This window comes from Lynx rufus, unplaced genomic scaffold (assembly GCF_022079265.1).
Source record: "Lynx rufus isolate CCGP_SWC_20201006 ecotype Redwood Valley unplaced genomic scaffold, mLynRuf1.p SCAF_4, whole genome shotgun sequence".
In the NCBI taxonomy this organism is placed as follows: Eukaryota; Metazoa; Chordata; class Mammalia; order Carnivora; family Felidae; genus Lynx; species Lynx rufus.
The window spans coordinates 141609893-141749310 of record NW_025814856.1 but is presented as its reverse complement, the minus strand read 5'-3'; the positions used below and the strand labels follow the sequence as shown (position 1 = coordinate 141749310).

Sequence of the window (139418 nt, the reverse complement as noted above, 5' to 3'; positions counted from 1 at the left end):
AAAAAGCATGGAGCCAAATGAATAAATGAAATGATTAACAAAAATGTTAACAAAAGGGTTCATAATTGCCTTGCAAAGTATTATATTTTTTTAAAGATCTAGAAAAATGAGCCTGCTGATACAACGTTAGGGGTTGAAAATATTGGCTAACAAGGAGCTGTAAAAATAAATATTTTTGTTTGTTTTGTTTTTTAACAAGAAAATGAAAGGAAATGTGCGATTAAAGAATAACAATGTCAGGGCACCTGGGTGGCTCACTGGTTGTGTCCAACTCGGTTTTGGCTTAGGTCTTGATCTCATGGTTTGTGAGTTTGAGCCATGTCGGGCTCCAAGAGACAACGCATAGCCTGGTTGGGATTTTCCCTCTCCCTCTCTCTCTCAAAATAAATAAATAAACTTGAAAAACAAACAAACAAAAATACGGAAAAGGAATAACAATGTCTTTACGTAAGGCTATGAGGGAAAGGAAGAGAATAGGACCTTGAATGTGAACCAGTTAGAGGGATAATAGTACTGAAGGAGCCTGTGATCGGTTTATTGATGCATTTAGAGCTAACTGTCAAATGTAGATGCCCTCACCTGATCACCGTAGTAGCCTCTTCTTACAAGTCTCTCATCTTGTCCTCTTGCTTCTTCCCATCTAGTTGCAAGACAGCAGCCCCAATGTCCTTTTAAAAACTTGTCAGATCATGCCGCTCTTCTGCTCCAAGTTCTTAAATGATCTCCATGTCCCTCTGGGTACAGATTTAGGTTTTACAGTATCCTGGAAGAGCCTATGTGATTTGATCACAGTCACCTCTCTGACCTCCTCTCCTGTCTCTGTCCCTTAGGTTTCTCTCTGGTCACACTGGCATCCTCAAGGTCCCTGCAACAGAGCAGGCAACAGATCAGACTCTCTCAGAGACTTTGCTCCAGCTCAGTGGTTCTCAAAGGATGACCCAGGGATCTCTGTAAGTCCTCAGGACCCTTTCATGGGACTAAATGGCCAAAAATAAAACAAAAGGGTCCTTAACGTTATTTTAAGAGCATAAAAGAGTCCTGAGACCAAAATATTAGGGATCGTTGCTGTAGCTATTCCACTCCAGCTTGGAGTACCCTGGCCTCAGATATCTATCCGTTCAGCTCAGTCCTGTACCTTCTTCAAGACATTGCCTGTGTACTTTACTCTCCCAGTTGAGGTCTACCCTGACCACCTAGTCCAAATCTTAGACTTCCCATTTTCCTGTACATTTTCTCTTTTCATGGCATTTATTACCTACAATATACTATCTAATTTACTTAAATATCGTATTTATTGTCTCTCTATGACTCCATAATGCAAGCTTCAAAAGGGTGAACATCATAGTCAGTTTTGTCCATTGACCTATCCCAAGAGCCTGGGAGAGTATCTGATACATAGTAGATGTTTCCTGAATAGGTGAGTGATGAAGAATTGAATTGAATTTCCAATATACTTTTTTGTGGCGAACATTGCTTGATGTACAGAATTACCAAATCACTATACTGTATACCTGAAACTAATATATGTCAACTATACTTCAATAATAGAAATTTAAAATATATGTATTTCCAAGGCATTTTAAAGTAATGGCTTTACAAAGTAAAGCAAAAATGCCTATATTCATCAAAATTTAATAAATTATTGAGAGAAAAACATCTAAAGAACAAATAATAATGAAAGTAGCATAAAGACTACAACGTTATCTAGTGAACCCACGGCAGAAGAAAGCGAATCTTTGAAACATCTTGTATCAGTAATTATACGCTTCAGTCTGGGAATGATACACACCACATCCATCACCACTCATTACTCATTAGCTGGAACCAGTCACATGGACCCACCCAACCAAAAAAGGGACCACAAGTACATTCCTACTACCATGTACCTGAAGGCAGGAAGCTGAAAATATTTGACAAACAGCACTATTACATGATGGATTGTGTTTCAATTTGGTAAAGCAACTCAATAACCAAGATTAATAAAATTTCTTATGAAATTACTTCAGAATATACAATGATTATAAAAAGCAAATAACTTCGAGTTTCATTATAAATAATAAATGGCTTATTCTTGATTTATATAGCAGAAAATAAGATATATTACATTATCAAAATGAACTTTTTTAATACCTTGGACTTAGGAGCATTTCATTCTTTTTTGCACATCTTTTTTTCTGTCTTTCTTTCCTTCCTTCCTTCCTTCCTTTTTTCCATCCCTCCTTTTTCTTTCAGCAAATATTTATTGAGCCTTCTGTGTACAGATAATGGTTCTAGGTGATGGGAATACAAGAGTGAATAGACAAGATTCTTGCCCCCACAGAGCTTATAGTCTATTGGGGGAACACAGGCAATAAACAGGTCAGCAGAATTTAAAAATCAAAAGAATTATAGATTTTGAAAAACATTATAATGAAGATAAACATTTGATAAAGAATAACTGGGATAGTCAGAAAATTCTAAAGTGATATTTGAGATGAGATGTATATAGACTGCAAAGGAGCTAGTCTTGCAAAGATCCAGAGGAAGAGGATTCTAGACACACAGGACATGTGCAAAAGTTCTGGCATGACTGAGGAATATCAAGGAGTCCTGTACAGTTTTAACCTCCGAGGAAGGAAAGAGGTGAGAGATGAAGTTAGAGAGCCAAGTAGAGACCAAACTATGGAGAGCTTTGTTGACAAAGGCAATAGGCTTAGGTTTTATTTTAAAAGTAATAAAAAGTCACGAAAGGATTTTAAGCAGGGGATTGACAAGATTTCTTTTATGTTTCTAAAAGATTACATTTTAAAAGACTATATTCTGGGGGAAAAATAGAATGGATAGGGGAACTGTTAAGAAATTAAACATGGAAATCTGGTTGGTCTTGATTAAATTTATGTAACAGAGATGGAGAGAAAGGAATAGAGTCAACACATATTTAATAAGAAAGCCAATAAGATTTCCTGCTGGGTTGGATGTGGAGATAAAAGAAAAAGAAAAACCCAAAGACTGAGGAAATTAGCTGAATGGTGAGCCCATTTACTGACATGGAAAAGGCAGAGAAAGAGTAAATCGGAATTGTGGGAGTCAAGAATTCTTTATTTTACATAATAAATTTTATATACTTCTTAAATATCCAAGAAGTGATGCTGTGTATTCTGGAAGCTTTAACATTAATTCAACATGTATTAAGCACTTATTATGAGCACTGTGTAGCAGGGTCATAGGCTTAAGTCATACTATGCTGTGTAATTTTTTTCCTACCCAGATGTAGGAGATTCAAACTGAAGACCAAAGCAGTTGTAGGCAAAACAAAACAATTACATTTTATGTATATGTGTATATATATACACACACATATATGCATACATATTTATTAAAATATGTATACATATTACATGTATGTAATTACATTGTGTATACATAATCGCATGTATACATTAATTACATATAATGTAAATATATATAATATATATGTATACACACATAAAATGTGTGTTTTATGTGTATATATGTATGTATTATATATATTAATGTATGTATATGTATATATTATATATGAATATATGTGTATGTATATACATGTGTGTGTGTGTGTGATGTAATTACTTTATTTTGTTACAACTATTTTGGTCTTCAGTTTGAACCCCCTACTTCTGAATTAATAAACAAGTTGATGGTTTAATTGCATTTAAATTTAATCCAACCCAACATCTTTAAAGGTGTAATATTCCTTTCTATAGAATAAAAGTGCTCAGTCTCTCATACGGCCTCCTTCATTCTTCTTCGTCTCTCACTAAGAATGGAGTCCATTCATGTGGGATTACATGAGGGAAGCTTAAACAACCTCATGGCAGCCAGGAAGGATCAAGGATCTTGAGGGTAATGTCCTTTGCTTCTTCTGGTTTGTAGTGCAATATTCTTTTTTTTTTTTTAAATAGTTTTTTTTTTTAACGTTTATTTATTTTTGAGACAGAGAGAGACAGAGCACGAATGGGGGAGGGTCAGAGAGAGGGAGACACAGAATCTAAAACAGGCTCCAGGCTCTGAGCTGTCAGCACAGAGCCCGACGCGGGGCTCGAACTCACGGACCGCGAGATCGTGACCTGAGCCGAAGTCGGCCGCTTAACAGACTGAGCCACCCAGGCACCCCGCAATATTCTTTATCTACCAGGATACTGCTTACCTTTGGAGGTATTTAAGGCTGAAGTTTAAGTTGGGTGCAACTGTGATTTGGCTTCTCTGGTCTCACAGTAGTGATCCCTGTATGGCTAAGTCTCATTATCTCCCACTAGTCCAGGTCACTGCTCTGGGTCTGGCTGTGTCTCTCATTTGGTCCAAGTATTCTCTAAAATCCTGGCCACTAGGCCTCTTGTTCTGCTAAGGTGACTCCTGGCAAGCTCTCCAGTCAGATGCTCAATAACTTGGGGTCAGTGTATACTACATAGGATCAAAGGCAGCCCAGGAAAGCTACCTGACCGTAGTTCATTTTTAGGTGACTGTGCTTCAACTTGGTGTAAGGCAGCCAGCATGGTTGCTTCCTCCCAGAGTCTCAAATGATGAAGAGTAAGGAAGAGTACCTCTCTACTCTCTGTGTGCTCAGCTCTAAGCCAGAGCCAAAGCCCAGAGAGGGAAAAGTACAGAGACATCTGCTCCCTTCACTGCCACTTTCTTACTCTTTTCTTCTTGCCTCAGTTCCCCTTAGTTCAAAAAGGAGTGTGTTTTACCCCAGGGAAGGCCTGGCGGCCTTAGGTAGGAGTGACCTCTCTCCATCACTAGAGAACTACTTAGCTAACATGGCTGTTATCTTGCTGTACAATTCATTTTAGATATCAGAAGCAGAATTTTAATTTATTCTATTTGTATTCCACATACAATAAATTTTAGATTCGTAGAGGGAAGCCTCCTTAAAACCAAGATGAAAGTCATGGGCTCAGAAAAGCAAAAAGAAAACTATATTATTAATTTTTAAAAAGTACTCAAAATATAATAATGTTCTGATTCAATCAATCATCACATCAAACTTACAAGTTCTGTGATCTTGTTCCTCCCATTTTAGAGAAGAAGAAATGGGTACTTATGAAGACCTTTTTACTTTTTAACTTATAACACAAATTATCGAATTACATTATTGGGACTCTAACCATTCTATCTACAAAGCTCATGCTAAAATGCCTTCTCTTGAAATTTTTGTAGCTAATCCTTATAGAGAGAGGAAAATAACAGTCAAGGATTTCAGCACAGTAGGTAATACAAATGAACACAGATCAACTTAAAATCTACATTCTAACAAAAGCCCAAAAAGCAAATACTCTGAAACAGAATCAAGTAATGTATTGCTTAGACATGATAGAAGAAAGCAGTGGAACAGAAAAAAAACAAACAAACAAAACCATGCTAGCATTGCTCTGGGCATATGCTCAAGGATTACGGTCAACCCAAGATCTCAGTAGCTTGATACGACAAAAATATATTTTTTGTTCACATTGAATCTCCCATACGAGTTGGCAGACTTTCCGCTCCACACACGGATCCAGGCCAATGGAGCTGTCACCATCTTGTTAGCTACACCATCCGGAACATGCAGCTTCCTCAGGTACTTTGTTAAGGGAAGAGAGAAACTTGAGAAACTTGCATGGGCTTTTGACTCCCTCACCCTGCAAATAATACACTTACATCCACTACTATTTCACTGGTCAGAACTAGTTCTTTGTGCTCATTCTAATTGCAGGAAGGCCAGGAAATGGAGGAGAGCAAATGGAATGTTTGATCTGTCTCTTTCACAGCCCTATGAACTGATCCACACATCCAGCCGCTTACCCCCTCCTAATCTCAGCTCTTTCATTCCCAAGGTTGTTTGTAGGTTCAGGATAAATATTATCCTTATTTTAGAGACTGCTTTACGTTTTGTGACTGGGGAAGAATATTGTAAGATCTTTGTAAACCTTTGTTAAAGACTAAGTTACAGTTCTAAGATCACTGCGGGTAATATATTTTGTTTTTAATGAAGCAGTGTTTGTGGGATAAGAACACATCTACTCTTACCCCCGTTATTCCCATTGGGAATAAGATACCATGCAAGTAGAAGGTGGGGGGGTGTCTCTGGTGATCGCATGGTTTCTGTCACCACAACTTTCTTGTAACCACTTGACCTTACTTCTGGTTTAAATACACAAGAGTGATTTAAAAGTCAAACACCTAGATGTTTTGTTTTTTTTTCCAATTACAACCAACAGGTTTCCATTTACAAAATTCTTTATTACATTACGAGATGTTGAATAAGAGAAATTTGCAAATTTTGGAATATGAACCCAGGGTACCTAAAACCTACAGCAGTAACTTCCTTCAGAAGGAAGTTGTTATCTTTAGGAAATGTAAGGAAGTAGCACCATCTGGTGGGTGAGAAGGAAAGAATATGGAGAATTACTGAATGTGTAATTGTGGGCACTTTGGAAAAGTATTATTATTACCGTAGACATAATCAGGTTTTCAAATGAAAGCTTTTTGGGAGCTTTAGAATTGAGACTTGAGGAATGAAATCCTCTTCTGAGAAAAGAGGGACAAATACAAGGTGTGTGACTTTTCCTATTACCATTTCTGATTGGTGGTTGTTCACATGAAACCCAGGTTAATTAAAGCAGCCTTTGGTAATGATGAGAGCATTATTTATAACCTGAGACTATCATCATCAACGAGCCTCCTGTTTTGGTAATTTTAGACAGTTACACGTGCCAGACTAAGGCACTGAGTATAGGCCTCCAATTCACTTAGAATTTATTAGTCAAGGGCCAGCAGGGGGCCCTTCTTCACACCTGTTTGTTGGCCAGTACCAGAAATCAATGGTGAGATCTTTTGACAAAGGCAGGAGAAAAATTTTCGGCTTTTCAGTTTTGAGGTATCTGTGTTGCATTTACTTAGCTGACATTGTCTCACAACTTGCAAATTGTTTCCTTGAGAGATCAACTTTGGAGTTCTATTTGGCCATTTTCAAAAGGTTAACTTAGTGAAATAGACCAGCAATGTAACAAATCTGTTCTGGCATCCTACCTTGACACTTTTACCCGACATTTTCTGTGATGGTAAGCAGCAACAGAAAATAGGAAGGGAAGGGTACAGGAGTAGTCATAGCAGATAGATGTTAAAACTCTACCCACCCATTTATCATTGAGCTTCCTCAAGCCAATCTTCTTTTGGGTCTGTTTTTAGTTGACTTTCTCCCCATGTGTATCCAAACCATAAGTTATTTTAAAATGTCTGAGCATACACAGCAAAAAGTTCTGGTCAGCCGGCTTCTGGATCAAGAAAGATGGCATAGCCCAGGGGTTGAAATCCCAGACTCTGGAACCAGATTACCTGGGTGGTTTTTCTCCCCCCCTCAGACTCTATTATCCCTCAACTATCACTCCCAGGTCCCATGTCTCTCACCCTAAGCAGTTACTAATTTACTATCTGTCTCTACAGAGTTGCCTATTTTGGGTATTTCATACAGATGGAATAATATAATAAGTGGTCTCTGTAACTGGTTTCTTTCATTTAGCAGTATTTTTTCAAAGTTCATCCATGTTATAGTATGGATCAGCACTTTGTTCCTTTGTATGCCGAATAATATTCCCTTGTACGGATATACCACATTTTGTTTATTCATTCACTCATCAATGGACTTTTGAATTATTTTCACCTTTTGGCTATTATGAATAATGCTGCTATAAATGTTAGTGCACCCATTTTTATGCAGACATATGTCTTCATTTCTCTCCGAACAGAATTACTAGGCCCTAGGAGTGAAATTGCTACATCATATGATAACACTATCTTTAAATTTTTTTTTTAATGTTTATTTATTTTTGAGACAGAGAGAGACAGAGCATGAACGGGGGAGGGTCAGAGAGAGGGAGACACAGAATCTGAAACAGGCTCCAGGCTCTGAGCTGTCAGCACAGAGCCCGACGCGGGGCTTGAACTCACGGACCGCGAGATCATGACCTGAGCCGAAGTCGGCCGCCCAACTGACTGAGCCACCCAGGCGCCCCGATAACACTATCTTTAATCAAGACTACCTGATTTTTAATTCTGGCTCTGTTTCTTGCCCTATGTTTGGAGGCAAGTTATGCCTCAATTTGTTTATCTATAAAAATGGGACCAATAGCACTTCATGTGGTTGTTTTAAAGATTAACTAAATTATAATGTGAAAGGCTCATAATATATCCATAAACATCATCTAAGTGTATTTTTTAAATTAATTTCCAGATTTTCTTCCTTAAAGACTTTGTGAGAATCCTTAAACCAGAATGACGTAAGGAATAGTCTCAGGTTTGGTCAGATCTGAACACCTCTTCCTCAACTGTCCCAGCTCTGCAAACCATTTTCTGTTTTCCCATGATGTCTCCCCCACACCATTCTGTGTGTTACTTCTTTTCTTCAGTGCCTTCTAAGGATTTTTAAATAGTACTTATTCTTTGCATTGTCAAAAGTTCAAAGTTCACCTGAATAAAGGCTTTATAGAGGCTTCATTTCCCTGCAATATAGTTTGCAAACAGTTGACTTCCTGCTTTACTTATAAACTGTGGGGGAGGTTTTTATTTATTTGTTTGGTATTTTATTCTTAACCTGAGCATCCTACCCTATGTGTCTCTGTCACAGGCAGTTGAAGAACTAGTTTTATTCCATTTGCTTGTAGGAGTCCAAACTGAAATGTCTTCCACCAGGGTACAAGGCCGTGACTCTTCCCTGGTAGCCATTATACATTCTACTAATAGTTTTTCTGATTAAGCCAGTCATGCTTACAATGTGTAGGCTGCATTGATAATAAGCTCCCAAGTCCTGAGATGCTCTGTTTAACAACATGACCCAGAGGACTTTGGGTCACAGATTTTTTCACTATAAAAACAATTAGCTTGTGGCTCAGGTCATGATCTCATGGTTTGTGAATTCAAGCCCTGCATCAGGCTCTGTGCTATCAACATGGAGCCTGCTCAGGATTCTTTCTCCCTCTATCTCTCTCTCCCCCCCTCCCCCAACCCACTCACTTGCTTTCTCTCACACTCTCTCTCTTTCTCTCAAAATAAATAAACTTAAAAAAACAATTAGCTTGACATAAAGATAAAATGTGTTTTATAGTCAACTCTCTGGCAAATACATCAAATCATTTTTAGGCAAAGAAGGCAAAAGGGGGATTATGTTTACTAAGAGCTTACTGTGTACCATACACTAGTTGCTTAAAGGAATATTCTGCAGTAGGTCAAGGTTGGAGCATGACATAAGGTTCTTTGCCCCTGATAGCACAACTTGGTGTGACAAAATGTTCCAGGGGCTTTGTGACCATCACAGAATGCTCCTAAGGACTGAAACAGATGTCTAGACACACATCTTGTTTTGCACAGGCCCAGGATATCTGTAGAAGAGAACGCAAACCTGGTCCACATGTTGTGTTCAGTCATCCAGAAACCAATCTAGGGGACTGAGCTTCCCCAAAGGAGGGTGATCTAGAGAAAGGGACCTTAGAAACTATGAGAAGATATGGAAGAACAGGCCTGGTAGTTTGCCTGAATGTCAAGGCGAGCAGTGGCAGCAGAAGACTGTACTCGATCTTCTCTGACATTTCCCCTCTCCTCCTAAACTTGAGAGTGCTATGGAAGGAAAATGCAGGGACACAGGGGACCTAACTATTGAAATATTTCTGATCATGGGACTCTAAAGAATTTTCCCTACTGTTCAGAAGGAAAGAGAAGCATGAGAACAGCAGCCTAGCGGTCTGACATGAGAATGAAGGACATGAGAATCCTTCACCCACGGGGCTTCCCAGACAGAATAAATTAATGGGAAGGGCTGACACCAAAAGACCAAATTTTCTACTGGTCACTCAGGTGTGGACTCAAAGCCTTGAGAATCGGGATATTATTATGAATATCAAGTGTGTGTCCTGGCAGGTGAAGCCTAAGGCTATATGGGTTATGTGCAATTAGCGTACACAATTAACTTTACAAAAGAAAAACTGAAGCTGGGTAAAATAATTTACCTAAGCTCACAGAGACAAGAGACGACGGAGCCATGAATCAACACCAGAGCTGTTTGACTCCAAAAGCCAGGAATTTCCCCTATACCTTAAAGCTTCTCAAGATATAAAAGATTCAATGGAGCAGTCACTATGCATTTGTAATACTCCAAACAATAATGATAAAAAAGCAACATACATTGAGCAATTAACATATGCTAATATATGCTAAGTGATTAGCCTGTGCAACTGTGTGATTTACTGAGAAACTGATCAGTATTTTAATTTTTTCTATTGTTTTCACCAAAGAATGATGACAAGATGGCTGTTTGCCCTTGAAATCTAGATTCCCCTTATCTTCGGAGAGAGAGTTTTAATAGGATTCATTGCAAAGTTCTCAGCCATAAAGGGATTAAACTGGACTGTCCCAAGGGAGGTGAAAATGGAGACTTCGGGCAGGTAGCCCTACACTGGATTTTATTCCTTAATTGAAACATGGGGAAGGTTGTGGATTTCTCAAGTGCCTAGACTCTGCATTCTGGAGATAACAGCCTGTATGTAGATACAACCCTGTATGTAGCAGCCAAATGGAGCCAAGGAGGGAAATAACCATCCTATGACCAAGAACCAGGAAGATGTAAGCCATTTCGTAAGCTCCAATGAGGAAAACCCCAGTTAATAACTGGTATTGGACTCATCGATGTTGCTAAGTTGTAATTTGGAGATGGTTTTATTTGGAAAATAAAGAACCATGACATCTCTTGCACCTTGAGTGTCACAGAACTATTCATACCTGTTATATATGCAGTAACTCTCTATTCCCACAACACATTCCTGAAGTTCTATTATTATCCTCTTTTTACAGATAAAGAAATTAGATCTAGAAGTTGAGCAACTTGCCCGTGTTGATACAACTCAAAGTCTTTCTTAACATGAAGAATTTAGGCCTTTCAGACTTGCCAACCTTATAAAAAGCACTGTGACAGTTTCATCTGCATGACTTGAAAACTAATTCAAAGAGTCTTTTATCCATTATATAAACAGATTGTCTCCCAGCATAAATAGGATGTGTAGCACCATTCATTCTTATTTTTAAAAAATACTTACTGATATTTAATTATATGTAGGATATAACAGGGTTATTTACAAAGAGGCATGTCTTAAAATTTAGTTGGAGAAATAGAATATATCAATAATGATATCTTTAAGTTTGGAGAGGGTATTACAGAATAGTAAATGCTATAGGAATTTGGATTGGAACACTAGCAGATGGTGCAATGGAAAGACCATTGGGTGATGAGTCAGAAGACATCAGTTCTATTTCTGACACCAACCACTTCCAGCTCTTTAACCTCCAAGATTCTTAATTTCTCTGTGCCTCAGATTTGTCATTTAGAAATTGTTGATAATAATGCTCCCTTCTTTCCTTACAGGGTTTTTAAAATTACATGTGCAAAAATCTTTGTAAAACTATAATGAAGCCTGTAAACAAATGAAAGGTACTGTTTTCCCTCTTTTCATTAGTGGGAATATCTTCATGATCATGTTAACTATGATGATTTATGCATCACCTTGACTAGGCTATTGTGATCTGTTGTTTCATCAAACATCAGTCTAGATGTTGCTGTGAAGGTAGTTTTTAGATGTGATTATCATTTAAATCAGTAGACTTTGAGTAAAGCACATTACCCTTCATAACATGCGTAGGCCATCCAATCAGTTGAAGACCTTAAGAAAAAACTGAAGTCCTACCCCACCAAAAAAGGTAATGTTGGCTCCACACTGACTTCAGAGTCAAGACTATATGGGTTATAGTCAACCCATGCAAGAATTGCTAGCCTGCCCATCAACACTTCAAATAGCATACTTACCTGCCCCTACATTATTATGAGCCAATTCTTTGAAATAAATCTCTCTCTGCAACCAATATGGGGTATACATAATGTGTGTATACATACATATGTGTATATCTGACATAAACACATATATACACACATTCACACACACACACACACACACACACACACACACACACACACCGTACTGGTTTTGTTTCTCTGGAGAATGCTGACTAATGAAATAGCTGCTCTGAATGAAGAACTTACTTTGACAAGAAAAATGTGGAAAGCAATCAAAGGAACTTCAGAAGTACTATTTTACTCTCTACATATTGTTGGTTGGTCAATTTTTTACTATAGAGCAAATATAGAGTATATTTCATAATAATATCTTCCATTACTCATATGAAATATAAACATTTAATACACCCAAGTAGGAAATATGATGAAACAAGAATATTTGCTATTGTTTGAGTAGCTGATATGCCTCTCGGGGACTGAGTGTGTGTCTTTCTTCAAGGCATTCCCTGCGTTAGACCTGCCTTCCCAATCACTGTTTGTCCAAATGGGATGTAACCCATTCTTTTTGGCACAGTTTAATGACCCTTCTATGCAGAAATGCCCAATTCCTCTAGCTGAAAGTGGTTACTACCTCCTTTGAACTCCGTTCCTCTTTTAGTATTCATCACACTATGTCCTGAATTATAGTCATTTGTGTTTTTGTTGTTCCCACCTCTAGAAATAATGATCTTCTTGAGGGTCACTAGTAAATCATGGTTTTCATCAGAGCCTGCTCTAGATCCTTGCCTAAAGTGTCTTGATAAATACATGCTGCGTAAATAAAACTTTGTGGGTCATTTTGGTCTCTGGACTTGAAGTTATTCTCTCCAATTTGTGCAATAACAAGTCCTAAAAGAAACTTCTATCAGAATGACTATAATCTTTTATGTATGGTTAGTGGTCTGGTGCTGAGAATTTACTAGGTAGTAAAGGAATGAGCAGTAGCTGCATGGGGATTTAGGTACAAGCTTGAAAGTTGGCTTAAAATGACATTTTAAATGAGGGAATTTTATGAGCAGAGGTAGTAAAGTCACTCAGGCTTTAAAGGGTACTCCAGTGACTGTACAGTAACCAAGGTACTTCCTTGTTCTCCCATGGCATGTTCCTGTCACTGATATGAACTCCCTGCTAAATATGTAACGAAAGCAAAGTACAAGTGTCTGTGTGCCCATCAAATATCTCACTTTCAAAGATACTTCTGTGCCCTCAATGAACAGTGTGTACTTTCCATCCAAATTTGGAACACTTTCCTAACTTCACACTGTGTCAATACACACAGTGGCACAGAGATACAGTGACTTCTTAGGGGGAAAAAGCAGAGCTGAAATCTGTTTTGACTTATTTATTTATCTTAAATATTTTTTATTTTTAATTAATCTCTACACCCAACATGAGGCTTGAACTCACAACCCCAACCCCAAGTCGCACGCTCCACTGAATGAGCCAGCCAGGTGCCCTGAGCTGAAATCAATTTTAGAGCCACGAATTTTAAAATTGCAATTTAGTGTGTTTGACATTCAAAATTCCTTGTACTTCTGGAGGGAAATTCATCAAAATGGTATGACTGGAGGACAGAGCCTTGTTCTTGAGTTCTATTCAACTAGTTTCACATTTTAATGCAGCTAAAATTTCCTAAAACCAGAATTACTCTAGAAGACAAGAATTCACACACTATTCTCATTTCATTGATTCTCACACTATACACAGTTCATCGATCCAATATTGACCGATAACATATGGTAGCACTACGTGGAATGCTAAAGACCCATCCATGAAGAAAACATAGCTCCTACCCTCCAAACAACCACTGTTTATTGGGAAGTGATGGAGATACAAACCAAACCTACTGGTAAATCCTGATTGTTGTTTAATATCACTTTTAGTGTACTCTCCTGTCAGTTCACCATGGTAAAATAAATGGTCTCCTTTCCTAACTTGCAAAAGGTAAGGTCTATTCTCTCTATATATGGCAGTTGCCCCTCCCCCACCCAATAAACACAAAGAGAACTGTTCAGGAAATTCAATTGTTTGGGATTCAAGCCAATTGAAGACGATTATAATGGGTTATCTCAGAAGGGGAGTGGATAGAGGAATTGAATTATTGTTTGGAACTGAATTCCTGAGGTGGGTAGAGACAAGGGTCCTATTCCCATTCAGAATCCCAGTAGGTGTCAGGATCACTGGTAAGGAATGCATAGTGACTGGTGGTTCAGTCTCTACAGCTGTAGACCTTGCAGGCCTTGGGTCTGAGTTGAGCATGGAGAAAGGTTACTACCCAAGCCACAGAATAGCCTACCTTCAGGTAGGTCACATGGGCTTGAGCAGTGGCCAAGACAACCTGGTAACTAGAATGAACTCAAGTCAAGAATCCTTTCCACCATGGGGCACCTGCGTGGCTCATTTGGTTAAGTGCCCGACTCTTGATGTCAGCTCAGGTCTTGATCTGAGGGTCATGAGTTCAAGGCCTCTATTGGGCTACACACTGGGTATGAAGCCTACTTAAAAAAAAAAAAAAAGAAAGAAAGGAAAAGAATACTTTCTTCTATGATGATGTAGAATGATCTATATAATATCCCCCAGGAATCATGAACAATTTTGAAGAAGGGCTCTGTAGTCATTAATATAAAAGGAGTTGAGAAGAGACTTCAGAGCAAGATTTATTTTGATTTTTTAAGATAAGGCAATACAGCTTTTGGTTTACCCAAGTCTCATGTGGCAAATTTACATCCCTTATAATATATATGGTGTGAGAAGTACTAAAATACTTCTATGTGCTAGAGATACTCGTAGGAATAAGCAACTACTGTATTTTCTAGATGTTAAAATTTGTTTGACTACCTTAGCATTTTTCTGATGGAACACGTCTTTAACTGACGCATATCTTTAATATTCTATTGGTTTTGTTTTGATTTACCCAAAAAAAGTTGATGTCTTAGAATTACAAAAATATCATAATTCCCTCTAGGGAACTAAGGGGGAAAGGAAGGTATCATATAGGAATTGATTTTTTAATTGACTCAAAAGGTGAGTAGTGAACAAAGTGGTGTAAAGACAGCATGCATGTAGATGGAAATATGTGGAAAAGTATAGCGAGTGCGAGAAAACCCAAGCAATGTTGGCAGGCGAATTGGCACCCCTTTTAACTAATATACAAAAACTTCTTGTTGAGCATCTATTTAGAGAGTATGGAGAGTTATAAAGATTTTACATAGAAACAAATTTCTTCACCGATTGACTTCTGGTCAAAGCATAGCCAATATTCTGAAAATATGTGACAACTTAGTGGGATACATATCCATACATTAATTTTTTTTTAAGATGAGTTATGTCCCCATTAAGCAGCATTGTGACCTGCATTTTGGTCCTTGGAATTGTAGCTGGTTTGTAACTGCTTGTTTGAAAGAAAGCTCAGCATAGACAGCTAATTCTAGCAAGGGGAGTTTTGTATTTTTATTTCTGCTCGAAGGCATGCCTCTTTTGGCAGAAATGAAACCAGAAATTTACGCTTTGCCAAGGATGACAGGTCAAAGCCTGCATTATCTGGCAATATACTTCCAATGTAATCCAGGGCTGTGCAGCAATTTTATAGGTTGGCACTCAGCTTAATCTGTCCATGCCATGCCTTAATCCAACTCTGAGTTCAAGGAACTATGAGAAGTTAAGATGTGTTTATGGGAAGGTGGAGAATTGAGGCAATATAGCAAATTATTGCTTTAATGAGCTACTTTGGGATACATAATCTCTCTTGATCCCCACATCATTATGATATGTCATCATCACCTCCATATTAAAGATGATGAAGCTGGGGCACCAGGGTAGCTCTGTCAGTTAAGCATCCGACTTGGGCTCAAGTCATGATCTCACGATTCGTGAGTTCAAACCTCACATTGGGCTGTCTGCTGTCAGCAGATTGCCAGCCTTGGATCCTCTGTCCCCGTCACCCCACCCCACCCCCGCCCCTTTCCTGCTCTGTCTCCCAAAAATAAGCATTAAAAATAATAATAATAAACAAATATGATGAAGCTGGTACTGAGGAAGTTAGCCTTAGACAAGGGTAATCAAATAGTAAATGAGTAGAAAATGGAGCATAGGCCCCCTAAATTTCATCTAATGTACCGCCCACTACCCCACATTACAGGCATCTGGTTATCCAACCCAAGTGAGAGATTCTTTTGTTTGTTCAAAGAAATCATTATATAAAATTTTTCAATAATTATTTATTCCACAAGTATTAAAGCAAAAGATAGAATGAAAATAAACTGTCTAACTGATGTAGGCTAGAAAAACACCATATTTCCTTTTGTCACACTCATCATAAGGGCCCTCTACACGATTAACAGGGTCCTACTTGCTAATGGTGGGCGCTGGGGCTCATTATCTGACTTCTTCTAAGATGTGAACCATAACAAAAGGGACAGCCACCTAATTGGACCCTGTGACTGCCAGGGTCCCTCCCACATCCTGAAAGCCTCTTGGTTTTCAATGGAGTTGGTAGCAGTTGTGAAAGCTAGCAAATTCAAATCCAACCAGTTGTGGTTTATAAAGCTCTTTATGGAGTTAAGGTAAGCAAATTTATTTGTAGCAAAATACATGCAATGAAAGTCCTCTGGGATAAACATTCCTAAATAAAGTTGCTGAAACACTGTGGATTTTTAACCACAAAGTAATTCCCTTGTAATCAGTTTTGAATGCTGACAGGCTTGTTTTCTTCCTGGTTTCTTATTTCTGACCTCTTTAGTTTCCTTCTTTAGCAACAGTAAGAATATTCCAAAATAATTCTTTCCATGGACTCTGTCAGCAGCTGTGAAACCTCTAAACTTCTGTTTTTATTTGGCTAGTCAGTAAGTGAGGTCAGTGTTGGGTTTATGTCACACTTTCTAGTTGAATTAAGCAGTTTCTCTGTTGGCAAAAAATGTAAGATTCTCAATTACCGAAACGCCAAGAGTTTCGAAAACCTCCTATGATATTGCCGTTATGTAGTGCACAACTCTGCTAAGTTTCTGACTAATATGTTGGACTCATGCATCTGGCAACACTTTAATTTTATTTTTTTCATTGTGTGTGTGCTTTCTTTTAGTTTTTCTTTGCTGTCTTGTTTTAAGAAATAGACTGAAATTAAACAATTTGAAAAAAATCAAAACTGGACATACTTTAAAAAAACCAGGATAATTACATAGTTTATGACAAGTATTTTATTGAAAGATAGTGGCCGAATGCTATTGTGCGCAGTAGTGATTTAGCATATTTTATCTCTTTGGTAGAACTTTAACACACACATGAAAGTTCCTCTTCAGGATCTTAAAGAATTGGCCTTCTGACACTGAAGTGTCCTCACCCATGTCATAAAGTCATACTTACGAGAATCACAGGTAATTTCCTCAAAATCCTTAAATAATATTTAAAGAGCCTTCGTATTTTGTTCCCAATTATGTTTTTATATTTCTATTTGTTTGCCTGACACCCTTACCTACTCCTATTGGCGTGAAACGTGGACTTTTCTGGCATTACTTCTTTGTACAATTCTCTTTGCCTAGAAATACTTCTGTCTCTTGTGTCTGTCAGCATTTTAATTTTCTCCACTCACATAACACATCCTCAATAAAATCCTTTTCAGTGACACTGGGTAAAGTTGAGCAGTTACTCTGATTTTTAATGACACTTTATTTATACCTGTTTTGTGAACCAGACTAACACCATCTTGGACAAATCCACCGTGATAATGACTGCTCTGTGACCTGAAGCCTTCCGAGCACAGCACCGCCCCCACCCCATTCTTTTCTTCTGTTTAACCACACCCTTAAGTACACACTTAAAGCATAATGTCCTTGATCTACTCTGCAGATATGACTATGACACACACCTATTCTCAAACATTCCCCTCTAAGGTGGTCCCCCCAGTACGTACTCACTAGGGCTATAAAAGCATGTCTTATGGGAGGTGGGGTTGTGGAGATCTCCTCTTGTGGCCATGAAAGACACGCTTCTGTTTGTAAGTCTTCTCAATAAACTATTTCTTATCAAGAGGGACTTCTCAGCCTTTGTCTTTGGTCTTACAGCTCCTTCCACCTTTGGAAATCACTTTACATATACCTCCCTTTCGAGGGAGCACCGATGCATTATGTGTTATAGCACCTAATGCAATCATCTGTGCTCTACCACTAGATTAACTCCACTAACATTTATACACTTTTGGAAATGTGGCAAGAACTAACCAAAAATACAATATATATATATACTATATTTATATATATACAATATTTATACTATATATACTATATTTATATATATACAATATTTATACTATATATATATATGTGTATATATATATATATACATATATATATTTAGAGAAAGAGAGAGAGAGAGCAGGAGAGGGGCAGAGGGAGAGAATCTTAAGCAGGCTCCACACCTGGCACAGAGCCCGATGCAGGGCTCGATCTCATGACCTCTTACCACTGTGAGATGATGACCTGAGCTGAAATCAAGAGTTGGTCGCTCAACCGACTAACCCACCCAGGCACCCCAAGAAATACTATTTAAAGAAACAACCAGGGGCGCCTGGGTGGCGCAGTCGGTTAAGCGTCCGACTTCAGCCAGGTCACGATCTCGCGGTCCGTGAGTTCGAGCCCCGCGTCGGGCTCTGGGCTGATGGCTCAGAGCCTGGAGCCTGTTTCCGATTCTGTGTCTCCCTCTCTCTCTGCCCCTCCCCCGTTCATGATCTGTCTCTCTCTGTCCCAAAAATAAATAAATGTTGAAAAAAAAAATTAAAAAAAAAAAAAAAAGAAACAACCAATCAAACAACAATAGAGGAACGTGCCTGTATAGAGGAGGCAAATGAATCCATATATTTATGTGCAATGTAAAGATAACTATCACGTCCAATTCATCTTTGGATTATCAGCATTGGGCCAGCACTTGATGTATAAAAGACATACAAAAGGGATACCTGGGTGGTTCAGTTGGTTAATCATCTGACTCTTGGTTTCAGCTCAGATCATGATCTCAAGGTTCATGGGATCGAGCCCCTTGTCTGGCTCAGAGCCTGCCTGGGATTCTCTTTCTCTCTCTCTCTGGCCCTCCCCTGCTCGCGCATGTGCACAATCTCTCTCTCTCTATCTCTCTCTCAAAGCAAATAAATAAACCTTTTTTAAAAAGTTTTTAAAAAAGGACATATGATAAATATTTATTGAATTGAATCAGAATTTCAGAACTGAAACTCAGATTTTCTGATCATGAATAAAAGAAAAATATTTCTTTAAACAGGTATCTGCTCATGTCACTTACACTCTAGAAAAAGGCAAATAAGTTTATTACATAAAACTTTGGTGTTTATTTATTTAAATATGATAAAAATAACTGCAACAATTAGTCAAAAATCTAGCTTTGAAAAATTCTGCATATAGTTTAATTTTAAGTGTGTTCTGTGGGATGTTAGTATGTGTTACAGGAGCAAAGAAACTCCATAATGAAGTAAACTTAGCAAACATTGAGTTAAACAAAATTAACCAACTTTCTTTCTTACATGACTTCTCAAGTGCTAGTATACATTACAAATTTCTAAGAGGGGGATAGAGTACAATTGTATGTTATCTGTTTATCTGATGTAATCCTTGTGCCTATGAGGTAGTTACTATTTGTATCCCTATTTTATAAAAGAGGAAAATAAGGCTGAGGTCAAATAACTTACCCAAGACAGTTAGCTCATAAGATAGGACGACTTAATGCAGTGGATTGAAGAAATGCTGATTGGTGCCCTAGCTTCCAATTTTTGCTCTTCTCCTTAGCAAATATGTACTGGCAGGTTATTTACTAAACAAAAGTAACCTAAAGTGGGGTTCCTGGCTGGCTCAGTCAGAAGAACACGCGACTCTTGGTTCAGGGATGGTGAGTTCGAGCCCCATGTTGTGTGTAGAGATCGCTAAAAAAAAAAAAAAAAAAAAAAAAATTTAAAGTAACTTACAGTATTGTTGCAAGGATCCAATGAATAAACTAATGTAAGGATTTAGCACAAAACCAGTCACATATTAAGATCAGTAAATTTTGGCTTTGTTTGTATATTATGTCTATTATTGTTAATGTCATGATAAGTAGTATAAAGTGGCAGAACCAAGAACCAAACTGAAATCTATCTCATTTTAGGAGGAGAACAATACAATCTTCATGCAAGCAGCATTTATTTTATTGCAGCTAATTCCAGACATACAAAACTACTTATGGAACGATAGTGTTCGATGTGTACTCAACGTGTTTGCTCTTACTTTGCAAACTTCCCTAAGATGTTCAAAATGTCAAAGAAATAGATAATGAGTATTCATGTTTCAAAAACCAGCCAAAGTTAATCAGCTTGAATCCTTCAGAAGAAAGGTATTACATAAATCTATGAAACTATAATGAACATGTTTTAAATAATTATGACATTTCAGGCAATTAAGCTTGATTCTCTCCAAATCCATAGCATTAAAAAGCTTATCCAGAGATGAAACCTTTAAAAACAACTTTTGTTTTGAAAATCTTCAAGCCTGGTCAAAATAAGACTTTATCATGAACCTCCGTGTAGCAATCACACAGCTTCAACAGTTAATAGCACAGTTTCATTTCATCTATACCCTCCTCACCACCGCTGCTGGAACTGTCCACATCACTACCACACCTACCATTGTCGTCATGGTATTATTTTCAAGCAAATTTCAGACATCGTATTATTTTACCTCTCAATATTACATTACATACCTCTAAAAGATAAGGAGTTTCTGCGGAAAACCTTCAGCCGATACTGAAGACACCTTTCCCCAAAAGATAGACTAGATTTGTTCTCAAGGCCCCTTTACACTCTCAAACTTGTAGATGATCTCCTAGACCTTTGGTTTATGAGTTATATTTATGTTTACTACGTCACAAATTAATAGTGAGACATTTAGAGATATGTTATTTCTTTTTTTAAAATCTTTTAAAAAATATTTATTTACTTTTGAGAGAGAGGCAGAGACAGAGTATGAGCAGGGGAGGGGCAGAGAGAGAGGGAGACACAGAATTTGAAGCAGGCTCCAGGCTCCGAGCTCTCAGCACAGAACCCAACACAGGGCTCAAACTCACTAACATGAGATCATGACCTGAGCTGAAGTGGGATGCTTAACTGACTGAGCTACCCAGGCACCCCTTCCAATTCATTTTTATTTTTTATTTTATTTTTAAAATATAATGTATTGTCAAATTAGCTAACATACAGTGTGTACGGTGTGCTCTTGGTTTTGGGGGTAGATTCCCGTGATTCATTGCTTACATGCAACACCCAGTGCTCATCCCAACAAGTGAGGGCCCTCCTCAGTGCCCATCACCCATTTTCCCCTCTCCCCATCCCCACCCCTATGTCTGTCCTGAGTTTGTTCTCTGTACTTACGAGTCTCTTCTGGTTTGCCTCCCTCCCTCTCTGTTTGTAACTATTTTTTTCCCATTCCCTTCCCCCATGGTCTTCTTCTGTTAAGTTTCTCCAATTCCACATATGAGTGAAAACATATGATATCTGTCTTTCTCTGACTGACTTATTTCACTTAGCATAATACCTTCCAGTTCCATCCACACTGCTGCAAATGGCATGAATCCATTCTTTCTCATTGCCAAGTAGTATTCCATTGTATATATAAACCACGTCTTCTTTACCCATTCACCAGTAGGTGGACATTTAGGCTCTTTCCATAATTTGGCTATTGTTGAAAGTGCTTCTGTAAACATTGGGGTACATGTGCCCCTATGTATCAGCACTCCTGTATCCTTTGTTTCAATCCATTTTTATTTTTAAAAAAAAATTTTTTTTTCAACGTTTATTCATTTTTGGGACAGAGAGAGACAGAGCATGAACGGGGGAGGGGCAGAGAGAGAGGGAGACACAGAATCGGAAACAGGCTCCAGGCTCCGAGCCATCAGCCCAGAGCCCGACGCGGGGCTCGAACTCCCGGACCGCGAGATCGTGACCTGGCTGAAGTCGGACGCTTAACCGACTGCGCCACCCAGGCGCCCCTCAATCCATTTTTAAATAACAATAAAGTTTAGTTGAAATGTGGAATCATAAACCTATAACTTGTTAACGTGAATAACATATTTGGATGGAAATAGCTTTATTTTTCTAACCACAAATAAACTAGTGAGAAGAGTGGCATGATTGTACACTTTTACAAATCTCTTAGTGTCTGCTAGATAGAATTCATCTGGATCCTCATTATCTTCTTCTGCATTAAATCTGTCGCGAGATGCTGTTTTGGTTGAATTTGAAGTATAGTTAGTTCAGGTAAGAATCATCAATGTAGACTAAAAATTGGGTGACTTTGAAGAAGAACAAGATATATAGATGAAGTATCTCTGTCTTCATTATTTATGAATTGCAAATTAATTTTAAAAGCTGTAACTTTTTTTTACAATTGCATTTGCAATTTTACAGTGGAGAAACCTAGAGGACACCACATTTACCAGGCTAATATCACCAAAGTGGGACATGGCCACGTTCTCCTGATGCGGTGCCTGAGAAAATCACAGCATCATTTATGCTGTACTACTGTCCGAAGACTCATAACTTGCTTCGAATCACTTGGAAACTCACATCAAAGGACACAGTATAAAACAATTGGCTTAGACCCTTAAAAATATCATTGCCTTGAAAGAAGAAAAAAAGACATGGGAACTGTTCCCAATTAAAGGCAACTAAAAAACACATGGCAGTTGAATGCAATGCATGTTCTTGAATCAGACCCTAAACTGGGGTGGGGCAGGGAGGAATAACAGAAAGATGACTGGTGAAATTTAAATATGCATTGTATGATAGATAATTGCATTGAATTATGTTAAATTTCATGGCTTTGGTCATTGTGCTATGATTTTATAGGAGAATATTCTTTTTCTTAGGAAATACTAACTGAAGTATTTGGGGGGGGGGATAAAGAAATACAATAATATGGGGCGCCTGGGAGGCTCAGTCGATTGAGCGTCCCGGCTTCCGCTCAGGTCATGATCTCGCAGTTCGTGAGTTTGAGCCCCATCGGGCTCTGTGCTGACAGCTCAGAGCCTGGAGCCTGCTTCAGATTCTGTGTCTCACTCTCTCTCTCTGCCCCTCCCCTGCTCATGCTCTGTTTCTCTCTCTCTCTGTGTGTCAAAAATAAATAAACATTAAAAAAAAATTAAAAAAAAAGAAATACAATAATATAATGTGGCAAATATAAATGATGAGTCTGATGGAAGGGTGTGTTCTTACAAGTCTTCTGCAGGAAAATTATTTTCAAATAAGTAGTTAAAAATAAAAATCATAATTTGGAATTTTAGAAATTCAACTAACATCCCTCCCACTTAATCTAAATTATCAAAGGCTTATGGAAATAAATACATTAATGAAGAAAATTGTCCTAATTTCTTTTTTGAAATTCCCATTTAAAAAATATAAAACAAGAAATGGAAAAATGAGCTCATGATGGAATTAAAATAATTCTGTTATTCATTAGCACATTTTCTGAACTGAATACTTTTTATAATACAGTTCTGTTTATAATCAAAATGCACTTATCTAGGACACAATCTGAAAGTAGTTCACAGATTTATGGAAATAAACAGTCTTCTTAAATCAATTTAAATCAACAAGTATAAAGTAAAAGCTATCACATGCTACCAGTGTTTTAAGTATCTGGAAAAATACAAATTAGAAACTTAGAACCTATCCTCCCAGGACCTTATAATGTTATCAAGCTAAACATTTTTGCATGAATGAATTAAAAAGTGAAATAAATGGCATATGATTTAGTGTCCAAATGTGAATTATTGGGCAGCCTTATCCAATGGAAACATAATGCAAACCATATATGTGATTTTTAATTTTCTAGTAGCTACATTTTAAAAAATAAAAAGAAACATACTAAGTCTCAGAAATCAGTGTGTATTTTGCATTTATAGCACGTTTCAATTTAGATCAGCCACATTTCAAATACTCAACAGACCATTATGGCCTGTGGCTACACTTTTGCACAGAGCATGCATAGGAGATGGGAGAATGATGGGTAAGTTTCTTCCATAAAAATAGCACAATAGCAGCGTATGGCTTAGAAACTGCATCCACGTGACCCTTTTGTAAATTTAATCCAAGTTTTCCTTGGTCCCATCATCCTGGGGATACAAAGGAGTTTTTATTAATAACAATTAATCAAATTTAATGAGCCTGTTGTTTTCCTTTGTACGTCATGCGACAATGGTCTGTTGCAAAATTCTTCACCACAGTATTTTTTCAGTCTCTAAGGGTGTCTTGCCCGTGTTCACACCAGTCCCCTTTCCAATCTCCCTTGAGAAGCCCTTTGAAGGGCCATATGATCACTGTTAAGAGCTGTGTCTCTCAATGTGTCCTAAATCTTCAGTTTAGGGATCAGAAATGGTACCACATTCCGGTAACAACTCATTGTGCCTGTGTGGCAATGTGTCCCGCCACGAATTGTAGAAAATGTTCTTCTCCCAAACCTTGTCTTCTCTTATGAAAATGCTTCTTCAGCTTCCACCCAAAGCACCTCTCCCCCAAGAGGCTCTGATTTAATAAGAGGTCAGGAAAGAGACATGTTGCCCACCATAACATTTATTTCTAGCTCCCAGGCACCCAGGCACAAAACTTCCTCGACTTCTGATAGTGCAAAACAAAAATCCTCATGACAATCTATCCATAAAAATCAGGATCTTCTTACCCTTATCCCACTAGCTTTCAAAATGTCCAATTATGCCTAAATTCCTGCAGTGGATCCAGTCCAGTTTAAAGCAGAGATTCCTGTCATAGAAGGATTTACATGCAAGCTAAGGTAATTCAAATGCAGAGGCATATAGAAATATACCTTACTTTATGAAGTTGGTATTTTACTGCAACTTTTATAGAAGTTGAAAATTTGGAAATTAACTCCTATTTAAAATGTATTATAGAACGCCAAGTGCTAGGTGACACCTCTAATTTTCTAGATCAATAAAGTGGCTTGACTAGTATGTAAATGTGGTAATGAGTATGTATGTAAATGTATTACTAGTATGTAAATGAGGTAAATGTGGTCCCCTCTATTTTCAGATTTTACACCCCTGGTTTAGTGGCTTTCCACTATTTCAGTTCCCTAGGGAAGTATGCTATTTTAAAGACTGGTATGGAGAATGATTTTTTTTTTTAATTTTTTTTTTCAACGTTTATTTATTTTTGGGACAGAGAGAGACAGAGCATGAACGGGGGAGGGGCAGAGAGAGAGGGAGACACAGAATCGGAAACAGGCTCCAGGCTCTGAGCCATAGCCCAGAGCCCGACGCGGGGCTCAAACTCACGGACCGTGAGATCGTGACCTGGCTGAAGTCGGACACTTAACCGACTGCGCCACCCAGGCGCCCCGAGAATGATTTTTAAAAGGTGGGAGAGAGATTGCTTTTGTGGGTCATTTAATGGGGAGAAAAAAGAAAATGAAATCCAGAGATTCGAATTAAGAAGCCTAAATCTAAGTCCGTGTCACAAATCGGCTGCACTCGGCATTTTATACATGACACAAAGCATAGTGACTCCGTTCCCACATTTACTTTTTCTCTTATTCCAGATGTGAGAACTAACAACCAAGTCATTGGTTATTTTCTATTTATTGTCCTAGTATGGAGTATAAAAAATGGACTCTAATGGCATTTTAAAAAATATTTATAAGTATTTCCTTTTTGTAAAAGATTTTTAAAAAAATTTTAAGTAATCTATACCCAACCTGGAGCTCAGACTCACAAACCTGAGTTTGAGTTGCACGCTCCACTGACTGAGCCAGCCAAGTGCCCCTATAAGTATTTTCTTAAAACACTTGAAATATTTGATGGGGTGTCCTCTTGTTCAATCATCCACTCATTCAACGAGCACTTAGCGCATATGATGTAGCAAGCACTTAAGCTAGTTTCCAGGTATGTGGAGTGGTATAGACATTTCCCTGTCTCTTATAAAGACAAGAAGAGACATAAAAACAAGAAGACGGGGGAGCACCTGGGTGGCTCAGTCTGTTAAAAATCAGACTTTGGCTTAGGTCATGATCTCAGGGTTTGTGAGTTTGAGCCCCGCATTGGGCTCTGTGCTGACAGAGCAGAGCCTTCGTCAGATCCCCCGTCTCCCTCTTTCTCTGCCACTCCCCTGCTCTCTCTCTCTCTTTCAAAAATAAATAAACATTAAAAAAAAAACCAACAAGATGACAAGGATATAAATGGCAACAGAAAAAGATGAGAAGCAGTTTCAGTGCCATGGCAAAGGTACACATAGATGAGATACCTAACCCAGAAGTAGTGATACCAAAGCTGAGACATTAAGTATGTGTTGGAATTAGCTAGGAAAAGGGTGGTGAAGGAAATGGGGAGATGACGAATGTCGAGGTGAAGAGTTAGAAGGGAAAGCTCATCAGAAGACCCAAAGGTAGAAGAGCACATGTTCAAGTTACTGCAGAGTTTCAGGGAGGAAGTGCCAAGGGATGAGGCAGATGCTTGAGCCAGATCCGGAAAAGAACATTAATGATCTGGACGTCACTGTAAGGGGACTGGAAGATACTGAAGGGATTTTGAGTAACTTGTGACAAGATCTGACTTGCATTTCAGGAAGATCTTCTGACTGCAGAGTTGAATATGAATCGGAAGAGAGTTCAAGTAATTAGCAACTGCAGTTATCCCAAAGACAGAATAGACATCTGATCTAAGATGATGTTAATGGAGACTGGTAGGAGCAGCAAGGAACAGATTTGGCAGGAACAGTGTCAGAATTGATAGGGTTCGCTCACTAGTTGAAGGGCAAGCCACAGAGTGAGCAAAGCACAGAGGCAAGAATTGGCTTATGAGGCCAAGTCTCATCACCTTTGATTCTCCTCTGCTTAGCCAACTGCCATACGTGGCATGGTCTGAAACAAGTGTCTGATGAATGAACAGATGGATATAGATTTATTGATTGACTGACTAAATGAATTGATTAATAAAGAGCAGAGAACTTGAGGAGAGAGGTTAAAACAAAGAATGAACATTGCTAAAGAAGAAGAAAGCTCAGTCTGAACAATTAAAAACTCTCATCTAGACTGAGATTTTGGTGAGCTCTGAATCACAAGCTTGGGAGACCTAAGTAAAGCAAACAGTAAAGATCCAACTCAAACAACGAGTTGGTTGATGTAAAAGAACACACACACAGGTAAAACTGAGTTGCTGAAAGCTAATTGCATGTGAGAAGTACATGCTAAGTAAAAACATTCTATGTGATGAGATTTACCCCCAGGGCATACAAATCCCACTGTAGTTGTCTTTTTTTTTTTTTTTTGCACTAGTATAATATTGAACTAGTACAACTTAATATGAAATTTACAAACCAATAATGGAATTTCACATAGTAATCATGTTATATTTATCTTAATTTTCCATTAAAAGAGGGAAAGAATTAAAAAGAATAACAAAGCAAACTTATTATTCTTTAAAAAAAATTTTTTTTACATTTATTTATTTTTGAGAAACAGAGTGAGACAAAGCGTGAGTGGGGGAGAGGAAGAGAGAGAAGGAGACACAGAATCCGAAGCAGGCTCCAGGTCCGAGCAAACGGTCAGCACAGAGCCTGATGCGGGGCTCGAACCCACAAACTGAGATCATGACCTGAGCCAAAGTCGGACGCTCAACCGACTGAACCACCCAGGTGCCCCGCAAACTTATTATTCTTAAATACAATTACTAAGAAACTGAAATAGTAGATACCTAATTTTTAAAATGTAAAACTAGGGGCACCTGGGTGGCTGGGTCGGTTAAGCGTTTGACCTCAGCTCAGGTCATGATCTCACGGCCCATGAGTTCAAGCTCCGTGTTGGGTTCTGTGCTGACAGCTCAGAGCCTGGATCCTGCTTCAGATTCTGTATCTCCCTCTCTCTCTGCCCCGCCCCCACTCATGCTCTGTCTCTCAAAAATAAATGTTAAAAAATTTTAAAATAAAAAATGAAATGTAAAACCAGACTCAAATCTGATAAAGCACAGTTTGTGTACTTTCCTGTGCAAGTTAACAAACTGAAATTCATCCAAGGAGAGCACATGGACCATTTGTTCTATTAACAGCAAAAACTTCTTAATTGATTATACAACCCAAGAAAGCAAAGAACAAGTCTGAGCAAGAATCACGAGAAAGACTAAAGACTTCCAGTAGCGTCTGTAATCAAGAATAGACTTAGACCATCATAAAAATATTTTACTGAGAGAATATAGGCTCTAATGACATAGAAAAGAAGAAAGCCAAATCAAGACAACCAATGAATCTGAGGGATGTCACGGCATGTCATCAGTAGTTGGTGTTAATTCTTTTTCACGGGTGTTGTATAGCCTGCCATCAAATCTAGTTCTTAAACTATGACATCGGCTATCAGCTTCCATCAGGCCATCACATGGCAGGTCATCCTCTAGGCCCTTCGATCTGCCCACCCCATGGCACTTCCTTTTGACTGCAGGCAGTAAGTACCCAAGCAGCTTTCATTAGGCAAAGCCTGGTTTTAGGCCAATTTTCTATGATTTTGTTCCAAAGATACCACACCACTGGTTTCATTTACTATTCCGTAAGTCACAATTTTTACACCACATAATTCAAATAATTGGACCTCTGTGTTGTCCTGAACCCTTAGCTTCAGTCCCAATGTTTTGCCTAGTTGCCCATTCCTAACACTTAAGCCTCTGGGTTTGAAATTTTGTCCCAGAAACATCACTGTCATTGTTGGAAGGCCTATGATTTGTGCGCCAGCCTCTCAGATGGCAACTGCGTCTAGATGTCAGATATCACATGTCTCATTATGCTCTTGCCTCCCACCGAGATGCCCCACTTTTACACATTGGTGCCCACTGTTGCCTTCACTCTGACTGGATGTTGCTGTTACCGTGGCTCCTACACACTAACCCACTCTGCTTCTGGTCTCAGTGACTTCTCTCTAAATCCAGGTAGTTGGTATTATGTACAAAGTACCCATAACAAAAACACCAAAATACTATAACAACCAAAAGTTTCCAAACTACAGCTACTATACTAATGGAAAGGTGAAACATGATAGCATAACTTTACCTCTGGAATTCATATAGAGGAAAAATACAGCATTACAAACATCTGTGAATGATGAGGCAAACTTAGGTAGACTGAAATCAAATACAGTTTCAAATATAAGTAATGGCTATAGAATTATGTGTGAGGGCAGCAGCTGACAGAGTCCCCTGCTATTCGGCCACTTTGGTTTCTCTCCTTTTTAGAGCAAAGTAACTAGGAATCAATCTATGAGGTAATGACACAGATGCACAAGCAATAAATTCAATACATTTCATCAGTGGTCATGAAACATCAACTGGGCAATTTGCCAATAATCACAGCATGGATTAAAAATAAGGAGGCCCAGGGCACCTGGGTGGTTCAGTCGGTTGAGAGTCTCGTTTCAGCTCCGGTCATGATCTTGCGGTTCGTGAGTTTCAGCTCCACATCGGGCTCACTGCTGTCAGCCTGTCAGTACAGCACCCGCTTTGGATCCTCTGTCCACTTCTCTCTTTGCCCCTCCCCTGCTTGCACGCTCTCAAAAAATAAATAAAACGTTAGAAAAAATAGGGAGGCTCACCTATGTGCAGGGAGCTCTCACTTTGCATGGTACCGTGTTGACGGAGATTCAATCTCAGTGAGCAGTGAGGAAGCAGTTCTGATTTACAAGATGCAGTTAACATGCAAAGCAAAGGCTGCTTTCATTTATCGTTGGTTGACACTGAACAATTCACAATATGATAGCGTGAAAGAAGAAGCATTTTTTTAGAAATAGACTTTCTCTCCAGCCGTCTCTTAGCCATCTCTAAACACAGAATATTGAGATTTATGATGCCTGCAACTGATCTTTTTATCTTTTTTCAAAGTCTCTCTCTTGCTCACTCTCTTTCTCTATTAATGAAACTGCCACTATCATTCTTCTCCTTCTCCTTAAGCTCTCATATTCCATACATTGCCAAATCTTGTTGATTCTATTCCTACTGTATTTGCCACATCCATTTCCTCCTTAATATTCTCAAGGCCAAATTCCTAATCGGCTTCTTCCTCTTACTTTTCACAGACTACAACAACAGTCTTGTAACAAGACACAAACTCTCTACCATATGGTCCATTTTAAGTATATTTCATAAGTAAACCTATTTACTAATAAGTTATTTTTCCTAAAGCATAAACCTAATCACGTAAATTCCTAGCTCAAAAACCTCTAATATATCTGACTGCTTACTGAATAATCAAGTCCCAACATACTTCAGTTTCATTGCTCAACCCTCTTCTATATGACTAATGTCCCTCCTGAGCAGGATGACTACATTTCATTATGTGATTGCGCCCTACTCTTTGTCTTTGCCCACATTCTTCACTTAACCTGAAACCTCTCCCCTGACTCACCCTGCTACCTGGCTTTCCAGAAGTGTCCAGACTTAATGTGACCTTTCCTACAAAGTTTCCCCGGATGTGCTACCAAGGAACCTCCATAGTAGGTTGTTTGGGTTTGTTTGTTTTTTGTTGGTTTTAATCTCACATATGATAATGATTCCTAAATACCAGTCCACAATCATACAGCTGGTGACATACTTCTCTCCTGTCCATGATGAATAAGATACATAACAATGTAGTACATTTTTGTGAAGGTGTATTAATTTAAACATAAGTTGTCCTTTATTCTGGTGTTGGTTCCATCCTAACTTTTAGTTTCAAATAACTTATCTCTTTAATGACTGTGTGGAAAAAAAAATTCCTACTTGGTAAATATAGAAGGTGGTAAGCTTATGTTTGTCATCTCGATTTTTAAGGACAATTTCATTGGTCTATGAAATCCAAAAATCTGCCTATCACATTTTACCTTCTTTTAGTAAATGGTCACTTTTTTTCCCTTCAGATCTCTTCCCCTTAAGGTTTTGAGGTAACTATAATACTCCATGAGATTCTTTGCAAAAGGACTGTATAAGCTATGAAGTAGATAGATATTTGTATATTTGTATCTTATGACCTTCTGCGTGAAACAGTTAAGTGCGGTGGGGACAGTGGGGACATTGTGACAAGTCACTCGGATCCTCCTCCCAGGAGGACTTGTGACCCCAGCCCCTAGGAGGGCTATTGGCAGACAGCTTTCAGCTGCCAGCCTCTCCAGGGATTGCTCCCACTACAGAGAGCAATCCTACCCAATGGCATGTCCCTTCTGTGGTAGTTTATATCCAGTGACTAATTGATGTCATTGTGGGAATACTCTAAATGGCCGTTTTATTTTATTTTATTTTAAGGTTTATTTATTTATTTTGAGAGAGAGCACGTGCAAGCAAGCAGGGGAGGAGCAGAGAGAGAGGGAGAGAAAGAGAATTCCAAGCAGACTCCACACTGTCAGTGCAGAGCCCGACACGGGACTCAAGACTCATGAACCGTGAGATCATGACCTGAGCCAAAATCGAGTGTTGGATGCTTAACCAACTGAGCCACCCAGGTGCCCCTAAAGAGCCATTTTAACTCCAGAAGTCTTCCTGGGATGAGCCAATACAAACACTGAGTTCGTATCAGCTCTTTTACCACACCTCTCTTTTACCTCAGAAACTATCTACCTTTCTATAAGAATATATGGTGTGGGTAGAACTGACCCACCTCCCCTGGGTGCCTGGCCCAAACTTTACCAGTTAGAACACTGCACCCTCCATGCCACAGTGATTGGTTAAGTAATGAGCACATGAACCTGTGGGCAATGAGAGTCAGACTGAAGACTTCTGCTCAGATTGTAGGAACAAAGCAGAGTTTTTCTTGAAATTGCTAAGCTGGTAGGTGCTAAGTGTTGGAGCTGCAGGGAGCCAGCGCATGGATAGAACCCGCCTGTGAACTGTAGCTACATAGAATAAAGTTGAAATGTGGATAACAAAGGGCTGGGACCCACTGACGTCAATGAGCCCTAGATCCAGCTAAGCTTTAAGAAGTCTATCTTGGTGCACCTGGGTGGCTCAGTAGGTGAAGTGTCTGACTTCAGCTCAGATCATGATCTCACAGTTCATGAGTTCAAGCCCTGCATCATGCTGTCTGCTGTCAGTGCAAAGCCTGCTTCGGATCCTCTCTCTCTCTATCTCTCTCTCTCTCTCTCTGCCCCTTCTCCATGCTCTCTCTCTCTCTCTCTCTCTTTCTCTCAAAAATAAACATTTAGGAAAAAAAAAAAAAAAGAAGTCCATCTTAGACTTTTCAACTATGAGAACCAAAAACCCAATCCTCCTCCTCCTTCTTCTTCGCCTTCTACTTCACCTTCTTCTTCTACTTTTCTTCTTTTGTTTTGTTTTGTTTTGTTTTGCATAAATTTATTGCACTTAGAATTCTACCATCTGTGGTCAAGTCCCTTTTAGCAAGTTACTTTGAGGCAACAAAAGACATATACAGTAAAGTTATTAAATAGAAAATCAGAACCAAAAGAAGTCAATCCTAGAACTTAACACAGTTTGATGTTTTCCGATATATGATAATTATACCACTGATAGCATGTGAGATGATTTGTAAGCGTGAGGCATATAATAACTTTTTATCCTAATAGTTTAGTATTTATTTGAGTATGAATTCAAAATGTACCAACCACATCAAACTCGATCGTTCTTTTAAAATACATTTCTTAAAGCAAAAAAAGATGATCTGATTAAGGTGAGAATATAAATTTTTCTGGGAGGGCGAGGAAACAAACGGCAAACATCATGAAGGTATCATACACATGTCAGAAATTTTAAAGACATTGATAGTGCGTATGATTACCAAATTGTCCCCTGAGGATCCTACTAGCCTGCAGTGGGGCAGATGGGGACTTTGAGGGTGGGGTAGAAATACATTACAGCTATTATCAGAAAAGAGAAATTGTGTCCACATTTCCCAAGAGCCTATTCCCTGCAACTAAATTCCAAAAGAAATTTCTCAGTAAGCACTTTTATAGAGAGGCTACGAACTCCTATTACTTGAGAAAAATACCCCAAACAATTCTATAATCAATATAAAAGTGAATTCATAATATTTTTTCTTGTAACAATCTTCTGTTGAAGTCAAGAGTTTTTAAACTGTAACTTAATGCATTTGAAACTGTAACTTAGTGTATTCTGATCTCATAAGAGGTTTAAGTTAATATGGTACAACTATGTAGTCTCCCGGGAATTGAATTTACTGCAAAAAATAAAAGTTAGGTTACCTAGGGACTTCAATGGGGAGCAGTTCCAGTGAAAACTTTTCTAAATCTCACGTGTCTTAATGGGTTTTGAGAGTAGCTGAATATAGCAAAAAATTATGGTCTGTGCTGCCTGAGGTGGTTTTGGAGTACTGATGTTCTATATTTTTAATTGAGGACAGTCTCCTATGCTTTGAAAATCAAAAGAACGGAAGGCAAGTATTGTTGATAAGAAAGAGAAAAGTCTTTTTGTAATTCAAAGAGTTCTGCAGCAACTACAATGAGGAACCCTTTCATAATAGGTAAGATATCAACATCACGTCCCTCAGAACAGAATAAAAGTTATTAGTAATCCAAACTATACTTGCAATCGGGAACTATAGGAACAGAAGCTGGAGAGTGGGAAACTTAATCTGTCGAAGGAAGAATAAGTAATGTCATGGAACCACAGCAACAGGCAAATGAGAGAAACATCAGAAGTTGGCCTTGGAAAGCGTATCTCCGGAAGGAAATGAAAATAGCTAAAGGAAGAGTAGAATGATAAAAAAGAAAAAGAAAGAAAAGAAGAAAAAAAGAAGCCTGACCTTACAGGAGAGAGTGAGAGAGCATGTCCAGAGAATAAACCTCCTTGGGACAATGTTTTGTTACACTAAGGAAACAGGAAGAGAATATTGTTTGTTTCAGTCATAGCGTTGGTTTAAATAAATATGAAGACTAAGATAAAGACCTGCTCGATTTTGGTAGTGAATTAGCTGAAGGAAAGCTGACCACAGAAAGAGGGACTGCAAAAAGCAATTGTTCCCTTAAGTCTTAGTTTTTGATCGTTTAAATATTGAAAAGTTATGTTTTCTTCTACTTACATAAATATTTGCTATCTCATGGGCTAATTTTGAAAAGACAAACTATTTCATTAGCAGATACTACTTTTGAGAAGTGTGTGAAAACTGACAAGGGAATTAAGTGCAAAATATTAGAGGAAGAGACTGTAATCTCCTTTCTGACCGTATTTCCCATCGAGTTAACGGATTCCCAGTACTGTCATATGTTAAGAGCAGTGATTTCTCCACCTAGTGATTACGTTTTAACCCCTTGACTTGCAAAACTGCCTAACGCATTGCGTCCTTGACAACTGTATACTGTCAATTTCTCTCTTTACCTATACAGACGTGGTCTGTCTTCCCTACCCCTACCCCAACGTGCCAAAGATCGTTTTACATGGGCAACATCACCACTTGGTTATCGTCTCCATTCACCCTCAGAGTGACGACTCACTTTATTTATCACATATAGCTTTGTTAATTCAAAGTAAGCAAAATGTGGGGTGTCTGGGTGGCTCAGTCGGTTGAGCGACCGACTTCGGCTCAGGTCATGATCTCGTGGTTTATGGGTTCAGGCCCCGTGTCGGGCTCTGTGCTGACAGCTCAGAGCCTGGAGTCTGCTTCGGATTCTGTGTCTCCCTCTCTCTGCCCCTCCACCGCTCACGCTCTGTGTCTCTGTGTCTCTGTGTCTCTCAATAATAAATAAACGTTAAAAAAAATTGAAAGGAAACAAAATGCCAAAATTTCCTTGAGAAACTGACAAGTTTTTGGATTAACGTATATTTTGAATGATGAATAAAATGTTCAGAACGGTTAGCTTCTAAGTGTTTGATGTTGCGTTTTTACGCAGTAGAAATATATTCAGACAAATTATTTAAATATTATACATGATTCCTGGTCAGTCTGGTGCTATTATTGAGTCATTGCCACTTTCAAAAGAAAATGTTGCTTTCTTTGTTTATGAAATTGTTATGTAATCAGGAGTGTTGAGAAAAAGAAGTAAGATTGGAGAAGAAGCTGGTAGCTGGCAAAAGATCTTCCAATAAAGAGGGAAATTTAGAAGGAGCCTACCTGGCTGTAGAGGGTGGCTTCAGTATTTATATCCAAATGGGTGAGAACAGAAGTCTTAGTCATGATTCAGACACTTAACACTGGGAGGGCCAAGATTATTTAAACTTTTTTTTAAGTTTATTTATTTTTAACAGAGAGAGAGACAGAGAGAGAGAGAGAGACAGAGTGCTTGTGGAGGAAGGGCAGAGAGAGAGAAGGAGAGAGAGAGACACAGCATCTGAAGCAGGCTCCAGGCTCTGTCAGCAAAGAGCCTGACTCAGGGCTCCAACTCAGAAGCCCGGAGATCATGACCTGAGCCAAAGTCAGCAGCTTAACCGACTGAGCCACCCAAACACTCCAGGGCCAAGATTACTTAAAAGAAAAGGCGATAGAGAATTACAAGGAATCTGGAGTCTTTTCTTACAACTCTGAAGGGTCCTCCTTTTGTTTCTCTCTTCCTTCCTTTCTTTCCTCCCTTCCCTTTTATGTTTCTTTAATCATTAATCAACAAATATTTGTTGAGGATCTGTGCCAGGCAATAGGCGATCGTGCATATAAAAAAATCTACATATGCATGTAAAAATACAGGATCCACGTTGTTCGAATCAACTGAGGAAACAAGTACAAACACATTTAATTCATTGTAAGCTGTACTGGCATTGCATGCAAGTTGCAATGTGGGCACAGAGGAGAAAGGGGCACCTCCCCCTGGGAAATTCAGGAAAGGCTTCACAAAAGTGGTAAACACTCGACCTGGTTGTTGAAGGAAAGCTTGCCACGCAGACCAACAAGGAAACAGGAGAGAGGACATTCCAAGCGGAGGGAATAGGGTGTAAGAAACGCGGCCTGTTTAGGCAGCTGTGAGCACTGAGCCTGCGGTGTGAGGGGTGGGGGAGGGGGAGCCACCGGAGCATGACGCTGGATAGGTGGGAAGGGAGAGACGCCAAAGGGCCTTTTGCATCTGAGTGAGGGAATTTCAATCTTACCCTGCGAGCGATGAGGAACCCCTGAGGAATTTTAGTAGGGACGGGAACATGGTCAGCTTCTCGCTCGCTTGCTAGCAATACCGTGCAGGACGAATTGGGGGCAGGGCAGAAGACTGAAAACAGGGATATTCGTAAGGCTGTCAAGAATGGCCTGATGGGGGACACAGGCAGAAGAGGTCGAAAAGGGGTAATGGATAGAGAGCTAAAAGAAGGTAAAATTGACGCGCTACAGTGACTGGAGTGTAGAGGACAGGGACAGGGACGGGGTGAGGGACAGAACAGGGTGGTTTTGAAGTTTCTGACTGGAAGAGTAGATGGCAGTTGCTGTTCACTAAGATAGGGAACACCCGAAGAGGAAAGATTTGGAACAAAGATCATGAGTTCAGATTTGCGCATGATGACTTGGAGGAGCTTATCAGTTGAAGCTACCGATCTAGGCCTCAGGAGAGAAGTCTGGAGAGATATATGGGAATCACAAAGACGATGTAGTGAAAAGCCGTGGACATGCATAGTGTCACTGTTAAGGGCATAGGCCATCTGTCAAAATAGCCAGCTTTGAGTCAGCTTTTACTCTCACTGACTCATGCAAGTCGTCTAAATGTGAAAAGAGATGTTAAAAATACTTCCCATAAGCCAGGAATGAATTAAATTAAATCAAATGGGAATGTATCTAAAGCACTCAATAAGGTGCCTGGCATGTAATAAATGCTCAATACGTGCCTGCTTATACGATTCAGGTGAATAGGGTTAACAAAATCTATTCACCAGGTCTTGTTTGGATTCCTACAATATTCAAGGCCAAAGAAAAGAAGCAAAATGATAGAATTCTGGGTGGATCAATATATATTTTTAAGTTTATTTATTTATTTTTGAGAGAGAGAGAGAGAGCAAGCAGGGTAGTGGCAGAGAGAGAGAGGGGAGAGAGAGAATCCCAAGCAGGCTCTGCACCATCAGCACAGAACCCGACGCAGGGCTTGAACTCACAAACTGGGAGATCATGACCTGAGCAGAAATCAAGAGTCAGATGCCTAACCGACTGAGCCACCCAGGCATCCCCTTGGGTAGATCAATATTTTTAAGACACAGAGCCCATAGAGAATATATAGTGATTGCACAAATAGGAGAGAGAGATAACATACTGGCTGATGGTATGAGAGAGAGCCTGCAAAGAAGAGAAAATGTCAAATTCTACCAACGTGTCACGTAACTAAAGAATGTTTGGGGGGATTTAGTAGTTACTAAGATATTGGTGAATTTAGTCACTGGCATGTTAGGGGTGGAAACAAGCTTGCATTGCTTGATGAGTGAAGGAGAAAGGAAGAGATGGAGATAATGAATGTGTATCACTCTCTTTAGAAGGTTGACTGTGAAGATGAGAGATACAGGTTAGTAACTAAACAATCAAAGTCATCTTAATTTTAATTTGAGAGATGTTTGAGCCTATTTATACATTCATTGGAGAAAGCCAATGGAGAAGAAAATATTTAAAATACAGGAAAGAGGGTAAATCACTGATGGAGTAAGCTTACAGAGAAATATAGAGTGCGACAAAGCAGAAGGTTTTAGGAAGAAAATGCTGTGCTTCACTGAGCATACAGATGCCAGACATAATGCGTATTAAGTTACCTCTGTTGTCATTTGAAGGATAGAATTTGAGCTATGTTGTAAAAAAGAAAAAAAAAGGGGGTAACATCCTAAGTTCAATGATTCTTATAAGAAATGTAGAATAGAATAACCAGTGAGTTTCTTTGTCATAAGTAATTTTAATGGTCATCCCTATCTTAATGCAAAGTATTTAAGATAGTCTAATCCATAAGTCAGTTCAGCAACCCTGGATGAAATTATGAACTTCACTTCTGCTTAACTCAGTCCTATAATGATCCAAGATAGATTCCCCCCCCCCCCAGAATTATCACAGAATGTTCCCAAGTATCAGGCTGTGCTCTGAGGCAGGAATTTATAGACTAGAGTTTGTCATTCTCTTTGGTTAATTTATTCAATGCTATCTCACAGTTATTGAATTCTTCATACCTCTATTATTTGATGGCAAAAATATACGTATTTAATTACCCAGAGCAAGGGTTAACAAACTTTTTTTTGGTCCATGGCCAGATAGTAAATATTTGAGGATTTGTGGGTTATACAGGTTTCTTTTTTTTTTTTTTTTTTAATTTTTTTTTCAACATTTATTTATTTTTGGGACAGAGAGAGACAGAGCATGAACGGGGCAGGGGCAGAGAGAGAGGGAGACACAGAATCGGAAACAGGCTCCAGGCTCTGAGCCATCAGCCCAGAGCCCGACGCGGGGCTCGAACTCACGGACCGCGAGATCGTGACCTGGCTGAAGTCGGACGCTTAACCGACTGCGCCACCCAGGTGCCCCGTATACAGGTTTCTTTTGCAACTACTCAGCTCTGCTTTTATAGCATGAAAGCAGTCATAGATAATACTTAAAAGAATGAGCATGGTTATGTTCCAATAAAGCCTTATTTGCAAAACCAGGTAGCAGGCCAGATTGAGCCCTGGCCATAGTTTTCTGACCCCTGCTGTAAAGCTTTCTAAAATCACAATAGATTCTAGATTGTAATAACCATAGGCAATAAGGTAGGGCTGTTTCACTGCTAGTTTCCCAATTTAGAATATGAATGACAGTCTCTCTGCCTCTTGCCTCATCCTGCGAGTGCTAGTTCACTGCATAAAATAACATGACACTGAAACTGACCTGTAGATTGGGAGTTTTCAAGTATTCCAGGTGCCTCGGTCAGATTAATGAATGTGATGGGGAAATGAATACCACCAAATACAGAAGCCTGATGCCTCCGGGACATCTCAGGAGGACACGTAAAAATATCTCCTTCAGAATAAAGAACATGTTGCCATTCCTAACGCGTCTTTCCAGTAGAAAACGAGGCTTGGTGGACCTCTTTGGATGGTTATGACAGTAGATATAATTGAGCGTCTCGTTTCGATTTATTTATCCAGTGGTTGCAAACTGCTATCTTGGAGTGGAGCCAAGAGTAACAGAAGGCTCACCAGTAAGTTTAGCCTGAGGTGGTCTGCCAATCATCTCTTCTAACGCAGTACATCCAATGGTGCTTGGAAAGCCTGGGGAAGATGTGGGATGCTGTGTGGACCTTCATTAAAACAGGAAATTATGACAGGGAGGCACACTCTCGTGTGTGTCAGAACATTATAATGTGCATGCATATAGATACCGTCATTATGTAGGAATTGAATCAACACACCGAGTCAGTTTTGATGCTTATTAGAGCTTTCCTCTTTCACTGGTTCAAAGCCCCAGTTTAACTGAATATAAATACAATAGCTTCAGTGTGAAGCGTACCAGGTGAAAAAGGAGTACCAGTATTCCATGTGCATATCTTCCTAAGTACCTTAAAGGAGAAGCAAAGGAAACATGAAAAAGAAAAGATGTAACAATTTTTAAACTCCTTGTTTAAACTAGTTAAAATGTTAATTTAGGCCATCTTTTAGTCGCAGGAAATAGAACCCCCCACTCCCCCCCTACCCCACACCCCCGAATAAGGCAAAAAAGAGTTATTTATATAGGATAATGGCCTATCTCTCAGTATCCAAGAGCACGAAGCCATCCTGGGCCTCAACTAGGAACTGGATGACTAACAGAGAAGCAGGCTACTCTTCCTTGGATCTCCCTCTCTGGGGGTCTTACGAGCTCCCATCTGTGTTTCTTTCTGTAAGTCGGCTTCATTCTGATTTCTCTCTGCAAATTGCTTTCTCTTCTTTCATGTACACAGTAGAAAACGACCTCCCTGCATTCCTTGCATTTATATGCCCCAAGTTCATGCAATCCGCACATACTAACATCTAGAACATATGATTCCCAGATCTCAGGAAACAAATTCAATCGGCCCAGCTGAGATTAGGTGTTCTGCTGTGATCCAATTGTCTATGTTCAGAAGGGTCTTAGACCTTAGACGTGACCTTTTAAGGGCAAGGTCACAAAATATAAAAAAATAGCTACCACTACTTAGGAGTATGGACATTAGCTTTTGAAGAAAAACAGTTACCTATTACGGGAAAATATAGAAGAATAAAGATAGTATGTGGAATCTGATTATCAGTAAATTATGTAAAAGCTAGTAACGAGCAGAAACTCTGAGTGAGAAAAGTCCAGTCGGGAGAAAATGAATTTAGAAATATGTATATCCTGCTATCTCTGAAGGAGACCCAGAGACTGGGAACTTAAAAGTCTACATGCAACCTTCTAAGGTTATTTTAGCAAATAACATCATACCTGTTCTTGAGAATTTGCTGTCAAACAATTTCTCAGCCTTCCTCTGTTCTGTTCTGTTCTGTTCTGTACTGTGAGGGGGTGACTCCTACAAAGGTACAATTCCTGGCTTCCAACCCAGCCGATTTTCAGCTTGGTTCGGCTACTGAAAGGCACTTGCAGGACTGGAGGACTGGAGAAAGAGAGAAGTCAGGAAATTTCTCCCTTCTCTTTCCTGAGAGGGCCTGTCTGACAGCAGAGAGCTTCCACTGAATAGGCCAGCTGAAGAGCCAGCTCCCTCTAGATATCTCTGCTGCTTCCCTCTCCCTTAGTCCCTCCACTCTCAAAATTCTAGTGACTTTTTGTTACTGCTAATCTCTGTGTCTACTGTCCCCTATTTGGTTTTTCAGTGTTCCTAGCACCTGTGAAAACAATATCCTGGGTAAAATTCATTCTGTCTTAATTACTTAATTTATGATTCTTTTGTTGAACCATGACGGATGTGAGCCCCTCTGTGGGTTTTCGATTGCCGAAGTTTCCCTGAGGTTTCAGTACTATAGAGTCAGAGCCTAGGGCAAGAGTCGAAACCCAAACAAAATATAAGCCTCCAGATGCTTTAGAGACTAAGAAATGATTGTTTTTTACTTATCCCTGGTAACAAGTGAAATCAAGATTAGGGGATGGATTACCAAACAGAGAAAAACAATGATTGGGCTTTGATGAAAGGAAAATTGGTACCCAAGTGTTATTTTTTCTTAAACATTTGTCAGTATTGCCTTCCTTGTCCTGCTGAGCAGTAGTTACCGAGGCCTTTCACTTGCACCTTCTAGGCTGTCACTAGTGCATTCGGTGCTTTTGTGGGAATTAGCAAAAAGCATCTCCTCTGGGTGTCAGGGCCCATGACATGGCTACAGAGTGTGAACTGGATCTCAGCTCATACAAATCTAGAAATTATTATCTGGCATGCTGTGAGTGCAAAGGCAAAGTCATGGATTTAGAAACCTTCCAGGAAGAAACTATACTGTTGGTGTGCCTGCCCGCCCCTCCCCCCCAACCCCCGGCCCGTCCATGCACATAGCTCCCAGTGGTGAAAGCGTTGCCTGCTAAAGGCTCACTTTTGCTCCCTTCTCCAGAAATTTGGTACTGCCTTTGGCTGGTATATTCACATATTCTCTTATACTTTTTTGCTTTTTACATTTTTGGGCATAGATGAATGAGAAGTTTGAACTACATAATTGCTAAGGTCCCCTCCATCTCTAATACAATGATTTGAGCTGTGTGATTTCCAAACAGGGAATCAGGAATGTATTCTAATATAACCATTGACTCTGGCTAAATTAGTGAGTATTCAATGTTTTTCCTGATCTATTAAAAAAAAACAAAAACAAAAACTAGTAATATTAACTCCCAGCCATGGGAAATTGAGAAGCATGACTGATTTAGTAATTATCAAGTTTTATGCAATCTATTTTTGAATATAAACGATACATATTAGAGTGCTATTTCCATGAAACCATAGTCACTAATTAGCTACTCTTTTCTTGCTGAAATAATTAAAAGTAGAAGTTTTATGCTCAGGGCATTGAAATTCTTACCAGCCCCTCTTGCAGTAGAGGAGGACTTATAATAGGGCTTCTATATTCATTTTTATACCACCAAAGGGCATTTATAATAATGCAAAAAATTCCTTATATTCTCTTACACACTGCCTTTTTACCCATTGCTTTTTTTTTAAAGGGTGGGAGAGTTTTAAAATTTTTTTTTTTTTACTGTTTATTTATTATGTTTGAAGGAGATAGAGAGAGAGAGAGAGAGAGAGAGAGAGCAGGGAGGGAAGAGGCAGAGAGAGAGGGAGAATCCAAAGCAGGCTCCAGGCTCAGAGCCTGATGTGGGGCTCAAACTCACAAACAGTGAGATCATGACCTGAGCTGAAGTCAGACACCCAACTGACTGAGTCACCCAGGTGCCCCATCCATTACTTTTAAAAAAGCCGATGTCTGGGAATGCAAACTGGTGCAGCCACCCTGGAAAACAGTATGGAAGTTCTCAAAAAATTAAAAATAGGACTATCCTATGACCCAGCAATTACACTACTAGGTATTTATCCAAGGGATACAGGTATGCTGTTTCAAAGGGGCACAGGCATCCCATTTTTATCGCAGCAGTATCAACAATAGCCAAAGTATGGAAAGAGCCCAAATGTCCATCAATGGATGAATGGATAAAGAAGATGTGGTATATATACACAATGGAGTATTACTCGGCAATCACAAAGAATGAAATTTTGCCGTTTGCAACTATGTGGATGGAACTGGAGGGTATTATGCTAAGCAAAATTAGTCAGAGAAAGACAAATATCATATGACTTCACTCATATGAAGACTTTAAGATACAAAACAGATGAACATAAGGGAAGGGAAGCAAAATTAATTTAAAAACGGGGAGGGAACAAAACATAAGGGCCTCTTAAATATGAAGAGGTTGTGGGAGGGGGGATGGGTGAAATGGGTAAGGGGCATTAAGGAATCTACTTCTGAAATCATTGTTGCACTATATGCTAACTAACTTGGATGTAAATTTAAAAAATAAAATAAAATAAAATGTTTAAAAATTAAATAAGTAAAAAAGCTGGATGCCTTTTCAAACCAAAAATATGAATTTTTTATATAGTTTTAAGCTATTAAGGACCTTAGCAATCATTAATTCATTCCCTTCATTTCATAAATCAGAAATGGAAGCATACAGAAGTCGAGTGACTTTACTAAGATTACATGGCTAGTTAATATCAGAACTCAGATTAGAATAGCTAATTCATTTGGCCTAGCAGCTGTTTTGCCAGATGTGAACAATAAAGACATTGTGCCTACAGATACTACACTATCTATGCCTTAAACTGACGAGAATAAACTCCAGTGGTTTTTATAGTTCCCTCCCCCAAAAGGAATGGGATTCAGACACGGTGTGCAGAATGCTGTATTTCTTATGTGCTGGGGGAGGGGGAGGGAAGTAGTTGTTGGTAGAAGTAAATTTAACCCTCTGAATGTCCTCTTGAAGGTCAGTCCATCATAAACACCAGGTAGGCTTTTTAAAATGTAGACTGATGCGCTCAACCCCCATTGTTTCTGGCTCAGTTTCTAACTCAAGAACCGAGCCTGAGAATTTATATTTCTAACAAGTTCCCAGGTAATTTTTTTGCCACTGGTTGAGGGGCCCACATTTTGGGAACTATGGTCTATCTCACCCAGTCCCTAGGGATGGCCAGTCTACTGACCTTTTGTCCTGGTCCTTGTTCGTATTCTAGTTTTTAGGACACCTGGGTACTGGCCTTGCTTCCAGAGTTGCTTTCCTAGACCAGGTCAGGCCTTGATTTACTTTTCCAGCAATTGATCCATGCTAAAACCTATTATTCTCAGAAATCCCTAACAACAGGCTCCACATTTCTCCTGAACTAGGTAGGTTCCTGGATACTGCTCAGGGGGAAAAAAAAATCACTTCATGCTCTGGACTTGAATTAGTTTTCTGGGCCACCTACAGTGGGGTTCGCCTCTGTCTATTGCTGTGAGCTATAAGCCCTCTCCCTGCTCCCACTAGGTTGTGTGCCGATTTCTGGGTATTGTTTTTCTCTCCAGACACTCTTAGAATACTACATAATTATTACTGTGTGGAAGAGTTTGGAGAAGGCAATGAGTTTTCTTGTCTTGACTTCAGAGCATGTATAACTATCTCTGTACTTATGAGAAGTATTCATATATTGTTCCTTGAATCAGAGGTGATCATTTGATCTAGAAATATACATTTATTACTGTATAGGTTCAGTGCTGAGAATAAGAAGATATCAAAATGAATAAGACATGATCTCAGCTTTCAGAGAGCCTTCAGGCTAATAATGGAGGAGACAGACATTTACAAAGTAATTATATTTTCCAAACAGAAAATTCGTATATCACTGGCATTGACAACATATTATGATATATTAAAATGACATACTACAATTTTAATGGATTGGCAAAGAAGCTATTCATAAATTACATCAATGTCAATTATATCTCCATAAAAAAATAAACAAACCTAGATTTCAACTCTGAAATGGGAAAAGAACTACAAATTACTAAGCCTGAAGTAGAAGAGAGCAATAAAACACAAAAATTATTGAAATAGAAAATCAAATAAACCTGACCAATATAACAACAAGAACAACAACGCGTTACATGATAGAGAAGACCATATCCTGATACTTTTAGTGAGGTAATAGGGATACATGACATTGTCAAATCATCACAAGTATCCAAGCTGCCTACTAATTCAATCAAAGTAGATTGACACTGAGCACATTATAATAAAGGAGCCAATGTTTTTCCCTTCTCATCTGAAATAATTAAACCGAGGGCCATTGAATATTCATTAACGTCAGAGAACCATGGCGAAAAAGCCAGGAAGTGGCAACCTGGGAACTATAACATACTTAGCTGTTCAAATAATTTCTGCCATAAAGGTATGTATTAGGTATGTGGAGACTATGCCATGTAGTGGTAGTGACTATCACTGGTAATTTACTAGCATGAATAAGAATGCAATTTTCCACTAACATCAATAAGAAATCAGAATAAATTGTAAATAAGCTATCTATTTCTTAAAAAGTAAGCCCCAGAGAGGCTTGTACTCAAAATGAATATAAAAGGAAGAGGGAAGGGAAAATCATTTGCTAGCTTACTGTTTTAAGATTTTTTAGTAGATAATTTTAGTTCATGAGAAACAAAACATTCAACATCTAACAAGAGGATGTACTAGGACAAATTCTCTTAAACATTGCTATATGCAACATTTACATGAAAATGTACAGAGACATTTTACAACGTGAAAATTTTAAACCGAATGCACTTGGAGGTTGCATGGTAGAAGTGACATTCATCAGCTCTGCGGTATTCCGATTTGCTGTTGTTCTGTCTCTATAACCCAGGTCTGCCAACTCAAGCAGGACGTCAGTACTGGTAATTATGGCTACGCTGGCTGCTGAATGCGACTGATCCCAGTATGCAGCTACCTCCACATACCCCTACAATGATGGGTGTCACTACATTTTTAAATTATTAACATTAGCAAGGAGAACAGGGTGTTTCAGAGGACTTGTAACAGTACATAAACAATGATAATTGTAAAGAAGAAAAGTGGATTAACAAAGGACCAGGACAGGAGAAATTTGCAAAGTATAAAGATAATGGCAGGGAATCTATCTGAAAATACGCCTCCATTTCCATACATAAGCTACCCTAATGTTTTCTGCTAAAGTGAGGACTTTACCTTAAAGAATCCTAGCAAAGAAAGATGAAAATAAAAGTAGTAGAATAGATTCTGAGTCAAGGAAAGTCAAATGGAAGAAATTAAAGAATTGTCTTCTTTTTACTTACATTCATAGACATTTTAATATAGCATATGCATTTTGTATACATATGAAAATAAAATCCTTATGGTCTTCTTAACCTAGCTGATAAACTTCAAGACACTTAGTGGAAGGGAAATAGAATCCTCCTTATTTCCTGGACCATTTCCAATCTCTCAAACTGGGTAAAAAGAATTTGAGATAAGAAAATAACTTGCCAAAGAAAATAGAAAGAAAGATATCTTGTGTTCTGCCAAATAGAGGATATGCTATCAAGAATGAAAGAAGAAACTTGCTAAGACTTTGAAACAAATCAAGCTGGTGCTGTTTGGTCTCAGGCTGAACATGGAAAAGGAAAATCCTTGTATGCATGGTCAGAAGGGAAAACCCCAAATATTGCTTGTTCACATGCTCCTAAGAGTAAGGAAGTCATATTTCCAAGGTAATGTTCACACTAGCATTTTCCACATTTTAAGAACAGGGAGTTGGAAAAGGGTCAAAGAAAAGTAAAAAATAACAATGAAGGAGTAGAAAATAAGAACTTAGGTTGCAATTTTGTGCACAAAATAACCACATTTTAAGTTCTGAGACAAAGCTAAAGAAATGATTTGGACTTGGGAAAAAAAAGGTCTACGGTGGTGATAATTTTCTATCATCATTTCTAAACAAAAAAGAACAAGGGCAAAAAGAAAAATTGCATCTAGAATTAGATAAGACATTTAATATTTTCTGAAAGAAAAAAAAAACAATTAAAACAATAGTCTAGGCTACCAAGAGGTTGTGAAATGATTAGAACCTAGTAGGTCTGAGCGTGGGATAGATACTTCAAGTCATAGCTGCTGTCCTTTCAACTAGCCTCTCATAGTCGTCTGCTTTTTCCCATAGCTCCTTTCCACATCTCTCTCCCCCATCTTCAAAACAGTTTGGTGGTCTATAAGCTTTTAAAATTTGGCATTCTCACATAAAAATTGCTTTCAGCTTTTATTAACTAAGATTAATATTAGAAAATGTAATAGCATAAAATATTATCTATTGTAAAGAGAATTATAGAAACTAATATGATTCTGTCTCTAGATACATAGTTTTAAAAAGTTTTGTAAATTTGGCATACTGGCACATATATCGTCCATGTGGCATAACCTATCGCCTAATTAGAAATTCTGCGAACAAAGAAATTATGCCCCCAACTCACCACTATGTTTGGAGAATTGCATAGAGTTCTAAATGCAAAGGACAGTTTTTGACCTATTAGGCTTAGACGGAACAAAGATAAAAATACACATTTCACCTCAACTCTTGATTGTTAGTTAAGTGAAAGCAAGCAGACCCTAGGCAAAGGGAAAGCAAGGAGACCACAGGCAAGGATGGTCAATGATGAACAAGTAATATTTGAATAACCACTATGTATCAAGTCTTTCACATATGCTTTGTTGGTAAATTTTACAACTTTGAAGTAGGTTTAATTATCTCTATGCTACACCTTTATTAAATAGAAATTATTTTCATTTTACAAATGAGGAAACCGACTCAGAGCAGCAACTTGTCTAAGGCCCATGAAATTATATATCTGCATGGCCAAACAAGAATTCACAATTAGGCCGATCTGAAGCCTATATTTGTTATTACCCTGGTTCACAGTTTTGACACTATTAAGATTCTAATTTCTCTTATTTGTCAAGAATATGTAGTGCTTTCTGCTGTCACTGTGGTTTTAATTTATAGGAACCTCACTTTTGATGCCAGAGACAACTGATTTAGTGTCTAGGTTTATTTTCTTGGCTTCGTAATTCTGAGGCAACTCCAGGTTTACATTTCTGCTGCTTCCTAAACCTGATTATTTTATAAAAAGTCAGCTTTTTTTTTTTTTAAGTTGAGAGAGAGAGAGAGAGAGAGAGAGAGGGAGAGAGAGCATCATGGGGGAAGAGGGGCAGAGGCAGAGAGAGAGAGAGAGAGAATCTTAAATAGCCTCCATATTCATTGTGGAGCCCAATGCAGGCCTTGATCCCAGGACCCTGGGATTATGAACTGAGCCCAAATCAAAAATCGGACATTCAACCCACTGAGCCACCCAGGCATCCCTACAGTTTGATTTTCTTAAATCACTTTTCCCCATAACATTATTAATCGAGTTTAATTTTGAAATATCCATATTTTATATGAGGGCTCCCAGGACTGCAAGATCTCATTTTCCTTTCTAGATTTATTCCTATTAGCTAGCTTCATAGGGGCAGCTATAATTTAAAAATTTTATATTTTCAAAGTGCGTTGATAATTGCTTATAAGTCTCTTTAGTACATAGATGATTCGTATTGGAAGCTATCAGAGATGTTAAAATTAAATGGTTTTACCAAATTTCATTTGGCATAGCATGGATGTTAAGTTTAACATATGGTAACTTTTTTGTTTATTGAAATTGAATGTAAATTCATTAGTAAACCTGGTGATGGAGATTATACAATAAATGAATAAAGTTTAAAGCTGCAAAGTCAGATGCTTAATACTGCAGGGGGTATTCTTTATCATTTCCTTAGTCCAAAACTTCATTTTACATTTGTTTAGTACTTAATTTACTTGAACAAAGGGGGTTATCTTAGTTAACTTTCTGAGGCATACACATTTAACAAAAATTCTTGAGATTTACTTCTAAGGATTAAATCAGACAACGTACTTCCATTTATGAAATATCCCTGAATGGGCATATTCATTTTGGATAAAAAGAAAACAAGGTCTTTGGGGTCTGAAGAAAAAAACATGAGAAGGGGAAAAAGAATATTTTCCAATTCACAAAACGGGGAAAAATATGTTCAGGGTACTTCAGAGAAAAGAGCTTGAATTTAAATGTTACAAATACGTGTATCCCACGCAACACTCCAGGCGAAGGGTAGAAATCTTTTTTCCAAGTGCGTTTGGTTTTTGTAGCATCCATCAGCAAGATCTCTCTTTCACAATACTGGGAGAGGCCTGTTTGTTCCTCCACTTCCACTGCTGAAGTTTGGACAAAGTTTGAGAAACCCCAGGCACCTGCGGCTCTGACCTAAACCACCGAGGAGCACAGGGGAGAGCGTCACTTCTGTCTCCAGATTCCAGACCTTTTTAACCCTCAGTGTAGACGCCTGGCCTCCGCACCCCAGAAATAAGAGCTATTCGGGGAAGGGGGACCTGGGTCTGCACTGACGCTTCGCAAAGGTGTGCGTCCACAGAACAGGGGCGGACAGGGGCGGACAGCTCTTCTTTTGTGCAGGCAGCTGCCACCGGGCGCAAGCACCGCAGGAAGGAGGCTAGAGCCGTGGGCCGGTACGCGGAACCGCCGCCCGGCGTCTCACCGTGCAGTCCGCGTCTCACGGTGCGGTCCGCGACTCGGCCGGAAGGGGGCGGGGCCTTGGCCCGGCGCGGCGAGGCCGGCCGCGGCGTGGTTGGCGGGGGGAGCTCCTCCGGGGCCCGGCCCGCAGCCGCGCGTTTCCGGCGCGCTCCCCCGCGTCCTGCGTCCTGTGGTCTCGTCCGCCCCCGCTGCCATGTTGGATTGTGCGGCCGCCACCGCCGCCGCCGCTGCCGCCGCCGCCGCCGAAGAAGGATTGGAGGAGGAGTTGGGAGTTTAGCGCAGTCGCCGGAGTACGAGGACAACGACCATCCGGCCAGAGCCTCGCCGGGCGGGAGCTGGGAGCTTCCCTTTCTCTGTGCGGCCTGCCGTTGGCTCCTCCTTCCCGTGGCCTCCTCCTCCCCGTGGCCTCCTCCTCCTCCCCGCGCCCGAGGAGCTGCGAGATGCTGCGCCTCTGATTCCCCTCCTCCCGCCCCTGTCACCGAGAGGGGAAAGAGCACTCGCCTACTCTCCGGAGACGGCCCTGGACTCGCAACCCAGCCGGCGAAACCATGAGCTCCGGCCAGCAGCAGCCGCCTCCACCGCGGAGGGTCACCAATGTGGGGTCCTTGCTGCTCACCCCGCAGGAGAACGAGTCTCTCTTCACTTTCCTCGGCAAGAAATGTGTGGTCAGTGGCCGAGACCCGCGTCGCCACCCCTGACGTTACCTCTCGGGCCCGGGCTTGTGGGCCGGGAAGTGGGAGTGGGGAAGAAGGCGGGAGCGGCGCGGGGAGGGTCCGGCTCCCGGCCAGGCCTCCAGCCAGCCCGGCTCCCCGGGTGTTGGGCAGTGCCGGCCGGGGCGGCCGGACACCGCCTCCCGAAGTTGCCCGTGAGCTGGGAAGTGTCACCTCTGCAGGCCTGCCCTGGAACCCTGCCTGGCCGGGCCCAGGTCTGCGCCCTAGCTACTGGTTCAAACTTTGCTCTCAGGCCACAAGGGGATTTTATTCTTGCACAAGCTCCTCGATCTTAAAAACCGGGCCTCTGTACCGGCCCTCGCTTCACCTCCTGCCGCTTGATCTGGGGAGGGGGGGGGGCTCCTTTCACAATGGCAGAGGTTTCAGGAGTGAGTAGGTCGAGGAATGAAGCCCAAATATGAATGAAGCGGACCGGAATGTGGTTTTTAATACCCGTTTAGGATCTCAGGAGGGAGTGAAGTCTAGTGCATCGGTTCAGAATGAGAGCAGGAAATGCTACTGCTCCCCATTGCAGAGAAACAGCGTTTATTTCTCCAGCAATCTCGACCAGGCCTGGTTTCTGCTCTCCTCCCCACTGATTTTTTTTTTTTTTTTTTTTTTTTTTTGCATTGGTGGGAGGAGGTGCTGTTCTCCCCACAACCATGCGCAGGGGAACCGCAATCTCTAGTAGTTCTTGGCCTTTTGGGGCCTGAGAGTGATTCTTAGGTTGGTGCTGTGCGGCCTGTTCCAACCCCAGATGGCTGGTTGGGAGCAAGCAGTTCTGCTGTGGGAAGGGGAATGTGTGTTGTTGACGGAAGCATTCATTACATTGGCTGCTGGCACTTCTGGGGGTGGGGAGGTTCTGCTCTGTGGTGTAGGCCTTGTCAGGCTGCATCTGACTGCGGTGGCTGGGTTGGACCCTGGCTGATTTTGTTGAAACGCTGTTGGGGTTCCTTTCTCCCCTCTTTGCGTGTTAGCACCTGCACAGCATGTGCCACAGGAACCCGGGGAGCGCCGACTGAAATGTCAGCAGAGCAGTGCAAAGTCACAACTGTTGTTAGCAGTGTTAAATCTGCCCAACTGGGCTACACCTGCTTGTTTAAGAGGTTAGGATTGGACAATTTCTGGAAAGTTACCCTATGAGTTAATTGTTAACTTCATAGGAATCAACCTTTTGTATCCTGTTGGAGATTGAATTATTACATTTAATTCAAATGTGTTTTACATTTTACTGATAAGAATGAAATGAGACAACTGGCTTAATATCAGTGTTTTGAGAAACAACTTTAAAGATAACCAAGCCCCCTCCCCCCCTTTTAAACAAATGAGAAAACGGAGCCAGTGAACCCTAAGTCACACAGCAATTTAGGAATGTAACCAAAACTAGAAACCAGGACTCCTGATGCCTAGCTTCTTGTGCTTTCCACTACATCATGTTGTTTTAGAATGGTTTCTTCCCTTGTTACTGATTTGTTTCAAAAAGTGGTGCTAAAGGAATTATCACTTTTTTTACCCACCAAAACCTGATAAAATTAGAGTGTAAGATTCTTAAAGCAGCACCGATTTTTGTATATTTTTAATTTATGAGAATCTCCAGGTTTTCAAATGTTACATTATTTGCAAATGAAAAATTTAAAATTTTGCCAGTTTATTTACATTTGCTATGAAATCTGTGTCAGAAAGGAAGTAGTTGTATTGTTTGACATACCAGACACATTAACTTTAGGCAGGAAGGACATTACATTTAAACGTGAGTACACCGACTGATTGCTTTACGCTTACCTGTAATGTTTCCTCGTTTCAAAATGAAAGATCTGAAAGAATACTGTGATTGAGAAAGAGAGCTTTCTTTCTGGTTAGCTTAAGTGGATTGCTGAATACGCTGTCCGTATTCAGTGCCCAATATCTTTATGTTGTCTCTTACTAGTCACCTTTACCTTTTGAATTTCTGTCATTTAAAGTCACACTCTTTAGTGGCCTGCTCTTGTGGTATGAAATTTTATGTGAAGATTAATATTTGAAGTATCCAGTTCTTTGAGAGTAAAGTAAGAAAGATTGTTTTTAAAAAAAATTTTTTTTTAACATTTATTTATTTTTTGAGAGACAGAGAGCACAAGCATGGGAGGGAGGGGCAGAGAGAGTGGGAGACACAGAATCCGAAACAGGCTCCAGGCTCTGAGCGGTCAGCACAGAGCCCGATGTGGGGCTTGAACTCATGAAACAGGAGATCATGACCTGAGCCGAAGTCGGGCGCTTAACCGACTGAGCCACCCAGGTGCCCCAGAACGATTGTTTTTTGAACAATCCTTTTTTTCCTCTTTGCCCACTGTGTGGCTTTTTGTAGTTTAAAATAATAGTGAAATACATTGTCTTATAAAAAGAAAAAGTCAAAAGTCAGACCAAATTTGTTAGGGAAGAAGTGTATTTAGAGCTCTAACTAAGAATTCAAGAAATGAAACAGTAGTTATAGTCCCAGTTCTGGAGGAGCTGCATTCCTTCTGTGACTCAACCCATATATATTGAGTAACTAAATGTTGAGGTCAAAATCAGGGGTTGATGCCTGCCCTCAAGGAGCTTACTATGTCTAAAAAGGGAAACAAATGTGTAAGCTGATGAGTAAGTCAATACTTCAGAGTGATGTATAGGAGGCTGCATGTCTCAATGCAAAATGTCTTGGCTTTGTAGTCAGCACACAAGAGTTCAAACTCAGATGGTCACTTACAACAAGTTTTGTTTTTTTTTTTTTTTAATTCTTGTTTTTAACTCCCTGTGGTAGAATTGGTTTTCTTATTTCTAAAATAGGGATTCTGTCTTATGGAGTAGTTTTGTGGATTAGAAGGACCATATGCAAATATATGGATGTTATTATTTTTTGTAAAAGTTTAGGAGATTAAAAGAGAATGGTGGGAGAGCAGATGAGTGAAAGTTTTTTAGAATGGGTGATACCTGAATATTTAAGATTGGTAGGTAACTCCCAGGTGGATGAGAGGAATGAAACAGCTTGGAAAGTTGGGACCTACCAATAGTTTGTTATGGAGCAAGGAGAGTTTCTGCCTAGGTCCTCAAACTTAGGTATGCATTAGAAATATTGTGGAGATTACAAATACTGCTAGGTCGAATCTCTAGATAATATTCAGTAGGCCTGAGGTGGAACTCAGGCATTTCTATTTTTAGTAAGGTCAACAGGAGACTTTAACATATATCACAGTTTGAGACTCACTGCTGAAGTTTACTGTTTTCTGATAGGGTATTCCTGAAACACATTTGACATGTTAATATGTTTCCCTTCAATCTTGGATGTATATTTTGTGAGTTAAGATTAAATTAAAACGAAGTTGGGTTTTCTTGTTGTTGTTTTACTACAGATTTTCTCTAACCTGTTAAGATACCAATGTGTATTTCATAGATGTAAGAGAGATACAGTTGAGGAAGTATTGCCCTAGTTAGTGGGGGACCACAAGATCAGATACGACTTTTAGAAAGTTTGGGAGAAAGGTGAAAGCACCAAAGAAGGCAGATTGAAGGTAGTAACAGTGGAGACAAAGGAGATCAGGTAGGTATTTACAGCAGTCCACATAAGATATGATGAGGGCCTGAATTAAAGCATTGCTGGTGGGAATTCCAGGACATTTAAAAAGTCTCTAGTAGGATTTCATTCCCCTTAGATATAGCAGGTGAGGGAAGAGAATTGGGTCAAAGACAGGTGTAACCACCAGCAGAAAAAGGATGCAGAAACATACATACTTCACTAAATGGAAATATGTCTGTATATTAAACTCTAGATTGGTGATTGGTTTCATGGAAGAAGTGAATCTTAAGTAAATCTATTTTGCCACAGTTTAAAAAATAGATTTTGTGAAAGTTGAGGTTTCATTTGAGTTATATGTGATATGTCAATACATGTTATATACTTTTACCTAAATAGTTCTGATGCAATTCATTAGTTGGTAGTATTTTCTTAGAACAGTTAAGAAGAGTTAAAAACAAGATCAGGTCTTGTTTTGTAGTTAGTTTTGTTGTTTTTCATGTACTGTGATTTAGCTTACTTTCTCTAGAGTATATGCCATCTTGCCAAGTGGAGTTTAATATATATAGTGCTGAATAAGTAAGAAATTAAGGATTGGGAAAAATAAAACCTCATACTACCTCTCTACAACCATCTGTGGTCCAAATGGATTAAGTTGGTAATGTCGACTGATGCTTTTCTCTGACACATTCAACGAGTTTATTTCAAGATTTGGTGGTGCATAAAAAACCATTTTTATTAACCATCTTTAATCTTTATTTCTTTTGATTCCTGAGCACTTGTTTTAACCTACTTATATTCTTTCATTAGATTTTTTATTTTCTCACCCTATATATAATTATGGAAGATTAGACCTTATACCTACGTAGTCTTCTATGATTTTTATAATATCTAGCATACAGATCACTGAATACTTATTAATTATAGTTGCTAACTCATTTATTCCCTACGAGCTCATTCAGCATTTCTCATTGCTTGATCACGTTGTTAAAATCTTCAATTTCTGATGCAAGTTTTATCTGGATTTAAATCTTCCTTTATAAGAACAATGTGGTTTGGGGACGCCTGGGTGGCGCAGTCGGTTAAGCGTCCGACTTCAGCCAGGTCACGATCTCGCGCTCCGCGAGTTCGAGCCCCGCGTCAGGCTCTGGGCTGATGGCTCAGAGCCTGGAGCCTGCTTCCGATTCTGTGTTTCCCTCTCTCTCTGCCCCTCCCCCGTTCATGCTCTGTCTCTCTCTGTCCCAAAAATAAATAAACGTTGAAAAAAAAAAATTAAAAAAAAAAAGAACAATGTGGTTTAAGTCAGCTGCTGAACTAATATAGGTGGTAAGAGTAGCTGTCCAACTGTTACTTTGTTTCTGTTCTAAATTCTTAAATAGGTTTACAGGGAGAGGTGCCTAGATGGATCATTGTTTTGATGAAGGCCTGAGTTAAGACAGCATTGCTGGGAAGTTAGGGCCGAGAATGTATTTCACCTTGAGTATGGAAAGAGAAAAAAGGTTAACATTTGGGATTTGGAATATGCAAAACTGAAAGGGCAACCTTGTATAGAGGAAAAAGGTGAGTATAAAAGTGTCTTCTCTGGTAGACTGTAAGTATAGGAGGAGATTTAGAAGAATACAGCAGATCTGGGCTATAAATCCCTTATTTCTTGTTATTCTTAGCTTATAATATAGGGAAATTTCTCAACCAGTAAGAGCCTTAGTGTTTAGATTTGTAAGATGGGCTTGCTTAAGGGTTTCAGAGAATAATGCTATAATGTATGTAGAGTGTTCTGGCTGTTTGGAGAAGCATGTGAAAAAATGGTATAAAGATTTTTAAAACGTTTTTAGTTTAAGTGTTAGATTTAACAGTCATAGTGAACTAACTTGGTTATTTTACAGACTGATTCAAAGTTGAGGTTTAAAAGAGTAGATAGAGTTGGGCTTCATTATAAATTAGTCTCTTTAGGACTTTATAGAACCCAGCATTAGTATAGAGGTCACTTTCACTGTACAGATGGGAAGCAAAACAAGTTCATACATTCTTGTCCACAGTAATATATATCGTTAACTGTAAATATAACTCTTAATCGGTGTGTGACTGAACAATCTAATATTTTTAAGTGGTTAAGTATTGTTTAGTAATTAGGAAACGTTTAGTATAGTTAACTCTGTTCGTATATATAGTATAACAGAAATATATCCTGTTTCTATCTATTGTATCTGTCAGTATTATAAAATTAGTGGAGGATTAGTGACTATAATATCAGTATAGGAGAGTGAGATTATTTAGACAATATTAATTTCACTTTGGAGTTTATGTGTTATGTCGGAATTGTGACCCTTTTTTAAAGAGACCAAATAATTGGGTGTAGAGTAATGTTGAAGAGGCATATTTAGAAAAAAACCCTTTAGAAAATAGAATCAATTGAAAGATGTGTAGTAACTTCATAGTTCAATTACTATGGCTTTCTGATAGTTTACTTAGTTTCTCAGTATCCTTGACTCCGGGGTTCCTCTGCTATAGTGATTTTTTAAACTTATTTTTAACTTGACCTGAAGATTTACTATAGAAATATGTCTTTGTAAAAGGAGAACTCATTAAATACCAGATAAATTGAAACAAAATGGAAATATGAAAGACATCTAGGAATATAAACTGCTGTTAAAAATGATATGAGATCAGAAATTATCATAAGCCAAGCACACAGTAATCTTTGGACAATGAAATGTTTTTCAAGTTTCATTTTACAGTTAAACCCTTATATTAGATTTGGAGAAGCTAAAACTATGTAGTATTTTTAAGTATTAAAATAGAGGTGAAATTGTGTATTTGTCATGTCTTTGGTTCCAAAATAAAAAAATTTAAGTGAAATTCTCCCTCCACTATGGTGAATTTATGTTGCCATAAAATATCAGAGGATACCTAAATACTTGAGAAATTTTCATTATAGTAAAGGAGCTAATTGATTTGTATGCAACACATAAAGCTAATCAGAAATCCAAATTTCCACTGTTTTTATTAATGAAATATCATCGTCAAGTATTGAGGATTTATTGAGATGCTAACACTCCCCCAGTATCTTCAAATACATGGAGGGAGTAGGAAGATTCAGTTCTTACAACTATGTTGTTTACTAAGTAGCTGGGGAGGACAAAAATCTTGCATAAAAAGATATGTTTCACTAGCCAGCATATAATAAAAAATTAAATAATAGGAAAGATAGATATATCACTGTGGCATTTGCTGCATCATTGTGGGCCTTGAACATGAGGACCTTAAATGGTATACAATTTGTCAGGAGCAAGGAACCACCTGAGTTCAAGTAGAGGGAAACGTGTAAGTTTAGAGTAGAAAATTGGCATGGAGTGTTAGGAAATATTGAATAGACTGGCTTGGCTAGAAATGAGAATAGTATTTGTTTCAGAACATAATGATAAGTTTGAAGGGTAAATTGAGGCCAGATTTTGGAAGAACTTGAACTTCAGACTTAGAGGTTAAACTTTAGTCCTTAAGTTACTAGTAAAGAGGCAAAAAAAGATTTTTCATTAAAAAAGTATCAAGATAGGAAGGATCTAGAGATGGGGAAAATTAGAAATTACGTTCATAATGGGAATAATTAAGTAACAGTTTAAAGTTTACTAAACATCTTATTCATTCTCTCAGCTGACCTGGCCTGGCTAAGGAACCGGAATTGTAGCAGCATCTAGAACAAAAAAAGGGTTATGAGGGATAGTAACATGGTCTTTGTGCACATGGTGGACACTACCTGTTGCCGATAGCACTTTTTCTGCTGTGTCCAGATGCGGTCTCTGAATACTCAGTGCATCATGCGGGTAGCCACTACCAGTCAGTCCAGGTTCACATAGATGAATGACATCTAGTTGCCATCCCAAGGTTATATAATGGCAATGTTGTGAAGGAAAAAATGGCAATATTCAGTTGGCTTTGTGAATTCCAGATGACAACAGAACCTCCTGATGGTAATAGCAAGATAGTAGAGATTGTAGGAGTAGAGCTTTTGGAATCCTTTGCAGAGTGTTGATTATTGAGGCCTTGGGAGTGAATTCAGTCTGTGAAGGTGTCAGTGCAGGTCAAGATTGCAGAGGGAAGTAGTCTAACCCATATTTGCCTTGGCCGGCATGTGAGAAGGATGGGTTTCATTGAGGCGTTGGAGGCAGAGAGGTATGTTTTCTTTATCATAAAATTCGTATTGTACATGCTGTTCTGAAACTTAACTTTTTCACGTATATTAATATATATTTCATATGTTTCCATGTCCATTTGTATCTGTTGCATACTTTTTATTACTGCATCCTCTATTTTGTGAGTTTCTTGTAACTTACTAATCTCTGTTGGTGGGTGTATTAGTTTTCTGGGGCTGCCATAACAAAGTGTCACAAACTGCATGCCTTAAAAAAAGCAAAATTTATTCTTGCTCACTTAGGAGGTTAGCATTCTGAAATCAAGGTGTCAGCAGAGTTGGTTCCTCCTGGAGGCACTGAGAGACTTCATCCCATGCCTCTGTCCTAGCTTCTGGCATTGCTGGCAATCCTTGATGTTTCTTGGCTTTCCTCACGACTCTAATCTCTACATATGTAATCACATGGTGTTCTTTACCTGTGTCTTCTCTTATAAGAATACCAGTCATTGGATTAATGTCAACCCTAATGACCTCATCTTAACTTGGTTACATTTGTAAAGATCCTCTTTTCAAGTAAGGTCATATTCATAGATACAGGTGTTAAAACATAAATATATATATATATATATTTTTTTTAATGTTTGTTTATTTTTGAGAGAGAGAAAGTGGAGGGAGAGGCAGACAAAGAGGGAGACACAGAATCTGAAGCAGGCTGCAGGCTCCGAGCTGTCAGCACAGAGCCCAACGTGGGGCTTGAACCGCTAACTGTGAGATCATGACCTGAGCCGAAGTCAGACGCTTAACCAACTGTGCCACCCAGGAACTCCTCAACATATCTTTTAGGTAGACATAATTCAGCCCAGAGCAATAGGTATTTTTTTCTCTCCAAGTTTTTGCCTTTAGAAACATAAATGTTTCTAAACATACAATGAACATTCAAATACATATTTTTATGTACCCTTTTGAAGTAATTCTATTGAATAAATTCTTAAGAAATGATGTCAGAGGGCATGAGCATTAATAATGTTAATATATACTGCTGAATTGTTTTCCAAAGCAGTTGTTTCTAAACTCCATATATTCTCATCAACACTAGGATTTAAAACTCATTTTCATTTTGACAGATTCATGGGTCCAAAAATATATATATATATCTGTTTGGTTTGTAGTTTTTGGTGAAGTTAAACATCTTTTTATGACTGTTTATAGATATTTCTTCTGTGAATTGTTTGTTCTTTGTTTTTAGACAATATTTTTCTATTGGGTTTTTTTCTTAGTGATTTGAAGAATTCTTTAGAGATGGTAATTGTATATTACAGTATTTTTTTTGGCAGTTTGTCATTTATCTTTTGACAAAGCATATTTGGTATTCCTGGTCATTGCAGGGGTTTTAAAGTTTTGTAAAGTTAAATATAATAGTCTTTCTGTTATATCAAGTTTTTATTTAATAATGTGCTAGCTTAGAATTACAAAAATATTTACTCAGTTTTCTTAGTACTTTTATGTTTAAAAGTTGAAACCTCCAGCTTACATAGTGGATTAATCTATGTCTCCTTGCAGTTTTATCAGCTTTGGCCTCACATATTTTCATGCTCTGTTATTAAATGCAACATGTTAAGTATTGTTATATCTCCCTATAGACATGGTCTCCTTATCATTATATAATGTCCCTTTTATACCTGATAATTTTCCTTGCTCTGAAACACACTTTGCCCAATATTAATATAGCTTTCTTTTATTTAGGGTTAGTATATTTTTCTCTATGCCTTTACTTTTAATTGCCTGTGTCTTTCTAATTAAAAAAAAAATTTTTTTTTTTTGTAAATAGCATGTACTTGGCTCTTTTTTTAAAATCCATTCTGATAGTCTCTGTCTTTTAATTGGGATATTTAGACCATTTACATTTAAAGTAATTATTGATATAATTCGATTAATATCTACTATATTGTTAATTTTCTATTTGTTGCCCTTGTTCTTTGTTCCTTTTTTCCCCCTTTCTTTATCTGTCTTTTTTCTTTTTTTAATGTGTATCTTTGAGAGGGGAGAGCAGTGAAAGAGGGAGATACAAAATCCAAAGCAGGCTTCAGGCTCTGAGCTGTCAGCACAGAGCCCGATGTGGGGCTCGACCCATGAACCATGAGATCATGACCAGAGCCGAAATTGGACACTTGACCGACTGAGCCATCCAGGCACACCTGGTTTTAATTGAGCATTTTATATGATTCTATTTTCTCTCCTCTCAACATAATCGTTTTTACTTCTTAAAAAAATTTTTAGTGGTTTTCCTCCATTGTGCAATGTATATTTATAATCAGTCAAAGTTCAGTTTCCAGTAACACTATATTGCCTTGTAGGTGGTAGAAGTACTTTATAACATAAAACTCCCAGTTCTTCTATGTCATTCCTTATAATATTGCTGTCATTCATTTCACTGATCTATAAGCCATAATCACTGAATACATTGTTGCTGTTACCTATTAAAGCATTTATAAAGAAGAAAAATAGGGGCACCGTGGTGGCTCAGTTGGTCGAGCGTCTGCCTTTGGCTCAGGTCATGATCTCGCTATTTGTGGGCTTGAGCCCTGCATTGGACTCCATGCTGACAGCTCAGAACCTGGAGCCTGCTTTGGATTCTGCATCCCCTGCTCTCTCTGCCCCTCTCCCACTCATGCTCTGTCTCTTTCTCTCTCACACACACACACACACACACACACACACACACACACACAAATAAACATTAAAAAAAGAAGAAAAATAAAAGATTTTATTTAACCTTCATTTATTCCTTCTCTAAAACTTTTTTCTTTCAAGTATATTCAAATGACCTATATCATTTGCTTCACCGTAAGGAACTTTTAGCACTTCTTGCAAGTAGACTACTTGTCTAGTAGGAACAAATTCTCTCAATTTCTGTTTGTCTTAAAAAATACTTTTCCACTTTCGAGGATAATTATGCTGGATACAGAATTGTAGATTGGTGCATTTCTCTTTTAGCACTTTAAATATTTTACACCATTCTCTTCTTGTTTGTGTGGTTTTTTGAAGAGAAATTTGATGCAATTCTTACCTCCAGTAGAGGGAGGAAATTCCTCCAATAAGAATTCTTAGGTTTATTTGAAATCATCCTGAATGAATCCTTAATTTTTCAGGCCTAAGTTTGATGCATCTAATGATTATGGTCTTTTTATTATTTTTGAGGAGAACTTAGAGAAGTTTGAGAAGCATAAGTTATTTTAATTCTTTATTTGATTAAACATACTCAGAATGATCTTAATTTCACATTGAAAGACCTGAAAATAATGCTGATAGTATATAGCTAATCAGTTAATATTTATTCAATTTCACCATCAGGAATTCACTATTAGAAAATATGGAAATCAGGGAATTGGCTTTATGCATACATACACCCACCTATATCCTGGAAGGCTCTGTTAGTGCTACATTTTTATTTGATTCTTATATTGTTGTATCTCTTCCTTGAGCTCAGACAAACCTGTTCATTTCTAAAAGCAATTTTTCCACAGAATGAGAGGAAACAGTTTGAATAACTCAAAATATTATGTAATATTCAGGTGTTAGATTTTGGAAAAAGATCTCTGATAGCAGTCAAGTGACTTATTATTTAAAAAATGACTTTTTTTTCCCATTAAAGATACAGTGCATTGTCCCATAATGGAGCCTGGTAACCATTAGCCACATGTGTCTGTTGAGCACTTGAAGTGTCATTAGTTCAAATTGAGATGTGCAGTAAATGTGAGATGCACACTCTATTTCTAAGACTTGGTACAAAAAAAAAATTAAAATATTTCATTAGGATTTTAATATTGAGGGGCTCCTGGGTGGCTCATTCAGTTAAGGGTCTGACTTTAGCTCAGGTCGTGGTCATGATCTCGCGGTTCATGGGTTTGGCCTTGCATAGGGCTCTGTGCTATTAGCAAGCAGGCTGCCTTCAATCCTCTGTCTCCTCTCTCTCCCTTTCTCCCGCTCTCTTTCTCTCTCTCTCTCTTTCTCAAAAATAAATATTTAAAAAAAGAAAGATTTTGATGTGGGGGCACGTGGCTGGCTCAGTCAGAAGAACATGTGACTCTTGGTCTCAGGATTGTGAGTTCGAGCCCATGTTGGGTGTAGAGTTTGCTTAAATAAATAAACTTAAAAAAAAAGATTTTAGTATTGATTATATGCTGAAATTACAAATTAAGAAATATATTCAGTTAAATATGTTAAAATTAATTTCATTACATTTAAAATTTTTTTTTAATGTTTTATTTACTTTTGAGAGAGAGAGAGAGAGAGAGAGAGAGAGAGAACTAGTGGGGAAAGGGCAGAGAGAGAGGGAGACAGAATCCGAAGCAGGCTCCAGGCTCTGAGCTGACAGCACAGATCCTGATGTGGGGCTCGAACTCATGAACCATGAGATCATCACCTGAGCTGAAGTCAGACGCTTAACTGACTGAGCTACCCAGGCACCCCTCTACACATTTTTAATTTATATATTGGCTAGTAGAAAATTTGAAATTGCTTGTGTGATTCACATTATATTTCTAAGTGCAGACTTAGGCAGTTTTCAAAATAATATTGATAAAAATGGAAATCATCTATGAACCCCATCATCCAGAACTAATTCTTATTAATGTTTTTGTGTATATCCTCCTAGCTTTTGGTTTTCATGAATTATTGAATGGTAAATGAACATGTGTACTTATTCTCAACAAACACCCCCTGACAAACACAGATGTTTATTTTTTTATTGACATTGTTTCATGTCAGTAAGTATACTGTTTTCAGTGGGCACATCCTAGAAGCTTGACCAATTCCCTAGAAATAGACAGTTATTTTTCTTTTCTTTTTATTCTAACATTCCCCCTAACATTTGTATGTGTATACATATATTCCGTCTATCTTCACACACTTGATCTGTTATTTTACTTTGATAATTTCTAAGAAATAGAATTGCTTAAAGGGATAAGTGCATTTAAAAAAAATTTTTTTTAATGTTTATTTTTGAGAGAGACAGAGCACGAATGGGGGTATGGGGGGCAGAGAGAGAGGGAGACACAGAATTCGAAGCAGGCTGCAGGTTCTGAGCTTCAGTGCGGAGCCTGATGCAGGGCTTGAACTCAGTGAGCTGTGAGATCATGACCTGAACTGAAGTCAGAAGGTTAACCGACCGAGCCACCCAGGTGCCCTGGCATAAGTGCATTTAAAATTGGATTTTATCTTGTCAGATTGCACTGACCAATAATTTGTGCCTTTTATTATGACAATCTAGTATATTCTTTGTAGTCCTAAGTAACATTAAACAAATACAAATAGCAATAATTTTTTAATTTAATTCCATAAAAAATGTTCTGATTTCTTAAGTGTGATTTTCCTGAATCTCGGGTATTATTTTTCCAAGTTTAGAGATTTCTCAATTTTAAAATGAAAGTTAATGAATGAGAAGATAAATGCAACAAGGTACTTTACAATCAGAGTTTATGTATCTCCCTTATAAAGTGGGATATTACGGGTTTGTTTTTTCAAATAAAGCAAGTAAGAAGGTTGCATTAGTATTTGTTAGTAGCAACTTTCCCTTTATTTAGCCACCTTGCAAACAAGATTGTGTCAGACATAGAAGTAATTAGCTTGGTGGTTTGTTTTAAAAACTCATCACAATAAGGTATTTTTGTCACTTTTAAAACAGTTGAGGTAGAGGTGCCTGACTCAGTTGGTTAAGCATCTGACTCTTGATTTCAGCTCAGGTCATGATCTCATGGTTTGTGGGACTGAGCTCTGCGTTGGGCTCTGCGCTCATAGCCACAGCATGGAGCCTGCTTGGGATTCTCTCTCTCCCTCTCTGCCCCTCCCCCATTCTTGCTCTCTCATGCGTGCTCTCTCTCTAAATAAATAAATAAACATTAAAAAATTGAAGTATAGGGGCACCTGGGTGGCTCAGTTGGTAAGCCTCTGACCTTGGCTCAGGTCATGATCTCACAGTGTGGGAGTTCAAGCCCTGCGTCAGGCTCTGTGCTGACAGTGCAGAGCCTGCTTGGAATTCGTCTCCCTCCCTCTCTGTCTGTCTGTCTCTCTCTCTCTGTCTCCCTCTCCCTCTCTCCCTCCCCCCCCCAAAAAAGTATAAATAAACATTTAAAAATTTAATAAATAAATAGATAACATTTAGATGGAAATTCAGAGGAGCTAGAATAGCCACAAAAGAAAAATGTTGGTCCACCGTACCTGATTTTTAAGGTTTATAATAAAGCTATAATAATCAGACCAGTGTTATTGGTATTATGAAAAAGGTTCCAGGTCAATTCAGTGATGGAGGATAAGGAAGGCTTGCCTCCCTCTTCTGTGGATGGAGGTTGAGGTGGAAGCAAATTCCTGTGATTGGTGGCTTTAAAATATTAGTAATGGGGATGCATTAACTTGGGGTTTTCATCATGTCATATAGATGTTTATGATTAATTGAAGTGCCAAGAAGAGAACTGTTGTCATTCTTCTAAAAATACTGTAACAATAATTAATATGATTCTAAGAAAGACACTCCTTTCAGTTTAGTTGAGCTAATGAATGAATGCAAAATGCATATAAATACTGTGCTGGGACTAAGTGTACATAATTGGAGAATACATGGCCCTTGTTTTCAGAGGATGAATGGTGCATTGGCGAAACACCCTATGTAGGGACCTGTCACAAGTCAGTCAGTGATATGTCCTTCATTGGATGTGTAAATGAAACGTTAGGGGATTATGCAGAGGGAGAAGTGTTTGAGGACATGGTGGAAAAACTTGATCAAGAGTGTGCTATTTGAACTAGGTATATGGAGTTTGACAAGTTTCAAACATAATATTCCAGCAGAGTAAACATAATGAGTTAAGATGAGAAATACAGTATGTTTGGGCATTTGTAGATTATTTGGCTGCCATCTGTTATATCTTGGGTTAATAGCAGGAGGCAAAGGTCAAGTTGTTAATTGCCGCAGGTTAAGAAAGAGTTTGAATCCTTGCCAAAAAGTTGCCCTTTATTCTTACCAAAGAGAAACCTGTTCCGTTTTGAGCATGAATCTACATATTAAAAGATAATTGTCAAGAATTTATGGAGAATAGTGTCCTCTCAGGCTATTAAAATACATCAGGCCAAAGGAAGTTACTGTATAAATTCAGCTCCACATTTATATGATTGCATATAATAGCATATATGTATAGTGAATAAAGTGTCTTTTCTCATTGATTTCCATTAAGAACTTGGAGGTATGAGAATTACTTAATATGTACTTTAAGAAACCAATTGTTAGTTACAGCTCTTTGGCACAAATAACAGAAACTGGTTCTGGCTGGTTTAAGCAAAAAGGAATTTATTGGCTATCAGAGGATCCCATGGAATCCGGGACAGAATTGAACAATAAAACTTCAGGAGCAGCAGGAGGCTGGGAAGTTCTGAGAACAACAGCAGGAGTTGGTGGAACTTCTCTCAACTCCAGTCATCTCTTCCCTCAACCCGTTAGTCCTGTGACTCAGTTTGGAATTCTAAATTTTAGGGAGAGAATCTTAATTGAGCATAAGCACAGGTGCTTGTCCCTGGAGAAAGGAACTGAGTCTTTAATACCAGAAGTATTAGGGTTGGGGGGACAGGCAGTACCTGCTTATGTTCTGTTTATCGTGTGTATAAAAGTTAGTGAAAATTCTATTAAGACATAGTACATGATTATTTATTTGGTCTGTCACTCACCTAAACCTGCTTTAGATGCCATTGTAAAAAAATATTTACTGTACTAAGGTGTTGTTTTTAGTTACAATTCTGATCCCAGATTTGCAGACTGTAGAGGTGTGAGGGTTTCTTTCATGTTTTCGCAGGCTTGGGTTTTTTTTCTTGTTCTCCTTATTTTTTAATTGACCAACTTGATGAAAACAGGAAATGTTCTCTAATTACTAGTTTCTGTAAGCTAGTAGTAGAGCTTTAAAATGATCTGATTGGAAATATAGCAACTGATGATAATGTGAGTATCATAATAGTTAACATTCAAGAAGTACATACAATGACAAGCAGTTTTCTGAGTACTTTCTGTATTTCATTTAAATTTAATCACCCTATGATGAAGAAATTGTTCAGAACACTTTACATGTATTAACTAATTTACTCTATAACACAAAATGAAGTTAGTAATAGTATCCCCATTTTGCAGATCAGGAAATGGATTGGAAAGATGAGTATATAATTACCTAAAATCGCTTAGCAAGTGAGTGGTGGAATCCACCCCAGACTCTGTGCTTTAGTCCTCACGTTATTCTTCCCTGGGATATCTGTGATTCTCTACCCTTACTTTGTCCCCTGTCAGAATTCAGCATTTGCTTCTCAGCCTTTCTAGAGCACTTTATTTTTGTTTTCATTTTGGTACATTTTATTTGGTACATTTTCATTTTTTAGCATAGTTTGTTATTCATTTAAAACATATCTCCCTAATTAAGTCACTGGAGACAGAGACCAGCCCTTAATTATTTTTCTGTTTTCAGCATATAATAAATATCTGTTAAATTGAATTTAATACTGTATTAAAATTGAGTCTCTAGTTAGCCAGACATTTTGGAATAAATATGATTTTATTCTTTTTATTATGAATATTCCTTTGTCTAATGATTCCAACTCTGTTCCACTCCTGACCTTATAAATTCTATGTCTTATTCTAATAAAGTGTTTATATAAAATCTCTCCCTTGGATTTTCCAGAGCAGTACTATCCAATGGAACTTTTCACGATGGTGGACGTATTCTGCATTTGTACCGTTTAATAAGTAGTCATCCATGGCTATTGAGACTTGGAAATGTGGCTAGTAAGACAAAGGGACTGAATTTTCAGTTTTAAATACCTGTGTGTGGCTAGTGAGCTCCTTATTAGACATTGCAGCTCCAAAGAGCAGAAGGAAAAGGAGTCCAGTAGCATCTTTTCACCTCCTGCCTTAGGCACCTCCTGCCTAAGTCACTCACCTTGGCTCAAAATTAATTCTTCCCAAATAATTTATGCATTAAAAACATAGAACATTTAAGTATCCAAATATGTACATGGGATCCAGTCACCCATTCCATTTAGAGAGAAAATTATTAGCTTGCTGTTTTTGCCTTTATAGTGCTTAGTGTAACATTATAGAGTAGAATTAAATTATATAAAATCCTAACATTTAACCCTGCCCCCCAAGTTTATGGTTTATTAATGATAAAAATCTTTTAAAAGAAAAAAACATGATCTACCATTTATTTTAATACAGTCTGCTTCCTACTCCTCTGTGGTGGTTGCAATCGAACATCTAGTTAGGCATGTTCATTCAGGTTCAGTAATGATAACTGGAGTTAGAAATATTGGTTCATGCATTTTGAATAAAAAATGCCTTTTGAAACTAGCAACATTAAGCTTTCTGAGGAAGTATATAAAATTTGGTTTATTAAATGATTTCAAATTATTGAGTAGATCATTACTGATGTTTAACACTATAATTTTAAGTCTGAAGTTGTTAACAAGGGATAAAATTTTTAATTGAAACATAATTGAAATACAGCATCATATTTCAGGTATACAGCATCGTGATTCAACATTTATATGCATGGCAAAAGGACCACCATACTAGATCTGGTTACTGTAAAGTGTAAACCTTAAAAACAACCTTAGAAAGGTCCTTGGGGCACCTGGCCAGCTTAGTCGGTAGAACATGTGTCTCTTGATCTCGGGGTTGTAAATTCAAGCCCCAGGCTGGGTGTAGAGATTACTTAAAAATAAAATCTTTGAAAAAATAAGAAAGATTCTTGCCTCTCTTTTTTTTTCTTTTCTAATAATTCTTATACATCATGTATGAGTCTCAAATTTTGAATCTAAAGTCTTTAGGTTGTATGTTGAATTTAAATTCCATTTACTCTCAGATTAATTTCTTTGCATGTTCTTCCCCCACCTTGATTGTACATATGAAAGTCAAGCAAATTAAATGTGTGTATATATATATGTGTATATATAATATATGATATATAATGTGTACAAAAGAAATGTATACATATTACACATAATTTATGTACTTCTATTTATGTTATATAATACATGTAATATGTATACACATCCTTATTACTGTCTTTAAAAGCTTGGATAATTATGAATTGCTGCATATAGAATAACAAATATGGAAGACAAAACCGACTGAATTTTATTTAAACTTGCTGTCTTGATTAATCATGTTAAGAGTTCAAAAGACTCAAAGGGAAAGTTTATGAAAGAAGCCATAGACTTTGGCCTTCATTACAGACATAGGCTATCTTTTTATAATAGCCAAAGTTTGCCTTTTTATTACTTTATGCCTTTAGATATTATAGTATGTTATTTTCAGCAACGTTCACTTAATTTTTAAGGGAAGGCTTTTTGGGGCACCTGGGTGGCTCAGTCAGTTAAGCATCTGACTTCGGCTTAGGTCATGATCTCACAGTGTGTGAGTTCAAGCCCCATGTGGGACTTTCCGCTTTCAGCACAGAGCCTGCTTTGGATCCTCTGTCTGCCTCTGTCTTTGCCCCTCCCCACCTCACACACATGCGCTCTCTCGCTCTCTCAAAAATGACTTTTTTTTTTTTTTTTTTAAAGGAAGGCTTCTTAAAAGCTGCGAGAAATTCTTCCTGGGTTACAGTTTCTAGATCACAAAGATCTTTTTTGCACCCAGACTTCTACCATGATATGACTTGAGTAGGTCTTTTTCTTTTCTGTGTGTATTTTCACACCAATATTTAGTTTTTTGAAAAACTCAAATACTCACATGGTATAAAATCAAAATATATGAAAGTGAAAAGTTTCTCTTCCATGCTATCTTCCATTTGCCTCTTCCTTCCTCCCCTCACAAAACACCTTTGCATATACAAAATAGGTAGCAACTGTGTCCATTTTCAGTTTTATGCATACTAGGCAAATATTGATTCTTGCTATTGTGCACAAATGTTAACATACTACACCTTTCATTTTACATCTTGCTTTTTTCTCACATAACAATGTATCTTGAGGATTTTTCCTTATTACTTAGAACCTCTTCATTCTTTTATTTTTTTAGCAGCTGTATTGTATCTCATTGTATAACTAAATTGTAGTTTATTTAATGAGTTGTGTGGGTATTTTTCTTGATGACCTAGAAAGTTCGAGTTGCCTGAGTAATTTTGGATAATATTAAGGTTCTGAAGATCTGAATTAATAAATGTAAGATTTGAAATATTTTGTTGATTTTGATGGAAGTCCTCCTAAAATGTGTTAGTGCTTTACCATGGTTTAGTACAACAGAACAAACACATTACTGAACTTACTTTAACTCCTTTGTGATAAAGTAGGTCCCTATGTGAATATTTGAGGTACCATATATTTTACTCTGGTATATTTTCTTGCTCCAAAAGAAATACATCATTATTACAGGATGCAAATTGCCTATTATGCTTCATCTGATGAACATCCATTTTGATTATGGTTAAGACTTAACTTTTTTGGGGTTATTGTGAATCAGTTATAGCTCTTCTTTCATACTGTATGTCATGCTATCTTTGCTTATGTAATATTTCTCATTCCTGCTAATTATTAGATCCTTTCATCTCAGTATTTTTTAGATATTTTGCCTGTACTTTTTTGAGTATGTGGGCTCTACTGCAGCGGATTTATGGCAGATCTGTCCAGGAAACGCTCACGTGGGCTTCCTTTCAGGGAATTTTTGTTAGTACCAATGCGATGTGTACTAGTGGGGAAACTCTGGTACTAGTTACGTCAGAGATCGTAACTTTTCCTGTTCCAAGTATTCATTTATGTTGAGTAGAGTTGACACAGCATTACGTTAGTTTCAAGTGTACAACATATCTCACCACCAAAAGTGTAGTCACCATCTGTCATCCTACAATGTTGTTATAATACTATTGACTATGTTCCCTGTGTTTTGTTTTGTTTTTAGTGTTCATTTGTTTTCAAGAGAGAGAGAGCGCACACGAGCAGGGGAGGGCAGAGAGAGAGGGAGACAGAGAATTTGAAGCAGGCTCCAGGCTCCGAGCTGTCAGCACAGAGCCCAACTCAGGGTTTGAACTCACGGGCTGTGAGATCATGACCTGAGCCAAAGTCGGACACTGAAGGGACTGAGCCACCCAGGTGCCCCTGTGTTCTCTGTGCTTTTTTTTTTTTTTTTAATGAACTTTGAACTTCTCAGCATATTTGATTCCTATAGACTTTAAAAAATGTTTTTTTTAATGTTTGTTTATTTTTGAGAGAGATAGAGACAGAGTGCAAGCCGGGGTGGGCCACAGAGAGAGAGAGAGAGAGAAACAGACAGACAGACAGACAGACAAAGAAATCTTAAGAGGATCCAGGCTCTGAGCTGTCAGCACAGAGCCTGACGTGGGGCTCAAGCTCATGAACTGCGAGATCATGACCTGAGCCAAAGTCAGATGCTTAACCGACTGAGCCACCCAGGCCCCCCTCCTGTAGACTTTTTAATTCTAGATTTCATTTTATTCTTTAGCATTTCCTGTCCACTAAAAATATTTAACCTAACCATTGGTGTAGTTTGAGAGGGTCTAATTACCTAACCAGTCCACTGACTTTTGAAGAGAATCTTCTTGGTAAGGCCTAGTGAAAAGAGGAACTGCTTCCTCCTGAAATGGACTAAAGTGTCTTGTTAGGCAAGCTCATGTTGCTTATTCTCATAAATAATAGGATATTAACTGTAGGTTAAGTTATAACACTTTTTGAGGGAGTCAGGGAAGGGATATGATAGATGACATCTGAACTGAGGTTTGAAAGGTGAACAGAATTAGCCAGGTAAAGGGAGGGTGAGAGAGGGTGTTTTGCCTTTGGGAGCAAAGAACTGAAATGGAAAATCAGGACATGAGAGAGGATAATGATTAGTGAAAGATGGTGCCCTGTGTCTTCAGTATACAGTGTGATAGGTGAGAATGAGGTGGCACATGCATTTCTTTCTGTGATTGGGAACAAATGATCTCCTCCATCATTTCGCTAATATTCTGCACTGGTCAGACCACATGTAACTATAGACTGATAAGGGCAACCAGACTGATAAGGTATCCATAAATCAGGTCAGATGAGAAATGACCAAAATAAATTCTTGCTGAAAAAGAGATGACCTGAGAAGTAGGGTTGTTGGGGCACATCTTTATGAAAATGAAAATGTTATTGCCACTACACATATATGATATGCTGTGATTAGTGGGGGAATAGTTTACATCTCCAGTTTTGTAGCATTGTAGCCACAGTAACTAGCACTGCGCCTGTCACATAGCAAGTGTTCAACAGATATTTAAATGAACGATTAAAGATTAAATACCTGTGGGTGGGAATTGCCAGGAAAACAGGTTTAGGTTCAGTATCTATTTTCTGAGTTGCTCAAGAATAAGAGTTTTTCCCTTCAAGTTGTGAATTCTCCATTGGAGCAAGCATTCAAGCAAATGTTATTTAATTGTCTGTTAACAATATCACGTGAGGAATTCTTACTTTGGGTAGAAAGTTAACTATAAAGACTCTTGCAACCCATCCACATAGACCCACACATTCCCAGTGACCTTTCAAACCTTTTTTTTATTGAGTGGTTTTTTGAAGTTGCTCAGCCGCAGTTTTTTTCTGTTGATAAAGTCACTGCATGTTAAAAAGTTACTACATTAAGTTTGGTTTGGCAAAAGGAATATATTGAGTTAGCTCTTTTTTTTTTTTTTTTTTTTTTAGATACAAAATCCTGTTGCTGCAATTGGTGCATTATATTGTTACTCCAAATAAGACTGATCCACATTTTGTGGCCTGAAACTTACATAATTTGGAAGGGTTCTCTTTAAAAAAAGAATCCAAAATTAAATACAAAAATGGTGATTTAGTATGAGAAAAGATAATAACAAAAACCATAAACATCACAAAATCCAGAAAAATAGCTTATTACTTATTATAACTTATTTCTATTACTATTAATTGATACACTTTCTTGATATTTTTTTTCCTACTTATTTTGGCTATCTATTCATTGAGCACCTCTTTACATGACAACAATTTTGTATTTTCTATAGAGAGATCCTTTCTTCTTGCACACGGCTTAGCAAACTATAGCCTGCTTGTGTTGGTAAATGAAGTTTTATTGGAACATAGTCATCTCCAAATTATCTATGGCTGCTTTTGCACACGCGATAGCAGCAGAGATAAAAGAGGCCAAAGAGCCCACAAGCCTAAATTTTAACTATCTGGTATTTTATAGAAAAGACTCCTGCTCTAGTATGTTTGATCAAAATATTGATAGTTGTGAAGCTCAAAGAAGTTTCCTTAAACTAGTTACTGGTACATCTTTAATTTCCTTCACTTTGTTTAGAGGATGCTTCTTGCCTGGGGAAAAAAAACTCCAGCTCTTGATCTTAGGTGGCTGGACCATTCTCCTTTCCCCAGAAGTGTTCAAAGTTTGGTCTTAGTGTGCCACCCCCAGCAGGGTGCTAAATAGCAGTCATTCATACCTTTTCCTTGGGGTTAAAGATTGGGTCTGGGAGCATTTTGTGTTCCAAGAGGGACAGGTTATTTGCTGGGGCTGGACGGATGTCGAGGTAGTGCATCCTTGATGGAAGTACCAGGATGACCTCCAAGAATAGCTACAGAGGAGCCCTTAAGCATGCGGCTGGGGTTGCTGCTCCTTCATGTGCTCCCCAAAGGAGAACAAACCAAATTTTGTAAGGGACACTTCCAGGTAAAAGATTCTGAAACTTAAATGAACTGGCTTCTTGGTAAATCTGCTTATGTCCCCAGGTCGTATAACTTACATCTGTTTGAAGTTTTTCTTTCCATAAAGATCCTTTTTTCTCATGCACTAGTAGTCCTCTATTTGCTACCGCCACTAACTTTCCCCTGCCCTCCTCCAAAATAAGGTAAACCAAATGAGATCAATAGAGGTATAAAATTATATTAAGGATATATAGTTCTTTGAAAATCATTTAGATGTGAAAGGTCAAAAATCTAACAAATTAGTAACTGGGATAAATCAATGAGTAGTGTATGGTGAATATAAAATGAGCATCTGATTGTGAAATTCATCCAGAGCTGACCAATATGAACTTTGAGAAATAAATTGACCTCTTCTGTAAAATGAAGGGATTGGATTATACTCTGGATAAATTTATGGTGAAATGGTACTGGCTTCAGGAACACTGAAATCCTATCAGTGACCAGAGTAACAACCTTCCACCTTCTCTTCCCAAACTGTTACTTGCACAGGAAAGTGGTAGCAGAATAAAAATATATATTTAATAATATATAAATAAATATATTTTATAATAAAAATGTATAATATACTTAGGTCTTAAAATATAACGTACTTTATATTATAGCATAATATACTTTGTATATTTTATAATGTATTTTGTACACATACACACACGCGCGCGCATTTTCTTGTTGCCAGAGCTTGGGGCGCAGCCGGTAAATGTTAAACTTTGGTCAGCTGAGGTGGTAATCCTTGGGACTGTCCTTCCCATCTGTACCTTCATTCCCTAAAAATTGAAACCCACAGAAGAGGAAAGAAGAAAAACTCCCTAAAGCATGTCTACTTAAGCTACAGAGAAGGGAAAGGCAGAAGAGAGCAAGCTGCACCTGTTTGCTGCCCGTCTACTACAGTGTCCTGTCTATTTGCAAACATAACCCAGTCTATATTGAGATCACTATTCCTCTCACCTTTATCTATATATGATTATCCTTCAAGTAGAAAATTAAGAGGATGGTAAACTTTGCCATTTGTGGTTTTAGCATCTATAATTTTGATTGCAGGTAATGCTAAAGATCTTTGCCACATAATTAACAGCTTTTTGATGTATGAATTTAAATCACAGACACCATATGAGATTGATGTGTGGCCATGACTGGTTTAGTGAGTGAGCTTAGTCTCTTGTCCAGTACATATCTTTTAGTAAGGCTTTTGGATGTAAAATGCATTTAAACAATGATTCCAAAAAAGAAAGTGCATTGATAGAGTGAGCTCTAAAACTTTTACGATTTATAGATCAAAATTTCTGGGGCGCCTGGGTGGCTCAGTTGGTTGAGCATCCGACTTCGGCTCAGGTCATGATCTTGCAGCTTGTGGGTTCAAGCCCCACGTTGGGCTCTGTGGTGACAGCTCAGAGCCTGGAGCCTGCTTCAGATTCTCTGTGTGTCTCTCTCTGCCCCTTCCCCACTCACACTCTGTCTCTCCTTCAAAAATAAATAAACATTAAAATTTTTCTGAAAACTTTACTGGTAATTTTAAACACATGTCCAGTATAAATGAAATGGAGGAAGGAGCTAGAACCATCTATGCTATGTTATTATTATATTAAAATAATCTCCTACATGTTGCTGCAAACAAACCACCTGAAAACTTTGTGACTTAAAAGCAGTATTGATTTATATTTTATGATTCTGTGGATTGGTGGGGCGTCTAGTTTGTCACCTATGTTCACTCATGCAGTGGCGTTCAGTGGGCAGTCCAGTGGGAACTAGGCTTGGCAAGGACAGGTAATATGATGGGGCCGGCTCTCCATATGGTCTTTCACCCCAAGATTTTAGGGCAGCAGTTCCAGGAGGGCAAGCCACTATGTACAAGTAGTTTTCAAGCTTCTGCTTGTATTTGTTGAGGCTCTATTGTTCAAAGCAAATCATATGGACAAACCCAGGGTCCTTGGGCGGGGTGTGGGGGTGGGGAAGAAGAGTATACCAGAACTGAGATACTAAGAGACATCAAAAGCCATTATAGGAATGATAAACCACTCTACTACATCTCTAGACAAAGTCTCCAAACTGCACATGGCTGTTTATCTCTCTAAACCACAGAGGTGAGCCATGTTTGATGTTATTTTAATATGAAGTCTGTGACTTCATTCCATGCCACTCTTCTCTTTCTTACCTACTCAGATTAGCACTTTCCCATGATAGGGTCTTTGTTGATCTGTCTGCAGTGGAATGCTATTTCCTCTCCTCTTCCCTCCACCCCTTTGCTCACCTGACTCATTCAGTTTCATCCTTCAGGTAAATTGTTACTCTTGGGCAGCCTTCCCATGCTGGATAGGTTTTACATTTTTCCTGCATGATGCATTTTTCCTTTATAGTATTTGTAATCATTAACAATGTCTTTGTGCCCATTAGAACACATTTCATGAGGACCATGTCTGTAATAAATTTTTGTGCTTGACCTCACTTTCATTCACCCCCACCCCCATTTATCACAGTTCCATGTACATAGTAGGTGCTCAGTAAACATTTGGTAAATGAATATGCCTAGCATGGTCATTTTCTTAAGTAGCTACTAAGGCCTAAAACACCATTTCTGCTTGATCCATAAGACAGCAGCTGTTTTCTTGTGGCTTTTATATACATAGACACACACACACACACACACACACACACACACACACTTGAGATTCTGTTACTGCTTTTGTCCACTTTCTCTTTTAATCCTCCAACTTTGCCTTTTAAAAAATTACGGTTTCTTGTGGAGTCTTCTGTCTTTGATGTATTCTTTTTTAATCTCTACCTTTTTCTATTTTCCTTTCTCTTTCTGGTTATTTCTCATTGTGGAAATTACCAGGTGATAAAATCTGCCCTTTCCAGAGTAAATTATTGGTATTTTCTTTTCCTGGGTAATTTTTACTGATACTTTCCAATCAGGAGTCTTGTTTCTATTTTTTTTTAAATTGCTGGTTTCTGTGTTGGGTTTTTTAGGTGGCTGTGTAACTAAAGCATTGTTATACTTTAATTATTTAGAAAATTGCTCCTTGAAATCACTGCACAATTAAATAATTATAAGAGTTCAATCAAATTCCTTGTTTACATGATTTTTAATTTCTTAATTGAAGTATAACCAAATTTTTTCTTTTTCTTTACTTTTATAATTCCTTTTATGTTTCATATTAAAATTTCATATTTATGATACTAATGGGTCATTTCATGTGAATATATCATCAGAGTATTTAGGAACATTTAAAGCAGTTTTATATAATAAGAAAATTTAGGATGGATTTTCCTGGATTAGATTTTAGGAATTTGGATACACACACACACACACACACACACACACACACACACACACACAAAAGCTGGAGTGTTTTGGCTATTAATCTAGATTATCATGTCCATAGGAAAGACTTATGTTTTCAATCCTGTGATTTTTTTTTTCCCACACTCTGTTTATTTTGGATATTAATTGAAAACATATCTTTAAAAATGATTTCCTTCAACAACATTGTATATTTATTGGATTATTAAAATAATATTTGTAGACAGTTGTTCATTATTAAGTCATCTTAGTACTAAGTAGGCAGTTGGTCAGGCAAGGATCTACAAGACCTAGTATCTTCCAGTCTTTTCCCGGTCATTAGCTGATCCTGTAATAAAAGAAACGTCTGTTTTCCTAATCTAAAATTCTTATTTTGACCTGTTATATAACATGATCGTTCTGATAATGTGAAAAGAATGTAAACTATAGAAGTGGTGAATCTTTGTGATTTAAGTCTTTCTTACTCAGGATGAAGCTCCCTGGTATGAGTATAGAAGGAATTGGAAGAAGTAGTGATTTTCTTAGTTTTGAGTCAGGTTGGTAGTAGCTAGTATATGTACAGGTAGAACCACCGTCCCAAGACTCATGGCTGTGGAAGGAGGCTGAGAGTCTTACACTTCTATGAATCATTTGGGCTTTAGAATTTTTTAATTTCATACTTACAGAAAAGTTGCAAATATAGTACAAAGAATTCCTGCATATCCTTCATCCAGATTTGTCAAGCATTTATGACATTTCGTTAGGGTTTCTTCTGTCTTATGTTTGTACACGTATATATATACAGTTATTTTCAGAACCAGTTGAAAGTAATTGCCGGTATCATACCCCTTTATAATGCTTCATATGTGTATCCTAAAATCAAGGACATTATCATAGTATTAGTATCAAAATCAGAATATGTAATTTTTAATTTAACAAATGTTTGCTTACTTGGAGCAAAGTGTAGGTGAAGTGAAAATATATATATATTCTTGCAAAACTGTTCAGGTGCTTAAGGGAATTACAGTCCACTTAAATGAATAATCAATACAGCAAATTATTCTATTTTAGAATAAGTTGTGGTACAATAAGATTTACACAAGATATTCAGAAAGAAGGTGCTCTAGAAAAGTGAAGGAAAAAACCAGTCATTTAACCTAGGGAATTGGGGAAATAGTTCTTGACTGGTGCAGAGTCTGCCTGAGAGGTAGAAGTGCACCATTGAAGGACAGTGGGAGAGATCCACATCCCAGAGTTCATCCTTGATCTTCTGTCTGCTCTTGACAATGAAAGTTCTGAGGCTGAATGTGTTATTTCAGTAACTTAGTACTGAAATATCAGGACTGTGTATGATAGGACAGGTTCTGTTTCTACAAAAGCTGATATATTACTTGTTTCCTTTTAATTAACAAATTTTAACCCTAATATTATTGGGCTAATAAGAAATAGATTTCTTTTCCTAAGCACTTGTCCTTAGGTTGTTTTTCAATAATACCTCTCAGTTATGAGAGACCAGATGTAACGGAGTTGAGTAGCTGTAATTTCTTTAAAGGAATGGAAGGAATGTTTTCAAAAGCTTAATTAAGTCACTGTCAATCTAGGGCTTAAGGGATAGTCACTGTTTTAATGTTTCTAGCATTTATATATTAAATTTTATATGTGTAAGCTATTCTTGCATTTACTATAATTTTCCTGAATTAGAAAGGGCTTTATAATTTTCAGACTTTGCTAGTTTAAGATAAAAAGGGCTGAAAGAGCCATATACTGACAGTATGATTGTAGTAGAAATTTGAAAATCCAGTTACTGAAAATAGCTTCTGATTACAGGTGGGTTCTTCAGTATTAAAATTCTATAAATTGTTTTAGAATAAGGTTTATTCTGCTAACCACGTTTATGTGGAATGCTATTAAACTGTTTCACAGGTCTTTATTTCTCAAGCAGATGTTTTAAGAATTTGTTTTACATTTATATAAATGTTTAAATGTAGATTTTTAGTTTTTGTTACTTTTTTTTAGGTTCACATATACATTTTACATGTTAATATTTGGTCATTTGGCAAGGGGATTTCCATAATGGAATTTCAGACTCTATTTGATAATCCGTTTTTTTCTTTTCTGAGCTGTTACTTCTTGTTTTTTGGTTAAAAAGAAAAGTAAAAGGATTTTTTTATTTTTTCTTGGTATCTGGTTTCCTAATTTCTTTTTAGAAATGAATGCCTTTTGACAGCATCATACTAAAAGGACAGTAATTTATATGAATTTGCCTTAGAAAACAAATTTACTCATCTGATTTTTGAATCCTTCAGTCTGTTCTCTAATACCTTTGGGTCATATATGCAGAATCCATTTGTTTTTGGTTGAAGTTTTCAGTGTTAGGAGTTTGAGGTCGGGGAGCCCAAGCAGAAAATGATATGTGTTATACTTGGAGAAGAACAAAGTATGCTTTGAGCAAGCCAAAGGCATAGTGTCCTTTTTTAAGCCCAGCATCCTAGTATATACATTTGATATGTTTCAGACTATTCTTTATCATTTTTTTAATGGCTCTTGTGGAAATTTTCTTGCTGCTTTGTGTGCTGTCAATGACTATCAGAAATTCAAAGATGAGTTTGTGGTCTACAAAAGTTAAAAACATAACATGGAGCACTGTTAGTTAGGAAAGTCTTTATACAATTTGGATTCCCCAAAAGTACACTCATCTTACATTTCTGACTTTATTATTATAACTAATATATATAAACTCTGTGTATATGAGTCTGAAAGTTCCCCAGCCATAGTTAGCTAACCCAAAACAACTTTATTTCTAAATCTAATGTAGTCTATTTCCTTTTACAATGACCAGTATTCGTTGAACTGATATACTATAATTACTTAAATCATCTCTTACTTCTGGTTTTTAAATTCCTTTTATTTGAAAAACTGTAACTAATATATTCGTATAAACATTTTGTTTCATATTTATATAAAAATAAATTTTTGAGGTATTTTAAATTATTTCCTTGATTTCCCATTTAGGAGTGCAGTCACTAGATTTAAATGTTTATTTATTTTGAGAGAGAGAGACACTCATGCAGGTGAGGGGCAGAGAGAGAGAGAGAGAGAGAGAGAGAGAGAGAGAGTGTCGCAAGCAGGCTCTGCTCTGTCAGCACAGAGCCCAGTGGCGGGGCTCAATCTCACAAGCCGTGAGATCATGACCTGAGCCAAAATCAGGAGTTGGATGCTTAACTGACTGAGCCACCAGGTGCCCCTGAAATCAGTAGATTTAGACCCAAAAACATGATTATTACTTTCAGAAGATTTGTAAGTGTGGTGTATCATTCTTACAGAAACTAAAATTGAATAGTTACTTCCTAGATTATACCATAAAAGAAACTTTATTTATTTATTTATTTATTTAAAAGCTTAAAGGAGATTTTTTTAAGTGTATTTATTTTGAGGGAGGGAGGGAGAGAGAGAGAGAGAGGGAGAGAGAGAGAGAGAGACCGAACCAGCGAGGGAGAGCCAGAGAGAGGGAGACGGAGGAAACTAAGCAGGCTCTGTGCGGACAGCAGACAGCCCAATGCAGGGCTCAAACTCACGAACCGTGAGATCATGGCCTGAGCCAAAGTCGATGGATGCTTAACTGACTGAGCCACCCAAGTGCCCCTAAAAAAAACTTAATTTAGAATTAAACTAAAGTTTCCATTATTTTATGTTACTGTCATGAGTGAGGTAGCAACGTGGTAGAAGTTAATGTGCTGTGTTCCTTGCATGTAACAATTAGCTTCTTTCTTACACGTCTGAAAGGGTACTAGTTAGCTATATCCTTGGAAAAATTGGCACAACGATCACTCAAATAATTCTTCATGTTTTCAGTATAGCTTGCAAGCTAAGTGGCCATGTGCAAGTCACTTAATATCTTTTTTCCCTCAGTTTTACCATCTTTGAAAAAGGTGACACTAGAATCTGTCTTCCAGGATGGTATGATCAAATGTCCAGCATTATAATTTAGTAACCACAAATTTTGCTTTCGTTTGATTTAGTACCATACTAAAGTAGTTAACTGCTATACAGACATCAGCCTTTACTAACACTACTACTTCATTACTTAAATGTTCATTTTATTGGAAAACGGTGTAGTAGTCCTCCTTTGCCCATGGTTTTGCTTTCCATGGTTTCAGTTACCCAAGGTCAATTGCAGGTTAGAAGTAGATGATCCTCCTTCTGACATATTGTCAGAAGGTCAGTAGTAGCCTAATGCCACATCATAATGCCTATGCCTTTACCCCACTTCATCTCCTCACATAGGCATTTTATCATCTCACATCACAAGAAGGATGAGTATAGTACAATAAGATAATTTTGAGTAAGAGACCACATTTACATAACTTGCATTACAGTATATAGTTGTAATTGTTCTATTGTGTTATTAGTTGTTAATCTCTCAGTGCCTAATTTATAAATTAAACTTTATCATAGCTATGTATCCATAGGGAAAAAAAACATAGTATATATGGGATTTGGTACTATCGGCAGTTTCAGGCTATCCACTGGAGGGTTTTGGAATGTATTCCCTATGGATAAAGGGGGATTGGGGATTATTGTATTTTGCAAGGAGTAAGTACAGGATCTGAAGTCACAACTTGCCTGGATTGGAATTTCAGCTCTGCCAGTTAGCTGTGTGATTTGGAGTAAATTATGTATCCCTTTAACTCTGAGGTTCTCAAGCATAAAATGAAATTATAATAGTAATAAAATTTAAATGGAGTTGTATTTAAAAGTGCTTAACACGATTTCTGATACATTCTAAGCAGCAATAAATGTTTCCTTTCCATAGTTATTTTTAGCATAGTTATTGTGTTATCTATTACTGAATAAGTAATTTCTTCAAAAAGTAACAATAAATGTTTATTATCCCCTTGTTCCTATGAGTCACAAATTCAGAAGCAACATAGCTGGGTGGTTCTGGTTCCATGTCTCTCATGAGGTTGCAATCAGGATGTCAGCAGGGGCTGAGGTCATCTGAGTGTTATTTTGAACCTAATGGCTATAAATTTTACATTTTCCAGACTATGTCTTCAGCGGTGGTACAGTTATATGCAGCAGATCGTAACTGTATGTGGTCAAAGAAGTGCAGCGGTGTTGCTTGTCTTGTTAAGGACAATCCACAGAGATCTTATTTTTTAAGAATATTTGATATTAAGGTGAGTTTTGTTTTGCTTCCACTTTAAACTGTAGGTGCTTAGGTTTTTTATTTCAGTTACGATTTTTACATATATTTATGTATGTTATGTATGTAATTTTTGTTTATCCTGTATGTATGGTTTAATACTTTTTACATCTTGGGCTTTCCCTACATGCTCTTTCTAATGATACTCTTCTATTTCATCTTGTCCCATACAAAGTAGTATAAAGTCCTTTCAAGGAACTATAAAAGTATATTTTAGTTTAGTATGTACTGTTAGTTACTTCAGCCTAGGCTTAAAGCATAATACAGTATCTATAATAATGTATTTGCTACCCATTTTTCCTTATGTTGTTTCTCAACATAGGTATGTTTACGTTTTCACAGCTTTGTATCTCTCACATTCAAACACAAATCCACATTGTCCTAGATTGGATGCCCATTCTCAGGTACTCATTTCTTGTAGTTACCATAGAAGTAATTACCTTTTTGCAGAGATGAAGTCTCCATTTATCTTTTAAAACCTTTTCTATAAGTAGGCTTTTGTAATATTTATATGTGACAATAAATATAACCAAAAAACCCCAAAAAACACTGACTTTGAACTCTCCTGGATGATACTTACAGATAGATTGTATGTCAGCCTCTGTATGTTTAATTTCTCTGGGCCTTGGCTTATTTATTTATAAAATGCGAGAACCATCTGCGTCTGTTGCAAAGTGTTTCCCTGAGATTAAGTAAGATTTAAGTTGCTGTACTTTGTAACTTAGTGCTTCTTAGCATCCACTTCTCCATACTCCAAGACAGCTGAGAGATGTGGGGTACTCCTGTTATCAGTGGCTTAACTATGGCAGTGATTCTAGGGGATGGGGAAACATGCAGTAGTTTGAAAGAAACCCATAGTTGTTTTGACATACTTCTCATCACCAATGAGAAGCACTATTTAGAAGTAAAGTGCACATATAACTCCACAAAGAGAAAAGGAATGGGTGGTCCTGTGTGTATAGTGAATTCTGAATATTTTTAAGTCATGGTCTAGGTAGAACTTTGCTTTCAGAATAGGGCAATACTTCTCTTCCTCTAACTACTGATTTCTAATTGTAGATAACCGTTGCTGAATGCTTGGCAATTAGCCACCTTTGGTATTAAGGTTAATTCTGTGTCTTCTACTACAGCCATACATATGACAATCCAGTCACCCATGGCTCTCCTAACCAGAGTTTACCCTTGGTGCACCTTAATCATCAGTCTTTTTCTGCACGATTGACACTACTTTTACTAGTAGTATTAGGGAGCCACTGTATAAAATTTAGGAGTTCAAAGACTGTTAGTGAACAGTACAGAGAAGGTATATTTGACACTCCCAGGATCTTACAGAATTGAGGAAAAGAGCATGAAATGTTCCTATAATGTTTGATAGCACACGGTCTATTGCCAGTGGAACTAGGCATTGATCATCAGTGCATGTACAGCAGTATTCTATTCCTTCTGTCTGACATTGATGACCTAGTAACTGTTCTAGTTACGTATTTGACCAGGTAACTATTATTTGGGAATACAGGCTAAGGAGATTGTATCTTGGCATACTGAATTAAGCTCACTCGATACGTAGTTTTTATGGAAGAAATAGCCAGAATTTACTATTTTCTTATTAAGAAAACACCAATTAAATTATGTTATATATATTTTATGCATATCTGTGTTTTCTGTGCATGTAAAAGCTATTATTAATAAAAACAATTTGCTTAATAGGAGTCATCTATTTTGGTTTATTCCTAGAGATTATCTTTTTGTTAACTCTTATTTTAACTGTTGTTTTCTAGGATGGGAAACTATTGTGGGAACAAGAGCTATACAATAACTTTGTATATAATAGTCCTAGAGGATATTTTCATACCTTCGCTGGAGATGTAAGTCATATTTTTTTTTTATTGCCCTGTTTAATGTAATTGTTTTTACATTTGTCTGTGGAAAGCATCTATGAGCTTTCCATGTAAACACTGTATAAAATAAAAAGAATTATTTTACTTTTAAAAGCATCTTCATAGATAGTAAAGAGGAAATGGCTACGATTTTAAAGGGCCAAAAAACCAAAAAGGACTTCAAAGAGTACTGTGAATATAACTTGCTACGTGAAAAGAAATTTGGTTTTCATCATCTTTTTGTCTTTGGGCAGATAGCTTAATCTTTCTGGGATTTAGTTTTCTGTAAAAATGAAGTCTGAATTGCCCACTAATCCGTGATATCTTTTAAACATTGAATATTATATTGCCATTCAAGTTATTTCGTAAAAGAATAGTTCGTGACTTAGGAGAGTACTAAAATAAAGTAAATGTGTGTAGCGGGGAGAACAGAATTTCAAAAATTTATCGCATATACTTGGGGAAATTGTTAGAAGGATTTCCATACCATCTGCTCCCAGGTCTAGATTATAGGTGATTTTAATTTTCTTTATTTTCATATTTGTATTTCCTAAATTTTCTATAATAAGAAAAAAGATGGTTGGATTAGATGATCTATCTTTTCAAAAAGTATTTTCTTCTCTAGCTATTGTTTTCCACATTTTTCTTAATAAAATATAGATATATGTAAATATATAAAAGTATGCATTAAGTACCATAATCAATAATGTCAGTGTGTTTCCACGTTTTTAAATAATTTACCTGAATTAAAGTTATAATTTAAATAATACCTACAGTTAAGCTGTAAAATAAAAACATTCCCTAGTAAAGATAGAGCTGGCCTGCATTTGACCATCTTTTCTGGTATTTGCTTTTTCTAAAATCCAAATTATTTTATAGAGCTCTGTTGAAGGATCAAATTTTTTTGTTTCTTTTCTTGTTGTTGTTGAAGATAAAGTATTCAATTTAATTTTGAGTGTCCACTGTGATAGGCAGCTTTTCTAAATGTAGTCTTTTACTTTGCTTTTTCTGTGCTTTTAGCATTCTTAGGTTTTTCAAGTAAAATTAAAACTTTAAGGTAAACTGAATCTTTGTTAGTAAAGTCAGCTTTCCTTCTTCAGAAATGTACTTTGTTGGCTATCAACATTTTCATTAAATAAAGCTAAATTCATGTTTTTTGCTGTTTACCTTTTTTGCTAAAAAAAAAAAAAAATATTTCAGACTTGTCAAGTTGCTCTTAATTTTGCCAATGAAGAAGAAGCAAAAAAATTCCGAAAAGCAGTTACAGACTTGTTGGGCCGGCGACAAAGGAAATCTGGTAAACCTTTTTTTTTTTTTTTTTTTTTTTAATTCTTTGAAACAGGAGCTAGCAAACTAAGGCTCATGGGACAGATCTGGCCCACCACCTGAAGTTTTAGTGAGACACAGCTATGTTTATTGGCTTACATACTGTCTGTGTAGTATGTCTGTGGCTGCCTTTTTGCCACAACAATAGTTGGATAGTTACAACAGAGACTGTATGACACACAGAATCTAAAATGTTTATTCTCTGCCCCTCTAGAAGAAAATAAAAATAAAAAAGGTGATGATCCTTACTTAAGAGGCATATTCAGAACTAGTCTGTTTCAGTTTACTGAAGAACTCATTCTGATAACCTTTTTTTGTTGGTAATATTCCATATATACTGACTCTTAAATTTGCGTTTTTATGGCATTGTTCTTACATTCTTAGAGTATTTAATACTTTGTGAACAAAGACTTTTTAGGCAAGCCTAGAAGCAAATACGCCACGTTGCAAATATAATCTGTAAACACTGTTTTGTCTCTATTTTGTCCCTAATGTTATCTATTATTAAACCATGAAAAACGCAGTGTAATTCATGAGACTTTAATACATGTAAGATAATTAGAGAATGATGCAAGATAGTGTAGAACTTTAAATTTATTGGTATAGAAATATTTGTTAACAGTCTACTGTTTCTGTTAGGAAGTGGGAGAAGGGTGATTAGGAAAGGTGAACCTCTCCAAAATCATCGTTTTAAGCAAATCAGTTTTAGGAGAAATAACATATGGGTATCGAGATCAGCAAATAGATACCCTTAAAACTATGCCATATGCTCCTTGAAAGTTTTCTGTATATCTGGGGGTACATGTTACCACTGTGTTCAGGGATGTGCTTTACCAATAAGAGGGACTAAGCCATGAAAAAAATAAGACATTGGATCTGGAAAACTGGAGTGTAAAATCATGTATTCCATTTTATACTTCTCCATTAGTATTTTAATGTATTTCCAAGAGGGAAGTGAGGTAAAAACGAGAATAAAATGAAGTAAGCTGTTGCTCACTATTGCCTTCTTATTATATCTTAACTGTAATGAGCAAATAGGAGAATTGTTAGGGACCTATTTTTTGTTACTTCTTTTTGGGATCAAGGACATTTACCACTTGATTCCATGCTAGGGAAGAATTTAAAGCTATGGAATAATTTATGGTTTAGTACCTTATTTCAGGGACATGTGGTGCTCGGCCAGGGGCTTTCTGGGGTTCCTTTTAGCCAAAATATGTGGCGTTTCCAAATCAAAGCGAGTAAAAAATGTTTCTTAAAATATAGACTAATTGACTTTGAAATAGGAAGGTCACTTAAAGGTGTCTTTCAGCTGGTATAGGAATTTCTTTTTACGCAGTTCCTAAGCATTTAAGCATGGTGTTTCACAAGCAGAAAGACCCCAACATTAGGGAGTCAGCTGATTCATCTTTGGGTAGTCCTTCATGCTAAGTCAAACTCCAGCTTCACCTCTCTTTAACTTAGATGCATGGAGTCTGACTTTTGGAGCAACAAAAAATTAGTCTGTTTTCTTTTCCTCCCAGTAGCCATTTAATAGTGGAAGCCATCTATCGTGTTCTTACGCCTTCACTTCTTTAGTTTAACCAGTTCCAGTTTTTTACTCATCACATGATGTAGTTTATAGACTCATCCTGAGTACCGAGCTCTGAATCCACTGTAGATTTTTATGTCTTCTTCAGATGGTTCAGATTTGAACACAGTACTCCAAAAGTAGTTTCACTGGTTCCATGATACTAAAACACATCTCTTGATTTGATTAAATACTGTCCTGCTAATGTTTTAGCAAATACCTCACATTAGTACCTCCCATTCATTGTTCAGCCAAGCCATCCTTTTTTTCATATGTATGGCTTTCAAGCCAGGATACCGTCTTATTTTTAAGTTACTTTTTAGAATATACACTCTGAACTTTATATTTATCTCAGTATATTTCCATATCTGTGTTGTCATCACTTTAAGAAGTATTTCCTCTGGTTGCAGAGGTGACATCACCTGGGAAATGGGAGATTGACATTCATTGATATAGACAGATTTGATTACGTCAAATGTTTCAAAAAGTTACTTCATCAGACCACCAGATGGAGTAATACATTTATGTTTCCCATTGCCAGGATTTTCTCACTTGTCCTCCAGTTAAATCCTATTAATTTTAGTTTATGGCTATTTATAAACTAATTATTTTTATTATATCATCATTTATGGGTATTTCGCTTATAATTTTGGACAACTTTATATTAGAAAATCCCTGGAAATTCTATTGGTTTAAAATTCTTCAACCACTTTTGAATTTCTTAAATCTAAAATGATATCAGACCTCGTATGTAAGAGTATGAATACAAAGGATTGGTAGTTCTCCTGGTTTTACTCCTTCCTAATCTGCTGTAGCTCTTTGTTATTATTTTGGTTTGCCCCGGTGCTCAGTTATCTCTGTGTATTTTCATTACCCTTATGCTTTCACTCAGTCCTGCAGCTTGAAAACTGTCCGTATGCTGAAACCTTCCAAAGTTTTATCTGTATTACTGACCCCTCCCCCCAACCTTCAGACTAATTTACTTCAGTTGGACATCAGAATAGCTTTCAAACATGACATATCTGAGTAGAGCATTTGATCCCTGTTCCCTGACCCCAATTAGACCTATTCCGACTCCTCTCCTAGTCTTCCTCAACTTGGTAAAATGTTCCACTCTGGCTTACCATGGTCCCTTGTAAATCCTATCCATGAGTCCATTGTCTCTTCCTTCAAACACAGAATCTGGATCTGTTTCTCACCACCTCTGCTGCTGCCTCCCTAATCTAAGCCACCACCTTCTGTCATCTAGACTACCCTGACTTCCTCACTGGCCTTTCTACTACCACCCAGTGCCCCTTATGATCTCTTTTCCACGTAGTAGCCAAAGTTAACTTAAAAACATAGATTAGGTTATGTTACTTGCCCTATTGGAAACCCTATAAGAGCTTTCTCTCATATCTAAAATACAATCTATATTCCTTACCTTGGCCTGTGGGACCCTACATGATCCAGTCCCTCCGTCTCCTTTTGACTTCTCTCCTTTTACTCTTCTCTTGGCTCATTCCAGTCCAGGCTTCATGATGTTCCTTCATGCTATTCTTTCCTTAGGGCCTTTAAATATGTTGTTCCCTCTCTTAGTTTATTCAGATGTCAGTTCCTCAGAGATCTTTCTTAACTACCTGTACGTTGACTTAGGGAATTAAGACAGAGTTTAGGTGAATTAATATTTTATGTTGATTTTTATATTACATATGCCTAATAATGTTATTTTAATTTATTTTCTAACAGAGAAAAGACGAGATCCCCCAAATGGTAAGCTCTTTGATACAAATTATTGATCAAGAAGATTTTAGGTTAAAGTTTAATCTTTTTAGAAACATATCATACATTAATACTTAATGTTTAGTATCTGTGATCAACTACTGTAGTTTATTGTGTTATTTTAAAACAACAAAGATGAGTCTTAGAAATGTACTATTCTGTGACTTTTTTGTAGCATGAAGGAAGTCTCCATAGGGTGACAGTCAATATTATTATCTTCATTCTGTATTCACAACTGATTAAGCTGAGAAACTATAATCTTGACTTAGTATCTTCTTTGAAGAGAAGGAAGATAAATTCAGTCTGCGTACTTTAAGATGTGTCTTTTCTTTTTTTTAATTTCAAAATATAATTTCACGCTTGTAATGCAAAATTAGCCCCTGGGAGAATGAACACTGACTTTAATGGTATGTTTAGAGCTAATAGTAGCTGTATCTAACCCTCCTTAATTTGATAAGGAACACTTGAAGTGTTGTGGATTTCATTTAAAAAACAAACAAAACATGTATACCAGAAAGTAAAAGCAGAATACTAAAATAAAAAGGACAAAGTCCCAGATCTTTAGGGCAGAGATTCTCATCCTTGACTCCATAAAGCGTCCCTGAAATAATGTGTTAAATTTTTAAGTGTATATATTTTCTCTGGGGAGAGAGGATGCAGGGCTTTCGTCACCTTTAAATGGGGTCCCCGATCCTGTGAAGGTAAAGAACCATTGCTCTAGGAACCTTCAATATAATGGAGAATACTGCTTTTTCCTTTTAAAAGCATCTCACATCCTCTCCTCAGAGTTTAGATAGATTATTCAGGGAAACAAATAATACAGAGTTCTTAATATATGACAACTACTGGTGATTGTTAGGGTTTGTTTCTTTTAAACACATATATTGCTTTCTGAATTTATCCTTAAATTTGTTTTCCTGATATAAAAACATGAATCAAATACTGCTGTATGACCGTTTGGATTATTTACCTTATTGTAATAAAAAGAAATGGCTGCCTTAGGTAGCCTTAGGGCTTATCTTGTGCCAAATATTATATACTTTGTCTTTTAAATGGAAATCTTAATTTATAGGACTTCTGTGGAGATTAAATGAAGTAATCAAAGTACTTAGCATAGTACTTAGTAAATATTAGTTATCATGATGAAGACAATAACAACAATAATCATAGCAGCTCCTATTTACTGACTACTTACTCCCAGCCAGGCACTGTCAGCAATCTTACGAAGTAGCTGCTGTTATCTCCATTTTATAGGAGAGCAGCAGGGGCACAGGTGAGTAACTTTCTCAAGGGCACAGACTAGTTAAGTGGTAGGGCAGGATTCAGTCTCAAGCAGTCTAACTCCACAGCCCACCCCCTGAACCACTGTGCCATGTCCAGATTTTGAAAGAGAAACTGAGACTTAGCCCGAGTAAATCAGTACCTCAGGTCCTGGGGCTAATATGTGGCAGAGGCAAAGGGAGGCAGAAGCCGCCGAGTCAGAAGTCCTTCATCCGTGAACTTTTACGTCAGTGTTGGAATTCTCTCCCTTGTTGGTGTCCTCAGTATTTCAATCTTTTTGCATTTATTATTCTGCATTCTGTGATTCTGCATTCTGCTTGTATGAATACAGGGGGAAGGCTTCCTAACAGTGGCATCTTTGGGGAAAGTAACCTGAGATTTTAAAGTGTAGACGTTGTACAAATAATATAAGTTAAGGGTGTAAATACCTTACAGGGTTTTAAAAATTTTAATCTTTTCAGTACATTTAAAATATACTTCCGAAAAGGCACCTAATCCATGAATACAGAGAATTTGGATATTCCTTATGTGACAGTGGTATCTCACCATTTTCTTACTTCTAGTTAGGATACTCATAATTAAATATAGTTTCTTTCTCTGCAGTTGCTCTTGCTTTGAAATCTTTAGACCTGTAGTTTTTACCCTTAGGTGCAGTGATCCCAAACTTGTTTTCATTAAATGACAGTTACAAAAATAGTACCATTAAAAGGCAAAATTGCACTAACCAATATTTGTATATTTCTTTATAAAATGTACATATAATATGGTATTAATATATTACATAATAAAGGATGAAATAATAATTAATAGAAGTTTTAATGTTTTTTCCTGATGTGCAGTCCTTGTCTTGCTCTCCCCACTGTGGAGACCGCTGTTTTGGAGGCAGCATATTACTTTTCTGCATTTGGTGCCCGACCAGCAGATGCAGTGGACACATAACCACCTTGCGATGTCCATGCTGGTGCTTTGACTTCCACCCTCGTTTAGATTATCAGTTTAGCAGGCTTTTCTCGAATTGTAACTATTAAAAAGACACTTTATGTACAAGTACCATATATTCCTGAAATGCAATTCAGTGTCTTCTTCACTAACTCCTAATCCGTACATCTTTCTTTTTTCTTTATTGGTCAGTCTCACCTTTTAGCTTAGACGCTTTCCAATGATTTGTTCTCAGCTTCATGACTGCTTGACATCAGAGGCCTCTGGGCCACCTGTTTCTCAACTATTTTACCTTGGTGAGAGTTCTCTGCTTTTTATGAAATTAAGGGGAGGACTTTAGTTTGTTCTTTTAGTTTTAAAATTAACTAGAAATGCTGTTCAGTGAGAATATTAAAAAGCCTTTTCTGTGACAGTTGTCTTTAATCAGAAGAAGGTAATTTATCATTTGACTGTTTTTTGACAAAAAGAACGGAAACAGCCTCCTCCATTATATATTTACTTAGTATATGTTCTTAGGATGAGTATAATTTTGTAAGTGGAGGAATTAAATTACTTTTTACTAGAAGTGATTTAAGAGTATCTCTGTAATCCCTTACCAAATCTCCCATAAACCTTACTTTATTAAAAAATGACTCTGTGCCTTGTACAGGTTTTTACTTTTTTTAGTCTGTCACTTTTGAAACAAATATTTAATTGGGCTTTAGAATGCTATTTTAAACTTATTTCTGAACACCTTCTAACTCTAAATGACTATTATCAACAGAAAGAACCAAGTACCCATTCCCTTGAATACGTAGGAAACTTTTTTCTAAATTTTGAAAGTTACTAGTGAATATTTATTAAATAATAAACTGTTTATAAACTAAGAGAACTAATAAATTGGTAAGGAAATTATATACGGTGACATTTGTAAAGTTAGCATTATCAGTCACCTTATGGTTTGACATTAGTGTAGGAAGTACAATAGTAGTTAATAGAAAGGGTAGTGGACCAGGAACCAAGATTGCAGAGTTCACCTTTGCCTTTGTCACAGTTGTGTGACTTTTGATAGGTCACCTGACTCTTCACCTTAATTTTCCATCTATAAAAGGAAAAGTTTAGGAAAACAGTCTAATTTCCTAGCTAATACTAATTTTCTATACATTGCTATAATTCAGATTTTCCTGTGTAGACTTAACTAAATAATATTTTAACTGGTATTAATCAAATCACATGTAATGATTCTAAATAGCTAATTCAAAGGCTTTATAAACTGCTTGGCAGACATATAACAGTATATCCACATCTCATTTTGGGGTAGAGAGAGGAGGGGAAACACAGTCTGACTACAGTCGGAGTTAAACTTTTTCATTCTACATACCACTTATATTTTTTTCCTGTCTTCTTTATCCTTGAACTTTCTTCAGAGATGGCTGAATTATTTTCTCTAGCGACTTACGAATCAGGCTTACAAGAATCTTAACTTTTTAAAAATTCCCAGAGAAGAATTTATTAGCTGGGATAATTTAAGCTATTAAACTTCCCTTTAGCCAACTCTACTTACTGTTTAGAATATCCACAAAATAATAATAACTTTTATATAACCCAAAGCAGCATAAAAATATTGTTATTTTTGTTTTTTTCTAAAAACTAATAATAGTTTTGTTGTTGTTTTTTAATGGTGAATCTGGCTGTCCCTTTATAGTTACTATTTGAACACCTATTTCAGGAGGGGTGGTATTTAAAAAAAAATTTTTTTTAAACATTTATTTTATTTTTGAGAGACAGAGTGTGAGCAGGGGAGGGGCAGAGAGAAGGAGATGCAGAATCTGAAGCAGGCTCCAGGCTCTGAGCAAGCTGTCAGCACAGAGCCCGATGCGGGGCTCGAACCCACGAACTATGAGATCCTGACCTGAGCCGAAGTCAGATGCTCAACTGACTGAGCTACCCAGGTGCCCCAGGGAGGGGTGGTATTTTTAAAGAGAATGCCTCACTCTGATACTCCTAAATCTGTCTTAAGTCACGTCTTGAATTGTATTAAGTATAAAGATAGAATAAATAGTGCTTTGCCACAGCTTATCATGGATGGTATTGCTGATACTGACTTGTAAAGACAAATTATAAGAGGGAAGGCAGAAAGAGAAGGATGAGAAGTAAAAACAGATCATTAGATAAGCCTTTGTGTATGACACCAATTTAACCTCTAATACTTAAATTCTGGTTATTCTCGATTAGTCCCTTTGTGAAACTACTTGTGAAACTTTGTGAAATCTGCTATCTGAACAAATTTGAAAACCTAAGTCTTTATCTACTATTAATAAGCCTAATTGCTTAACTAGCCTTTAATTTTTGATCCAGCTATTTTAGATTATTCCTTGACACTGAATCAGCTTATTTTAATGGTTTTATCCATTTTACTCACTAGCTTTTATTTTTTTCAAATAAGAAGTTCTTTATTTCTTGCCACTATGGGCAACTTCCCATGGAATTTTATATGAAAATATAAGTAGAACTTTTAGACACCTAAATGTAAGTAGACCTTGAATATGGAGGGAAAATAGCTGAATTTTGGTGACGTTAAAAATACGCATCTTTCCACATTGTCTACTTGTCTGATAAGGTGGCAGATGGCTTTCATAAATTTATTTTAACTGTATTTTATCTTTAATAGTAGAGTTGAGAGAGAGAAAATGGGTTATATATAATTTACCCACTTAGATAAACATTGTTCTTTCAGGTAACTTTAATGAATAGGATACATTTGAGGTGTTTACTGCAAGTGAAGAATTAGAGTCAAATTGGTAATTAGTTGTTACCTAATATACATTAGCCTGTAATTTCTTGGGATTTCCAGTTGCTATTCTATGATTGTGTTGGGGATCCTCAAGATCAAAGCCTAGTTGATTTACTAGAAGGACTCAGCGGGACCAAGCACACAGTGAAAGGTTATAAAACAAAATCAGCAAAGAGAAAGACACATGGGGTTAGGTCTGAGGGAAAGCACACCCAACTTTGTGATCGTCTTCTCCCACTGGAGTCACAGGGGATGCACATCATTCCTCCAGTAAAAATTGTTACAGCACATGTGAAATGTTGACTAAAGGAGAAACTGATTAGGGATCAGTGCCTGGGGTTTATCTGGCGCTACTCACGTAGTCATCCTCTGTCTAGCACATACCGAGATTCTGGACTCCCAGGAGGAAAGCAGGTGTTTAGCATTAAGCACATTGTCAGCGCATATAGTTGAGGCACAAGGAGCCCATCCTATCAGGAAATGGTAAGAACCCTCTTGGAATCCCAGTTTCCAGATGCCAGCTGAGTGTCAGCCTTGCAAGCAGGTCACTCTAAGAGTGGCAGGCTCAGGCCTACTGTGTTAACTCTTTCTCTGCACAGTAGTGGTTACATTGTAGACAACATTTTGCAAGTTGTCATTACTCATCTCAAAGGAATTAAATCTGATAAGTGGTTTTGTCAGAGTATCATATATTAAAATGGACTCTCTAAGGAACATGTGAAGCTCTTTAGTTAAGTTTATAAGGAATTTTAAAATTGAATACATTTCATTTAGACTATCGTGCTTTTAAGGCCACGAATATTTTTGTGAATTTTCAGACAGGTTTTGTATGCTATATTTAGTGTCACTCCTAAAGATGCTATTAATAGTATCTGAAGATGCCCGAGATATTTTTACTATTGATTCTTGTGGAAGATGAGTGTTTTGCGAATGTTCCCATTTTGTTTTTGAGCCCTGTACTTCTGTTAATCAAAGTGTATGTATGATAGGGAAAATATTACCGGATTTAAATATGGTAGTTTTGGAAAAAATACTAATAATTGTAAAACTACTTTGTTCCCTCATGGGCTAATAAAGTTGAAACAAAGAAGTAAGACTAGTTTTCTTTGTCAGATTTAAAATGAAGTATGTACTTTTTTTTTTTTTTTACTTTTATTATCCTTGTTATGTGATATATACCATTTTACCAAGGAGTGATGTGATGTGTATCAGGCTATTGTAGTCCAAATTCAAGGGATTAGATCAATTAAATATAAATTCTTATTGAAAATATGTGTTTCCCGAGAGATTTAATATTATAAAAATACAAGTTTGCTTTCAAATAACATCTATGCTAATGTGTTTAAGAATTTATTATAGGCTTTTGAAATTTAGGAAGTACTTTATCCTTTATTTATAAAAAACTAACATGCAAGTTTAAATTTTAAATAATTTATATTAATGAAGTGGTCCTACTTCAGAGAAAGATATTCAAATTATAAATAATCGGATTGTAATAATTTTTATCTCAAGTTATATTCCTTTCATATTGTTTTGAAGGTCCTAATCTACCCATGGCAACAGTTGACATAAAAAATCCAGAAATCACAACCAATAGATTTTATGGTCCACAAGTCAACAACATCTCCCATACCAAAGAAAAGAAAAAAGGAAAAACAAAAAAGAAGAGATTAACCAAGGCAGATATTGGAACACCAAGCAATTTCCAGTAAGAGAGTTCTTTTGTTTTTCTTATCTTTTGATTTACTCATTACTGCTCTTGATTTTTAACTTGTTAGAAAATTTAGTTTTCTTATTGGTGGGGGTACCCTTACATTTATCATTTGTGTACCTTTTTAGCTATAGATTTTGTTGGGAGGTGTTTTTTTGTTTTTTTGTTTTTTTTTTTTTTTTCAACGTTTATTTATTTTTGGGACAGAGAGAGACAGAGCATGAACGGGGGAGGGGCAGAGAGAGAGGGAGACACAGAATCAGAAACAGGCTCCAGGCTCTGAGCCATCAGCCCAGAGCCTGACGCGGGGCTCAAACTCCCGGACCGCGAGATCGTGACCTGGCTGAAGTCGGACGCTTAACCGACTGCGCCACCCAGGCGCCCCGGAGGTGTTTGTTTTTTAAGGCTGAGTAGACTTTCTCTGTATCTTAACCGTTTATTTACTTTTCTACCCATCAGTAAAGAAAAATTAGATGAAGTTGTTTCTTTAAATAATTGTTGGACATAGTGATTTCTCACTTTTTCTCTATAAATGGTATTTGAAATTGCCTGAAGGCACTGTCTCAGTCCATTTGGGCTGCTGTAAAAGAATACTATAGACTGAGTAGCTGATAAGTAACAGAAATTTATTTCTCACAGCTCTGGAGACTGGGAAGAGGCAGGCGAAATGTAGTGTCTGGTGAGATTCTTCTTCCTGGTTCATAGACCGTGCGTGGCCTTCTAGCTGTCTTCCTCACATTTTGGAAGAGGGCAAGGAAGCCTTCTTGGGCCTTTTATCTAAGGGTGCTAATCCCATTCTTGAGGGATCTACCCTCAAAATATAATCACCTCCTAAAATCCTCACGTCCACATATCATCACATTAGGAATTAGGTTTCAACAAAGGAATTTTTAGGGGACACAAACATGTAGTCTATAGTAGGCATCAAACCTTTGCTATTTCTTTGATGTATTTTAAGCATTTTCATATACATCATTTCATTAGGTCGTGACAAAACTCTTATATTCTCATATATATAATTCTTGGGGTTTTTTTGTTGTTTTGTTTTTGTTTTTGTTTTTGTTTGTTTTTCTTTTTTTGAGAGAGCTCCAGCTAGGGAGAGAGGCAGAGGAAAAGAGAGAGCGAATGCTAAGCAGGCTCCACACTCATTACAGAGCCCAATGATGCAGGGCTCGGTCCCACAACCCTGGGATCATGACCTGAGCCAAAATGAAGAGTTGGATGCTCAACTGACTGACCCACCCAGGCGCCCCATAAAATGCCTGTATTCTTAATGACAGTTTGACAGTTGAGGAAATGGATGCTCAGAAAGATTGTGCAAAGGTGTTAAGACTCAGTAGCATAGCCAGGGCTGGAATCATACAGTTTTCCCCTGAATATGGTTATGTCTGTGAGAACTATTAGTTCAGGGCCAAAATTTATTGGGTGGTTTGGATTTGATGTATGTTATGTTTTAAATGCTCTTTATGCATTTTCTATTTTTTATTTTATTTTTGTCTACTTCTTCAGGCACATTGGACATGTTGGTTGGGATCCAAATACTGGCTTTGATGTAAGTATCTTTGCAAGTCATAAACATTATCGCTCTAAATAAGTGGGAATGCTATGGCCTGTGTGTTGATTTTTATTATTCATTTTTGTGAATTCTGGCATTTATTTGAATGTGTTTATGTACATATACTACTGAGGTTTGAAACCTTCGTATTCTTCAGTCATTTATGGCTATGTCTCTAAAGACAAAGGTTTTATACTCCTTGGATTTACATACTGTAATGTGAAATTCTTGTGTGTTGACAGCAAGAGAAAGAAACTGTTTCTGCTAGCTGATCGTTTTTGGGGAATGTATGCCAAATTACTGGAGAATAATCAATTTCTGAATTATCCAGTTGTTAAATTGTCTAGGTCTTTTCATTCTATTCTTCTTGGCAATTTCGTCATTATTTAATTTACAGCACTGAGCGAGGTAGGTTAAACTGCTGGCAAAAATATGTGTTTTTAACATTTTACCTATATTTTTGGTTGCTTAAGTATTAATACGTATTTCACAGTTGATCAGATGATCAGGATTTGGAAAAATTATTTTGAAGAGAAATACTTGTGATTGGGGTCAAAAATCCTTCTGGTTATTTTTGTTATAACTACAGTGTTAACTCTACAACATTTATTGAATGCTTCTTTGTGTTGGGCACTGTACAGGGTGCTGAGGTTATAAGGAGGTCCTTGTCCTCAGATTTTCAAATTGATTTACTTCTTTTGTTTATTTGTGATGTATCTAAATTTTATTTAGGAATAGGTGAATATTGGAAATGTTTGAATCATAAATGGGTTAGTAAAACTCTAAATGAGATGCCCTTTTTGAAGGAAGGGAACAAAACAAAATAAAAATGTATTCTTTGTTCTTACCTTTTCTGTTTTATTTAAATAAGAAAGTTTAGTTGGAATATAAATAACCATATTTCAACTTAAAATAATTTCATAAAGGACAAAGATGAGGATCAAATTTGATCATGCTTATTTTTAAAAATTGGGATCGATTTTACAGTTAGTTACTTTATTTGTTTTAGCTGAATAATTTGGATCCGGAATTGAAGAATCTTTTTGATATGTGTGGAATCTCAGAGGCACAACTTAAAGACCGAGAAACATCGAAAGTTATATATGACTTCATTGAAAAAACAGGAGGTGTGGAAGCTGTTAAAAATGAACTACGAAGGCAAGGTAATTTATTTTTTCATTTAAGCATTGTAATCCTTTTTTTTTCTTTTGACTATTTTGAGGTCAGTTTCATGGAAGACAGCTATACACATTCCTGTGAACCTTCCGTAAGCAGAATATTTGAATTTATAGATAACTAACTCGACCTGGTATTGTTTTACATTATTTTGATGTAACTAAAACATTTGGTGGGGCACCTGGGTGGCTCAGTCGGTTAAGCATCCGACTTCGGCTCACAGTTTGTGAGTTCGAGCTTCGCATCGGGCTCTGTGCTGACAGCTCAGAGCCTGGAGCCTGCTTCGGATTCTGTGTCTCCTTCTATCTCTGCCCCTCCGCCACTTGTGCTTTGTCTCTATCTCTCTCAAAAGTAAATAAACATTAAAAAAAAAATTAGAAAAAAAAATCAAACATTTGGCAAGGTTTTTCTTACTAAAAAGTCTTATATTAAATTCATGTATATCCGTACAAAATCTTCTGGCTATTCTATCTTAGAATAAAAATTTATAGTTGCGTAATATCTTATTTAACAAATCTTAGAAACCACCATTAAAGTTGTTTTTATTACAACTCAGAAGTAGTAATTTAAAAATAATCATTGTTTAATCAGTAATATATAAGCATTTTCAAGGATATAAATAATGAAAATTATCTATTTTGAAATACAAACATTTTTTTCTTGGTAAAGAATAAAATTTATCATTTAGTACTTTGAGTATACTAATTTGCATCCTTTTAAGATCTGATATTTAAAGCACCTTGTGTTTTAGTTGTATGTTAATTGAACAATAAAGTGTAAATTCAATAACTGAATTTTCCAATATGACAATCATCTCTTTGCCCCCTTATTCATTTGAGATTGCTTTTCTTCTATCTAGCTTTTGTGTATGGAGCAAAAGTTCCATTTTATCAAAGTATTCTGAGGAATTTCACTGTCGTTTTAAATTAGGTATTTGACTTACTTGTATCTTTTTCAGTACTGATGTTCATTCAATCTTTCATTCATTCATATATTCAGTAAACATTATGCCAGCACTCATTTCCACTCAGGATATTTAGATGTTTATTAAATAAAAGGTTTCTGCCCTCTGAAATCTCGTAGTCTAGTGTGGAAATAGATATTTAAACAAGTATATAGTCAGAAATTGCTAACAGAATTGCTAGCAGAAACACAATGTTAGTTTCATTGAAATTAGTATGATGCTAATTTATTTTAGTTTTTGAAAAAATTACATTTCCAGGCTCTATGGATTTTTAATAAAAACATCTTGGGCATAGCACCATTATTGTTTTTAAATGCTCCCAGAGTAAGTCACGTTTACTGGTAGCGTGTTTCCCAACTCTCTTTTTCCATGGTTATCACATACCCTCACATTACCAAATTTTACTTGGCATCTCTCTGAGCTCTCTGAATTTATAAATTTATAAATGACTCTTGACCTTTACTGGGCTACCCATATATGTGCCCTCACACCTGAATACCTGTGACTGAGGGTTGTCTAGATTAACTTGATTGGATTTGTTTTTTTTTTTAAGTTACAAATATCAATCTTTGTTTATTTTAAATAATTTATTTTCAAGGTAGCTAACATACAGTGTATACAGTGTAGTCTTTGCTTCGGGAGTAGATGCCCATGATTCATCACTTACATACAACACCCAGTGCTCATCCCAAGTGCCTTCCTCAATGCCCATTTCCCATTTTCCCCACCCCCCAACCCCTGATTTGGTTTTTAAACTTTATTATGACTGCTTATTATTCTAGCTGCTTTTAAAGCATCAAATTAGGCAAGATCTTTCCTTAATTAAATTACTTAAAACCAAAGAAATACACAGACATTAAAAAACATGCTTTGGGTGGGCCGCCTGGGTGGCTGAGTCAAGAAGCATCCAACTTCGGCTCAGGTCATGATCTTCCAGTTTGTGTGTTTGAGCCCCATGTGGTGCTCTGTGCTGACAGCTGACAGCTTGGAGCCTGGAGCCTGCTTCAGATTCTGTGTCTCCCTCGCTCGCTGCCCCTCTCCTGCTCATGCTCGCACGAGCTCTCTCTCTCTCTCTCTCTCTCTCTCTCAAAAATAAAAATAAACAAAAAACAAAAACAAAAACAAAACATGCTTTGGGAACAAAGTTAAATTCTTGTGATACTTAAGAACCTAACTCCCAATGGGGAACCTTTTAGACACCAAAGAATGATTTTATGGAAGATAAATTTTTCAAAGAAAGAATAAAAAAATAAATAAATAAAAAATAATAAAAAAATAAAAATTAATGATTTGTTAGGGAAATGTTTTCAGGCAGAACATATAATGTGTTCAGAAGTATAAAAAATTAGAGGAGAAATTTATGAAGTTGTCTTAAAAATATATTTTGTAAAACCTACTGAATCAAATCTCTTGAAACTTATTTTATAAAATTATGTAATCAGGTTTATAAAAAGTAGTAGACTTGTGATTTCCAATGTATTTTGTGTGTATCTGTGCAATTCTTTGAAGGCCATTAACTCATAATAATCTGCTGTGTAGGTCCACCACAATGCAGTGGTATATATGTGGGATGTTATTTGACCCAGTGCTCTAAATTATGCATGCTTTGATATGTTTATTTTCAGAGAAGCTAGAGTTCATTTATCCTGCTTCCAAATTTAAACATACAATGAGGTTTTTTTGCCCTTCACTCAAACTAATGTTTTGGGCACATAGATGGTAAAATAAAAAAAATATATTTCTGTATGAGTCAGAGCTCATATTTCATCTATAGTTTAGATAATTCTAATGAAATTCTGTGGATTTTTAAAAAACACCTCTTAACCACAGCACCATTGTCGCTTATTATACTCATTCCTAGTGGTTGCCTTTCACACTTAGCATCATTTCAGTAACCTATATGAAATGTACTTAGATTTTTACATTAATTTGAGTCAAGGAGGGGGTGCTAAACATAAACACACACAGTTCTATACGTGCCTAGTCAGAGTTGTTTAAATTTGTGTTGAATAGATAGCAGTTTTCTATTTGCTTTCCTTTGGTGAGGGTGCATGAGAGAAGTTCTTGAATGTTTCCTGAATTTTATATAATACTATATTTCTTTTAAACCTTAGTTATATTTATATTTTATAATTTCTGCTTCCCAATCCTATAAATATCACATATCTAGAAAATTAGTTAACCTATTATTCTTAATATTGATCTGCAATGATAATTATTTTTAAGTATAGGAGCTTTTTTTTGTAGTATACCATCAAGACAAGATTTTTTTCCGTGTCTTTCTTCCTTTTTGACTAAACTCTGATAGTAAGAACAGTTTTATTTGTTGTAACTTTTGTTTCATACGTTTCACTTCATTTATTTTTTAGAAATCTAAGTACTATTATCATTCTGATTCTGGTGTTTGTGGTGACTTTTCAGAGTTTTGCAAGTCTGTAGGCCATCAGATTTTCTCTTGATGGTGCGTGATGTCTGCTTAGACATTTTTGTGCATCTAAACCTAACTCCTATTGTGCCATCCGTATTTCCCTCTTTTAATTCTTTCATATTCTTACATCAGGATATGGCATGTCTTTTGCGTACTTACCTTTTTATGTAAAAATAATACAGACTATAAAAAAACAAAGTTGGTAATAGATGTTTTCCTCACAAAAATATAGAGACATTTTCCATCACTTTTCAAGACAGTAGAGATGCTGAACTTGTGCTATATATACCCAGGTAATAATTTACTCCCAATCAATTCACGCTTCCTTTTCCTAGGCAGTGATTTAGTGTCTGTTTAAATGAGTAATAGCTGGACTCCAAATTATTCCAATAAATGTACTTACTGCAAGTTTGAAGGAACTTTTATTCTCTCTACTGAAGAAATACATCATTTTACATATAAAAGATTGTGGATCCAGAGTCCTCAAAGAGACTATGAGAAATGATTTACTAATACTTTTTAAAGTAGAATAGGGTGGGTATTTTCCTCTTGATTAACAAACAAGTAAATCATAGCTATTTGAAATATAAACCTTAGCCTGATTAAAATTGCTTGAAGGATTTGAGGTACTGTCTTATTCAGAGAGTACACAGATTACATATATGTCATATCCTCCTGGTTTTGTTCTTTTATTACAAAATATGTTAGAAAAAGACTTTGCTTTTAGCAAGGTTAGTGTACGTGTCCTCACTTTGGATCCAGTGAGAAAATTGGACGAACCTGCAACACTCAGACCTCCAGGGTGCCTTAATGTAAATCATAGGAACTTCCCTCTGTGGTGGCCGACACCTGAACAGGGTAACTCTCCTGTTTGCAGCTATGTATTATTTCACTTGTAAAAGTTTGTATACAAGGAGACAGTATTGTATTACTCATTTACAATGTGAGTATTGGTCTTTCTGCATATTTTATCTAATATTTATGATTATATTTGATAGCATATTTTTATAGCATGTTTCCCATGTTCGTCTCAAATTAATTTGGAAGATACCATTTTATCTCCTTTGAAGTGAGGCCTCCAGCTCCCCCACCCCCTGCCCCGTATCATCATATTATTGAACATATAAAGATGCTTGTTGTTATTTGTAATTAAGATCGGTATTTGTATTTTGTAAGATTGTAGAACTGTCCATCAGTGATATAGTTTATATCATTAAACACAAAGAGTTTTTAATGAATTCTAGGATTTCTCTACTCCTAAAAATAGTTAATTTGCCTCTTCAGTCTTTGAATGGAGAAATAATAAAGTTCATTATTATGTAAATTTGTACATACTGCTAGTAAAATCATACTTCCAAAAATAATAAATGTGTACTTTGAATTTCTTTCCTTATTTTTATTTAAGTAGAATAAGAATGGGAAAATCATTAATACTAGAATAATATTAATATTTTATCAATGACTTAGTCCAGTGTTTCAATGTAGAAATTCTCAGTTAATTTATTAATAGTTGGTTGCATCTCCTGAATAAGTAGTTGAACATTTCACGTGAGCAGCCAGCCTCCCTTTACTGCCATCATTAGAGTTAATGATCATCTTCTAGAAATATAGAATATTATATATATTATTACATATTATATTTCATTATAACATATATTTTTAGAAAATATAGACCATATAATATAAATATAAGGTGACAAAATTTTAAATTTTAAAAGAAAAAGTATTCAATTTGGGTTTAACTCAGATTAACCTGAATAAAATCTGATAGGTTATGCAACACCAGCTATTTTATTCCAAATGTAAATTAATTTTATAAATTAAATTCAATTCTTTAAAGAGGGAAGGTATCCATTAATTTTTATTGAAATGCTAATGCTAATTGACCAAAGTATTTGATTTTGTGATGTTTTTATTATATAAGGAAGTGTTTATTCCCGTACCTTCAGAAGTGATGCTGATTCCTCAAAACTAGATTCTACAGTTTCAGCTAATATTTTTCAAGAAAAACAGGAGAAGTGGTCTTTAGAGGAGTATTCCCAAATAGAATTATATCATCCGTGCTCACATGTCCTTGTAAAATAAAATACAGAGACGAGGCCTTTTTTCCCCCTCGTATGTCTTTTCACACGTGTTGAAGTAAGTTTTTCTTCAGTGTGATGTTTGGGGCGGAGAAAAGCACGCTTTCTTTTTTCTGTTTTTATTTCAGCGCCACCGCCACCACCGCCGTCTAGGGGAGGGCCGCCGCCTCCCCCCCCACCCCCGCACAGCTCAGGCCCCCCGCCCCCTCCCGCCAGGGGGAGAGGCGCTCCTCCTCCACCACCTTCTAGAGCTCCCACCGCCGCGCCTCCGCCACCGCCTCCGTCCAGGCCAGGTGTGGGAGCCCCTCCACCGCCACCAAATAGGATGTACCCTCCTCCGCCTCCAGCCCTTCCCTCCTCAGCACCGTCGGGGCCTCCACCGCCACCTCCACCTCTGTCGTTGGCCGGCTCAGCGGCACCGCCCCCGCCACCTCCGCCCCCGCCTCCCCCGGGGCCACCACCTCCGCCTGGCCTCCCTTCTGACGGTGACCATCAGGTTCCACCTCCCGCAGGAAGCAAAGCAGCTCTTTTGGATCAAATTAGAGAGGGTGCTCAGCTAAAAAAGGTGGAACAGAACAGTCGACCTGTGTCCTGCTCCGGAAGGGATGCACTTTTAGACCAGATACGACAGGGTATTCAGCTGAAATCTGTAAGTAATCTGTTCGTTTCAGTTTAGACGCTCTGTCCTAACGGAATTTTAAAGTAATTTATGAGACAACTTGGAAAATCTTTATTTTTTGCTCTTTCCCTTGGTGTTCAGGTGTTTAACCCATTGAATTTCTGATGTTTTTACAAACTAGAACCACACACATTTATACCCTATACCTGCGTAGCCCATACTTCTATAATTAGAATATCACCCCAGAAAAAGTTCCCTCACGCCTCTTTCCATTTGTCTCCCTCTCAAAAAAAAAAAAAAGAAAAAAATCACAAATCTGATTTTTAATCACTGTAGATTAGTGTTGCCTGTTCTTAGAACTTCATGTAAGTGGAGTATTATATATAGTATGTTTGCTGTGTTCTAGACTTCACTTCTGAATAAAATTTATTTGAACTTAAAGATAAATCTTTAAACTGTGGAGAAGTAAAAGCCCTGCTTGTAACCAATTATAATCATCTTGGTAAGTTCATACCATTAACTATGAAAACTAAACGATATTGTAAAGTTTCTGTGTTCTGAAATTTAGATTCGTAGACAATCCGACTCTGCAGAAACTTGAAAGAGTTCTAATAGAATTTTGGATAATGTTGGTAGAGAATTTTGGATCCTGTGTATTGGAAGAGGTGATCATACAGTCTTCTAGAGCAGAGGTTGGCAAACTGGTTTGTTTTTTTTTTTTTTTAAACTTTTTTTAATTTATTTTTTTGGGACAGAGAGAGACAGAGCATGAACGGGGGAGGGGCAGAGAGAGAGGGAGACACAGAATGGGAAGCGGGCTCCAGGCTCTGAGCCATCAGCCCAGAGCCCGACGCGGGGCTCGAACTCACGGACCGCGAGATCGTGACCTGGCTGAAGTCGGTCGCTTAACCGACTGCGCCACCCAGGCGCCCCAAAACTGTTTTTTTTTAAAGGACCGACCAAATGGTAAATATTTTAGACTTGCAGGCCGTATAGTCTCTGTCACAACTACTCAGCTTTGCCCTTGTATTACAAATGCAGCAGCATACATGATGCAAAATTGGGCGTGATTGTGTTCTATAAAGCTTTATTTATGGACACTGAAATTTGAATTTCATGTAATTTTCACATGTCACAAATATTCTTTTTATTTTCTTCCAACCGTTTAAAAATGTAAAAATCGTTTTTCACTTTAAAAGTTCTACAAAGGGGCGCCTGGGTGGCTCAGTCGGTTAAGCGTCCGACTTCGCTCAGGTCATGATCTCGCGGTCTGTGAGTTTGAGCCCCGCGTCGGGCCCTGTGCTGACAGCTCAGAGCCTGGAGCCTGCTTCCGATTCTGTGTCTCCCTCTCTCTCTGCCCCTCCCCCGTTCATGCTCTGTCTCTCTCTGTCTCAAAAATCAATAAACGTTAAAAAAAAAAAAAAGTTCTACAAAAACAGGATGAACTAGATTTGACCCATGGGCAATAGTTTGCTGACCCCTTTTCTAGAATCTGAATTGCCTACATCACATCCTCCCGAGCTTTTACTTATGGTCTCTCAGTTCCAAGAGGAACATTTGCTCTCCAGGGCTTCGGGTCGGTGAGGGTGGTGGATTTTTCTGTGCAGTAAATGAAGGTGAAAGGAGATTCTAATTGAAAATGATTTTGTGATGTAGGGAATTATGGTAACTAAATCTCTGACGCTTGGTTAGGAGGAGAACGATGGATAGGGAACACAGCTGACTGAATGGAAACACTTGAACATTGGCATAGCACAGATTTTAAAAACTCTGATCTTTAAAATGTATCTAGGTCTTTTCTTGCCGTGTGATCAACCTGTGAGCAGTTGTCTCTGCTCCCTTTCCCCATTTAGTTTAGACTAAAGGGTTCTCAGGAACAGTTGAAGAGTTTCGAATAGTTGTTAGTGGGAGGAATTAGTGGCAAAATTAAAGGGGTGCCTGGGTAGCTCACAGTCAGTTAAGCATCAAACTTCGGCTCAGGTCATGTTCTCATAGTTCAGGAGTTCAAGCCCTGCATGGAGTTCTCTGCTGTCAACACAGAGCCGCCCACTTTGGATTCTCGGTCTCCCTTTCTCTCTGCCACTTCCCTCTCGCGTTCTCTCACGCACTTTCTCTCTCTCTCTTTCTCAAAAATAAATAAACATTTATGTAAAAAAAAAAAAAAAAATGACCACAGCCCAGGTGAGTAGCAGGCTTTAATGGACTTTACCTCAGACTCAGGGTCACTCATTCCTACATCTGCCACTCATAACTTCTCTTTTTGTTTCTCTTGTCTATCTCCTCTCTCTTGCACAATCAACTTTTATTGCTTTCTCTCATTTGCTGTTACTAATAAGGGGTTATTTTTAATAAATTAAATTGTGTTCTCATTTTTTTTAATCCCACTCCTTGTCTGTCCTCTTTTCTTAATTAAAAAAATTACTGAGTTAAGTTCCCTATTTTCCCCATCATCATTTCTTCCCCGTCCCATCCCAACTCTCTTCATTCTCTACATTTCTTTTAGAGAGAAAAGTATGTTTTATTCTAAATGTAGGTCATTCTTCCCCTAAGTAATCACTTTTTAAAATTAATTTTAGAGTATTATCCTAGAGGAATAAATCAGTGAATTATTGGCATGTTGTATGTGATCTGAGTCCATAGCTTTACCTCGTTTTTTAAGAAAACCGTCCTGTGGTTGAAATTTCTCCAGCTATGTTTCTTTAAACCGTCTATGTAAATCACTTATTCACAGATGAATATGACTAACATAAGATCACAGTTGGCAGGAAGGGTGTAACTATTCACTTACATAGATTTTGAGTTCCATGTTCATAGTACCTTGGATAGCACCATCCAAGTAAGTACCTTCAAAAACGTGTTTGTGTCAGTGTTGTGCTCCTGTGGTCTGTGCCGTGTATTCTCACATTGCTTCAAGGGTGTCTTAAGTGTTTCTTCTTACTGCTGCTACACTTCTTTGAGAGCCTCATGCTGACCTTCAAACCTCAGAAACTGTTTCTGTTGTCTTTTTCATTTGTGGCACTTCTATACCAGGAGTAGTTCAGTCTCCCCAAACCTAAATACTAATGAATAAATCAGTATCTTATGGGGGAATTACTTTGAATATTTTTAAAAGAAAAAGACCTATTAAGTCTCCAGAAAGACAAGTAGTATTAGGAGAAGAGCTGTAAAGACCAAAATAAAAAGTTTGTCCTAAAAAAGTAGTTTTCTTTGGGAAATGATAAGAATCCAAGTAAAAGAGCTGTACAATTTCATTTTTAAGTATACTAATATTCTACCTTTACATGGGTCATGCAAGTCCAGAGACAAAATTAACAAAATGAGTTATTTTGGATAAATGACCTCTCATTTTAGTCAAAGTACACTTAGAGCAGTAATTTCCAAATTATGTATTTTTTTCCTGAATCTCTACAGATTTCCTGTATTTTCTCTTTTTTAATGAGAGTTGGAATTGGAGTATTTTGTATAGGTACTCGACTTTAATGAGACCCCTTGATATTGTTTCCCCCGCCCCAAAAGTAGTTGATACTAGATAGAAGTACTTTAGTTAGGGATAGTGGTTGCCTTGTGAGGTAGGTACATTTTGAAAGTTACCTGGCCGAGCTCCTTGAAGAGAAGTTATATGCTATGAGAAGGAAAGTTCATTTTGAGTTATAATAATATATATACATATATTACACATATTTATAAGTTTGTACCATATGAACTATAAATATAGTATACAAAGTTATAAGCTTATTAGTGAAGCTGAGTTTTTCTAGGAGATTAGAAGTTTCTTCGGTTGCTCTTAGATATCTTAAGTGTCCTTCTCACCTAACAACTCTAAGAATCTGAATATACCTTAATTTTTTATAAAATGCTGATCCTTGATAATAGTTTTAAAGTTTCATCAGCTAAGGCTTTATGTTCTAGAATGAACAGAAGTAATCCAACTGCAAAGGCAAGTATTATTTAGGGAAAGGTTTGTTATTTTAAATTTGGAAATGTGTTGATGGCTTTATACATTAAGGAGAGGGCGTATATTTTGAATAATTATTTTAAGGCACAATTTATTTCTTCTTAAATTAGTTAATCCTGTCCTGGGCTTGTTTGCTCTTCCCCCCCCCCCCTTTCTTTTTTTAAATAGGAAATGATTCTAAAAAAGTAAGACTTTCTGGAGACAAAAAGTGTTTGCTAAGGATTTAGTTCTAAATTTTGCTCACTTTCTTTTCCAAGGTATCTGATGGCCAAGAGTCTACACCACCAACACCTGCACCCACTTCAGGAATTGTGGGTGCATTAATGGAAGTGATGCAGAAAAGGAGCAAAGCCATTCATTCTTCAGGTATATTTATTTATATGAGTGCATTTATATTTAATTTTAATATTTGAAGTTCTGTTTTCTTTTTATTTTATGGTAGACTTTGCTCGCTTTCCCCCTGCTATTGAATGACACTGATGTGGATATTAGGGCAAATTTTTAAAAGTTTTTGCCACCATGATTAGTCTATCTGATGTTTAATGAATTCTAGTACACCATAGCCATAAGCGTAAATTGGAAGAACAACTTCAGAAAAGTAGCAGTTTCATTTCCTATGCTGGGAATACTAATAGAATGCCTGTCAAACCTCTAAACAAAGCTTGAGATTCTGGATCCCATTCCTGTGACATTCTTGTGACATGAGAAATTCAGGTTTCCCTGATTTGTAAGAATTTGGGCTGAGAAATTAGGTTTTCTGGGGTTTGCTAAAGAATCCTGAAGTGTTTTGTGTCCTCTTTTTCGTCATTTTCTAAAAGGTTTATTTGAATAAACTAGTTCTCCCTATTTTGAGGCCATTATTAAGCATATGTACACCACCATATAAATGGATGTTACTTTCAAAAGAGAAAGCAATTGGTCTAGCTGATGTAGTGCTTGAGGTTTACTAAAGAGCTTCCCCAGTATGCTGTACTAGAATCTGATCTTTGTTCTTATTGAATTATTATTTATTCACTGTGGACCTCAATTTTTTTATTTGTTTTATGGAGAGAATTCATGAGTCATATCTAAGATCTATTACTAATATTTATTTTCTTTAAATAGACATATTTATTCCAACACTGTTACAGAGATAGAATAGGCTAGTTCATTCTGTAGGTATTTATTGTAGGATAATAATTAAAAAACAATAAAAATCCCTGCCTCCATGGAGCATGCATTTCAGTGAGAGACAACAATAAAGTAAATTAGAAAAATAGATGTTAAACGGTGATATGTGCTAAGGGCAAAAATAAATCAGAAAAGGGAGATCTAGGGACTTGTAGCTGTAGGAGGGAAGTTCATTTTGAAATAGGATGAGCCTTACTGAAGTGACATTGGAGAAAAGACCAAAAGGAGTTCAAGGAGTAAACCATGTAGAAAATTGGGGAAAGTGTGTTCATTCTGGTAGAAAGAACAGCAAGTGCAAAGTTCCTGAGGTTGATGAATAATGATGAGGTCAGTATGACTGAGTAAGGAAGAGGGGGAAAGAATAGTAAGGCATTGAAGTACAAGAGGTACAGGAGGCCAGTAGTAAGGCTTTGGAGGCCATGAATGTGATGGGAAGTCATTGGAAGGTCCTTAGCAGAGGGATGGCAATGATCCAAGCAAGAGATAGTAGAGGTTTGAATGAGATTGGTAGCCCCAGTGAGCAGAGATTGGATACTAGGTATATTGTGAATGAGGAAATAATTGGGTTTGCCGATGGATTGGAAGTGAAGTTTAGAAAAAAGAAAGTGAAGGATGACTTCCAAGATTTTTGACTTGAGTATGAAAGGGGTGAAATTTTCATTAATGGAGTGGGATGAGACTTAGGAGGAGCAGGTTTGAGAGGAAAGATCGGGAGTTTGGTTTTTGTAAATACTAAATTTGAGATACCTACTAAAAATTCAAATGTAGATGTTGTGCAGGCATTTGATTATGAGCCTGAAGTTGAGGGAGGAGGTCTGGACTGGTAATAGAAATTTGCATGTCATTGAGACAGGCATGGTATTTAAAGTTACAGAACTGGCTGGGATCCTTAAAGAAGTGCATGTAAATAGAGAAGAAGAGATTATAGTAGGCTCTGAAGGCTGGAGAGTGCAGTATCTTAGAAGCCACAAGAAGTGTTTGAAGGAGGAAGGAGTCAGGATATGGGTCAAAAGTATGATCGGTCAAGAAAATGAGAACAGGAAGTCAAGCTTTAGTTTTAGCAATGGTCGGTCATTGGTGATCTGGAAAAAGCCATGTTACTGAGTTCAGGAGAGAATAGGAGGGTAGAAAGGGATGCTGAGTATTTGGACTACCTGCTCTGTTTCCTTAGTGGCTCAGTGTCAGTGAGTTTCCTGCCTATCACTGGAGTTATAAGTGGAATTGCTAGCCGAACAATCTGTTCAGTCAGGTGGGTTTTTTTTGTTTGTTTGTTTTACAGCTTTTCTTTAAAGGTAGTCAATTAAATGGGCCTTTCTTAGATTTGAGATCTGTGAAAATTCAGAGAGGCCAACCCAAATGAGGGTTTACACATAAAGAAGCACTAGTTGAAATTCCTTACATAGATACTAAGGGACTTACTTCTTAACTCCTGTTCTAATCTTCAACTGACCATCATACCCTTTATATGTGTTGTATTTGATTCCTTTTAAATTACCCTAGTCACTCGATTGGTTTGTGTGTCAATGGAATGGTTTGTGTGTCAGAAGTTAAACGATTGGAGAAATCACCCAAGAATTCTGTAATGTTATTTTATTTATACATATATTTTGATTGTTTGACTTGATGATTTTCTTTTAGATGAAGATGAGGATGAAGATGATGAAGAAGATTTTGAGGACGATGATGAATGGGAAGACTGATCTATATATTATATATATATTTTTAAGGTGAAATACTAAACACTACTTTCTGTCTATGGATTCTGTAAAATTATCATGTAAATGTTCTACCAATTTGCTGTATATTTTTGTTGCCTTTTTTGCTTTTTTTTTTTTATTAATCTGTGCAATACCTCATTTAATCTGTAAAGGTTTGTCAAAATCCTCTACAAAGCTACTCCCTGTCATTGTGTGCAAGTTTACACCAGGATGCTCACTTAAATTTGTGAATATTTGTCATTCCATCAACAAGGGAGTTTAAATATTATATGTGAGACTGACAAAAACCTTAATGTAATTTAGTTATAATGCCAGAAGGAAAACACTATTTTCATACCCTACTTTTTCTGTACCTAAATTTTCTTATTAAAATCTAGTATAGCACTACATTCTTTTTTAAGTGATGCAGACCTTAGTTTATTTAGCCCCTCCATTTTGAACACCATGCTACATGAATGTTGAAGCAGACACATTGCACGGTTCTCTAGACATCACTACACCGATGCAGGTTCTCAAATTGTAGCAGGATGCTCTACGGAAGACCACGACAGAGGCCCTAGTCGGGAAAACCCGTAACACTCCTCTTCCGGCAATATTGCCTGTTCCTGTACAGAGGGGTATGTGGAGGCTGGGATCCTAAGGAGACCTTGCTTACCTGTACTTGACTGAGATTATTTTTATGCTATAGCAAATGTGGCAGGCTCTTTTTGGCAGAAATTTAAAAATATTTTTGGTATCAATCTTCGATGGTTATTTAAGTTTTTGCAGTTTGGGGATTTTAGGGGTAATATTCTCCATGAACTGAAGGAGGCAATACACAATGGTCACTTCAGTTTTGGTTAAGTACGCTATAAAATCAGAACATGATGGAAATGATATGGAATTATCGGGTAGTCTGTATGGGTTGAGGTATTCAGAAATACCAACCATACAAATGTAATTGAGCTGGCCAAGGTAAACACTGTAATGCTGAACTTAGTACACTATTTAAATTTTTCTCTTATAATTTCTCAAGGTTTTTGTCAACTGTTAGGTGAACAGTTACATTTTTCTTAAAAGATTGGTGGTCCCAACGTCAAATTTCTTGAGAGACATAACTGAATGCTAGATTTAAAATAAATAAATAAATAAAACTTTACAACCTGCACATTTGTTATGTATACTAAATGATGTCTTAAAATTAGGGTTTCCTTGCCTCTCTACAATACACTAATCTGCCTAAAGGTGTTGTTTTTTTCATATTTATAGTGCTAATTATCATACCTACCTATTTTAAATTTTAGGTAGAAAAATGATCTGATTTAAATACAGACACGTATTTTTCTCACATTGAGTCATATGCAGAATGTAGTTCCAAATGTATTTCATTACTATAATCACAATATCCAACTAAAAATTAAGCTCTCTAGAATTGTACCGACCAAAATCTAGTATTGGCATGATCTTGACAGGCTGGACCTGCAAGATATGGCTTGAATTTTAACCAGTTATCACATCATCTCTAGTGATCATGCATCTAGTTATCGTAAGAAATAATTTAAAAGGTTTTGTTGCTGAAAGCAGTAAGTGGTGCAGTAAAATAGTTAAGTTATTCAAAGAATGTTACCTTTCTTGCAAGAGTAATTTAAACACGGGAAAGACTCTAGACTTTTTTGTTTCTTGCAAAAACAGTGCCCTCTGCTGCTGGAAACCTTTTTCTGCTTACTCTCATTTTTACTGTGGCTTGAGCTCAGTGACGCCGAGTCTGCTGTGGATGAGGCTGGACAGCTACTAACCAATAGAATTAGGAATTTGTGCAAATGGTAAATAGAGCATTATAATTATTTTAAGTAATATTCAACATTTTTCATTTTTTTTTTCTTTGTGACATTATTGAAAAAAACATTTTAAACATCCTGGAAATGTCTTTAAGGTAATGCCAATTTAAGATCTCTCTTAACTTTTGGCCCAGGAATTCAGGGTTTTCCGGCAAACTTTGGTGTGATCTGTATTTATCAGGAGCTGCTCTGAGTAAAGGATATCAGTTCCTTGAGTTGGAAACACAACTTTTAACGTGTAAGATGGGTATAAAATTTGCCAAAGGTAATCAGGTTCATTCTTCTTAAAGAAAAAAAAAAAGGCTTTCTGTTGTTGTTGCCCAAAGTCTAAATTCCCATTGGCTGAAACACAGCAGCTGTGGGGTTCAGTCCCGGCATGAAGACTGAACCCACTGCGGGTGTGCAGGCCGCATGTTCCAGCCACCAGCTTGTTCACCAGCTTCTCTGTGGGCGGCACCACACCTGTGCTTTGTCTGAGAGCCTCCCACGGTCACCGCAGCTAAACGATTGTCTGACAGCCTTCGCATTTAACAGACTAGCATGAGGCTTTTTATATCTAAGTGCTATGTGATAGACAATTTCAGCTAGCCACATATTGTATGTGTGAGATTCATAAAGACTTTTCAATCATTCGTTTCCATTTATCAACTGAAATTTTGTTTAGTATGTGAATTTTTTCGAAATGTATAGTGATAGGATATTGCACTGGTGGCAATTCATCATGGAGCATAATAAAATTAATTTGACCCAAATAGGCGAAAAAAGCGTTTTTCTTTATTTATGTTAAGAGATTAAAATGGGTAAAAAGAAATTTTAACCGTAGATTAGAGTAAGGGTACGGCGCAGTGAGTGATGACGGTCGAAGTGTTCAGCAGACCGCACGCCCTGAGAGAGTGTGCCGTGAAGTAAACACCGGTGGGCAAAAGAATGTTCCTCCCTGTTCTGCCGGGAAACGTGGCAGCTGCTCAGCAGCTCCCGGGAAGCCACCGCTGTGCGGCACAGAGCAGTCACATCACAGGGTCACACCGCAGCTCTTTGGCACACCAAGAATGTTGAGGTTCCCTAAAATCAGAATGATGCTGAAGCTTACCGCTAATTTCAGTGGAAGCCAAATGTAGCAGTTCACGTGGGACGTCAATGGTTCTTCATAAATGGTATCAAGATGGCACTTTAAACAGGAACCTCAGTTTTGATAAATAGAATTTTCTGTTCTGCTGACTCTGGCACAAGTGGGTGTCTGAAGATTAAACTGAGCTATGGAATCTAGTGTGTAGGATGCTGCAAAATGCCTTCTAAGAGCTTTAGCCAAATTTATATGTTCTATTAAAAATTCCTTTCTGTTGTACAATGTGAATACTTAGGAAAGTATTAACCAAACTTTAAAACAGATTTTTAAGAGACAAATGCCTCAGAATTGGGCTTGTCACATTATATTTATCTAATCAAAGGAGAAATTCCTGAAATAACTTACTGCCCTTTAGAAATGGAGTTCTTAAAGGGCAAGTATAGAAATAAAGTCTATTTATAGTACAATAGAAAACTCTATGGAAAAGAAAAATTTTACTTGGCACACTTATTTTATTGTTAAATCTTCCCTCCTAAACACAGCATTCTCATAATCTCTTGGGCTTTCATTGGTGATTTTTTTTTTTTAATATTTATTTTTGAAAGAGAGCTCACAAGCAGGGGAGAGGCAGAGAGAGAGGGGGACAGAGGGAGAATCCAAAGCTGGTGCTGTGCTGACAACAGATAGCCCCGACGCGGGGCTTGAACCCACGAACCGTGAGATCATGACTGAGCCACCCAGGTGCCCCTCATTGGTGGATGTTTTTTAACCTTTGCTTTGTAGTGAAACCACTGGGAAAAGGTGTAATAAAGTGGCTCTTATGAAAATTTGGGGACATACTTTGCTGTTAATGCTAAGACTGCCTTTGCTTCTACATATGATAACATGGTATCCTCCATTGCGTGAGGGAGACCACTAAAAATTTTGGCTTTATTACAAAACATGTCTACATAAATCAGCCGTTCCTGCCTTTTTTTTTTTTTTTTTTTTTAACATACATCAGTGGTCATCCTAACTACTGAGGCAGTATTTAATTTCACACACATCCAGTGTAAGTCTTAACTGGTCATATGTACCACCATCAAGATTGACTAATCAGGATATGGATAACACACAATCATTTCGTGTATTGGGGTATTTCCAGTAAATTTGAAGTCCCTTAATTTTGTAACAACCACAAAAATTTCTTACACTTAACTTTAGTAAGGATTTTAAAAAATTTTTCTACTCAAGAGGAAGTTAATCTTAACAGTATCAGATTGCATTATGGAACTGGAAGTTCCAGGTGTCATATTGACATGACTTTCTATCTTGGCCTGGATGGCATGTCTTGACCTAAATTCAGTTTTATCTTGGTCATGGCTACATGTGTGAAGATTTTCATCAAAGCCTAAGTCTAAGAATTCGTAAGCATCAATATCACCATATTTAAGCAATTGTTTATTAAGACTAAACAGGTGATGGACATTAAAATATGATTGCGGTGAAGTAGATCCCCTCCCTCCTTCAATCTAAACCACTTATTTCACAACTGAAAGACAGCTGGAGACCATCGAGTTCCATGAAGCCAAGTCTCATCAAAGTGGGGGCTCGCCTGAGGTCTGTTAGAAGGAGCTAATAGTAGAATTCCGATCAGGCTACCAGTTCAGTTGCTCTTTTCCATGTGCCTTAATGCTGTTTTATTCTTCTGTATTTTTCTTAGATTATGAATAAATTGCAGATTTACTTTGTTTCTGAAAGATTTATGGCTACAGGGGCGCCTGGGTGGCTCAGTCGGTTGGGCGTCCGACTTCGGCTCAGGTCATGATCTCGCAGTTTGTGAGTTCGAGCCCCGCGTCGGGCTCTGTGCTGGCAGCTCAGAGCCTGGAGCCTGTTTCAGATTCTGTGTCTCCCTCTCTCTCTGACCTTCCCCCATTCATGCTCTCTCTCTGTCTCAAAAATGAATAAACGTTAAAAAAAATTCTTTAAAAAAAAAAAAAAGATTTATGGCTACAGATTTTACCCTTTCTCACATGTCATCTGGGTGTTGATAGAAGCTACCAGCATCCTGTTCCCGTCTCTGCCTGGGAAAGCTGGCTTGCTTTGAGGAGCCGGCCTCTGACTCTGAAGCATGTGATCATATTTTGGCTCAATGATGGTGGCCACCCTACATTGTCCAAGCATTCGGTCATCACAGGACACTCCTGTCGTTTCGTACTGGGTTAAAAAAAAAATGAGCTTTTTATTCTACATCCAACTTATTTTTGTTAGTTTCTTATGGGTGTAAAAGCTATTGACTTTATCTAGACATAAGTATTTTGTAAACCCTTAACACTGAACTTGCCTGACAAAAAATTAGCTTGAGAATGTATTAATCTTTCTGTATAATTTTCAGTCAACAGCTGCACTGTCAATTTAAAGACCGGGAGTTCTTCCAAGAGGACAAGGACAAACTGGACACTTTAAATCCAACTTCCTGGTTTTCTTATTAGTGAGACAGGGGAGATTCGAATTTAGTGGCATATACTTCACCCTTCCCGGAAAAGAGGCAGGGAAGTAAAGCTTGTATTCCGGTGTTTGTGGTGTTGAAGGAGACAAGTGAAAGGAAAAGGCATCAGCAGGTCCAGTTAACTATAGGGAAACAAACAAAGGTGTTCACAATGTCTCAGTTCTGTAGTGATCTGTGAAGAACTCTAGCTCCTTAACTCCACTTCTGAACCTAAAAAGAGACAACTTTTATTTATTTTATCATTTTAGGGCGGGAGTCTAAGGAGACAGAAAATAGAAAGGAGAGTATTTGCAAGCAGATTTTTGTTTCAAGATTGGGATTGCGTAAACATTCAGCAAGTGCAATTAAATGTGTTAAAATCTCCATTTTGAAGAGTGATACCCAGTTAAAAAGAAGTTGATAAAATAGGATATTTGGTTTCATTAAACAAAGGTATAAATGTAGAAGGGCCAGCTTTTTCTGAGTTGTATATTCAGCTACAAATCTATACCAGCCTTTTCAAATGGAAAATTCAATTGCTTTTTTTTTCTTTTTTAAAAGACTTTTCTGAACTTTGCTGTGGATATTTGACAAAAGTTGTGGTGTAGTTAACATTAACAGGTAAGTGATTATGAGAGAGTCTGATTTAATAAGCATAGTCCTAGATTGCAACCATTTTCTTACCAAGCCACCGGTAAATGGAGCACATTATGCTTCTATTTAGGTGGCCTTGTTTGCCCCTGGTTGAATGGCTGGACACTACAGAACATGTTTGTTAGGACCTGCTGCCTAAAAACGTTTAGGAAATTTGAGTTGATTCTGAGCCGAATGATAGCTTCAGGCCAGCACCAGAGCCCTAAAGTTTACAACCACTATCCCTGGGTCAGCCTGATGTGGTTTGTGCCACGAGACCATGCACAGAGCTCTGTGCACCACTGAGCCCTCCCAGTATCCTCCTCTCACTTTCCACTTCCATCACTTGGTTTTCCAGATCTTCATTTCCCAACTATCTAAATAGAGCCAAACATCATGCCGCTGAGAAGGGTAGGGAGACACAAGTACATTTTGCGTTTGAGTTTAGTTTTGACTCTGTAAAGCTTACTTGTAATCGTTACTGGACATCTTAACACAGATGGGATTTGGTGGGTCATTGGAGAAGCTAGGGTAACTTGTAGGGGGGAAAGGTGGTTGTATTCTGTCCACTGCATGGCTGGTTAACACTGAGATGTAGCAGTGCCTTCGTATCTTGGTCTTAGCTTGTGATGTGTGTTAAGTTAGAATTGCAGTAATGACCCCACACACAAACCGGTTGACATAATAAAGCAAGTATCTTTCCACACTTGGAAACCATTGCTGTATCTTCACGTTGATAAGATACACCACAAAATTGAAGATAGGGATGGGCAGTATAAAAACTAAAGGAATTTTTTGAGAGTTTTTCCCAAAAAGCTTTCAAATACACAAGTTTTTAAATTAAACTTGTGTTTTTAAATTAAACTTTAATGAATATTAAAACATTAAAATATTAATTGGTGAATAAAGCAAGTAGGAACAGGAACAGAAAGAAATGTTCTCCTGTCTCAAGTTCCTGGCTCTTCAAAAATCCCCAGGCATCATATTTTTGGAACGACTAGGTGAGTGCACTTGAATGCAAGCATCATTATCCTAATACTTAGCCAAACTACTTAAAATGATTATTGTTACTGTAAGTTGAGGATGCCTGGGTGGCTCAGTCAGTTAAGCGTCCGACTTCAGCTCAGGTCATGATCTCACGGTTTGTGAGTTCGAGCCCCATGTCGGGCTCTGTGCTGACAGCTTGGAGCTTGGAGCCTGCTTTGGATTCTGTGTCTCCCTCTCTGCCCTTCCCCCATTTGCACTCTTCTCTCTCTCTCTCCCTCTCTCTCTCTCTCTCAAAAATAAACATTAAAAAAAAACTGTTACTGTAAGTTGGAAGTAGACCCCAGAATAAAACAAATCTGTTGTTCTGTACTAATATATCTCTAGATTAAGATAATAAAAATTCATGTGACCACATAATGCTAAGACCCATTGAGAAATCAGGCTCTCCACCTCCCCTGCCGGCTTTGAACAGGTTTTTGTAGTTTAAGTTACCTTGACACTTAGGAACAGCTTAGGAATAGAAGGTATGCTCATGACTGATAACAAAAGAGTGGCCAAAAGTCACACATTGGTGAAACAGGAAAGGAGACTGGAAAAACCTTGACATTAAATGTTGGAGATACACATGTGTGGCTACCAATGGTTGAGGCCATGTGAGCCACTTCCAGACCTGTCTAAAAATACAAGGTCTGTTCTAGCAGGTCACTGGAGATGCAGCCTTGAAGCCACATTATTAATGTCATTTAACAAATTGTCTTTGGGGGCGCCTGGGTAGCTCGGTTGGTTAAGCAACTGACTTCGACTCAGATCAAGAACTCGTGGTTCCTGTGTTCAAGCCCTGCGTCGGGCTCTGTGCGGACAGTTGGGAGCCTGAAGCCTGCTTCGGATTCTGTCTCCCTCTCTCTCTCTTCCTCCCCTACTTGCTCTCTCTCTCTCTCAAAAATAAAGATTAAAAAAAAAGAAATTGTCTTTGTATGGGTGTGCATGAGCAGGAACACTTACGTATATTGATGTATACAAATATATTTATGGAACCACCCTGACCTGTGGAAATTAGAAACAACCTGCCCAGGTACAAGGAAGAGAAATTAGTGCACAAGTACTTGGCTGGCTCCATTTAGGTGGAGAAATAGCATTTTAGCCATCGTGAAGCCATCATGATTCTTAGAAAGTTTACATTAATGCATCTAATGAGAAAATTTGGGAGAAACAAAAAGATAAGGAAAAGATTTATGTTTATAATCATTATCCACAAGACTGGCAATGGGTCGAATGGTTTCAAGATTCGACTGGGCTGGTTTCAAGATTTAGGCTGGTTTCAAGATTTGGTGACTACAGGCTGATGAAAGCAGGGTTGTTAATTTGGACTACTGTATAATTTATACATATGGCAAGAGTTTGAATAAATCACTGACCCTTCAAGAGTTGTCAGTGCTAAGTTAAGATTTCTCCATGGCTGTTTTTCCCCTCACAATTGGGAAAAAGAACCAGGCCTTAGGCATGGAATTTTGGGCATGTAGACTCAATATCCAACATACTATTCAGTGATGTGTAGGTGCTAGCAATACTTAAGACTATTATCTGTTTCTTCAAAAATAACTGGCCTGAATTAATGTGACCTTGACAGTGGTATTAATTGACTTACCAGAGCTGTTCTGGCAAGTCTTCTGGAGGAACAAAAATAATATGTCCAGTTCAAAATGTAGAAAATTTGTTCTCAAGTTATTTGGTTTCCAGACTTAAATTCCCATCGGCAATTTTTCACAACATCTACCTCAAAGATAGAAACCACTGCACCATGTTGAACAGGAAGGCAGAAGAAACAATTTTCAGAAAATTATGGAGATTGTTTCCCCATCTGAGGTACTGTTTCTCTTGAAAGCATCGTCCCCTTCAATCACTCTCCAGCTTTACTCTTTCTCTTAATATTGTGGCGACAATCTCCCTTGGGCTCACCCCTCCTAGAAATTACCCAATACAATTTTTTGTTCTATGGTTTCTGTCATTCCCTGCTACTTTCCTCCCCGGAAACTGAAATGAACAGTAATTGACAGGTAATTAAGAGAGCTGGGAATATACAATGCACAGAAGAGGATTGGGTTTGCATGTTTGTGTTCTTGAAACTTGTGAGTTGATATTGGGAAATAGGGAGTCCAGCAAAGATCCCAGGAACTTCATGGAAGTAATAGCAAGAACACCTTCAAATATTGGCAATACGTTTACCAGCCCATACAAGTGTTTTTGTTTTTGTTTTTGTTTTATTTTCACTTTTTAAAATTAAGTTTTAATTTTAATTCCAGTATCGTTACGAACGCTTTTCTCATAAGCACTTTTCCCAGAGGGCACAGCAAACACCTGACCACTTAGTTTGCATTTCCCGGTGTCCAGAGTTCTCTGACTTCCTCAGGGATTCACGCCCAGCCCTGTCCCCTTCTGCAGAGGGAACTGTAATGTGGGCACTCATCCAGTTGCAGACTGGGCTGCTTTTTGATAACGAAGCCATCTAAGGGATCTTCCAAAAGCCTCATGGCCATGCTTACTCCATCCCCAGATATTTTTCTTTTGAGATGTTTTTCCTTTGAGAATAGTCATGTTTAAAAGCATCCATTTTAATACTAACCAGTATTTATTAGGACACTTACTAAGTGTTGGACACTGCATGAAATATTTTGCTTCAGGAAGTTGTCCCAATTTTTCAACTAAGGCAAATGAGACACGTTAAACAGTTTGCACGAAGTTAAAAAGCTGTTAACTGTCAGAGCTGAGTCACAGACTTAAGTCTGTCTTAATACAGAGGCTGTGTCTTTAACCACTAGAGTTCCCTGCCTCCCACGTGTATTAAGTCACCAGTGATAGTCTGGGTAAAAAATAAAAATATTCCAATAGCTTCATTTCAAAAGTAGAAAGCTTGGGATTGTTCTGCTTATGCACATGCAAAAGCCCAAAGGGAACTGTTTCATTCTGTTTTCCAGGAAAACACACACACACACACACACACACACACACACACACAAAACTCAACAAAAGGAAAATATGTTCTAATCATGCAGCTCAACCAGCAGCCACTAAAGCAAGCCAAGGCACGTTGTGAGATCAGTGCAGTCTCATATTTTGGGAGTATTCAGTGGATAGAATATAGTATTTTTATAATTCATCTTTGGTTTGCTCATCCCCAACCCCCATTTCCCCCCTTCCACCGGCACTAAAATATTTTTTTTCCATTTGAAATATTAGATTAGGTAACTAACACGTTTGAGTAATCCCAAATGCTTAATAAGTGATGACATAAGGATTTATTTGGAATTACCTCAGAGTCCTCTCTCTGAACTTGAAGTGACCTGTGCAGTGCGTCTCCTTTCCTTACGCATTTTCCATGTATTTCATATTTTTACCATCCCAACGGTGACTTCCAACTTATGAATATCGTATGTGGAGGCAAAACTGGTTTTGTTTTGTCTTTTTTTTTTTTTTGGCTTATGTTAAAAAAATTTGCATGCCGTTAAAAACGTTCACCGCTGATAGCTTCTGAGTACAAGCATAGCTCTCCATCCTAACAAATCAAGATTCCTGTTAAACGTCCTACGAGTGTCTCTGAAAAGAGTCACCAGAAATTCTTGGCAGCATTTAGAAAAAAATAAGTGAGGGGGTTGGTATGTATTACCTTGCTCCTCCTGAATGTGGTATTTCCAGCTTTGTGCTGGTCCTGGGTAGGAGCCACAACCCCCACTGCTGTCATGTGGATGAACCAAAAGCTGCAGAAAACCAGGGTAAACCTTCTAAAAAGACCATCATAAATATGTATAAATACATGCAGTTCCCCCCCCCGACTCTTCCTTCAAAAAAAAACCCCAAGTGTCCAAAAAATGTTGTTTAACATTCCCAATTTTGCTGAAGGGTTTGCAAAGGGTTCCTCTGAGCAGCCACTCGTCGGCTTATTCGCCTACATGGATTCACGGGTTTTTAATCTGCGTGCCGCCACCACCAAGCCCTGGGCTCGAAGAGGAGTTAATCCCAGATAAATTCAGGGAGGGCAGTTTGCAAAGTGCAACCTGAGACTGACTTTTGATCATCTGTTTTTGTGTTTATATAACAGTGATCACTCAGATGGATCATCTGAGATTTCATTCAGGAGGAGAGGAAATTTAGCGGTTTGTGCTCGTGACAGCAGTATTTGGACCACAGCTTGTATGTTTGTCAATGACACATCTAATTTTTAAAAATCCAAAATATATAACCCCACGACAGCTGTGTTGCTAAGAAACTGTTTAGTTTATAATAAAGGTTATATAGCTAATTGCACAATGTTTCCATCCGGAACACGTGGTTAGTCGTCTGAAAATTACTGCAGAATAGCTAATATGCAAACAGAGAATGTATCAGAGTAAAACCCTCCACTTTAGACTGCAAATTTGTCTTTAGGGTTTTAAAGATTATACTAATTTTACCTCAAGATGGTTCTTTTAGAGAGCAGGGCTTTTCATTTTCCAGTGTCAGTCCCTGGCTGGCCCCAGTGCTCTCCTGACAATAGCTTGCACGGCCACTCGTGACCGTAGCCTGACCTCTGCTCCCAGATCACACAGAGAAAAGGGATGGGGGCTTTGAGGGAGGAGGGGCATCAAGAGAGGATGCTAATATTCTTAGAATTCTGGCCTTACAATATTCACAAAGGAAATGGTATCATTGGGTGCTCCTTGGAGCCCCTAAGCCTCCATGTGTAGGTCCTGACTTGTCTTAAACCTGGGACCAATCTTCCTCTAGAACTTCATTTCCCAACCATGTTCCTTTTTGATCCCATCCCACTGTTGGCCACTCCGGGAGGAACGATGGGAAGACACTGTCACGTTGCTTCCTCATTGTCCCTGAGTAGCTGATATCTCCATCTATTCAAATACATGTATTGAGTGCTTGCTGTTTATTAGGCATAAAGATAAGATATAGTCTCTGGTCTCCAGGATATATAGTCCAGGAGGACAGTGGGAAGATTAAGACATGTACACAAATAGTACGCAGCGCAAAGCAAAATATATTGTGAGACTGTGGAAAATGAAATATAACAGGAGTGGGTATTGAAGGAGGAAGATGAGTTCAGTTTTAAATACATCATGTCTGAATGTGAATGTGTGGGCTCAGAATCACGGGGGGCGTTTATTTGTGCTGGCAGTAAGGATTTGGAGGTCATGTGATATGAGTAGTATTTAAAGATAGCAGCTTGGATGAGGTCACCCAGGGAGACTGTGGAGAACAAGGCTCTTCTGCAGGATGCCCTTTTTCCCATCTCCTTGGGTCAATAAGCTACTTGTCTTTCAAGGTCTCTTGCAGGATGAATTAGGTGCTATCCAGATTTAAAGAGTGGGAGGGGAATTCCAGGCAGGTAAGAAGTATGCGAAAAGGGGTGTGTCAAGAGGGGCCACCGCCTGTTCAGGGAGCTGCAGGTTGCTCAGGACGGCGTTAGCGCATGTGGACAAGTGGTGGAAATGAGGCAGAGAGATCATCAGGGCCATGTCTGCCAGGCAAAGGGATTTGAATTTTATTCTGTAGAATATGAGCTACCCCTGAAGAATTTCAAACAGGGGCTGCTGTGATCAGAACTGCATTTTGGACAAATATCAATCACTCTAGCATGTTAAAGACAAGTTGGGGTGAGTGGGAATGGAAGCAGAGCGACCAGTCAGGAAGAAACCAGTTCAGAAGCGACAGTCCAGATAATAGATTGTGAGTGACTATATGCGGGTTTTTGTGTTGTTCTGGGAGAACATATAGCATCTTCCAGGGGGGAGAAATTCTATTCACAGCCATAACTTTAGGGTGGCTCCTGTTAGATAAAGGGCTCATGGGATCTGCATCACACTAATTAGCTTGGAGGTGCAAAGGTAGACCCGAACTTCTCGTTGGGATGGGACCAGAGAGAGCTGAATTTGCTGTGCATACCAGAGTGAAACAAATCTTGAATTCCCGAAAGTAATGTAGGGGGGACAGTAGTGGTGCAGAAGCATGACAGAAGAGGAAGGAAGTGATACACTAGCAAGAAAACACAGACTATTAAGTGGGATGAAATAGCCAGGGGCGTGCGGGGGGAGGGAATCTCTGATGGTAAGTTAGACAGAGGACTTCTCACAACAGTAAGGTCTCATGTTTGGTTTGAAGTCGTTTGTGTTGCTCTAATATCAACCTTCCTTCGTTGCCCCAATTTTCATGCAATGTTGGGGCTTTGGAAATCAAGAAGGAGGGCTGATTGCCATGGGTCAGTCGCCACATTAGGTCAGTATAATTTGCACCAGGGCCATTAAATCATAGGTTTGGTAGATGCAGGTTCGGAGCAGGGACCCAGAGACAACTATGAGGAGGAATTCTCCTCCATCCCAGGAATTCTCTGAAATCTTGCCGAAGACCATGGCCTGTCACAGAGATGGAATGAGATTTCCAACTGACTTTATCTAGAACATACATGCAGTTTCCCCCTAAAGTTATCCTAGAGTGTTCCTATAAAAACTTCCATAAGCAGAAATGGCATATAGCAAAGAAGCAATGACTTAATTTGTATGGAAAAATTTGTGAGTATTCCCAGATCCAAAAAATAACCTCTCCTAGTTTTTTCTGGCACACAACTTCCTAACAAATGCACGAAATAAATTGAGATAAAGCACAGATGCTCTCAGACGTGGTTCAAAGCTATGGAGGCTTGGTGCTGAGATGCTGAGCACAGGTCCTGGTGAGGGGTCTTGGCTGGGCCCTCTCGCAGCCTGAGGTGTGCTTTACCCCTTAACTAGCTCACTGCAAAACAAACACTGAATGCTATTCTCGGTTTTGGGTTTTTGGGGTTTTTTTCAAAGATGAAAATCCTCTTTGGATTCCTTTTGGTCGATGGAAATGGGTAGTAACATAGGTCTTTCATAAAAGTGAAGAGGTATAATGCAAACTTTCAAAAATCAGGGTGTATATATATATATATATATCTACACATACATACGTCATTTTTACTTGACATATATCTATAAATTTATATATAAGTATATAAATAATATAAATATTTTTTCATATCAAGTAAAAATGATTACGTGTGTGTGTATGTGTGTGTGTCTAAAATATAATTTTAATTTCTCATGTCAAGTGAAAATGACATACCAGGAGGATGTACCTTTTCTCTTCTGAGGTCTGGGACCCTCTGGCCGTCCACCAGCAGTAGACCCTTTAGTGAAATACTGAACTACACTCATCTTGGAGAATGTCCCACCCTAGCCCTACAATCGATTTCCATCTCCACTGCTCCCATGAATTTGCTCTCATCAAGACCACCAGTTCAAGTGACCCCCTTCAGGCTGAGACAAAACTTGCTGAGACATTTTACGGCACTGACAGCACTTTCCTTGGGGCAACTCTGTCCTATGCCACACAATTCTCCTCTCCTTCTGACCGGTTACACTCAGAATGCTTCTGCATTCTCCACACTCACTGACTGTCCTCACCCAAACTGCCATCTCTAAATGCCACTCATACCATGTGACCCCCAAGCCCCCATTTCCAGTAGGAATCTCATCCCCATCATTCTAGACCCGCCCACACAGTCAAACGGACAGGCACTTCAGTCACAATGTATTTAAAACTGAAGTCATTTTCTTCCTCCAGCACCTGTTCGGCTGCATTCCTGTCCCACTCTGTGGCACTGCTATCCACCCAAATGGCCCGGCCAGGAACACAAGTGTCGACACAGACTCCTCTCTTTTGTTGCTCCCTGCCCCCTACGTTAGCCCGTTACTAAATTCTGTGGGATATGTGCTTCCTTAGTCTCTGCTCTGTTTTGACTCCTTTACACTTACACAGAGTTCATAGTTCAAATTTGTGTTGTTTCATTCTTTTTTTTTTTTTGGTTTATTTATTTGTTTTGAAAGAGAGAGAGAGAAGGGCAGAGAGAGGTGGAGAGAGAGAGAGAAAGAGAGAGAGAGAGGGAATTCTAAGCAGGCTCTGCACTGTCAGCACAGAGCCTGACACGGGGCTCGAACTCACAGACTGTGAAATCATGACTTGAGACAAAGTCAAGAGTCAGACGCTTAACCAACTGAACCACCCAGGCGCCCCTGTATCATTTTGTTCTTAAATGATAGCAATGGTCTCCCGACTGGTCTTCCTACCACAAGCCTGGACGTCACGGAATCCATCCTTCTCTTGGTTACACAGGTCATATTTTCAAAACCTTTATAAACATCATGTCATTCCTCCTCTTGAAATTCTTTGATGCTCCCAAGACTTTCATAATTAAGTCCACATTCCTTAGCTTGCACTAAGTCACTCAGATTGGGCTTCTGTAACTCTCAGTTCATCCCAGCTTTTTTTATTCATAAGTAGAAAATAGTATGAAGTTTTTGAAAGACATCTTACTAATGCATGCCTCTGCGGTTCAGATAGGCATATAATTTGGCCACGAAAAAGTTGGTAAACATGATAATTTGGTTGAAACCTAATTTCCAGTTTGGGTGTACCACAATGATGGGTCACAACCCCAGTCTATCTGGGAGATGGCTTTTTAGCTGCCAATCATTCAGTCAATCAGTTCTTGTAAGGGCTTTTTGGAAGAGCTGCAAGTCAGAATAACTCAAAGGGATGGGTTAAAACAAACTATATATCCAACATCAGAGGACTAATCAAAATAACCTAATTATCCAACAGTCACTGAACTTTCTTACATAAAATATGGTGGGTTATATAAAGGTATGTATGCTATCTTCCCCTTTTTGTAGAAAACAAAGTAATATGTGTATTTAAATATGCTTCAAGGAGAATCTAAAAGCATATACACTAACGGGTCATCAGTGGTTGTTCTGTGTGGGCAAGATTATGGGGATTCTTTAGGTTCTTTTGCTTATCTGTATACTCTGATTTTTCTTAATGATCACAGACTATTTTTGTAAAAACGTAGGCCATGCAGAAACTATACAATAGTTATATTTTCAATTCACCAAAATCATCAGTACTATAAAAAAAAAAGACTGAAATATTAACTCTTGACCAAATCCTTGTTTTTACAGAATTACATTAAACCCTATGATTTTCAACTATTTTCTAGATTGCTCTGTTTCCACAAACTTAAATATCCTTCCTTGTTCCCTGACTTCATCATGTGACCCTTTTTTTAGCCTGGCATCTTCTCTCTTTTATATATATAATATGTATAATATATATATGTATCTACATAATACATATTAATATCTATAATATGTATAATATGTATGTATAATATATATATGTATGTATACATATTTAGCATTTATTCATTTTTGAAAGGCAGAGAGAAACAGAGCACGAATGGGGGAGGGGCAGAGAGAGAGAGACGGAGACACAGAAACAGAAGCAGGCTCCAGGCTCCGAGCTGTCAGCACAGAGCCCGACGCACGGCTCGAACTCACGGACCGCGGGATCATGACCCGAGCCGAAGTCGGCCGCTCGACCGACTGAGCCACTCAGGTGCCCCCTTCTCTCTTCTTTAAAAGTCCAATTCATGTGTCACCTTCCTTAAGAAGCTCTTCTTGACCCCTTGTCTGCTTTTGGTCAAGGGTCTATGGTGAACTGCGGCTTACAAGTTAAATCCACCTAATGTCTATTTTTGTACAGCCCGTGACCTAAGAAGAGTGTTTTCATTTTTCAATGGTTGAAAAAATCAAAAGAGGAAAGTTCACAACTCATGAATGTTATCTGAAATTTAAATGTGAGTGTCTATAAATAAAGTCCTATTAGAAGACAGACCTGCTCTGCTCACTTCTGTATTGCCTGTGGCTGTTTTTGCCCTGCAGGGCAGGGTTGAATACTTTTGGCAGATACCTAATGGCCCAGAAAGTCTAAAATATTTACTCCTTAGTTCTTTACAGAAAAAGTTCGCTGACACTGACTTTAGATGATTAGGCTTCCTCAGTGCCCGCCCAGGACCCTACACCTGCCTCTAACTCTGTTCTTGCCGCAGATTCGGGAAGGGATGGTTTTCTCAGCATTCCCATTGCTTTGAGGTGGAGGACACTTTCTAATTGAACCTGGTCTCCCCAGCATTGAGCACAGGGTCTTAAACACAGGAAGCATCGGTAAGGAAATGCATGATGCTTGCAGGAACGGCGTCGAACTAAACTCCCTCGGTTGGAAGGTAAGGTACATGATGGGCGGCTCAGTTGGTTAAGCGTCTGACTTACACTCAGGTCATGATCTCGCGGTTCACAAGTTCGAGCCCTGCGTCCGTCCCTGTGCTGACAGCTCAGAGCCTGGAGCCTGCTTCGGGCTCTGTGTCTCCCTCTGTCTGCTCCTCTTCCGCTTGCACTCTGTCTCTCTCTCTTCCTCAAAACTAAATTAAAAACATTAAAAAAAATTTTTTTAAAGGAACGTAAGGTACATGAGGACAGGGATTTTATCTCTGGGTATCCTCAGCATCCAGAAAGCATCCGGAACGTGGTAGGCACGTGGAAAATATTTGTGGAAGTCGTTAAGTACAGTAATGTTGGCCCCATATTTCTGAGTTTTCTAGTTCTTAGATCAATTCTTAGCCTTTCAGACCATGCTATTTGATCACTAATGAGAATAAACTCCACTTCCCAACCCTCAGAGAAACAGAGAAACGAGTGTTAAGTTTGTCCCGGAAGGAAGCGGCTAAGAGGCCTTCTCCAGAACCAGTGGATCTACCCTACTCCTCGGTGCGTCTCAATATAGGCTTTTTGCAGCCTGGTACCTCCTCCTTTCAGAGCAACTACGTCAGGGCAGGTATTAAATCAACATCCTGCTGACACTGAGTTATTAAATACCTGTGGCAGCACGGCTCTCGAAGCAGAGTGAGACGCAGCATCCTGGCTCTGTTTCAAACCGGGATGATGTGTACCTCAGGAGATTAACGTGCAAATATAAATCACAGCCTAAACACTTCATCTGCACTGGTCTTCTCCCAGTGAGCTGAAAGCTCTTGTTAGAGGATGAACTAATTAGTGTTCATTCAAACTGTATGAGTTTGCAGGAAGGGTAAACTAAGAATCCCTCTCCTGTGCTGAATGGAGAGAGTCCTAACACCGCAAATGTTCACAGTGCTGTATTCCGAAACAACATTCTAGAAAGGGTTTTCCTGAATGCTAAATATACCCACTCAGTTTCTGATCCTGTCACACCTGTGTTGTGATGGGCTTTATAACATTTTGTTTTGTAGATTGAGTCTGAGGGTCCATGTCTTTATTTACATTTTGTGAAGTTCCCAGGAAGTGCATGCCGCTCTCTCCTCGGGCCTAGACATTTCCAGCAAGGTAGATTTTATTTGTTTGTTTGTTTGGTTATTATTTATTTGTTTTTAAATGTTTATTTATTTGAGAGAGAGATAGAGAGCACAAGTGGGAGAGGGGCAGAAAGAGAGAGAGAATCTCAAGCAGACTCCATGCTATCAACACAAAGTCCAATGCAGGGCTTGAACGCATGGAACCGTGAGATCGTGACCCGAGCTGAAGTCGGATGCTCAGCTGACTGAGCCACCCAGGCATCCCTAGCAACGTAGACTTTTAAATGCAAAGGTCAGAATATCTGTTTGCCAATCACTCACTTCTGGTGAGAAGGCCTGGCCCGTGTCCCCAGCCATATGGCTCTCAGCCGCCCAGATCACTAACCTCTTCCCCTCACTCCAGAGAATTTCTCCACACCGGCTTTCTGGGATTCATGTGTGGTTTTATCAACCCTGATTTATCAGCAACCGTTTGCCCCTCGGCCTCATCATGATGAAGTCGGAAGTATTTCCAATTTAGAGGAGCCCTGTTCTCATGCACATACAAGGGGGATGGGAAAAGAGGTTTGGCCTTGGCTTTCTGTTCTAAATAAACACACATGTACGTGCGCACGCACACAGACACACGTCTTTTAAGAACCTGCGTTTTAGCTTTCTGTTTGTTTGCATATTAATAATGGGCATGATTGTGAACACTAATAAAAACAGTGAAGTCACTGAAAGTAGAAACTGAAATCCCCATCACTGTTGTGAGAACAGGGACCCTTTAGGAGGTTTGAGTCTGGAGAGAAGCAGGGAGGTGATGTCACGTACAAAGGGACCAGGCTGTACAGTCAGAGATACGCATGGTCACATGCAAACTTGACTTCTTTGAGCCCGCTGCCTCCCGGAATGGTTTCCTCATCTCTAAAATGGGGACAGCCCCTTTTGACGTTTTCGTGAAATATATTCATGAGACAATGTAGATAGTTCAGAAGATGTCAGCCGCTCCCCATATGGAGCCAGCTACCTCGGAGGTCGCTGGCACCCACCTTCAGAGGTTATATAGGCCGTTCTCTCTGAGTAAGACAATGGCAGAACAACAGAAACAGACTAAAAGAAACAGACCCAAGAACTATTGGAGAAATATTCTAGTGAAACAAAATCCGCTTGATTGAAGATAATCCAAAGCTTTGTATGTAGAGCAAACACTTATTGAATGAGTGGCCCGGAGAGTTTTGCCAGGACCACTGTTAGACCCTGTAGGACACAAAGGAAACACTGCTAATCATAGTTAAGACAAAGGACTTTAGAAGAGATTTATAGCTTTCGTAAGTTGGAGTGGAGCACTGGAGCCAGATGAAGGAAATCTCGGATACGTCTTTCTCTAATTTGATTTCAGGTCTTCCTTGAGTGACGGGGAGGTGATATTTGGGGATTAGAAGTACATGTGCCTTTGTCCCCGGATGTGTGTCGAGGACGTCAACGTCACCGTTTGTGGAGGGCACACAAAGGCTGAGGTCCACTGGACTAAGGCTCATCTAAGGAAAGTTCAAAGGGAGTTTTGAGAGGTGAATCTTCAGTGTCGGCTACAAGAGAACTCTGCGTTCAGGGCTTATTTTCCAGGAATTCCCCTAACACGATTTCCTCTATCAAGAAGCTTTCCTTGGGGCGCCTGGGTGGCGCAGTCGGTTAAGCGTCCGACTTCAGCCAGGTCACGATCTCGCGGTCCGTGAGTTCGAGCCCCGCGTCGGGCTCTGGGCTGATGGCTCAGAGCCTGGAGCCTGTTTCCGGTTCTGTGTCTCCCTCTCTCTCTGCCCCTCCCCCGTTCATGCTCTGTCTCTCTCTGTCCCAAAAATAAATTTTAAAAAACGTTGAAAAAAAAGAAGCTTTCCTTCACTTTTTTTCTTTCCTCCGGAAATAGTTGACTTTAATTGGAAATGATTGAATTGACTCCTGGGTACCTATCAGCCTTTTGGGAATGGGTCTAACATCAGTGCGTCCAGAATGGTGATGGCCACTTCAGGAAGTTTCCTACAGCTTTTATCTCACTACCAAGAAGACTTTGAAGAAAATTTTTGATTTCAGACATTTTAGAAAGAGCTCTGATCGAATTTTCTTGGATGTGAAAAAACAAAGAAAGGAAAATGCTAAGGACCCAAGCCCTTTTTGGGTAAGAATGTCATATTTTTAATATTTAGCAATGTTACATACACACCTCACATATGCATCAACTCAAACACACAAAAATTAGTTTGTTTTAAAAAAACCCAAAAACTTCAATCCAAATTTATTGGGATTACAAAAATAACAGCACATTTCATTAACTCACAACAGCTCGGAGTTACCAACACATCCAGGGAGATAAGAGCATCTTTAAATAAACTGCTTCTTGCCAATACAAATCTCATAACATAAAAAAGTAGTTTATTTTCATATTTACAGAAGAAACATGCTGATTGTTTCTTAAAATTCTTTTTGGAATTAATGGGTGAGGCTATTTTTAATGTCAGGAAACATTTCAAACTGAAGAAGGTACTTTAGAAACAGGTCACAATGCATTCGATTTAATACCGCTGAATGATTCTGCATCCTCTTCTCAAGATCATGTTTTTATCGCAGAGCTTCTGGAACTTCCACCTGGAAGAATGGGGAATTTTCTTTCAATAAAACAACACAAATGATAAAACGAAAACTATCTGTAGGGCACATCTCGAGCAGTGTTCTCTGAAACTACCTCAGATATAGACTGATTATTGTTGTGTGATATTCAAATTTTATATGATACATTAGGTTTTATTTTTAACATTTATTTGTATTTTTATTATTTTTTGAAGTTTATTTATTTTGAGAGAGAGGGCTCATGCGTGCGAGTTGGGGAGGGGCAGAGAGAGAATCCCAAGCAGGCTCCGAGTTGTCAGCACAGAGTCCGACGTGGAGCTTGATGCCACAAACCGTGAGATCATGACCCGAGCCGGAACCAAGAGTCAGATGCTCAACCTACAAAGCCACCCAGGTGCCTCTATATTGTAAATTAGGTTTTAAATCACCTGAAACTTTGTGGTAAAAATTTTGACAAGTGATAATGTTTTTTGGAATATAGATTATATTCCCTGATTTTCTTATTAAGGAAATCAGGATTTTTATATATTGGAGTGCCTTAAAATAGGCCTGGCCCTTCTGGAACCGAGATGCTAAGAAGGTGGCCCAGGCTCATTCTCCAGTGGAAATGTGCCCACTGGTCACCTGCTCCTGGTATTCCGAATGTGGATGCTTGCTCTTGCACGCTGCAATATTTTAAACATTAATAAATATGTTGAGAGGTGACTTTGGTACCATCGTGTCATAGGGGCTCCCTCACTTACCACATCCGTGCCCCAAATCTGCTCTTGGGTTACTTACCCGCCTCAGCTGTTTTATGCTGCTTCCCCGAATAGCTTCCATGAGATTCTCATGAGCCGATCTCAGTGGGGTAGAAGGTCGGGAAGTGTCTTCCATTTTCTTCTCTTGCACTGACCTCAGGGAATTTTTAATTTCCTTTAGGATATTGTTTGGCTGTTTCTTAACCTTTTTCCCTTTTTTCTTCTTCCGTCCATTTTGTAATGCCCGCTGGGCACTCTCCTGTTGTTTGATGACTTCTGCAATGTTTCGAGTGATGAGTTTTTTCTCTGGGAGTGGAGGAGGGGGGGGGTGGGGGAGGAGGTGGCAGCTTTTGGGGAGGAGGAGGAGGGGGGGGGTGGGGGAGGAGGAGGGGGTGGGACCACAGGAGATGGAGGGCGGCTCCTCCTCACAGTTTGGACTTTCTTGGGGAGTTTGGGGGATGACCAGGGAGAGTGCCTGGGAGATGCATGAGGGGAAGAGCCAGGTGTTCCTCTCTGCCAGACTTTGGTCCTAAGATTGGCTCCTCCATCGCAGCCCTCTTGCTGTTTTTGTTCCTGCATCCGCTTCTGCCTCTGTTTATCCATATTTCTCGTTAAGAGGCTCGTCATGCTCATTCTTGGTCCTGGGAGCTCAAAATGGTAACCCAGTCTCAGCAGCGTGGTGTTCTCCCTGAGCAGCTTGACGATCTCCATCTCCACCTGGCTGCCCATGATGTGCCTCTGGTTGTGGAAGCGGAGCTCCGTGAGCACCGTGTTGTGCTGCAGAGCCCGCATGATGGCCAGGATCCCCTTGCCCGTGATAAAGTTGGACTCCACGTTGACGTTGGTGATGTACCGGTTGACTTTGAGCATTTCCGCAATGGCCATGGCCGCGCTGTCGTCCGCGCGTGTGTTGGCCAGACTGAAGGTCTTCACCACCGTGTTGCCCTTGAGTGCCTCGGCGAAGCGGGCGAGGGTCTGCGACGTGATGTTCTCGATGTTGTTCAAGTTGACCTCTGTGGTGTCAGGGTCGTCGTTCCTTATCTTTTCCAAGGCATCCTCAATCACGGTAGGATTTCCGCAAGGGTGAATGGCAGCTGGCGACTCTGTGTTCCTTCCACTGTGGCCATTGGTCAAATTTATGTTTTCGATTTGACTTTTAAATGTCTTTGGCTTAGAGTTATCAGAATCGGTGCTATCATAATTTACAGTTCCATTAATACCTTTCTCCTTCTCAGCTGTTCCTTCCTCTTCCTCCTCTTCCTCCTCCTCCTCTTCCTCCTCCTCCTCCTCCTCTTCTGTATACACCTCCTCAGAAATCTCACTGTTACTTCCAGTGAAAACAAGCTCTTCCTCACTCTCTTCCTTGTCTTCTTCTGCAACCTGAAGAGCACAGTAGCATCAGTAAATTGGTCTTTTGTCAGCACATTTTAAAAAAATTTACAAAAGTAACACATGGTTTTGCAATAGATCAAATCACTATGTTGTACATCTAAAAGCAAAACAATGTTATATGTCAATTATATCTCAGTAAGTAAAAAAGGGAAATAACACACGGCAAGTAATACAGAAGCATGTAAGGAAAAAAGACCACTCTGTTGCTTCTGACCTCTCTAGTTGGGGTGATCAGGGTTAACCTTTCATTGCATACCTTTCAAGAGCTTTTATAAACAAACATTTCATTTGTTTTCTGCAGCATAAATATCTAGAATTCAATACACTGTATTAAAATTTACTATCATTTTGTCAATTTGAATAAATGAGTCAGAACTTCAGCTTTGGAAAACCCTTGATACGTTTCTCATTCTCTTTAACAACTTGCTCTGAACTATGTGACTCCTTGTTTACTTAGAATTTAGCAAATTCAACCCTCCCTTGTGGAATCACTCCTCTGCCCTTCCTTATCTCTCCATCCCGAAGAAACAAATGACAACGAAAATACACATGTTAATGGATTCCCTTTCTGAACGCTCAAAACTTCTTCCCCCGATTTGCCTCCAGAAGCAGCTGCGACAGCCACGGAGTGCTCTGTGCCCCGGCTTGTCTCAGTGAAGCCAGAGGCAGCGGCATCCTTTGCTTCTCCAGCGAGAACCTACCTCTGGGGTAGGGCCTGGCACAGGGTCTCAGAGGCCCCGCACCACCTGAGAGTGGCCGCTGTCCCTGTTGCTGCTGTGGGGAAGAGAAGCCGAGGGGGCAGGGCTGCTGTTCTTAGCTGCAGGTCAAAACCTAGCTCGATGCAGAAAAACATTCAGGTCACCCTTTGCAGCAAATCAACTTGAAATCTCACGCTGGGGCAGGGTTAAATGAGATGGACTGCGGAAGACAGCAGGTGGGAAAGATAATGGCCCCTGGCCCTAACTGGATTCCAACCATCACGTGAAACAGCAGAGAACAGTAGAAAATCTTGAAGCAAGCCATTGCCCCGGCCTCATGGTCTTAAATTATTTACCATGTATCAATTATGAAAGACTTTCAGGCAAACACAGTCTCAATGCTATCTTTGTCTTTCCTGCTTACAAGACTTTGTACTAAGAAGCCTGAATGACCCCTTCTTTCTCTTTTTCTTGCTATCTTTTCTGATTAAAAAAATCAAAAATTCTGGAAATTGCTAACAGAGTCTGATTTCCCCGAATGCTATCTTTTTAGTCCTTTCTTTTATCTCCTCTAAGGCCCCAAGCCCTCCCTTTCCCCCCAGGGCTCCTGCCGCCTGAGGCATGTGGAATGAGCTTTGGAAAACACTGTGCACGTCTCCAGGTTTGTTTGCCCAGTTGCTACCACAAAATAGCCTCCAGTTATCCACTTGTTTGGAGTGGCAGGCACCAAGCGATGGCCTGGGGAAGGGGTCAGCCACTCCTGGGATGGTTATCCGGTCTTTATTTACTTACTTCTTCAGGAGCAGGAGGATGGGGAATACTACGTGCGTGTGTGTGTGTGTGTGTGTGTGTGTGTGTTTGTGTGAAGTTTTAGCTGTTTCGGTATTTGGAGGAAAGGGACCTTCTCAAAATGTAAGGTAAACTGCCCTTCATGCCAGCCTTACATGTTATCCCCTATCCCCTGGAAGACCTTCAGGCTCTTATCTGCAAGAGTTGTTTTCCCCTCAAGATGTATCTGAGAGGGGCACCTGGGTGGCTCAGTTGGTGGAGTGTCCGACTTCCACTCAGGCATGATCTCACAGCTCCTGTGTTCGAGCCTGGCGGCGGGCTCACTGCTGTCGGTGCAAAGCCAGCTTTAGATCCTCTGTCCTCCTCTCTCTGCCCCTCCCCTGGCTGTGCTGTCTCAAAAATAAATAAATAAAAACAAACAAGCAAAAATGTGTCTGAGAGACAATATCTGAAACTGTTATCCAGCAATGAGTCTTAATGTAACATCTAAATGACACTTTTCCCAGAAAGCCTTCTTTGACACTTCCTCATATTATCCCCTCATATTATCCTTGCCATATAGGGCATTGTACTTCCCCCAGTGAAGTACTTACTTACTTACTTATTAATTAATTTATTTATTTATTATTTAGAGAGACAGAGCGGAGCAGGGAAGGGGCAGAGAGACAAGGAGAGAGAGAGAGACAGAGAGAGGGAATCCCAAGTAGGCTCCCTGCTGTCAGCTTATGAACCGTGAGATCATGACCTGAGCCAAAGTCAAGAGTCGGAAGTTTAACTGACTGAGCCACCCAGGCACCCCAAGTACCTATTTTAATTACTTGTTTGTCATTTTTCCCAAAAGACTGTTAACTGGGTAAGGACAGGGATCCTGTCTCTTTTGTTTACCTAGTGCAGTGTTTAGCATATAGTAGGAGTTCAGTAAATATCTGTTGGCTGAACGATCTAAATTGACATTGGCTACCAGCCGCTGACAGGATGGGTCCAGTGCTCAGCGGGTGACTGTCCCCAGTCACCTGGAACTGAGAGGTTTCCCAGGACGCAGGATTTTCAGTTCTTAAATCTAGATAGTCCCAGACAATCTGAGATGGTTAGCCACCCTAGGTGGGGGACACCTAAAAGAAAGACACCAGAAGGGAGAAAAGTGTCTGGAGACGGAGTTAAGAGGATATGAAAAAATAATCTTTGCCTACTTCCTATGTTATCTGGCTTTTGGACTGACTGCACTGTTCCAGGTCTGCTATCTGCCAGTGCTCTGGAGTTAACCTTGATCCTTGTGAGAATGGGGGGTGGGAAGGTGGGGATGGGGTGAGGCATGAGGGCTAGTAGAGAGAACATGAATGTTGGCACTCTCGGGGAATAAATAAGGCAACAAGAAGGTAGTGGCCAACCATGTCTCCTGATCACCTCCCTGGCATCTTTACATGAGCAAGAGGCAAGAGGCTTGGTTTTCGGTTCTGGTTCTGGGTCTACCCCTAAAGAGCTGGCTGACTTTAGTCAAATCAGTAAACCTCTGAGAGGTCTCAGTACGGTTGAGCAGTCCTCAACTGTGGTGTGTGCCACAATCACCTGAGGGGCTGTGAGACCACAAAATGCTGGGCCCCACTCCCAGGAGATCTGGGGGAGCCCTAGAATGAGCAGTCCTAAGAAATTCCCAGGTAATGCCGATGGGTCGGGCACTCACAATTTGAGAATCGTGGTCTTGGCATCAGCAGACCTCGGTCTGAATGTCAGCTCTCCTAATAAACTGTTAACTTCAACTGAATTTCTTAACCTCTCCTAGTCTCAATTCTCATGTGCAAGAGTAAGAATTCAACTAAATAATATGAGTGAATTTATTGGCAGCTATGCCTGAGACCCGGCAGATACTCAAATTAGGGGGGCTAGACCCTCTGGCCTCAAGACCCCTTGGAGCTTAATGCAGCCTAAGTTTGTGTGAACCCAAGTGGACAGAGGCCGTCATTCAATAGGAGTTGAACATGGTTTTCATAAGCCTTTCAAAGCCAATGGCCCGATAACCAAGACCCGCATCTCCTTCTTGTGGTCCATATTGCACTGTTCTTCACTTACATGGCCACTCCCTCCCCTACCCACCTGCCAGCTGCCTTGAACTTTGTCCTGTGTGGGAATGGATTTACAGGCTCCGAGGTTTCTACTCAGCCCCGCCTGTGACTACAGAGACAGCTGGCCGGCTGGGAAAGCGCAGTGGCAGAAAAGTTAACGACCCAGAAGGGAATCGAAGTTCATCACCACACAGCCTCTCTAATTGAGCTGATAAGCCACTGGCAGGGATCAGCAAAACCCTTGGCAGGATCAGGACGGGTTCCATCATAACGGACAACAGGCTTTGCCCTTTGATTCCTACAGATATAAAGACATTCTGACATGAAAATGCCTTTGTTGGGTTACTGCTGTGATGGCTATCTGTCCTGGATATTCTGTGGCAATTTTCATCTTTTTATCAAGGAAATTCTTTAAGAACTATAATCAAAATGTTATAGTTTATATATTTTATCAGATTTTTGACACATAATCCCACATCAGGAGGGGAAAAGGATCTCTGAAAATCATAGTTGTGGAGAAACTGACCAGCCCAATCCTGGCCTCGCTTTCCCCTTCCACCCCTCAGTGCAGGCAGACACCGTGGCCTTGGCAGACCCTGGCTTGATCCCAGTGGCCCTTCCCGCAATGATTGACATGAACAAGGCTCACACATATCTTGCTACAAATGTGGCCCACACACCCTATCATCAAGATCATCTAACAGTGCCTAGATTAGTACTGTGGAAGTCTTTGCCATTGGATTCAGGCCATTTTGATTTCAGATGATTCTAGTGTAGCCCACAGGTTTTAAACTGTTGCTCCTGACCTGTGTTATTCCACAGGTTCAGGAATTTATTATACTGTATTCAAATTGCTATTTTCCCAGAGCATAGTCTTTTGAGCTTTCCTCTCTTAACGATCTGTAAGGCAAATCCGAAGTAACTGTTTACTGGGCAGAACACAAGAGCTTAAAAGACCCGAGCTCTAATATAAGCACATTTCCCGGTCTCAGGATCACCATTATAAAGCAGGAAGGAATCTTAGAGGTTATCTACTCAGGCATGTTTAACTTGGGTCCCCAGGTGGGTTTCAGGATGTAGGGCGTCATTTTGAAATGCCATGTAAAAGGTTGTGTGTGTATGCACAAGACACGGACAGTATCTGCAGGAGAAGTTTTGTAACTTATCAAAATCTCAAAGGGGTTCTTGATTTACAAAAGAAACCCTAGATTCAACTCCCTCAATGGACAGGTGGGAAAGAGAAGCCTGCAGAGATGGGCTATCTGTTCAAGGTCTAACAACTTAGGGACAGCACAGGGACTCGAAATAAGGCCCCGTGGCTCTCAGTCCTGCGTATTTCCCACCACTGCTCACTTTTCGGTGTTGGGAAAAAAAAAAAAAAGAATCATTTTTACTGTAGTCACCATTACAGTCAAAGCAACCAGAGTACCCACTTCTGTCTTTATAGAAGGAAGTAAATCTACCTAACTGCAATATATATGTAATGTCACACACACTATGCCACATCAGCAACTTGTAACTGAAATTAGACTTATGTTTGGCAATATATCTAAACCCATGCCTTGGCTTGTGAATTATTTTCCTCTTGAAAATGCCATCTTGATTGACTAAAAGTCAATCGAAGGGTCCCAGCTAAGAATTTTACATATTATGTTCCCCTGGGTGGCCTGAGGAATTGTTCAGTAGCAGGTGCAAATGGGTTATGAGGAAAGAAAAGTGAAGAGGACTAAAAAGTTAGAGAAAACAGGTTCCCGGGTTGGGGGTGGGGGTCGGGGGTAGGAGTAGCTAAGGAAAAAACCCGAGAGCCTACCTTTCCACACTCCCCCAGCCTCTCCTTCTCCAAGAGTTTTTGGGACTCCTTTTCCCAATAGGCCATCAGTGCCTCTCTGCTGAATGTCCCCGTGGGGGTTTTCTCGGTCAGACTCTTTTGCCTTAGCCCCACGGGAAGGCTGTGATCAGGTTCAATGTCTTCCAACTCCCTCTCTAGCTCCTTCAGCTCCTCAGCTGACAGGGAAGCGAGAAGTTCATCCTCATCGATGGATTCATATTTGCTAAGTCCTCTCCTGTAGCCAAAGGTAGACATGGTCCCTGCTTTGTCAGACCCACAAGGAGCTTGGAGAACCAGGCATTCAAGGCAGCCGGCAGCAGGCAGGGAGGCAAGTAGGCAGGCTGGTCAGCAACTGGAGCTCAGAGTGGCCTTTTAAGAGCGGTGATACAGGGCCGTGACAATGCAGAGAGGGGGTGAAAGCATGGGCTGTTTTAAGCAGCAGACGTCAGCTAGACATTTGAACACAAAGAATGTCACATCGGTGGTGGACGGAGGTCTCAGAACCAGCGGGGATTATTAACATACTGGCCAGGGACATATTTAGCTGAGCCTGATAGCTCATGAGGACAGGCAGGGAGTGTTGCAGATAGGGAGTAACACAGTCCTCACTTTGTATTCAGACAACAGGAGAATGAAATTTATTTTGACAATGACTTGCTCCCACCACCATGGCCATGAAAAGATTCTTTGATTACAATCTCAGAGGTTGAGAAATGACTACACATCACTCTATAAGTAGTTATTCAGGTTCTTCTAAAATCATATCGTGGGTGGCGTTGATGGTAACAGAAGGCTATAATAATATAGAGGCTTAAACTTTCATTGTGTTTTTGCAGTTTACAAGCCACTAAGCATAACAAGTCCCGTGAGAAGACTACCCTCCTTTACAGATTTTGGCAACTGAGGCTCTGAGAGATTAAGTGAAAACTTGGAAGCTAGAAGTACAGAAGTGGCTTTCTCTACTGCACAAAATGGCTTCTTTCTCTTCAACCAGAAGTATTAGTACATAACTAGATCTGCAAGTAAAACTCCAAAAAGACAAATAACAATGCTGGGTATAGTTTATTAGTGCTAAGCACTTTATATATTTTTATCTCATTTAACCCCACAGTCTTGTCAGGTGTATTTTGTCATCCATATTTTACCAGTACAGCCACAGAGAGGTTAAGTAACTAGCCCACAGCCACAGAGCTAAAAAAGTGGTGAAACTAGAATTTGAACCCAGATTGGTGTGTGGGCTGAAAGCTGAAGGGATGCTAACATGAAATTATATCTATATATTTGTCCATATTCTTATGAGTGTGAAAAAATATATACATACTTTATAGGAGTTCATCAATATATCATTTTAGCATACATATATATAAAGAGCTGTTAAAATGTGTATGCATAGAAATATACACTTATTAATACATGCATAATATGCCATACTTTGTTTATTGCGTTCTGCAATTGGTGAGTATTTGGGTTACTTCCAGGTTTAGGCTGTTGTAAATAATGCTGTGAACATGTATGTGCAAGTCTTTGTGCAGTCATATGTTTTAATTTTTCTTGGGTATATAGTAGCAGTAGAATTGCTGACTTATATGGCATATTTACATTTAACTTTTCAAGAAAATGCGGAGTTATTTTCCAAAATGGCTGCCTCCAGTTACGTTCCCATCAGCCATGATGTGAGTTCCAGTCTCTCTACCTCCTAATTCGTTCCTGCCCATCTTCCTGATTATAGCCATTTCAGTGGGTATTAAGTAGGTCTCACTGAAGTTTTAATTTTCATTCTTCTTATTACTAGTAATGTT

General features: G+C 38.4%; 2 protein-coding genes across 3 annotated transcripts; one reads left to right on the top strand and one right to left on the bottom strand.

Moving 5' to 3' along the window:
* The first annotated feature begins 49038 nt into the window (after positions 1-49038).
* Positions 49039-109996, top strand: WASL (WASP like actin nucleation promoting factor). 2 transcript variants are annotated; one of them, XM_047095750.1, is made up of 11 exons: positions 49039-49503; positions 80253-80387; positions 82192-82278; positions 83491-83587; positions 86912-86935; positions 93477-93645; positions 95158-95200; positions 96213-96366; positions 101981-102501; positions 106684-106792; positions 109235-109996. In XM_047095750.1, exons 1-11 carry the CDS (start codon positions 49387-49389, stop codon positions 109294-109296), a joined length of 1518 nt encoding a protein of 505 aa, XP_046951706.1. In that variant the 5' UTR covers positions 49039-49386; the 3' UTR covers positions 109297-109996. The 2 variants fall into 2 exon arrangements, with proteins under 2 accessions (XP_046951706.1, XP_046951707.1); XM_047095751.1 differs by lacking the exon at positions 49039-49503 and adding an exon at positions 54316-54634.
* Positions 109997-130103: 20107 nt separating this feature from the next.
* Positions 130104-137874, bottom strand: LMOD2 (leiomodin 2). Its single transcript, XM_047094920.1, is given in 5 exon segments — positions 130104-130130; positions 130893-131180; positions 131182-131226; positions 131228-132225; positions 137598-137874. Coding segments are annotated over 5 exon segments (1635 nt in total).
* Positions 137875-139418: the final 1544 nt, after the last annotated feature.

Bases quoted from the DNA above. Each gene is read 5' to 3' on its own strand.
- WASL (XM_047095750.1), top strand. From the start codon at position 49,387: ATGAGCTCCGGCCAGCAGCAGCCGCCTCCACCGCGGAGGGTCACCAAT. The intron at 93,646-95,157 runs GTAAGAGAGTTC...CTACTTCTTCAG, and splicing joins GGAACACCAAGCAATTTCCA to GCACATTGGACATGTTGGTT. The intron at 106,793-109,234 runs GTATATTTATTT...ATTTTCTTTTAG, and splicing joins CAAAGCCATTCATTCTTCAG to ATGAAGATGAGGATGAAGAT.